The sequence below is a fragment of the Hyaena hyaena genome, unplaced genomic scaffold (genome assembly GCF_003009895.1).
Source record: "Hyaena hyaena isolate Hyena2069 unplaced genomic scaffold, ASM300989v1 scaffold_254, whole genome shotgun sequence".
Lineage (NCBI taxonomy): Eukaryota > Metazoa > Chordata > Mammalia > Carnivora > Hyaenidae > Hyaena > Hyaena hyaena.
In genome coordinates, this window is record NW_024080890.1 from 1,562,180 (window position 1) to 1,701,636 (window position 139,457).

Below are 139,457 nucleotides of genomic sequence, written 5' to 3' on the forward strand. Positions count from 1 at the left end.
AGAGCCCGACGCAGGGCTCGAACCCACGAACTGTGAGAACATGACCTGAGCCGAAGTCAGATGCTTGACCGACTGAGCCACCCAGGAGCCTCTTAATAATTCTTAAAGAAAATACCAGGTTGACAATGGGTTATGGAAGAAGAGTTGTAAATAGGCGATTCGTTTCTGATCCAATTTTTATGTCGAAAAATCTGGCGCTAAGTTTGTAAAGATGATCGCAGTATTACCAGTGCATCTGTCTCTAGCTGGTTTGCCTGTGGGCGTCAGCTCGGCGAAATTTTTGTAAGAAATTCATGATTTTCATAAAGATAAAACGAAACTTTAAGTACCAAACTGACAGGTCCTATACTTGGCAATTCCATTAGCTGTGAGTTCATAAAGGCTTTCTTTGACCCGCATTGGACTTCCTGCTACGTGACTTAGGGCAGGTTTTCCGGGGGGTGCGAGGGGGCGTTTCCGCAGCACGTCCGCTCGGCGTTGGGTGGTGGTGAACACTGAGTGAGACATTCTCCCTTTCCCTTTGCTCGTAGCCCATCGGGCCGGGAAAGTACGTGTTCGATATCGGATGTGAACAGCACGGGGAGTACCATCTGACAGAAACGGTACGTGGCTGACTGCATCTCATTTCTATATCCGAGGGCGACAGAGCTGGCCCGGGCCATGGACCAAGGACCCGACCAGGCTGGATGGGAGTGGGGCCAGCCGTCCGCGTCCTTCACGCCGTCCATCTCCTTCTCTGCTGGCTTTGGTTTAGACCCGAATTGCCAGGACTGAGTGGTATCACTGCACAGAGCTCTGTCAGGAGGAGCTGGCTGGCCCCGAGTTGGGGGGCTGTGGACGGCATCGGGCTCCAGAGGTGATGCCTGGAACGGGTGGCTGCGGTCCCCCCAAACCCCTCCAGCGTTTTTGTCCATTTGTTCGTCTCCGGTACTCACAGTAACGCTAACACGACCTGGGTTTTCCCTGGTTAATGCCAAGAAGTTCGACCATGTTTCTACAAAACAGCCCCCTCCCCACGCCCCAGCATCGTTTCACCTGGATCCCAGGTCGGGTCATCTGAGCGAGAGGGGCTCCCAGAAGCCGAGGTGCCTACCAGCAAGGAGAGGAATTTGTCGCCCCCACGGGACACAGCCCCCTGCATTTAAGTCCACACAGAGCCCCACCCTCCCCCCCGCCCCGTGGTCAAGAAGTGTGAACACAGTTAATTGCTGTGTTGTTAGATCACGACAGTGACATGGCGAGGGCTTGCTGGGCTCGCCCGGGGCTGGAAGCCTCGTACCTTCTTCCTGGAGGAACCCGTCGGTGGAACTCATTACCCTGCCCCCACTGCCCCCCGAAACTGGCCTTTATGGTCTCATGAGTGGCTGCACAGTTATTTTGATTTGTGAAGCAATAAACACTAAACCAGCAGAGTAGTGGGTTTTCGTGGGTCCAGGGAGAAGTTCTTAGGGGTCAGGGCCTCAGGATGCAGAGGGGAAAGCAGGAAGGGCATGATGCCGCTAAGGGGGAGAGATGAAGCCACGGGCCCCCAGGCTGCTCCTGCCCAGGGACAAGCCCGTGTCCAAGCGCCCTATGCTTTCTGGGACGGTGACTGGGGCTGTGACAAAGCGGAGAAACCTGAGTGTCACGGTGCGTGCAGGACACGACCCGGCGGGCTCGTCCCGGGCCCGCAGCATGGGCCTCGCCTGGGAGTGACTCGGGTGACCCGGCCCCGCCCTGACGCCCAGGTGCAGCCGCTCTGAGCTGCGTCTTCACGGCTCCTCCGCTGATGCTGGGGCACGTCCCCTGGCCACATGCCGTGGGGGACGGAGCACAGAAGTTTTGAGACCAACCCCTCTACTCTGAGTGACTCCGCGGAAGTAGTAGGCAGGTGTCTGCCACTCTTTGTCATAGGCACGCTCCTCTCTGTGACAGGGACGCTTTCCACACTTGTGGGCTGATACTCAGATCTTTGGAATTTCGTGATGGCTGCGAAGCTGGGGAGGAGCTGGTGGCTTGGCCGGGTGTGCACATGCCGGCCGCTGACCAGTGTCGGGATTACACGCTCTTACGAGAGGTCCCACGGTTAGAGGTGATCGACTCTCGCTCTGCTTTCGCGGAATTCCATTCCCCCCCCAGAATCCCTGATTCTAGAGCTTTCAATGGCTAAGCCCTTCCATGGTTTATGGTCATCTTAGGACCCTGGCTGCCCTTTTCTTACAGCCGAGCTGCCTTGTCACACATAAGGGACCTGAGCGCCGGACGGTGTGGCCGAGAGTACGGGAAGGCTCCCCGGGTCTGGGCCGCTTCCCAGCTGCTCCAGGAGGGTGGGGATGTTGGCTCTGGGAGCTGTTCTCGGAATGCGTGGGGCCCCCCAGACCCGCCCTCAAGCCCAGATCACGCCGGGGACGGCGGGCTGTCAGGCCGACCACAGAGCCGCCCAGGGACAACGCCCGAATGCCCCTCACTATGAACATCCCACAGCGAGTTCACATGGTAATTTTACATTTTTAAACCTAAAATAGGATAGAGGAGAAGAGGAGGAGGAGGAGGAGGTGACGGTGATGGCCGTCACCCCAAAATGGAAGGCCACCAAAATCACAGAACTGGCTCTGTGGACGCCGACCCTCCCCGAGGAGCAGCTGCCTGCGGACGGGGCGGGCCAGGAGGAGGCCCCGGGAACCGAGGGTACGGGGTGCGGGGGAGGGCGCCTCCCCTCTGTGGGCCGGCGGCCGGCGGGGCCCTGGGGATCAGACTCGGCTGGTTTCATGTGCAGGGTGTTGTCAGGGGCCGGAACCTCCCGGGGGGGGGGGGGAAGGAGCAGAGGCAGCGACCGGCTGGAAGGACAACGCGACTGGCTCCACGGGAAAGCCCTGCGGTTAGGAGCCACCCCCTTGGTCAGCGACAGGCCACGGGCAGGGGCTCGGGCAGATCCGAGAGCAGCGGGGCGGCAAGTCCTTCCTGAGGAGGTTGTGGCCTCTGTGACCGGCCTGGGGGTCTTCCTGACAAGTAGCCACGCCGCCGTGGGTCGTTGGAGAAGGTGACCCCTGGCAAGGGTCCTTGCGTTGCAAGTGATTGAAACCCAAACCCAAACTGGCCTAAGTGTAATTATACTAACGTGCCAGGGTCTGAACGGTAGGGGGTTCAGGGGCGCGGACTTGCCAGGGTCCCTATGGCTAGGGTGTCCCTATGGCTGGGGGTCCCTATGGCTGCGGGGGTCCCTATGGCTGGGGTGTCCCTATGGCTGCGGGGTGTCCCTATGGCTGGGGGGTTCCCTATGGCTGGGGGGTCAGCGGCACTGACGTGTGGGGGTCCCGATGGCTGGGGGTCAGCAGCACTGATGTGTGGGGGTCCCGATGGCTGGGGNGGGGGTTCAGGGGCGCGGACTTGCCAGGGTCCCTATGGCTAGGGTGTCCCTATGGCTGGGGGTCCCTATGGCTGCGGGGGTCCCTATGGCTGGGGGGTTCCCTATGGCTGGGGGGTCAGCGGCACTGACGTGTGGGGGTCCTGATGGCTGGGGGTCAGCAGCACTGATGTGTGGGGGTCCCGATGGCTGGGGGGTCAGGGTGGAGGTGCAGCCCCGGGCACGTGGGGGTCAGGCCTCAGCTCTCTGGTCTCCGTGTGTTCCCTCCCCTCGGAGAGCACTGCTCCCCGACTTCATCAAAGTGTTGCGGGTCAGCGCTGGGACCCGGGGACAGAGCTGCCCCACCCGAACCCCTCGCCAGGAGGGGGCAGGCGCTCCAGATGCAGGCTGGGCTGGGTGACTTCGGGCGGGCTGGGGGGGTCCCCGAGGGGTGGCGGGCGCCCTTGTCAGCAGGGGCCACCTGAGACGGGCCTGCAGCCCACGTGACAGGGTCTTCGTGGCTGCATCCCAGGCGGCGGGGAGCCAGCGGAGGACGGCCAGGCTCTGCTGGACACTCCCGAGGGGGAGACGGACTTCATGAGGCTGGGGGAAGACGACGGAGACGCCGCCAGGGAGGAGGGGCGTGAAAATGGCCGCGAGGAGCTTCGATACGACACCGCCGACCAGGGTGAGCACCTCGGGATTCCCCGAATCTCTGAAGCTCTTCCGAGAGCTGTGGGCGCCACCCGGAAGTTCAGAGAGGACTCTTCTTCAAACCCAATTTCCTGGGTCTGATTCAAGGTGGGCCTGTTGGGGCGGCGGGAGGGGGGGCAGCGGGGGGACAGCGTGCCCCGGCCAGTGGTTGGAGGGCCAGGGCCCCGTGCTGTGGTCTGTTTCTGTTGCAAATTAAGAGCAAATAACTTTCCGAGTTTTTTTTTTTTATGTTTTATTTATTTTTGAGAGAGAGATAGTGTGAGAAGGGGAGGGTCAGAGAGAGAGGGAGACACAGAATCTGAAGCAGCTCCAGGCTCCAGGCTCTGATCTGTCAGCACAGAGCCCAACGCGGGGCTCGAACCCACAAGCTGTGAGATCATGACCTGAGCCGAAGTTGGACACTTAACCGACTGAGCCCCCCAGGCGTCCCACTTTCCGAGTTCTTTGAAGGTACCTGACATGATGAACTCCTGTACAACAGGTTCCAACCTAAACGCGGCAGGCGCTCGCAGAGCCGGGCTTCTTGTGGGCGGAGATTCCCAGTTCCCAGCAGCCCCGGACAGGCCCGCGCTGGCGGCTGGGCAGCCCGTGGCCGAGGGGCAGCTGGTGACCTCTTACTTGACCCCTGCCTCCTGTGTGTGGGCCAGATGCACGAGCTGTGTGAGGGGAGTAGGCTGCGCGCGTGGAGGTGGAGTATTTAACGGCATGGAGAGGCTCCATCCATGGAGGCTGTGGGTCACACCAAGCGTCCCTGATGGGAGGACACCGTGGTGCCCGGCTGGGGGAGCTGAGAGGCACCAGGGGCTGACGGGAAGTGAGTGGACAATCAGTGATGTGCCTGCGTGTGCCCGTGTGTGTGCTGTGTGCGCCTGCGTGTGTGCCTGCGTGTGCCTGCGTGTGTGCATGTGTGTGTGCCTGTGTGTGTGCCTGCTGCGTGCTGTGTGCACCTGCGTGTGCCTGCGTGTGCCTGCTGTGTGTGCCTGCGTCTGTGCCTCCTGCGTGCTGTGTGCCCCTGTGTGTGCCTGCTGTGTGTGCCTGCGTGTGTGCCTGCTGTGTGTGCCTGCGTGTGTGCCTGCTGCGTGTGCCTGCTGCATGCTGTGTGCACCTGCGTGTGCCTGCGTGTGCCTGCTGTGTGTGCCTGTTGGGTGCTGTGTGCACCTGCGTGTGCCTATGTGTGTGCCTGCTGCGTGTCCCTGCATGTGCCTGTGTGTGTGCACCTGCATGTGCCTGTGTGTGTGCTGTGTGCACCTACGTGTGCCTGCGTGTAACTGCTGTGTGTGCTGTGAGCATCTGCATGTGCCTGCGTGTGCCCAGTAGGCAAGCATCTCATGACAAGAACCCAAACTGGAGATTTGACATGATTCTGACATTACGCCTGAGGCTCTCCCTGCTCACTCTTCTGAGATGTTACAGAGTTTTCTGTTTGTGACATCTCAGAAGAGATGTTAACCTGTAACAAGGTAACTCTCGATTTCCTGAAACATGTAAGATAACATCTCACCAGAAGGTAGTGAGTCTCCACTTTTCTTACTGATGCAAAGGCCAAACAGTGACTCCTGTTTGCGGTGCTGGCTGAGTATGGACAGCATGTGGCAGCGGGGACGGCCCTGAGCTCATGCTGGCCCACATGAACGTTCTTAGCATGAACCTGGACACATCTTTTGCCTAGTTTGTGACTGGTACCAAAGAAAACCCGCAAAAGTCTGTATAAGATAACGTTGAACATTCCTTTTTTTTTTTTTTTTTTTGCCTGATAAATGCTTAATCTTTATGATATTATTCATTGCAAAAGACCTGTTAGCACACAGAATTTCAAAATAGAAAAAGAGAATGTGGGACATACTCATGTTTCTTTGTCCCCGCACCCCCCAGAAAATGCTAATTTTGAAGACGACGAAAGTAAGCAGTGAGAGCGGTCGGAGCCAGAAGCAAGCGGGACGAAGGGGAGAACCAATCACAGACACGCTGACCCCCGGCCAGCTGGCGCGAGGCTGTCTGTCTTTCTTACTTGCTGTTTACATCGTGCAGTATAGCAACAATAGCAATAAATTTCTTCCTCATCCTTTGTTTATGGAAGAGCCTTCTGCTTCCCATTTCTTTAAACCAGAAGCCGCCAGGTTATTCTGCTCTTGGTTCAGTGCTGTTTTCTCCTGGGATAGAGAAAGGGGTCCCACGATCCAGACTCCGCAGAAGATGGATCATGGCAGTGGCCTCCTGGCCGAGCTCGTGGAGTAACTATTTACCGAAGCTTCTCTCTCAGGTCCTTCTCAAGAAAGCTAGGAAGACCCCTAGAAAATAACTCCATGTGCAACGCTCACAGAACACAGCAGGATGATCAGACTCTGGGCTTGAGCAAGAAACCGCCGGCTACCACTGGAGGGGAGGCTCCTGGCCACCCTGTCGCTCCAGCATCCCAGTGTGGGTTTCAGGGGTCCCTGCAGGTGGTTGAAGGGCGGGGCTGCCCAAAGGTGTGGCTCTGGCCTATGGTGCCAACTCTTACGGTCCTCTGGTGGGCCAGGGGCTGACGTCTAGGACACGCTGTCACTGTCCTGGCCCCTCCTGGCCGCCCGGCACTGCCATGAAGTCCTGAGCTCCCAGAGGAGCCCCCGTGTCCTGTCTTCTCCAGCTCCATGAACCACATCCATCTTCCTCCAACCCTGGAGGAGAGTGGGGTCTTCATCACCCTAGAATGGCCTTCGTAGCTGGTGTGCCCAGCACTGCGCGCTGTGTCTGGTCATCAGGTCCCCGAAAAAGGGGGCCTCTTTAAGAACAATGCATGATGAACACAGCGTCCGAGCCTCTTCACAAAAATGCACACAGCATTACGATTCTAAAATTATATCCAGGCAGATACTGTTTTAGAATAAGAAATTTCAAAAAAGAAAATTAGCAACTCAGAGACTGGTGAGTCCACAAATAGCACGTCTAGGAAACTATCAGAATACGGTGTAAATTCATCGTATGCTCTGTGCTTGGCTCCTCCTACGATCTTCCTGTAGGGAGATCGGCGAGGTCATCACCATTTTTCCGTTAGCGTGGTTTATAATTCCTGGCCATTGATGGTCTGGAGCTTTGAGCTTCACACCCCACATCTCTTGGCTCACGAAACTACCTTGGATTGTGCGCTACTAACAGGCAGTCCAATAGATCCTACTGTCCGCCGAAAATTGTGTGTGGTGCATCATCGTGTTCCTGACTGGAAAGCATCCAGTAGATGAAATAATTTCAACACACTGGTGCCTGGTGCCCCTCAACGTCCATTCCTCCATTCCCACACACTCGGTGCGGGGTCCATGGGACACGGGCAGATGGGGACCTGACCTTTGACCCCATGCCTACGTGTCAGAGTGCTGGGCAAGTCACCCAAATGGGTGGCAGGAGTATTTCCGGAAGCTATTCCAGAGCAGCGAGGGAGAACTTAAGTACACCTGGGAGTTACTGAAAACCAGTAACACACATGTATTCCAAAAAGCCACCCTGCCAAAGCCATCCCTGATTCGGCCCTCCCTTAGTGTGTGTGTGTGTATGTGTGTGTGTGTGTGTTACAAGTTTATTTATTTTGACACAGAGAAAGAGAGAGCACAAACAGGAGAGGGCCAGAGAGAGAGGGAGAGAGAGAGAGAATCCCAAGCAGGCTCTGCACTGTCAGCACAAAGCCCGACGGGGGGCTAGGTCCCACGAACTGTGAGATCATGACCTGAGCTGAGATCAAGAGCTGGACGCGCCCCCAGGCACGCCCTCCCTCACCGTGTTCTAAAAGTGTCTATGGTGGCTCCACTGTCCCCCATCACAAGGGGACAGGTGTCTGAACACCTCAGAGGGAGAAGAGACCGAGGACTTAGAAGGTGGCTTGTGCCAAGTGGACAGAGCCTGTCCCCGTGAAAGCACGCAGCCAGGTGTGGAGGGGCCTCAGGCTGGTGAGCCTCCACACCTTCTGTCGGGCGTGGTCCCTCCCACCTTGCTGGTTTGGCTGGTTTGCAGGACGGAGTCGCTGTCTGCAGACTGTGGCAGCCCCTGGTTATGTCTGGGCTCCTTTAGCTTATTCTGCTATCCCCTGCAGTTCTCATTTCTGGAAGTTATGGCCAAAGGCTTGGTGGATTCACCGCTCATGAATGGTTAGCTCAATGCCCCATTCCGTGTGGTACACTTCCGCGTCATCCGATCAGAGGACGCAGCGTGCCTGGCTGATCCCTGCCCCAGCTCAGTGCAGCCTGGTCCCTCCTGTCCCGCGCAGCCAAAGGCGGTGAGTCTGCCCTGAACGCTGACATCGTGCGACCTTCGGATCCCCACCACACTCACCGACCAGCTCCCACACCAGCTCCTGGTCGTCGTACAAGTCAGTTTTATTGTTACGTCACTTTCCTGGGGCTGCCGTCACAGGTGACCACAAACAGAGCAATTCGATCAACAGACCCTTATCCCGTCACAGCGCTGGAGGCTGGGACATCCAAACCTGAGCCCTGGGGGAGGGTCTGTCCTTGCAGCTCTTGGCGGAGCCGGTGCTTCCCAACGACACCAGTGCCTCCTCGTCTGCCTGTATCACGTCTCTCTCTGCTTCTCTCTTGTGAGGACCCTTGTGATCGGATGATCTGGGACCATCTCTCCATCTCAGGACCCTGGAGTTGATCACACCTGCAAAGACCCTGTTTTCAAAGAAGTGAAATTTACAGATTCCAGGGGTTAGGACCTGGAATCTTTGGGACCGCCACGCAGACCATTACAATCATGGTTTAAACAGTGGTTTTCGGAGTCTACTGTCCCCTCTACATGTATTAGGTAGAAAAGTGTGGATTTATTTGGTTCCCATGAAATACAGTCCTCCTGGGAACACAGGATAAACATTCTTTTCCTTCCCTTGAATAATTTTAATGGCAGAATATTAGCTTAATGGATGCTCCAAATGGTGGCAGATTGGTCTGTTCTGGATCTCTCTCTCTCTCTCTCTTTTTTTTTTTTTCAATTTTGTTTATGAAAGACAGAGAGAGAGAGAGCGAGAGAGCGAGCATGAGCTGGAGAGTGACAGAGAGAGAATCCCAAGCAGGCTCTGACGTTGGGCTCGAACTCATGAACCCTGAGATCACGACCTGAGCCAAAATCAAGAGGCAGTTACTTAAGTGACTGAGCTGAGCTGAGAGGGACGGCTCGGGCTCCCAGTAGCTCCTCATACTTGCTTCTGGTCCTTTTGACACAACCCATCAGTCCTTGAAAATTTTATTACATTTTCCCAGTGGTTTTGATGTTTTGTAATTTATTTTCGTGTAATTTCAAACCGACAGAAACTTTGCAAGAGTAGCAGAAGGAACGTGTATATTCTTCACCCAGACGCAGGAAAGGTTTCCATCTTGCCCCGTTTGCTTTAGAGAGAGTGAAAGAGAAAGAATACTCTGTGCGCATAAGCTTATACACGTGGTTCCGGAGTCACCCCTGTCCACGGACGATACGTCCCCAGAGCCGCGCACAAGCCTGAAACACGGGTATTAGCCAACTCCATACAGACCGTTTCCCCTATACATAAATACGTGTAATGAAGTGTAACTTAGAAGTCAGGCACAGGAAGAGATTAGCAGCAATAAGTAATAACAGCATAGAGCAACGATAATATCTGGTAAGGAAAGTTATGTGAATGTGGTCTTTCTCTCTCCGCACTGCACTCCCCCCTCCTGTGATGATGGGAGGTAATAAAACGCCCACGTGATGAGGTGAGCTGAGCGCAGCGACGTTGATGTTGTGACCTAGCGTTAGGCTACCATTGACCTTCGGATGATACGTCATCTGCTTCCAGATGGTGGTTGACTTTTGACACAAAATGAACAAAACCTTTAATTTTTTTAAGTTTATTAATTTGAGAGAGAGAGCGCACACGTGGGCGAGGGGAAGAGAGGAGAGACAGAATCCCGAGCAGATTCCGCGTCATCAACACGGCTCGAACTCACGGACCGAGAGATGGTGACCATGACCTGAGCCGAAGTCGGATGCTTAACCAACGGAGCCACCAGGCGCGTCTGCCTCCTTGTTTTCTTCACAGAGCCCTGGATGAGCAGAGCTTCGAGGCCAGGTGACTAACTGGGCAGAGGTGCCCACAGCTCCTGGATTCTCCGCTCACTTTCCAGGGCGTGGCTGCCTGAGCCCAGCCCTCTGGCTCTTCCGACTGGACAGGGGCCGAGGTCGCTGCGCGGCTGCAGTGGCTGCGGGTTGGAGCCACACGAACGGAAGTCACCCATACCAGCTTTTCCTGCCGCTGCCGGCTCTCTTCTCGAAGCTGCCTGCTGTTCGTTCCGTCCCCACTTGTACCAGGGCCGTGTTTCGTAGCCTCCCCAGAGCACATAGCTGTTGTCCCTGGGGGGGGGGGGGGGGCTGCGTCCCGAAGTGAGACGATTGCAACGCTCTTCTTGGCCCCAAGATGAAACGGTTCCCGTTTCAGGTTTCTGACGCCAGGCCTGTCCCCCGGCCTCCGCCACCTTATGGCTTTGTCCCCACCGGAGACGTCCTGGGGGCTGGTCCTTCCCTGAATGATTGCCCTCCTGGGTGAGGTTCCTGGGCCCCGTCTCGGAGAAGCTCCCGCACCTGCCAGTCTCCCTGCCCCCCTCTCACGCCGGGGCGCCAGCCCCCCAGGCCCCTCCCGGCAGGTGCACGCACTCCAGTTCTTGCTTGTTCACTTGGTTTGGTCTCGGATTTGGAGGGGCAGGTAGGGTCTTCCTGGTGACCAGCCCCCACCTGGGGGCCATCCTGAGCCACCTGTTTGAACAAGAGGTGCTCCTACCACCCAGGAAATTCCACGGGATTTAGGAGCTCGGTGTCAGGATGTTAAATGCCAAATATCTCTCGTCACACAAGAAATTGTCAGGGTTTTAGGATTTTAAAGAACAAAAAACCAAGTCACTTTATTTCTTTATTTAAAATTTATTTTATTTTATTTTAGAGAGAGAGAGAGTGCACAAGCAGGGGAGAGGGGCAGAGAGAGAGAGAGAGAGAGAATCTTAACCACATTCCACATGCAGTGCAGAGCCTGATGCGGGGAACGATCTCGTGCGCCGTGAGATCATGAGCTGAGCCAAAATCAAGAGTCGGATGCTTAACCGACTGAGCCACGAAAATGTAAAGACCTGATTGGCTTCGCTGGAGGATTTGTGAACGGGCAGCACCCCAGCTGCCACATGGAAGGGAGCGCCCAGGAGTCGCACAGAACACAGAATGGAAGCCTTTCGGAGGCGGAAACGGGCAGGATGAGGAAGTTATTAGCAGAAGTTATACAACTGTCTGAGGCAAGGTCACATTCCCTTGGGAAGGCAGGGGCGGGGACGGGGGGGTGGGGGCTCGTCAGGCAGGCCACCCGCCAACGCGGATCAGGAAGTCCCAGGCTCACCGTGCACAGTCCCCGCCGCGGGGCCGGCCACAACGTTGTCAGGTGGGTACTAAGTCCTGGTGGGACACCACTGCAACCTTGCACGATTCTCCTCTTGGTAAATGGGAGGTGAAGATAAGCAATGTTCATGATTCTTCGATTATCAAGACACAGTCAAATCAAACCCACGCTTCCACAGATAGTGAAATGGGAACTTTGGGTTCTGTTTGACCAGGACTGTCTTCAGGTGACTTTCTCAGTGCCCTATCTTCTGGTGAGGACAGCTTCCCACTGGAATGGAAGACACTGTCCTCTGAGACGGGGACCCCAGCAGGAAGCAGATGACAGTCTGCAAACAGGGCAATTCAAGGGGGCTCTTAGGAAAGGGAGGGCCTTGGGGCGCCAGGGTGGCTTAGTCGGTTAAGCGTCCGACTTTCGCTTGGGTCATGATCTCGCGGTTCGTGGGTTCGAGCCCCGCGTCGGGCTCTGTGCTGACTGCCAGCTCAGAGCCTGGAGCCTGCTTCAGTCTGTGACTCCCTCTCTCTCTGACCCTCCCCTGCTCACGCTGTCTCTCTCTCTCTCCCTCCTAGAAATAAATAAAAATATTAAAAAAAAAAGGAAAGGGAGGGCCTCTCTAGAGAGGTGTGAACTGGGTGTAGAAAACTGGCTTAGGTCTGGGAACTGGGAAGTGTCACCACCAGGTCCCTGCTCGGCAGGCAACCACACGTGGCCTCACACGTCACACCCACACATGTCACACAACACTTTGAAGGAATCTCCTTCGTGTCCAGGGACCCCGTGGGCAAGGAACGAGCCACACACAGGCCAGTGGGTCAAGGCACCGTGGCCTTGCTCTCCACGTGCCCTCTGGAGGTGTCCAGGCCCTTCTGGTCCCTGGTGGCTCGGAGCTACCCCCACTCTGGGATCCCATTAAGCCCTCTGTCGTAGGAGGTCAGGGCAGGGGCCGCGTCCCCCAACATCCCCTCCAGGCTGCAGAGGAGAGCCCGGGGACAGCCCGGGGCTCTGTAAGAACTCCACGCAACCTTCCTGTCCTCCGAGACCCCTGAGGCAGGAGGCTACAGTGAGGGCCTGGCTGAGTCATTTGCAGAGAACGGATCCGTTTCTCTGCTTCTGTGTCCTGAACCTTTGACCTCTGTCCTGTGCAGCAGCCCAGGACCTCAAACAGTCTGAGCTCATGAATTCCACACCATCCCTGTCCGGGCTTTAGGTAGTCAACCAGGTGACTCACCGATTACACCTCAGGACTTGCGCCAACACGCGAATCGCAGGTGAGGACTCTCACATCAAACCTGCCAACGAATCTCGACGAATTCCCCCCGTGTGGTCTGGCACTTGCTCCCGGGTTCCTGCCGGCATGCTGGGGGTACCCGAGGTCTGCCCTGTGTGGGCAGCCCCCTCCTGGGCTCCTGTGCGCCCGCCACCCCCAACCCAGGTCTCAACTCTTCTCTGGGGCCAGAGCGATGAGAGGCATAGGAGGAACCGACAGCAGATCTGAGGCAACTTTCTGAGAAGCAGGTGTGGAAAGACTTTTGTAACAAAGAAAAGTTGGTTTCCTTCCCGGGGGCGGGGGGTGGGCGGGGCAGAGGAGTGGAGGGGAGAGGGGAGAGGGAGAGGAGGGGAGAGAAGAAGGGGAGGGAGGTGTTTCTCTACGGACAGCCAGGCCTCAGGGGAGCTTGCAAACCCAAATCTTCAGCCTCTCATCCATTTCTGCCCAAATGTCTCCACTACGTGTCTCCAAGTCTCATTCCCTTCTTCTAGCACCTTCTCCTGGAAGAGATCTGACAGGGTTGAGCATTTAATTGGCCCTCAGTTCTTTGCCACCCGCCAGTGCCGGCTGTGTTACTCGTTGCTATGGTGACAGAGAGCCACGGCTGTGGATGCTCCCGTCCGTTGCCATCGGCAGTGCTAACGCGAGCAGTGGGGATGCTACTCGCACCGCGGGTGACCTACGCCCTGTCCCAGGCAGCGATGAGGTGACCGTGGCTTTCGGCATGGCATGTGTGGGCAATGAGGGCCTGCTAACGGGAGAAGCTGTCTCTGGAGCCCGTCGGTACCGAGGACTGTATTGGTCAAAGCTGCAGGAGCGAACACAGGAAGTCAAGGTGGTTTGATGAAACCGCGAGGGAGTGGGCTGTGGAAACAGATACCCCGCCCCCCCCTCCTTCAGGGTGTCCCCACTGGGGTCCCCATGGCCCCGAGGACACAGGAGCCTGGGTAATGTGTCACACAGGTCAGCCTGGGGACAGAGGGGCAATTGGAAGTCATGTCGCTCACTGCCTACCTAGCCCGTGGCGCACAGCCTGGCACATGTGGACCCCCAGCAACAATGCGCAGGAACGCTGCTGGGGGCGGGGTCTGGAGAGCAGCAGCCGGTCTGTGACCCGCCCTGCGCGTGTCGCGGGCTCAGACCCGGTCCCCAGCTGCGCCATGCGTGCACTCAGGGCACTTCCGTCCTGTGGTCGTCTCCCCCAGCCGTCAGGTGAAACACTGTCCACGCCTCCAACTTCCCTGTGGTTCAGATTTTACCCACAGGTAAACCCGAGGGAGAAAAGTGGTCTGCTCAGGACCCTGCCCAGGGTGGCCCTGGGAGTCCCATCAGGGAGGCTGGCCCCCGAAACTGCGCCACATTTCTGTCCCCATCCTGTGAAAGCAGAGCCAGCCACCGCAGGCTCAGGGACACTCCCAGTGCTGCCGTCGCAGCTGCCATATTTCCCGTGGGGGAAATGACATGGTTTTCTCCCATCGCTGGGTTTTGGCAGCAAGAACTTAGGCTCAGGGCTCTCATAGTGAGCCTCTGGGCAAAGCCCCGAACACCCGGCAGCCCTCACTGAGAATGTCGTCCCAGGGGCTGCTGTGGGGACCACGTATGAATCTGTGCAGTAAACAGCCTGCTACTCATGAAAATTATACGAAGAACACAATCCACATATAGACACACATGCACATGAATACACACGCACATACGTGTCTAGATGGTTATAAAGTCAGGGGACCATCTTCGCATCACACAGGGGTCTTGTCTGACTTGAACACCCGGCCTCCAACTTCAAGGGGCACCTCGTTGTAAAGGATTTGCAGTGGGATTCCTTTACAGAGCAAGTTCCCCACGGCGGTGGCCCTCAGACCCGGCGAGCACCCGAACTACCCGCGGGCTTGTTACAACACAGGTTACTGGGCTCGACCCCAGAGTTTCTGACTCAGTGAGCCTGGGGCGGCGCCTCAGGGGCTGCATTTGTAACAAGCTCCAAGGAGGTCTAGGGACCCCACTTTGAGAACCACCTGCTCTGGGCCCTTTGGACGTGCCTGGGGGTCACAGCGGTCAGGACCCACGAGGGGATGCGTCCGGGTGCCGGGATTTGGGCACCGGCCTCACAGCCAGCCGGCCTCAGGAGGCCTCTGCATGTCACGTGACGTCTTCATCCTGGATCTCAGGGTTGCCTGGAGGAGTCCGTGAGAAAGTGCAGGAACCTGCTCATCACAACGCCTCCAAGGGCTGAACCGTTGCCTGGCTGTTGCGGCCACTGTCCCACTCAGTCCCCTCAAGTCCCTTCTATACAGGGGTGTGTGGGCCGGAACACAGCTGCCGAATGAGGCCGATTTGGAAACGGTTGCCTGGGATCGTTAAGAGTATGTAAAACAGATTACGCACTATTACTGGGTTTTATTGCCCTTTGCAGATGCAGCATAGACGCTTTTCATCAGGCCACGGAGTTAGGAACTCTGGCGCATCGCAGGCTATGTTAATATCATAAAGACTATTAGACGGGGCCCCAGTAGGTTCATTACCACAATAAAAACAGCTACGGAAATAAATTCTAAGCCATTATACGCAGTGGGCTCCTTTCGATGCTGTTCCTAGGACGCACCAGGCCGGATTTACTAGGAGGGGCCCGGTCTGGTCTGGAGGAGGAAGAGCTGGTGCAGTTTCCCCTGTGGGGGACCCCGGGCGCCGCCTGCCACACCCAGCTCTCCGGCGTCCAGTCTGGGGGGCTGCCTGTCTGAGGCTGGTTTGATCTCGGGCTCATACGAAGCGGTGAGTGTTTTTGCTCAGGGCTCCTGGTTGCTTTTTCCTGCACAGGCTCCTGCCTTCTTGGTGGGCAGGGCGTGGCGTCAGAGGGCACGCCCGGGGCGACACGCACGACATGGCCGGGCGCTGGCCGGGTGAGGCGGGCACGCCCCCCTCCGTCTCCCGGATACCGCGGTCCCACCCACCTGCCTGGAGACCCGCCTGTGCGGCTCTGTCCCCAGGACCTCGTGGTGGGCTGTCCGGGAAGACACCTGAGAAGACACCTGTGATCACGTCACACGAGCTGCGTGGCTTCCTAGGAGGCCTTGAAGGGTGAAGACAGCTTTCCCTCCGGCAGTAAGAGTATGAGTTCATTTATCTCATGGGATAAACAAAGCAAGAGGGAGACTTAGGGGGATGCTCAAGTGACCGCAGAGGGTCAGGACCTGGGGGACCACTTGTCCAGTAAGACAGTGTCTCTCACTGTCACTGTGTCCCCTCTGCTTTATTCCTCATCTCCTTGTGGTGCATCGCACCGTACACACTTCAGGGCAAACAGCCCAGCTCCTGGGGGGCCGCACGCGGACCCCCCGGGGACGGTGCTAATCACAGCTTCTGGTCCAGCAGGCTGTGGGGGGGGGGTGTCTGGATGAGCCTCTGCATTTCTTTTTTATTTTTTAAGTTTATTTATTTTGAGAGAGACAGAGACACCATGAGCAGGAAAGGCAGAGAGAGGGAGAGAGAGAATCCCAAGCAGGCTCCACACGTCAGCACACAGCCCAATGAGGGGCTCGAACTCACGAAACTGTGAGATCACGACCTGAGCTGAAACCAAGAGTCGGACGCTCAACCGACTGCGCCCCCAGGCGCCCCTGAGGCTCTGCGTTTCTAACCAGTTCCCAGGTGATGCCCAGTGGGCCACGTGCTTGAGAAGCAAGATGGTCAGCGACTTCCTGGTGATCTTACTTCTCTGGATCCTGGGCTCTGGGAGCCCCCCGGTTTGGGTCTCGCATTCCAGCTGCGTCCAGACCGGGGAGAGCAAAGTGGTCCAGGGCTCAATGGGGGCAAATAAAATGTGCTTTTCCCAAAATCAATTGCTAAAATAGACTGAGCTGCCTTTCTGGGAGGCGTTGGGGGGTGGGGAGTCTGCGTGTGGGCGGCTGATTCACAGACCTTTTCCCTTTGAGATTTATGTTCATTTCGTGCTGTAGCTTCTTCGGAACATACTTTGGTTTATTGCAGTAACTTACCTCATTATGGGTGGCACACAATTAAAGATAATGAGTTAATAGTTGAAAGAAATATACTTCTGGAGCGAGAAGGAGAAATCTGACGTTTCCAGATCATTTATTTGCCGAACGACTTCTTGCTTGCGGCTTCTACCAAGAAGACGGGTGTGTGTGTGTGTGTGTGTGTGTGTGTGTGTGTGTGTGTGTCATTCTTGGCTTATTTTTCTGGGCTCCAGTTTTAGGAGCAAATGGTCCTCGCCAGCTGGAAGTGGCATCTGCTTGGAACCAAGCGGGATGAAAAGTTAACGATTCTGGAAACATTCTGCGGCAGCAGCTTCTCACACACCTGTTGGCACGGCTGGCTTCTCACACACACACCTGTTGGCACAGCTGGCTTCTGGTTACACTTTGTGATGGAGCAGTTGTAAAAGCTTCCTCGAACTAGAAACCCAGTCCAACATCATAGTCTGATGCCCACCTCCGAATTTACTCTCTGCACATACGAAGTGCCAGCTTTGTCTCACCTTGGTGGACGTGTGTGGCTTCCCGGCGTGGCTGAGCCAACGTGGCCAGGAAAGGCAGAGGCACCCAGTTGGACAGGGAGGGTGGAGAGGCAAGGAGGGGGGTCCCTGCAGGATTGGTCCAGGTGCCAGAGTCGCCGGCTGGGCGGGGGAGGAGGCGTAGCCTTGCCGGGATCCTGGGGCTCAGCGGGGCAGCATCGGCCACTCTCCCCGCAACGCAGCATCCCTCCCAGACCCCGTGGCCCCATTTCCCCTCTGCCGGCCCCGCCCAAGCCCAGATCTCCGTCCCTTTTCCCCCTTCCTCACTGGGGAGACTGTTCACGTCCTCGGCAGGAAGTGGGCGGAGACTGAAGCACCGGCTGTGATGGACGTCCCAAGTCCTGGGCAGGCCTGTCCCTGCACGAGCACCTTCTCGCTAAAGCTGACCTGTCCCCACAGAGCAGTGATCTCGCCCGCTGTCAGCGGTGGGCTGAACCGGCTCACACCCACTCACGAGAGTTGATTCCTACATTTTCTGGCATTTTCTAAATGGGGTATTAAAACACAGGCGGCCCAGGAGCAGTCATGGTGGGAACATGGGCATCATGGGGCCCGGCAGACACCACATGCACTCCAGATCAGGCCACCACTGCCCACTGCTTGGAAGGCCCTTCCAGAACAGAGGACAGAAGGCTGTGACCCGGTCAGCCTGCTGCTAGCCTGCAGCTAAGGCCACACAAAGATCGTGTGGAAGGTCACAACGGGCGAGGGACAGAATGGGGGCACAAGCTCGGGTTTCTTGCAAGTCCACAAATCCGTGGGTCCGCAGGCATGGTGGGGGCTGACAAGACTCCTCTCTCGTAGCATCTGCTGCACTGGGATCGTGCCCCCCACCCGAGGGCTCGGCGGGCTCTTGCTGTTCTTGGCAATTCCAAGATCTAGAGTTCGGGTGGAGGGCTGGGTCAGATGGACTGGAATCCACGAATCGGGCTCTGCTGGTGTTGGGACGCAGCCACGGTGGCGCAGCGGCCCCTTCCCACCCTCGCCGGTGCTGTTCTTGGTGGCCCTGCACAGCGTCCCCACCCAGGCTCACGTCTTCACCTTCATGCTTCCGAAAGCCTGGCTCGTGCCTGCACCTCCTCTGTCTTCATTTCATGGAACCCTGCCCTTCGGAGCATCAGAAGCTGCTCGACTCAAGATACAGACATATTTTGGGGCGCCTGGGGTCTTAGTCGATTAAGCGTCGGAATTCAGCTCAGGTCATGATCTCACAGTTCGTGAGTCCGAGCCCCGTGTTGAGCTCTGTGCTGACAGCTCAGAGCCTGGAGCTGCTTCTGATTCTGTGTCTCCCTCTCTCTCTGCCCCTCCCCTGCTCACGCTCTGTCTCTCTCTTTCTCAAAAGTAAATAAACATTAAAAAAAGATACAGACATATTTTTTCCTGACTTTTGTCTCCATAATAGTGTGTATGCTCAGCAAGGGTGTGAAATAGTTATCCCAGGCCCCCCCCGCGCCCCCACCGCTGCTGTCATGTGTGTGCCCCGGGGTCTTGACACACCACCTGTGACCAGGCTCTCGGCACCTCCATCAAGGGGACACATCAGGGGTTTTCAACGGGGGCCGATTTTGCTCCCGGGGGCATATATGGCGAGATCCGGAGACATTTTTGGTTAGAGTAACTGTTGGGGGCGTGGGTGCTCCTGGCATCTCGCTGGGTCTTGGCGGGGGTGCTGCTAACACCCCTGACGCACAGGACAGCCCCCCGCACTGGAGTTATCGTCCCCAGAAGGCGGCAGCGCTGAGGTGTCGGAAACCTGGACACACGGCTCTGCAGGTGAGTCGAGATCACAGGGCCTCCGTGGTCACGTCGTGGATCAGCGCAGGGAGGTGTCACTTCACGGCTTCGGATCTCCCTGCGAAGGAACACGGTGCACCTGCCCAACCCGTGGGCCTTCCTCCATGCTGCCCGGTGGCACGTTCATGTCCTTAGGTGTTCCCGCGAGTGCGTCCCTGGGGCTTTCACGCTCTGTTGTCGCTGCCGCTTCCGTCACCACATCTGACGATGTTGGTGCACATGACATCTACCAACGCCTGGGCTTTATCTGTGAGCTCAGGCCCTTCCTGAGATCTCTTCCTGTGGCATTAGGATTTCGGTTGATTTTCTTGGGGTTCCAGGTCTGTGGCCCTGGCATCTGCAAATATAGATGCCTTGCCTTCGTGTGCGGGCTGGAGGCAGGGGGCTCCGGGAGGGTGGCGAGTGGAGCCTTTACCGCTCCCCTCCATCCACCATGACTCCTTGCACCAACCTGGGGCTCTGAAGGAGGCAGTGAGGACCGTGAGTCCCTGAGACCGGGTGACCAAGTGGCTGGGAGTCAGAGTGGAGAAGACCGTTCCCAGCAGCCTGGCTCTGCAGAGGGAACACTGTTCCTGGCCTCCCTCCAATGGGCAGGCTGGCAGAGGGAGCAGGGGCCTCTCGAGCGGGGTCTGGGAAGGGCTGTGGGCTCTGCGAGGAAGTTTGGGGGCCATGTCACACAGACTCCTTCCTGAGCACCCACAAGCCCCCCGGGGGTCCCGGGGTACGTGGGGGGGGGAAGCAGGGGCTCAGGGAGCACGCAGCCAGGCTCTTCCCCGAGGCCGGGAGCGGGGGTCCATGTGGGTGACCCGTGTTCTTGCCTTTCCCCCACACACTGACCTAACCCGCCCACAAGGAGTCAGACTCTTACGTTTAATGCTGAAAAATAAGTACAAAAGGAAAAAAACAAAGGTCAGGAGAGGCGGTGCCTGGAGGTGGGTGTTCAACAGGCTCAGGTGATGGTGCGTTTACCACGAGCTCTGTGCCGAGCTGTGCGATGCGTGGCCTGTGTCCAGCTGTTCAGAGACTTGTATTTTTTGATGTTTATACCGATATTGTTTATGCACTGCCTTGTCCTAGGGCTGCGGTGACAAAGTGCCACACACTAGGTCTCATGGGGACACCGGCCAGATTGCATCAGGGCCACCCTGGTGACCTTGCTTTACCTTAATCACCTCTTTAAAGACCCGACCTCCAAATAAGGCTACCTTTTGGGGTGCTGGGGAGAGGTCGTCACCTTATGAATTTGGGGGGCACACAATCTAGTCTGTAAAATTCACCAACATGACTTGCATCTAAAAGAAAAAGAATCTCAGATTTGGTTCTAAAGTAAGAGTGGTTCCAGGGGGAAATCACAATGGCTGTTTCTTCCCAGATAACACGGGGGTGAGGGGGGGTTGCCAGGGGATGGTGGCCCCAGACCTGTCACCAAGCACGTGTCTCTCGGAGGCACCAGATGTCCCAACAGACCAGGCTCAGGCTCCTGGGTCCTTTGCTGCCTGGCTGGAGTCTAACCCCCCCACCCCCGACCCCCCAGCAACACCAGCTTCCATCTTCCAAAACACTGAGGCAGAGGGAGGCTTCGGTCACTGTGCATAAATTAACGTCTGCCACATCGCGGGGGCGGCAGACACATGGGGGGCTCTTTCAGGGTGTGTTTTCCCAGCCCACAGCTGAGGACACCAGAGATGATGTGGGAGGGCAGTGGGGGTCCACGGTGACAGGGTGCGCATTTCCAGAGGACGTCAGCAGGGGTCGGTCTAGGCTCACAAACGCGCAGGTGGGGACAGACCCTCAGAGTGCTTTGGGGATCTTTCTGGGGTTTCTGGGCTTGGAGCTCGAAGAATTGAAAACTTGCACTAATGATAAACTTTCATTCCCGCCCTTCTGCAGGGCAGCTCTGTTCTCGGGGCCACGTCCTTAGCATGAGGTTCGTTCTGGAAGCCAAAAGATGACAGAACTGGGCTTTCCTGCGATTGTGTCAGAATGAGGGGCTAGTGAACCAGAATTCTAGAATCAGAATTCTAGAATAGAAAGAAAATGGCATTTCTCGCAATTTTTGTTGAAGGCTTTTTTAAAAATGTATGTTTATTTTTGAGAGAGAGCGTGAGCAGGGGAGGGGCAGAGAGAGAGGGAGACACAGAACCGGAAGCAGCTCCAGGCTCCCAGCTGTCAGCACAGAGCCCGACGACGTGGAGTTTGAACCCACAAACTGTGAGATCATGACCTGAGCCGAAGTCCAGCGCTTAACCGACTGAGTCACCCAGGCGCCCCACATTTCTTGCACTTTTGACCTTGAATCTGAGATTCAAACCCATCCCTCCCATCCCTTGCCCACCCCTGCCAGCCGCCAGCAAAGAGGAAGGTCCTTACCTGCCCCTCATAACCCAGGGGCTTGAGACCTAGAAGCCTCTCCCCCGAAAGGGTAAATCCAGACACCTAGGGACCGCTATTTAAGTTCCGTTTGCTTGACTTGTAAGGTTTTTTTTTGTTTTTTTTTTAATGTTTTATTTATTTCTAGGAGAGAGAGAGAGACAACGTGAGCAGGGGAGGGCCAGAGAGAGAGGGAGTCACAGACTGAAACAGGCTCCAGGCTCTGAGCTGGCAGTCAGCACAGAGCCCGACGAGGGGCTCGAACCCACGAACCGCGAGATCATGACCTAAGTGAAAGATGGACGCTTAACCGACTAAGCCGCCCAGGCGCCCCTGACTTGTAAGGTTTTTAATTATTATCATGATTAGTATTGTGCGGGTGGCCCCAGGGGATATCCAGGAGAGAAAACAAGGAAATGCTTCTTCCCAGCCACGTACTTGCTGCGGAGAAAGAGGTGGCTGGTGGGGTGCCCCGTGGACCGTAGGAGGTGCTGCGCCCCCCACCCCAGGGCACCCATTGGCTCTCTGGTCAGTTCCTGCAGGGGTGCGTGCAGGCTTGTTTCCCAGGACTGTGTTGTGCTGTCCACCAGGCCGGCGAGCGGGGCCCCTCTGCTCTCTGCTCTGTGTCGGCTTTAGACTTCTCTGTGCTTGGAGACAGAAAAATGACCTCAGGAGTAAAACAAGGGACGAACACTTTTATCTTCCTCTCTGGAGGCACAGGGCGACTCCACAGCCTGGGTGTGTTCCTTGTGACGTGGCCGCTTCCGGGGACAGTGGGCACTTCCCTGAGGCACGGGTCAGCCACGGTCCCACGTCGCGACAGTGAGATGTCAGAACGGGAGTGCGCCGGAAGAGCAGGAAGGCCAGTCGGGCTCGCACGCCGTGGGGGCGGGGTTTGTTTGGTGCACCGAATGCGTTGGCGGTGGGGTCCGGGGTGACCAGTGGGCGGTGGGGGAGACAGTCCCATCAGCCACCTGGACCACCCGCTTCAGAGCCGGGGCACCCCTGGATTTGCAGCATCCTGGAAGGGGTCACTGCGCCGGTGGGCATCTCCTGTGAGTCAGGGCAGGACGCGCTCCCCCCGCTGGCAAAGCACCTCCCCCCGCACCTGACCACAAGGGAGAAAAGGAGAAGCTGGGGCAGGCCTGCACGGAGGGAGGTGACTCCCGTCCTCATCCTGGGGACCCTGTACAAGCGCCCAACGTGCAGGGTGTGGGGGATGACGATTGTCCCCAAAGACACCCCCATCCCGAGCCCAGACCTGCGACTGTGTTCCTCACGGGGCAAAAGGGACCATGCAGATGGGGTAAGTGAGATCTGGAGGCGGGAGGCCACCCTAGGCTATCGGGGGGACCCTCTGTAATCGCTAGAGACCTTACCAACGGGGGGGGCCTGAGCCAGATGGCCACGTGGCGGTGGGAGTGGAGGGCAGGGAGAGACCTGAAGACCCGGAGTGTGTGGATGGAGGCGGGGAGGCGGGGGTCTCTGTGGCTGGGAAAGGCCGGGACCCCCGGAGCCAGCTGACCTGTCTCAGAAGCCCTGACCGCCCGAGCTGATTGGTGTGTGCGTGCCTCAACACTCGTGTTCCCCCGACTGCCGCTCCGTGACGACGGGTTACAGCGGCAACAGGAAACCAGCACCCAGGGAGTGGACGTCGAGGTGCGGGTCCCCGATTTCCAGCTGGTGGCTGGTTTCTCAAGAGATTTTATTGACTATTGTGTCCCTTTTGGCCTGTGTGGGTGTAGCCAAAAGGGCGTTGAAACAGACCCGGGAGAACGATGGGAACGAGACTCATCAGAACCCACGAGCCACAGCGGGCACGGCCTTCTGTCCTCTGTGGTGGGTCGCAGTGGCTGGCTTCCCTCCGGGCCGCGCGGCATGCCCACGCCTTACTGGGTCTGAGCTCGCGGGACAGAGGGCCACTGGTGGCGGCTACAAAAGTGGCAGCGGGTGGGCGAACATCCTGGGAGGTGAAAGTGCGTCTTGTGCGGCTGCAAATCACGTCGAGGGGGCGTAGGACGCCCTCAAGCGCCAGCGTTGCCCGGACCCCGCCAAGAGCTTTGCCTCCTAGGCGCGGAGCCGCGCAGAGCGAGCGCGAGTCTCTCAGCTGCCGGGGATCCAGTTTGTCCAGTTAAACGCGGAGTTTGAGCCATGGGTCAGCGTCTTCACAGGAGGGTTCACCAGCTCCCACTTCCCTTCCTCTTTATTTTCTTCGCAGAAGCACATACCCAGAGAAGGAATCTAGGACAGAGTTTTCAATCACTTATTAATATCTTACACGAGGTCGGTCGAGCTTACGGTCGCTCTAAAGCCAACGTTCAGGCCCTGCTGGGCCGGGCAGGTGGGCAGGTGGGCACGATGGGTCCTGGAGGGCGCCGCGGCCTTAAACATGATGCTGGCATCTCACACAGCGGCGCCAGCGGGGATCGCGCTGCTCTCTCCCATGGACCGGGGCCAGGTCTGCGGACGTCATCGCTGGTCGCACCGGCAGTGTGTTGGCACCGGGACGCCCCGGGGCACAGAAGCACCCGGCCCGGGGCTCAGCAGCGCCCAGGCTGAGAAGCCCAGGCTACGGCTTCAAGAGTGACTTACATTCTCAACTTTGGCATCACAAAAAGACACAGGCATTGTTTTCAGACCCCAAAAAACACCCCGCAAAGTGAGACTTTAGACCTTAGTCTCTTCATCTGTAAGATGAATGTGTTTGTATAGATCTTTGTGTTTAAGGCTTTTGTTTGTTTGTTTGCATGTTTTGCTGTCCTGTTTTTCCTCTCTCTTTTGATGTCCAGAAATTTCTTGGTGAGACAAAATTTGCAGAAATTCCAACGTGTGTCGGGGGGAGTCTACATGGAGGATGGTGCTGACTCAGGATGACTCTCTCCCGCTTAGAGAGACTGTGCCTGTGTGTACATGTGCGCGCACATGTGTGCATACGTGCACACACATGTATCTGTACGCACATGTGTACTTGTGTGCATACACGTGCACACGTGAGTATAGACACGTGTGCATGCATGCATGTGTGTATACACACGTGTACATGTACAAGCACACATATGCATGCATGTGTGAGTGCACGTGTGAATGCATGTATGTACACGCACTTGTACACACATGTACGTGCATGCGTGTATGTGTGTGCACATTTGCATATGTGCATGCACATATGCCTGTATATATGTGTGTATGTGTGTGCATGTGTGAACCTATGTGTATATGTGTGTTTGTGTGCAGGCATGTATGTGTGTGCATGCATGCATATGTGTGCGTGTATATATTGTGCAAGTGTACACTCGTGTGTCTGCATGTTCATATGTGTGTGTATGTGTGTATTATGTGTGTATGAGTGCATGTGTGTGTGCACAGGGAGGCAGCATGATGGGACAGACAAGGGAAAGGTCGTGAACGATCTGTTTCCATCTGTCCTTGATTTGAAGGCCCGTGGCTCCACGGAGCCCCTTGCAAAATTTCTGCTGTGCACAGGCAAGTCCAGCTTCTTTGGGGATGGGGTGGGGTGGACACCACACTGTCAGGATAAGAATGTTGTAGGAATTTGGAAGTTCAAGGCTGGCCAAGGGTCAGGGAGTGGTGGAAATTTGGCTGCAAAGACTAACAGGGTTTTGGAACAGCCTCAACATGCAACTGTCAGCACCTGGCATGTGCATCGTGGCCACTGTGGGGCTGACTGGGAGCCCCAGGAGGGGGTGTGGGACTAAGACCGTGCAGCACGGAGCACACGGGAGGTGGACAGGGCCTTCTGCAGGGGGGAGGGGTGCGGGGCCGGAGAGTGCAGCACGGAGCACACGGGAGGTGCAGGGGGGAGGGGTGCGGGGCCGGAGAGTGCAGCACGGAGCACACGGGAGGTGGACAGGGCCTTCTGCAGGAGCTAGCACAACAGCTGGGGAGCAAATGTGGGGGGACCAACCAGGAAAACACCCAGAAAAATCCATCCTCACCCAGCGTGGCCTTGAGCCCTGTATCCAGAGAGAGGTCAGTGGGTGGCCCAGGACCCGCAAGGACTCAGGAAAATCTGGGTCACAGTTGGGAAACCCCACCTTGGGGACCCCCTGGGGGACTTCCACTCAGGTCCAGAGAACGGGAGGAGAGAGGGTGCACGCGGGGAGGGCTCTCTGACACGCCCCCCACGTGAGGGAGCACCCGGCTTTCTCTGGTTGGCGGGGGGTGGTCTGAAAGCCCAGGCCTTTGCTTAGGCACAGAGCCCGCGTTGGCTAGGTGGGGCCTGGGACGGCTCCTCTGCAAACGAGCTGTGGCCGTCCCGGTCCTGTGACGATTTTGCACAAAGGAACCAGCTCAGGGACACGTCTCCCACTATAGGTGCCATCTATGCCACTCTACTCCCAGACTCAAGGTCACCGGCCAATTAGTTTGATAAAAAGGCCAAGGACAGGGACAAGTCAGGCCCTGAGTAGGTTTGGGGGGCAGGAGCAGGGGGTGTGTCTGGGCCCCCAGGTCGCCTGCCTTGAGCCATTTCACTGGGTGACGGTCAGCAGGTCAGCGCAAACTACTTGCTACCCTTCTCTACACGTCCGTCACCTGTTAGCTTTTCCTGTGAGTGTTTGCAGAGCCCCAAGCAGCCCCGGACGTGCTGGCCATGACCGCAGGTGCTTGTGATCCGTGGTGGGCTGACTCCAAAGGCAAGAAGGGGGGTTCCTTTCTGTCCTGCAGCCGCCGCCGTGTCCCCAGAGCAGGCCAGACCCGCAGTTGCCCTTTCTCCTTCTGTCCGCATGGCTTACGCCTCGCTGGACCATCTGGGTGACTACAGGGGCTGCCTGTGTTTTATTTTTCATAGTATCTGGGCAACAAATGGCCGAAGTTGCCCTAGTGATGAAAACGATGACGAACCGCTCCCGTCAGCCCCTGCCCAGGGCTGCCCCTTGCGCAAGAGCAGGCACGCACATTCTCAGGAGACCGGGTGGTGGGTTGGGGGTGTCCCTGCTGCCCTGGGTCATCTGGATGCCTGCTTTCCTTCTGGGAAGGGAGCGTGATGACCCTGTGTGCTCGGGGGGCTTGACTTCATGGCACATACCTTTCTCACCATCTGGGCGAAGTCTCTGCTATCCCGGGGGGGCAGCCTCAAAAGCGGGCGGGTGCAGGAGTCCAGCGCCGAGCCGTGGCTCACAATCAGGATGACACCCACTGTACAGAAAAGGACACCTCGGGGTCAGAGGAGGCACGTGAGAACGAGGGTCCCCAAGGCTGGCGGGCAGAACAACCCCACGGTGCACAGAAAACCTGGAGGGAGCCCGGGCAGGAAGCCACGCGGCAGGTAACCCCGGGTTACAGCTCCCCCGTGGGTGCGCATGGTCCCTGGGGCCCCCGCGGGTGCGCACGGTCCCTGGGGCATCCGTCCTCGGGCACCGTCTGGGGGCTGCAGCGCCTGCCGCCAGCTTCGCGGATGGGGCTGCGCCGTGATCCAAGCCGCCACCTCTTGCAGGATGTGGTGGCTGCCACCCAGGCCGAGTCAACAGCCCAGTGGCTGCCACGAGCCCACTGATGCCTCTATCTTCAATAACGACGTCCCGAGTCCACGGGTGGAGCGAGGCTCCCTCCGGTGGCGTTACTGCCTTGGGGATCAGGCACAGCCTGGGGGAGGGGGCTGGGCCAGCCTCGCGGGTCCACGAGGAGCTGTGGCCGGGCCCAGGGAATCCACCAGGAGGAGGGAGTCGGGTGGCGAGCTCCCCCTGGAGGCTCTGACACAGAACAGTTCTTCGTGCTGTAACTTCAGCACGACCGGAGCCCTGACACACTCAGCCTGGGCTATTTCCTCTTAATTCCACACTTGCCTCTCTGGCCTCCGATGTCAGGGTGCCGGGCCGGCTGGGAGGCAGACGCGCAGCTTGGACTCTGAGCCTGTGCTCCCTGTGCTCGGGGGCCGTGGGCATGAGGGCTCCCGTCCTCTGGGCTTCAAGGTCACAGGTGCGCTTGGAGGTGACACCAGGCTGCCCAGGACGGTGAGCAGTTCACAGATAACGTCTGCTGGGGGCCGGGAGGGGTTGGCTCTCACCTTCCAGGCCGCCTGGAGTTTCCTTCTTCCTCTGCTGCGGCCACACCTGTCACACTCCCATGTGCCTCACGGTGTCCCTTCTCCGGCACCGCTCACCTTCCAAATCTGACTTGTCCTGTCCCTGACGGCCTCCGCCACACGTGCAGCACCAGGGACGGATGGGCTGTGTCCCCTGCGGTGAGCAGCACCAAACGTCCCCTTCAGTGGGCGCTGGAGCTAATAGAGCAGATCCCCATCCCTGTCCTGGAAGCCCTCACCCCTGTAATGGGGGTCGGGGAGGGGTTCTCAGAAGGGCAGAGCATCCCGTGGACACGGAAATCTAGCTCAGGACGGAGGCTTGAACTGGAGCAGCTGGACGGTGGCCGCCTGAGGATGGGCCCCGCGTCACACAGCGAAAGGCTCTAATGTCGTCTTCCGTCCTGGGCTGCAGGTGTGGTTTCTGGAAGCATATTTCCCAGGGTGCCAGCTGGTCAACAGAGGCCATTTGTAAAGCAGCCGCGTGGCCGGCTGTGTCTGGGGGAGCTGGCACGGCAGGCTTGGGTCTCTTGCCACAGGATGTGTGGGGAGGCTGGTGCTCAGCTCTTCCCTGAGAGCGAGAACGGTCTTCCGGTCAGCAGACGCTGCTGCCCCGAGTCAGCGGGATGAGGGACGGGCAGAACCCGGCGGGGAAGTGAGCCTGGTGGTCTCTCTCTGCCTCGGAGGCTCCTCCTCGTGCTATTCAAGGTTCCCAAGATTCTAGATGCCGCGCCTCCTTCCCCAACAATATCCAAACTCTTCCAGGGTAGCGCGCGTGCCCTCTTCCCTCGGATTTTCCCCACGACGTTTTATTTGGTCTCTGACGCATCACTGATGTTCCCGTATACGTGTACACATGCTAACTTAAAATTCTAAAGGGTTTCACTATGGATGTTTTCAAATATACCCAAACAGGCCCCTGGGGGCCTAATGCGTCTTGGGGCCGCGATGGTGTGACATTTGCACATTGTGCGCCGTCCGTGAGCTACCCCGCCTCTCCCCTACTAACTAGCCGTGCCGCCATTTCACAGAACATACCTCAGTCTGCCCCCCTCCACTTCGCACCCCGCCACACCCAGCCTGCCACTGTTACACCTAACAGAATTCACACAGTTTCTCAGGTACTTCCACATTCAGATTCCACATTTAGACTCATATTCAGGTTTCTCTAATGGTCTCAACCGTACAGAGGTTTTGTTCGGATGTGACCTGACATCTGGCTGTTCCATTCTGCCTTGTTTCCTGGAAGCAGATGCGAGTGGGACCCTGCCATCCTGGATCCAGTCATCTCTCAGTGACAGAATCGGGACCCCCAGGGCGGTGACAGGTGTCTACGCACCCTGTTACTGCAGAGGCCTCTGTGTGACACTGTTGGTTGGGAAGGGGGGTCAACGAGGTTGGGGCTTTCCTAGACTCAAAAACATGGCCAGTTTCCACTGTGGAGGAAAGACCCCCCCCCCCGGGGGGCTGCCATCCCCAGGGCTGGGGGCTGGGGGATGGGGGGACCCTTACCGTCCTGTGGGCAGGTGCTGGTGATCCATCCGACGCTCACCGCACACCTGTTCACATACTCATCATAGCTCTCGGCCGGCAGGAGGGAGGCGAGGGGAAACGCAGGTCTGGGGAGGAGAGGGGGTATGGGCTTGCCGTGTGCTCAGCCGGGGGAGAAGCCCTCCCAGCGGGGCAGGGCTCGAGGTCCCCAGTGACACTCCGCTATGGGCCCCAAACTGGCCGAGGGCCGACGTGTCATCTCCAGCAAGTACTCCCACTGAACACCAGGAGGGTCCGTGATGGCAAAGTCGGCAGAGAATGACAAACCATGTCTCCTGGGCCACACCCCACCGGGCTCCTCCAGCCTGTCTCATGGGGCCGGTCTCAGGCTTCAGGCTTCAACTGTATAGAGTTCGTTTTAGCAAGACCCCTGCTGACGCAGGGAAGCCGGAAGCCCCACCCTTGGTATCTGCTCCCACTTGAATCCTGAGCAAACTCTGCCTCCCTGTGGTGTCCCTGCTGGTGATGCCCGCTCACGCCCACCCTGGCCCGCCTCCAGGAGGCTGCTGCTCTGGGGGTTCACGAATTGCCCCGCCCTCCCAACATACCCCCCCACCCCCCGCCCTGAGCCTCCACTAGAAACCTTCACTTGTCCTCATTACATTCAGAGCCGAGTCCAGTCCTGGTCCCCGGTCACAACCCCCCAGTGCAGTGGTCCCCAGAATACCGTCTTCCTTACGATCTTTAACACTGTTGTGAATGTTTCTTCTTGAGCAAGAGCTGGGAAGGCAGCCCCCCCGCACCCGGCCCTGGAAGATGGGGAGGCGGTGGCCTACCTGTAATCCATGCTGACGTTGAAATCCGCCTCTTTCAGCTCGTCCAGGGTCATGAGGGTTGGGGTGGTTTTGCCGGACTCCCATTTTGTCCATTCAAAGATGCCGGGTTCCACTCTTATCTTAATTTTTTTCTCCAGTTTGAGCTCTGGATCCAACAGAATACAAGCGTTTGTAATCTTCAGTGTCTGTTTTGGCTTTAGGTAAGTGAGTCTCTTCTTACACTTAAACAATACTTTTTAAAAAAATGTTGAGTTTTTTTTTTCTTGACAAATATTGTTCTCTGATTACTTACAGCTATGCTATTTCTTTTTTTTTAAAGTTTATTTATTTATTTTGAGAAAGAGAGAGAGAGGGAGAGAGAGAACCCCAAGCAGGCTCCAAGCTGTCAGCGCAGAGCATGACTTGGGGCTCGAACTCACAAACCATGAGATCATGACCTGAGCTGAAATCAAGAGTCAAACACTTGACCGACTGGGCCACCCAGGTGCCCCTGTTGTGCTGTTTCTGAGACAGAACCCACCAGATGGTTGAAAGGCATCTGAGGAGCAGCAGCGCCTATCCATGCGGAAGGGGACAGAGTCTGCCTGGGCTGCAAGATGGGGTCATCAGTGGGCTCACCCTGGCGCTCACCCTGACAGTCCCATATAACTCTACAGCCACGTCAGCACTGGGCCTCGTCCTTGGTCACGAGCGAGAGCGCACCATGTTGACCAACCCAGTGATCTGTGGAAAAGACTCAGCCAATCGAGGAACACGGTGGTCACACGGAGGCACCATCCTGACGGCCATGCAGACTGAGGAGAAGGTGAAGGGTGGGGGAGCCGTCTCTCAGAACACCCAGACTTCCCCCAGCTACCCTTCCCAAGCACTTCATACCTCGACTAAGAGAACACCTATAGCGTAAGGCCACCTATTTGAGGGGGGGAAAGAAGACCTGAATGTTTTTTATCTGAAATGGAGAAAATGTCATTAAGCTCCAATGCTGGAAATGAAATCAGTTCCCAAAATGTATTCCAGGTCCATGGAGCAAGTTCCTTTGCCAAGGCACATTCACGAAAGGGAGTCACAGGGTCTAACCAGGTTCCTGAGTGCCCCCCACCCCTACCCCCGGCCCATGAAGGGCCCGGGTCCAGTGTGAATAGGTCACTCGAGGGAACAGTTGGAGAGGTTCCCAAACGGGCTTGGCCACTCCATCTGTGGCGCCATCTTGCCTTAGTTCTGTGGGTCACACTTTGGGAAATGGTCCATACAGACAGTGAAATTAATGGTCGCATGTAAGCTCTCAGATGTCAGTCTGAAAACAGGTCAGTCCTGTTCCAGGACTTATAAAGAAGGTTGAGTGTCCTCATTTTCCTGAACGACACAGGATTTATAAACTTGGACTTTGGTGGCATCATGATAATTAATAAGGAAGCACTGCATGTAGACCATGAGAGATCATATTAGAGACGTTGATGCTCTCATCACCAGAGAACGTTCCTGAGAACTTTTTATTTCACTAGCCGAGCCCGCCCGTCATTAGGTCTGCTCTCCACCTGCTCCTCCATGTCCGCACCTGCGAGAAGGCCCCAGGTCCAGTCGTGGCTGGGTCTCCACGTAAAGTCAAGCTCACTGACCTCCGTGGGCTCTTCCCCCTGCCCAGTGGCCATCCTCCATCTCTCTGATAGGCAGGCCATGCCTTCCGTGCGCCCCGAACCTCCAGAAGGCCTTCCCTTTCTCACTGCCAGCTGGTGGCCTGACCCCCGCTGTCTCTGGGAAAGTAGAGGCAAGCCCCCTCCTCCACATCTGCACATCTGCTGTGCTTGTGTCCACGTCCTCTGTCCCATCGTTGTGGGGCTTCGGCCCGTGCTTCTGCGCTGCCGACTACATCACATCCTCCTGCCCCCCAAAGAGGGCAGGGCAGGGGTCCAGCAGCAGATGCAGAACCAAGGCCCCCAAGCCTCACTTCTCCGGAAGGAACTTTCTTTTTCCTGTAGGCAGAAGCAGCGAAAGATGGTCTGGGGGCTTCCCGAGGGACATCAGTGGGTGGTGGTGCTGGACAGCTCCCCTCGCCCAGGCAAGAGCCCTGAGCTTTGCACTCAGAAGGAGCCACGGCTGTTCCCAGCTCTGGGCTTTTGAAACCCCTCCTCAGATGTTGTTTAAAAACAAAACAAAACAAAACAAAACAAAACAAAACAAAACAAAACAAAACAAAACATGGCCCAGGCGCCTGGGGACTCTGTCAGTTAAGTGTCCAACTTAGGCTCAGGTCATGATATCATAGTTCACGGGTTCGAGCCCCGTGTGAGGCTATGCTGTAACAGTTCAGAGCCTGCTTGGGATCCTCTCTTTCTCTTTCTCTCTGCCCTTCCCCTGCTCTCTCTCTCTCTCTCTTTTTTAAATAAACATTAAAAAAACACATGGCAGACACAGGCAGATGCAGGTGGATGGTGCGACGACAGCCTCGCGGCACTCCATCACAACCGTGGCATTCCAGGAATGCTGACGGGCTCAGTGCCTGCTGACAGCTCTCGGAGGCACTCATCTGCTTCTCATGCCCGTTCCCTTCCCTCCCGTCTTTGGAGAATAACCATGAGGTCAAGTCCACCTGAGATGCTCACTGGCGTTCTCACCAACCTTCGAGGATGTGTCTGGCTGTCTGCACACAGCGGAGGGCTGGGGAGGTGAAGACGGAGGTGATTCTGATGCCACTTTCCAGTAGTGCTTCCCCTGGAAAACAGCAGGTGGAAAACGTCTCTTCAAAACTGCAGCCTCTCCTGGGGGAGACTCTGACGGTTGGCTCACTACCTGAGGCAGGCAGGATCTTAAATGGCCAGAGACTTCCAGCCCCCTGTGCACACACCTGTATGGTCCCCGTGAGTGGCTGGAGGCTGTGAATGTGAATGTGTTGTGTCATGTGACAGAAGCGAGATAATTACAGGTATGCCTGACTCATCCAGGTGAGCCCATTCAAAGCAGACATTTATCTCTGGCTGTCACAGAAAAAAAACAAAGAGATTCAAAGGTAAGGGGATTCCACATGCAAGACATTCCCTATCTCTGGCCCCAGAGATGGAAGGGACTGCATGGCAAGGAGCATGGGGGCACTGGGTGCTGAGAAAAGCCCTTTGCTGATGGCCAGCAAGGGAACCAGGGCTTCAGCCCCACGACTGCAGGGAACGGAGTTCCCCCAACAGGCTTTTGGGAGAAACTAGAACTGCTTCCAAGAGGTTCTGGATGGGAGCTCAGCCCAGCTGACAGCTGCATTTCAGACTGTGAGATCCCGAGCAGAGAGGGACAAGCCTGGAGTGCACATTTCCTCTCAGAAAATTAGGGGCCCTGGTCCTTGCGAAAGAAGGAGGCCTTGTTAGGAAATGCACGGTGCCAAAGCTGGTGAGGCTGTAGAGGAGGCTGTCATGGGCTGGACTGTACCCCCCAAATTCACCTGCAGGGCTCCTCACCCTCAGTTACTCAGGTATGACCTACTTTGGGCACAGTGTCAGGTGGTCACTGGGGGGCTCTAGGCCAATCTGACCGGCATCCTTCTCAAAGGGGACAGTTTGGACACAGACATGGTGGGCACAGAGGGAGGTGACGTGAAGACCCAGGGAGAAGGTGGCGTCTATATGCCCAGGGCAGGGGCCCGGAGCAGACGTCCTCACAGCCTCAGGAGGAACTCAGACTCCTGGCTTCCAGAGCTGCGAGAGAACACATCTCTGCCGAGGAAGCCACTCCGCCTGTGGTACCTCATTAGGGCGGCCCCCGGAAACAAGTGCAGAGGCCAACAACCGCCCACACGGACGCCCCTTCACAGACCCCGAGCTCCTCCCTGTAACCAGCCGTGCGCACACACACACACACATCCCTCGTTTTTTGATTCCAGTTTCTCAATTCATAGAATGGAGACCAGATGAATCCATTGGCTTCTTTTGCTCCCCAAAGTCAATCACGCGGGACCAGAACCCCAGACGTAAAGCGTAAGCCCCGACCAACAGCTTTGAAATAAAATCAAAGAGGATGTGTTCTTTTTTTTTTTCATTTTTAGTGTACACAGTGGTCATTGATTTTCCTCCCTTCTTTTGTATCTTTCATGTCTTCCGACTTCCCCAACTATCCATCCTGGGTCAAACCCCTGCACTTGCACTTACTAGCTGTGTGACCTTGTGCAACATACTTAACCTCTCTGTGCCTCAGCCACCTCCTCAGCAGAATGGGGATAATGCTAACACGGACTTCGGAGGGCAGGTGGCAAGGGCTCTAGATGTGTTTGTGATCATCTTGGCTGTGATTATTGTTACTATTCCTGCTAGAATGATCCCCGAACATACCTGCCATTCGGGACTGGAAAATTCCACACGATGATAATGGAGGATCATTTTCAAAGTCTTTGATACCATTGCTTCTTCTGGGCAGACTGCAGGGGAAGTTCAGGTCTGGCCGGTAGTATTTCCCTAAAACATAAATAAGCACCAGGCATTCAGGTCCATCAACTTAGTGCATGTTTAACCCCCACAAGATCAAGACCCACAGGAAGCAGGGTTATCATTTAAATTGTCATCTGTGTTTTTTCTTAGAGGTGCTCTGTGATGTGAATTCAACTGGAGAGATATTCTGCTCTGCTGTGCACACATCTCTTCAAATGCAGAAGATACAGATGTTAGCCCCAGGAAGCATGAGAGCCTCTTCGTCCCCTGAGGACACCTCAGGAAGATTCACTCAATACAATTTTCCTGATTAAGCACGGAGTGTCTCCATTACTGTTTGAGCTTAACTTGATAGACATCTCAAGTTCGCATTAATTACGGAGGTGAAATTCTATCTATCCCTGTAGCTGGCAGTGCATCATATTGTCTTCGGGGACTGAGTGCATATGGCCCGAATATTCCTTCATTACTAGTTATTCAGTCAGTTGCTGAGGCGTGCCTGGATGGCACCCACCATGAGGTGGGTCTGCGCGGCCTCCCCCTCAACCCTCCAACCAGAGGCTGCAAAAGGCTTACTCTGACTTTGACCTTGAGCTCTATGATCTGACAGTCTGGTGCATATCCTGGCATCACTAGTTACCAGTTACGTGATTAGATGCAACTGACTTACTCTCCCCTATGAGCGAAAGGGGGAAATGAATAGAGCTGTTACAGTGAATCAGTGGGGTGATGCCTGGATCCCAGCGTCGGGCTCAGGGGAAGTGGTTGCTAAGTGGTAGGCTTGACCTCATATAGGGTTATTGATTGCCCCTGCGGAGGACACTATGCCCTCACATCCCCCCAAACAACCCCAGACCTCCCGGCTGCTGGTGTTTCTAGTAGCCCAGCCTCCTTTCCTGAGACCGGCTGTACGTCCTGGGGTGGCCGGGTCACTAGCCCTGCCCGAGCGTGCCAGCCCAGCCCTCCGCACGACCTCTCAGCCCTTCACGAACATAGAGAGGCTACTTTGAATGCCTTGCTTCCATGCAGGAAGCTCCCTCCTTGGCATTTCCATTGGCAGAGACTGTGTTTGATGAAAGGCCTTCATTAAATGCCAAAACATATCTTGTGTTTGCTGGGGAAAATGGTGTTTGTTTTCTTCCCAGAGAAGGTCCATTGACGGTGTTGTATTCTCAGAAAGTGTTAACCTGCTCCCTCGGAGGTCTTTTGTCCTTGTTGGGATCCTCTCTGTGAGTGGCAAAGAGTGGGGCTCAGAAGAAGATAAGGATCTGGAGAAAAGTTAGGGTCTGATGGCGTAGAGATGGGGAGGTCACCTGGCCAACATCACTGAGAAATGAGGGGCCATATGAGGAGTGCGTACTTGGGCCAGAAGTGAGCAGAAACAAGGAGGAAAGCTGGGGTCCGAGGAGAAGCTGGCAGCACCCCCCGAACACCCCATTGTAATTGATTAAACAATGTAATACGCAAAGTTCGGACAAATTAGACTGTCAGTATTCGCTTTATCAAGGGCTGCTCTGCCTTGTGGAAAGAGCCACCAGAAGCCTCCTTCCAGCTGGGAATATCCAGCGTCTTTGGGTAGGTGGCTCAGCCTTTTGTCTGGATGACCAATATTCTACCTCTTTCCATGACGTCCAACGACTAGTTTTGGTGTTGGCTGTTTTGCGTCGGTTCCCGCACCGCACGACCACACGCACGCTGCAGTGGTGTGTCATTTCAATCTGTGGTTTCAATAATTGTTGTATTACAAGGAAGTTTCTTCTCACGGCACGTCCGAATGTCAGTTTACCCTCAGAGCCACCTACCGTCCTCTTGTTTCTTTCCTGAGCCTTTGTGTCTGTGGCTGATCTTGTTTAGAGAGACAGGCACAGCATCACTTCCGCGGCGTCTCGTAGACATGTTTGGCCATGATGTAATCCGTTCAGAATTTTCCTGGTGCCTGCTGGTCATCCGCCAGTGGTTTTCCCTACTCATTTCCCCCTTTTCTCATCTTGCTGGGCTCCTAGAGGAATTCCGAAAGAGCTTAGCTAGCACAGTTACTGTGAATGGATTTTATCACTATGTTCATTCAATATCTTCAGTTATACAATCATCCGCGGGTCAGACATGGTCAAGCTGGGCTTTCCGCTCAGGGATGTGCGTTGGTATAGATGTGCATCGTTGTGGGTGGGCTGTATTTTCAAGCACTGTCCTTCGTTCCTGGCATCCAGCGGGGTGAACTTGGGGTAAGCAAGACACACGTTCAAAATATGTCCCTCAGTTGAGTAGCATAGCTCAGCATTGCAGGGAAGTGACCGCAGCAGCAGAGATTATCTCAGAGAGATTCAGTAAAATGAGACTGAGATAGGGCTGTGCCGGCAGCTGAGGGTTCAGAGACCGCAGGTCACAGTGACATGCTGTCAGGTCACTGCTGCGCTCACTAATCAACTGCCATGTCTGTGCGTCCAGAATCAAGATGACTGTCCGTGTGTCACACCAGCTGGTTGCTTACTGTTGAGAGCCATTCCCCCATCTTCCACAAAGTATTTGTGGTAAGACACTCACAGATGGCGTACACACTCAGTGCGTGTATGGAATGTCTCTGGAGAAAGATGTAGCACGTACCCCTCCCACTGTCTATCCACAGTCACTCTGAAGAATGGTGCCACAGGGCACTGGGCTCAGGAAATGTCATTTGTTAGATCTGTCTACTTTCTGGGTTTAGATTCTGCCAGGACATTACCTACCATCAGGAGTGGAGCACTGCTGCAGCCACGACTTCCCGAAGATTTGATCCACTCTCTCCCCATGGCGTACCACCAACACACTCTTCCTCGCTATCGTGGCCTGAGATGGAGGAGCACAGACATGGGCGGGTTAACATCCCCGTTTTTAGACTCACTCAATGGACACTTCCCCTTGTCATCAGACAGGTCACTAGAAATGGAGTCTCATCCTTGCTCAGGGACCATAGCCCATTTCACTAAAGTCATTGCAATGAAAGAAGATTGGGAATTGAAGGTGGAAATCTCTTTAATTTCTGGTGACTTTCTACTTCCTGGGCATTATGACATTATAAAGGGAAAGAAAACCAACAGGAATAACTCGTACCATACGTCAACTTGTCTACCTTTCTGTTTCTTCCAAGTCCTTACTTAACCCTTGCCCCTATGGGCTGCTGTAACAGAACACAACAGGCTGGGGGCTCATAAGCAACAGATGCTTATTTCCTACAGTTCTGAAGGATGCAAATCTGACATCAGGATGCCTGATGATCTTCTGGGCCAACTTCTTGCTGAGTCCCCATGTGGGGGAAGGGGCAGGGGATCTCCGAGGGGTCTCTTGTATCAGGGCACTAATCCCATCATGAAGGCTCCACATCCCCTTACTTAATCGAGTCACAGAGGCCCCACCTCCTAATGCTAGTACATTGGCAGTTAGGATTTCAACATAAGAATTTTGGGGGGGATGCAAACATTCAGACCAGAACATCCCTCCATAGTGACTTCTTAGGACACTTTATATCTATACATACATATTATCATATAATAGATATTGTGTATTTTATCTCTATATAGATACTGCTGTCAGCATCCCTGGGGCCTAGCATATTGGGAACATGAAAGTCAGAGGCTAGGACACAAGCTTCAGTTCACAAATACCTGACCTAGGGACCTTTGGATCTCATTGGGACCAAGGGGCAAACACGGAAAGATGAGTCACAGAAGAAGATGACAGGCAGAGTCGACAGTGGCTGCCACAGCAGGGGGCCTGGGGGACTTCAGCTAGGACATGGAACTTGGTCATGCCTGGAGCCAAGGTCACCAGGGATGGAAGGCCAAGGTCACTGGGGATGGATGGGCCAAGGTCACCAGGATGGACTGGCCAAGCTCACCAAGGGTGGACCAGCCAAGCTCACTGGTGATGGCCAGAAAGGGAAGGGCATCTGGGCAGGCAGCTCTAGCTGGTGGTCAGCTTGTCCTTTCCCAGTTCCTTTCCCACAGATGGATCCTTTCCTCCCGCTCCCCATCTTTGGCCTCATAGCAGTTTGAGGCTGGGCTTAGGGATGAAAATGAAGGAGCTGATATTGTGCTTGTTTCTGCTGCTGAGTGGGGTAAGGGCAGGGCGGTGCAAGACATGGCCGTCCGCAGCATGGACCCCCATCACCAGCCCCCAGTCCTGCTCTGATTTCCTCCAAATCCTAGGATGGAAAATGCAGATACCTTGGACACCCAGCACCCTGGGGAGACAGCGACACATCTATAACCCAGGCAATACTACTGACCATTCCCTTTCGGATTTGATTCTGCAAACAGAGTGGAGCCCGGAAGGACTGTGCCAGCTAGCTGCCTGCCTTCTCAGCACTTCTGAGTTTGTCAGCAGGGTAAAGCGGCACCGCGCGTTGGGACATGCTAGAAGGACCGGCCTCTCCGTGGTCTTGGGGCCAGGACCACGGACAGCTCCCGCCAGAGCCTCTGGTCCATCATGAAGTCCGGATCCGTGCAGAGTCTCCTGCGGCTTAACCCGCTGTCCATTCTCCGCCGGTCTGGCTGCATTCTGATGTGTGCGTGAAAAGTGGTGCTTGGGAGCTGGTGGAGCATTCCATGTTTCCATGCACAGGTTCTCAGGGCCTCCGGGCCCATTCTCCAAAATGGACATATGGTTAAAGCAAAGCTAATATTATGATGGCCTCTTAATACAGGGTGCAGATGTTCGGTTCTGGAGAAAAACGCCCACCTTCTCAGGCAGAGCACCAAAGGGGAGTTTGACCTGTGAAGTATGGTTGATGCCTATTTGCACCAGGATGCCTTTCTCCAGGAGAATGAACCTCAAAATATCTCATCCCCTGCCCCCTGTCAAGGGCTGCTCTGCAGGCAGATTGCAAGACACACAGGGCTCCCAGCCTTGGTCTGCTCTAAGTGCTGTCGATGCTTTGGGCTGGGGGTTTGAATTTGCAGCATTTGAACTTTGAAATGTAGAGTTTTGCAACAGGAGTATTAAGAAAAAGTGCGAGGTCCACAGGGAGTGGAATGACCTTGCTTCTGGGGTCTGGGGGACACCAGGACCATGTTGCCTCTTTAGACATGAGGTCCCCCAGTGGAGGCCCAGTGCTCTACCACCTGGGGGCTTAAAGCAAAAGACAGAGTTTGGAGGCTAGAATTCTGGAATCACAGTGTCAGCAGGGCCGTGCTCCCTTTGAGGTTTTGGGGATGATCCCTCCTGGCTTTCTCAGCTCCTGGGGTCCCAGCAATCCCTGGCTTTGGCTGAGACACTTCAGCCTCTGCCCTGACGTTCACAGAGTCTCATCCTCTGTGTTATCTGTGGGTTATCATCTTCCCTGTGGGTCAGATCCCATTTCTCTCTCTCCTAGCTGCTGCTGGGATTAGATCTGGGGCCCCAGGACTTTTCTTATCAAGACTCTTAGCTCAGGCCCATATGCAAAGAAGTTTCTTCCTTATAAGAGAACATTTGCAGGTTCCAGGGATTAGGACCCTGTTTCTTTGGGGCCATTCTTCAGTCTAGGAGCGTCCATTTACCAAAGCTGATGCCACTGTTTTCTTTTCTTACCATGGAGGGGAGACCTCAGACCAGGTGAGGAGGATCCAGCCATGCTGTGAGCTGACCCTCCTATTCCAGCTTCTCCCTCCTCCATCTGGAAAGGGGGGGGCATGGCCTCAGGGAGCCCCACCCCAGTCAGTGCCCACACCCCTGCACCCCAGCAAGTGGGGCAAGTCCAGCTTCCGCTGTGCTTTCCGGAGTTTGGGCAGTCTGGGTAAGGGAGCTCCGTTTTTGTCTGTCTCTGTCTGGTAGCCAGCAGCTGCTCTGCCTGGGCCGCTCCCTGCCTGAAGATCTGTCTACAGGGGATGCTCCATGGCCCCCTGGCACCCAATGTCCTGTGCTCAGTTCTTGTCTGGACCAAGCCCGCCCCAGCCTGGGGGCAGCCTCTGAGAGGCTGGTGGCTTCTTGGGGAAGAAGGGCAAGCTTTAGATTTAGGGCAATTCAATCAAGAGTCTTGATCAGGGTCTTCATTTGGTCATTCTGTGATTCCTCAGATGAGATTTACAAACCAGGCCCTGAGCCAGGTGCTGAGGACACAGGGATGAGCCGGACTGCACAGCCTACTCTCTGCACAGGCACAGTCAGCACTGAGGGCCTGGCCTGAGGTGGGCACCTCGTCTCACGTAAGCCTCCAAAACAACCAAGTTCAGAGGCGCTTAAGCTGCTTACCCTCCATAAGTCTCAGTCTTCACATCGGTAAAATGGGGATTAGCATCTCCCATGCTGGCTGGAGGTAGCTGGGATGAAATCCTCATGGAGGCACAGGAGGCGGGGCATGGAGGGACCACGATGGAAACTCCATGGGTCAGAGAGTCATCCCCACTGAAGTGGGAAGTGCTCAAGGGCTGGTTTACGTGCTGGCCTGTCCCAGGGGTTCCTGGGAAAGGAACCAGAGGGCCAGCCTGCCCACTGCCCCGATGGCATCAGGGATACCACGTCACTTGTGTGTTTTAGGGGAGGGGCTGCTGCTCTGAGGAGGCCCTGGGGCAGCCTTCACCCCTGCACGTGCCTCATGCAGGTGAGAGGGCTCCTGCACCCTTGCTGTGCCCCAGCGCCTGGCCCTCTGGGTTACCGAGCACCAGCCTCCTCTCTCCCAGTCCTGACTTGAAAGCTCAGAACCTCCATCTTTTGGGGCTCTGGGGGAGGCGACTTCTTCAGAGTCACACAACTTGCTAATGAGATCATTGGTATGAGTCCGGGATTCTGGGCAGGGCTGTGTCCCTGCGTTTTCCCTGCCCCACATCCTGGCATCATGACTGACCGAGTAACCGGGCACATGCTGCATGTTCTTGTAACACCCAGCAGGCTGCCATGAGGTGCTTGCAGCCTGGCTCACAGCTATGGGGCGTCCACCCCTCTGACCCCCCGGGGAGGAAGGAGCAGCGCGGCCACCCGGGTCTGTAGCCGTACCTGAGGGGCCAAGTCTCCCAGGGAGTTAACATAAAGTGTGGTTTCCCTTCGTTCACCTCGTAAAACAGGGAATTCCGTCACCTGTAAAGCCTGGATGCTGCTAATGTCCCTCGGCGTCTGTGGAGGGTAGGGTTCTCCATTTCGCCTGCTGCTGGCTTCCCCGTCCTTTCTGGAGACCAGATCCGTGGCCAAACTGAAGGTGTATGTCCTGTGGAGGAAGGAACGAGAGTGCTCCTGTCATGAAGATATTGGGAAACAACCGTCCGCATCCGGTCATGCATGGGCGTGGGAACACACACGACAAGATGGACAGGTAAGGTCATTGTTGAGGACAAAACACAACGGTGTGTTCAAGGAGCTCAGTGCTCGGCGCATGACCAACCCCGAGTAAATCCTGGTTGGCTGTCATCACTATGGCCACCAGTTATGGGCTGAGCCATGTCCCCTTGACATTTGGAGCCCTGACTCCCAGCACCTCAGAGCATGACTGTATTGGAAACGGGGTCTTTAAAGAGGCAATTAAGGTAAAATGAGGTCTGTAGTGTGGCTCAATTGTATCTTATAAGAAGAAGAGACAAGGAGGTACAGAGAAACACACGGATGCTGGTACAGGGGAAAGACCATGAAGAGGCACCAGGAAGGTGGACATCTACACGCCAAGGAGAGGGGCCCCTGGAGAAACCATGCCTGCCGACACCCTGAACTTGGACTTGCAGCCTGTGACCCTGACAGAATATATGTGGGTTGTTTCGGTCCCAGGTCTCTTGTGTGGCAGGGTGGCCCGGGCAAACTAGGACCATGTTCTCGTAGATTCACCTTCTAAAATAGCCAACGGTGGAAGGTGGGTGTGGCTGGGATGCAAGGATGGATGAGCAGGGAAAAGACACCTTAAGATCTAGGGAAACACAGAGGAAAGGGGTGGGACGGTGGGTGGACCAGCCACCAGTGGGTGGTACTCGGTGAGGAAATCGCTACCTGTACAACTGACCAGGAAAGATGCTGTGAGGGTCACCTGGGTGGGGGGACAGGTCACAGCTAACTAGAGCAGTGTGAACTCCACAACACGAGGGCGGTCGTGGTAGGTGGCCCAAGTGAGTGTGTCTGGAAGGAACAGGGAGAGTGGCCAGAGGAGGAGAGTGAAGGGGCACGTACACGCTCCAAGAACAAGAAAATGGCCAAGTTCCCCAGGGGAAATTCATTTTATAAAAGGAGAAATCATCTTTATAAATTCTACTTTAAAATAGCCTGCAGGTGGGGTGCCTGGGTGGCTCAGTTGGGTGAGCCTCTGACTCTTGATTTTGGGTTGGGTCACGATCTCACGGCTTGTGAGTTTGAGCCCTGTGTCAGGCTCTGTACTGACAGTATGGGGTCTGCAGGAGTCTCTCTCTCTCTCTCTCTTTCTCTCTTTGCCCCTCTCCTGTGTATGCGCTCTCTCTCAAAATAAAAATAATAAACTTAAAAAATAAATATAAAAATAATCTAGAGTCGACAACCAAAACCAAATAATTCAACTAAAAATGGGCAGAAGACATGAACAGACATGTCTCCAAAGAAGACGTTCAGATGGCCAACAGACACATGAAAAGATGCTCACCATCGATGACTCATCATCAGGGATGTGCAAATCGAAACCACAGTGCAATATGACCTTACATCTGTCAGAATGGCTAAAATTAACAACACAAGAAACAACAGGTGTTGGAGAGGATGCAGAGAAGGAAACCTCGTGCACTGTTGGTAGGAATGCAAACTGGTGCAGCCACTCCGGAAAACAGTGTGGAAGTTCTCCAGAAAGTTAAAAATAGAACTACCCTATGATCCTGTAATTGTGTTAGTGGGTATTTACCCCCCAAACACAAAAACACGAATTCAAAGGTATATGTGAACCCCTATATTTATAGCAGCATTATCTATAGTAGCCAAATTATGGAGAGAGCCCAAATGTCCACCAGCTGATGAATGGATAAAGAAGAGGTGGTATATATAAATACAATGGCATATTGCTCAGCTGTAAAAAAGAATGAAATTTCGCCATTTGCAACAATGTGGATGGGGCTAGAGAGTATTATGCTGAGTGAAATCAATCAATCAGAGAAAGCCAAATATCATATGAACTCACTCATTGTAATTTAAGAAACAAAACAAATGAGCAAAGAGGGGAAGAGAGAGAGAAAAAGAGAGAGAGAGAGAAATCAAGATACAGACTCAACTACAGAGAGCAAACTGATGGCCACTAGAGGGGAGGTGGGTGGGGGATCGATTAATAGATGATGGGGATTAAAGAGTATACTTATCATGATGAAATTAATTAATTAATTTAAAAAATCTACACCCTGAGTGGAGAAAAGGAGCAGTATCTGGAAAGGGAAATCAGGAAAAAGGGCTTGTGCTTGAGTTTGTGGCTAAGACGATGGCAGGCTTGTTGGCCGGTGGGAATGACGAGGGAGAGTCCCGGGAATGGCAGATGATGTTGGTACAGAGCCCTGAGGGGGCGTGGGATGCCTGGGGGGACGGGGTACGAGGCACCATGGGTCCCTGGGCAGGAGTTCCGAATGCGCAGCACCGTCTGCTGGGGGAGAAGGGCATGGGGGCTGCGGCTGCAGGTGGCCTGGTGGCCAGAGCTGGTGGACTCTCTTCTGACTGTTCGCCCATCACCGTGGACAGGAGTGAAGAATGCAGTAGGTGGCCTCTTGGTGAAATGAAAGCGTCAGACACGAATCATCCGGAAGGCAGACGCCCGGACCACAGCTGGTGTGGTCACGGAGGAAGGGAAGGGGAGGTAGCGCGCTCACGGGGATGACAGGTCAGGGCGCGTCGCCCTCATTACTGTGCTCTGAAGAGCATCGCTCTCCTCCTGCCCTTCCGACTGTACTTCGTGGTTCTTAACACCCCAAACCCTTAAACTCTAAGCCTTTAACCGTTGCTATTGAAGACTGATCTGCTAGGTCTCTGATTAAGACTCATTCTGCGGTGCCTGGGTGGTTCAGTTGGTTGAGCGCCTCCGACTTCAGCTCTGGTCATGATCTCACGGTTCGTGAGTTCGAGCCCCACACGGGGGTCTCTGTGGTCAGTGCAGAGCCTGCTTCAGGTCCTGTGTCATCCCCTCTCTCTGCCCCTCCCCTGCTTGTGTTCTCTCAAAGATAAATAAACACACACAGAAAAAGACTCCTTCCACTACTTCTATGCTTTCAAAACCCCCCTCAGACCAGAAATCAGCAATACATTAATTTAAAGTACCTTCTACTTTATTTGATTTTCTGCTTCCGTTTAATTCTTTGTCAGGAAAGGAGTTCTGTGTATGAGGTGAGGTCACACAAAATACCATTTGTTTTGTGCCCATTTCTTTCTCTGCTTCTGATGTGTCCAGCAGGTGTAAACTTCCCAGGGGACTAGGCCCCCCACTCCCGTATCTGTTTTGCACCACCGATCTGTTTTTCTCTTTCCCTCAATCCAGGACCATATTGTCGGTTTATAATAGGTTTTTTAACATCCTTAGGGTAACTATCTCTTCTCATTATTTTTATTTTTCAGTTTTCTCAGCTCTTCTGTTCATTCTTCCAGGTAAACTTTTCAACCATTCCGTGAAGTTCCAGCAAGCGACCCCACTGGGATTTTTCCTGAAGTTTCATTAAGCCTGGAGGTGAATCCAAGAGGAATTGATACATTCACGTTCTTCGTCCTCAGTCATGAACGTGGTGTGTTTGTACTTCCTCGGCCCGTGGGCGAGCGCTTCCATTGCTCCCGGACAGATGTCGTGTCCCCCATTCTCCCACAGTCACGCTAGCCTCCACGAGTCCATGCTGAGACCTGACCAGGGCCAGATTTGGGGGTACCCCAGGAGCATGCTCCCTGCACCCCAGGTTCTGGCTGCCGGCCTCCCATCATCACAGCCACGCTGCCATGGCCACTGCCTGGTGCTCTGGACCATTCCAGGTGTTTTGATTTGGTGAGTGCACTTCTCAGAGCGTCTGCAAGCTGCACCTTCTCTTTTCAGGTTGCTTTCCCGCTTGTGCTGGAAGCTCCCACTGGTGGGATCCAAGTCACGTAGATTTCCTCTGCTCCCATATTCTCCTGTGCCAGCTCCTGGGAGGTGCAGGCTTTCATTGGCCATAAGTGGACTAAGAACACCGGAGTCCACATCCAAATCGTTGACATTCTCCCCCTTCCATAGCAGAGGCCCATTCACAGTCTCCTACTGACAAAGGAAACGTCGTGGGTTTCCCCTTCCTGGGCGGGGGCCCTCGCCCTGCTCGTGCTCACCTCACAGACAGCAGAGCCTTCTTATCTATAAATAACATCTGTGAAGTCTACAGTTGGAGAGAAAATGAAACTGTTTTTTGCTTGTCCCGCAAATGAAATTTTTTTCAGACTAGCTTTCATACCCAGTGCAGAGCCCAACGTGGGACTTGAACTCACGACCCTGAGGTCAAGACTTGAGCTGAGATCAAGAGTCAGACGCTTAACCGACTGAACCACCCAGGTGCCCCAACAAATGAGATATAATCAAGATTGCAATGAGAGGAGAAAGGAAAGAACTTAACCTTTAAATCTTTCAGACTTTCTCTTGAACTTAAGAGAACTACTTAATAGCCAACTTACACCACAGAAATACATGGGTTTAAATGCTCTGTGGCTTTTAAAAGGGGTGCAGCTGCAGTCTGTGGGGTTGTATGGACCACATCCTCATATTAGATTCCTGGGGCATCTATAACAAGGCACCACTTACCAGGTGGCTGAAACAACAGACATTTACTGTCTCAGGGCTGGAGTTCAAGGTCCAAGATGTAGGCATGGGCTGGGCTGGCTCTTCCCGAGGCCTCTCTCCTGGGTGTGTGGAGGCTGTCCTCCCCGGGCCCTCACATGGTCATCCCTCTGCATGTGGCTGTGTCCTCAACCCCTCTTCTACAGGGACACCGGTCAGGTTGGGTCAGCACCACCCTAGTGACCTTATTCTGCCTTAATCACCTCTGTGAAGACCCCATCTCTACAGTCACAATCTGGGGTGCTGGGGGCCGGGACTTCAACATAGAAATTTGAGGCAGACAATTCAGCCCATGAAAGCACCTTATTACGTCTCAGATATTTGCCACCAACTCACTCTGTGATTTTGGAAATTACTGGACAGGTGTAGCTTCAGTATTGAAAATCTCACCCTGGCCGGAGGACAGACTGTTCTCTGAGCTCTAACATTCACAACCTCTTTGTTCTTTGTTCTAGATTATGCTACACCCATTCTTCTATGTGGAGCATTGAAAACCACTATGATCCATGAAGGCATTCCCTCACCATATCATGCTGGTCACCTGTTATCTCCTTCAAGGTCATGGACAGATTTTGGGGGGCAATTTTGTTGTCCGGTGAATCCAAAGACTCCTGGGACTGTTGCAAAATGGCGGACATTATATTGGCGACGGGTGACTGGTGTTTCAACCGCCAAGCAACGAACAGGCCTGGATGCGCATAGGTAGAACAAATCTACGCAAACTCGTACCTACAAAGTTGTCTCCTCTGGCAGGTCGGGGCAGCTCCCGGTGCGCGTGCGCATCCGTCCTCGGGCGCTGGAACGCCAGTGGGTTGCATGTGCCAAGTGGAAGTCCTTCGAGCTCCCAGTGAGGATGGGGTTCCTTCCAAAGCATGGCCAATGAGACACCCCATTGCTGAGCCTACTATTTATTTTTCTCTCTTTTTGTTTCAATTTTTCTTAATATTTACTAATTCATAAGGGAAACGTGTCTTTAAGAATAGTTCCAGAAACATCAGGCATAAAGGCTACAATGGTTACATCGGTCACAGGTGGCTGAGGCATTCTTTGTGAAGCAATAAATGTAGCAGCCACAAACTCGTCTTCTACAGAGTCTTCATGTAGTTTTTGAAATATCCAGGTTTTCCAGTTTCCTGGCGGCAGGGAAGCTCTCCCACCCTGAGCAAGGATCGGAAGACCTGCCTCACCCTTCCTGGAACTGAGGTGGTCAGCTAGGGTACTGCCAGCATCTCCTGATTTCTTCAACAGTTAATTGGTCTGGATGATGGATGGAGCTGGTTCTCAAGGGAAACAAGTGCTTCTTTAATTGTGTGATATCCTCCAGCCTCCCCACCTCCCTGGGCTGGAGTGTCCTCAGCTCTCCAGGACAGAAGGCTGTATTGGATTATCTCTACAGTCCCTTGTGTTGCCAATGGCCTGTGACTTTGTGGTAGCCCACAGGAGCCTTGGCCATGTCTGCCCTCACACAGTGGAGTTTCTCCCAGACAACTGGTCGACCGCATCTTGGATGGCCGTGATCATTCTGTGGAAGCTGTATCCCTTTTGTATCAGCTGTGGGAAGAAAGGGATCTCGCAGCATGTGTACCATGTGCAACCCAGCCCTGGATTTGTCTGATTTCTCCCCCTTCATTCTCTCTTTGACCCAATGTCCTTATATTCTTTTCCTCAAATTTGAAATGGATGAATTTATAATTTGAATAAATAATACATATATATGGTTCAAATATTTACAAATCATGGACGGTAGAGAGTGAAGTCCCTTCCCCAAGTCCTTTTCTCTTCCCCAGCCCCGCCCCCAACCTCCGGGGTCCACTGTTGGAAGTTTCTAGAGATTCTTTTTTCTGGGGAACTTTTAGGCACAGGCATGCCCATAAATACATATCACGTGCATATACATACAGACAGTTGTGTTTTACTTTACCCTTCCCCACAGAGAGTTCGGTACTATATACCATGTTCTGTAACCTGTCCGGATTTTTTCATGTCAGCACATAAAATACTTTCTTGGGACCATTTTTAAGGCTGCAGATATTGTATTATATGGATATATCCTCATTTATGTCACTAATACACACATATACACACCTTTTCCTGGCTGGCCAAGCAAACACCAAGCCGGGTGCTGCTGTGCAGAGATTTCGCGGTTGCTATTAAAGTCCCTGGTCAGCAGACTGTAAGTTAATCGAGAGGGAGATTATCCCGGGTGGGTCTGACTACTTCCATTGGAAGGTCTTTAAAAAAGGCTTAGGGCTTCCTTGAGCTCAGCGATGACAAATAGCAGCTGTGTCTGCAACCATTCTCTCACCTGCCCCGGGCAAGGGTGGGGGGTCCTCCCTGATTGTCAGAAGCAGAAAGTGCTCCCATTGGCCATGACTGCCAATGTGTGTGGTCCCCTCCCTCCCTTCTTGCTTGCCTGCCCTTGTTTAGCTAGCCCCAACAGTCACACACGGCAATTCCTTAAATGTATGGGTATGTGTGTAGTGTGTAACATGGGCATACATTAGAATATAAATAATATGATGTAAATAGAAACAATTATATTATTAATAATTTTTGTATATGAAATATGATATATTTTATAAATACATTTCTATTGTGTATGTGTCAAAATTACTGCTTCTCTGGCTAAACCGTGACTGATCCTACATTTGGTATCACGAGTGGGGAGCTGTTGTGACAAAAGTATGGGAGCAGCTCTGGGACTGAGCCGTGGGTGGAGGTGGGGAGAATTTGGAGACACAATGAAAAAATGACTTTGGACAGACTGTTCATGGTGACATGGGAGCTGGTGAGAGTCAGATACACGTCCCAGGAAACTGGCGGAAGGGGTCCTCACCATGTAGTGGCAGAGACTTTGGTGAAGCTGGTTGTGTTGCTAAGAGTATTTCCAAGCACTGGCTTCCTCTTGTTGCTCACAGTGACACAAGTGAGGAAAGAGACAAATGGAGGGAAGCAACCCCAGCCTCTCCAGATGATGCAAAAAAATGCTAAAATGAAGAGATTCTCCAGCTGAACACGGAGAAGCAAGCCACTGGGAGTGCCACGGCTTCTAGGGGATGCGTTCTGCCAACACCACGAGAGCTTGGGAGGGGACCTGAGCTGCAGGTAAGACCCCAGCCCCGGCCTTGTGAGACCCCAAGCCAAGCGGTGCCCAGACAGCTGATGCAGGAAAAGTATGAGATAAAAAACATGCATTGCTTTAGCTGTTGAGTTCATGGTCATCTGCTACAGACCAGTAGAGAACTAGTAATGAACCTTCAGGCTTTACAGTCGACAGTCTGAGCAGAAGGCTAGATAAAGCCAAGCTCAGGCTCTCTGATTATCATCTGTTAGGTCCATAAGAAGGAAGTGGTTTTTACAGTCGTTTTGGGATTATGATCTCAGAAGCCGCATAGAGTAATTCATGGTTTCTGAACATTATCTGCAGAAAACCGTGGACCAACCAAGATATTTACTGCGTTACCTGCAGGGATAATGGTGCCAGCATGGAGAAGGCGATTTTCCCGATGATGGAACGGTCTCGAAGCACACGAACACGGCAACCACTGTTTCTCAGGGACGTTCTTGGACGATAATCAGAGAGGTGTGTGGGCTGCCGCTAGAGGAGCACTCACCTGTGCTTAACCCACGTGTCAGACTCGTTGGCTTGCTCCGTGTAGTTCTCCGGCAGGAAGCCGCGGCAGCCGGTCCGCTGGGAGGTCCCAATCACCCAGCCCTCACTGGCTTCTTCCTGCTGGGTGGGGTCCACGAAGATGTAGTCGCCGGGACTTAGTGTCAGCTCGTCCTCGTTCTGGGGTTTGTACTGGAATAGGGCCCTCAGGGTCTGGAAAAGAGCGAGTATTTTCATGTCTCAAGCACGGACTTGGGCTGGGGAAGAGGCCAGCAGGAGGTGGATGGCGGCTGCCCTCTGCTTCCAGGCTCCCCAGATGTGCTCTGTGACTCCAGGGCCCGTCCAGGCTTGGTGTCTGGTGACACATGGTAGTAGACGACAGAATACAGCACAGAATTCTTTGGATAGGTTTGGAAATAAATCTGATATCTACCTGTCTGTCTGTCTATCTATCTATCTATCTATCTAATCTACCTATCATGTCTATCAATTATCTCTCTCTCTCTTTCTATCCATCCATCCATCCATCCATCCATCCATCCATCCATCCATCCATTTATCTATGTTTCTAATGTATCTATCTACCTATCCATCTCTATCTATCTGTCTATCTATCTATCTATCTATCATCTAGTCTATCTGTCTGTCTCTCTCTCTCTGTATCTATCTATCTATCTATCTATCTATCTATCTATCTATCTAATCTACCTATTATATCTATCAATTATCTCTCTCTCTCTCTATCCATCCATCCATCCATCCATCCATCCATCAATGTTACTAATGTATCTATCTACCTATTCATCTCTATCTATCTATCTATCTATCTACCTATCTATCATCTCTTATCACTATTTACTTCTAATATGAAAGATTTTAGAGCATGATTAGACTGTCACACCCACCTTCCTTGGCATGAAGGAATTTATAGCCTCTCATACAACATGGAGCAGGGTGGGTTCACCCATGCTACTTCCATGGGTCTGAAAGGAGCACTGCATGCTTTCCATTTAAAGCATGCATCTGGGGGGAGGAAGTCTTGCAATGAGGCTTCACTGAGATCATCATTTAAACAGGCTAATAAGCAACAAAATGTATTCATGAATTTTTGCAATAGTCCACTTTTTATTGCCAGAAATGCTACCATTGTTTTTTTCCCAATTTTTTTGTGTGTCTACAACTCATATATAAAAGAATACTAGTTCCACATTTGCACAAAAAGGGAAGTGATTTTTTTTTTAGAAACAGTAGGACTCCTTTTCCTGAAATACCTCCAGAGGAGGGATCTTGGGGGTAAGCACTCTGTGTGTCTATCGGGTGGGCCGCCATTTGTTCCCATGGGGAGTGTCCAGCCCAACTGCCCGGCCAGGGCCGTCCCGACTGAGGCTTGCGGCTTGGGGTCGCTCACCTGGTAGTGCACAAAGCGCATGTCTCTGGAGTACAGCGTGGCAGTCCACGGGCAGCTGTGGCCTGGGCGGATGGCTCTGGCCAGCTGCTCCAGCGTCCTCTGGTGGTGGGGGTAGAACTTGTGGGCCAGGGTCAGATGCAGCTGCTTGGTGCAAGGCTTCACGGTGCAGTCTGTGAAATCAGGTACACGTGAGGGTGACGGGTGCGTTTACCTGAACCGTCGGCGCTGCGTGAACGGGACGGCCACCCGCCCACGATGGCTACACACCCAGGGCTGGCGTACAAAGCCTGTGTGCGCACTGCCCCCTGCCTCTGCCCCCCTCCCTCCCTCCCCCCAGGCCTGCGGCTTTCTTGGTAAGGCGAGGACTCCCCCCAGACTATGCCATTTCACAGAGTTCAGCTTAAAAAATTTTTTTTACATTTATTCATTTTTGAGAGGTGGGGCGAGAGGCAGAGAGAGAAGGAGACACGGAATCCGAAGCAGAGCCCAAGCTCTGAGCTGTCAGCACAGAGCCCGACGTGGGGCTCGAACTCACGAACTGCAAGATCATGACCTGACCAAAGTCAGATGCTCAACCGATCGAGCCCCCCAGATGCCCCCACAGGGTTCAGCTTACAGACAAGCCAGCTGGGCACTGCAGATTCTATAAGGAGGAGGAACGAGGAGGGGGTCTTTGGGGTCTATCACTTTGCAAGCCAGTTGCCTGAACAGCTGATTAAAGTGGATGAATCACAGCCTATGCTTCATTTCCCGGGGTGCGCACATTACCCAGCTGCCTGGATTCGCGGCCTTGAACTCCGGGTCGATGGTTTTGGTTCAGCTGCAGAGTGTCGGGAAGAAAATGCCACAGGCAACCCACCTGCGTCAGCCATGACGGCATCTCTGACATTTTGCTCACTTTGGTGAAGCCGGGAGCCCCGAGGGGCCGGCCCCTGCATCTTTGGGAGGTCTCTACCCTGGCGGCCCCCACCCTCCTGGTCCTCACTCCGGGGCTATGCGGTCAGCCAGGATCTGATTGCATCTGGACCACCAAGTAGTTTGTGTTTCGGGGAGGCGGTGACCGATGGGAACAGATTTGGTGTCAGGTAGACCTGGCTTCGGAGCCATCCTCCCCGTGGTGGGGACAGGTTTTGTTTGGACAGCAGCGACTTGATGACAGTGATGGCCACCTGCTGGGCCTACGCTGAAACCAGTGTCTGGATTCACATCTCCGGGAGTCTTTTCGTAAATACTGGTTACCGGCCACCTCTTCCCAGGGCAACACATGGCAACACACAGGCCCTGTTCTCCCGGGAATGTGGCATGGATGTTCCAGTTGCTTCCTGGACTCGGACCTGGTGGCCCGTGATGTCTCCCATCCCCTACATGAGCCTTCAGCAGCAGACAAGAAACCGCCGAGGTGAGAAGCTTAAATCGAGAGCACGTGCGGGTGGTGGGGAAATTCTTTTGTTAGGTGTTCGGGCAGTGGGCGGAGGACCACCTTGCCACTTGAGTCAGCGTGGCCCAGGGAGGACCCACGCGGGTCGTCACAGAGTCATCAGTGCACCACACGTGGCTTCTGTGTGGCCCTTGTCTTGTCTGCACTCCCCAGCCCCTGCGTCTGAGGGCGTGTCGCTGGGGGCAGACACAGGTGCCCTGATGGGGATCCAGGACACGCTGAAGCTGACCAGCCCCTCCCAACCCTTCAGGGTCAGGCCAGGGCACAGGCGTGGAGAGCAGGGTGAGAACCATCGAGTTGAAGCCACGCGGGCGGAGCCCCGGGCTGGTCAGCATGAACCCAGGTGGGGTGGGCAAGACAGAGCTGGCCTGAGGTTCCCACTCTGACCCCCTGCTTAGGGGACCCTGTCGCTTTCCTGGGGCTCTTATCACAAAGAGCCACAAACTGGGGAGCTTAAAACCACAGAAAGGTGCCCTCTCACAGTCTGGAGGCCAGAAGTCTGAAATGCAGGCATCTTCAGGGCCATGCTCACTCTGAGGCTCTGGGAAGGCTCCTCCCTGATGCGCCCAGCTCCTGGGGCTCCTGGTGGCCTCTGGTTTGGGGCCGCATCCCTGCATCCCTGTCTCCTCCTCATATGGGCTCCTCCCTCGCGTCTCTGTGCTCTCTCCTCTCTTACAAGGCCACCACTCACTGAATTTAGAGCCCACCTCTGCAGTCTGGCTTCATTTTAACTAATCGTGTCTACGGAGACTCTATTTCCAAATAAAGTCCATTTAGAAGGTTCTGGGCGGACAGGAATTTTAGGGGACGCTATTCTCCCATGACAATGACCTTGGACAGGAAAGTTCCCTTTCACAGGCTTCAGTCTCTCCATTTTTAAAATGGGGCCAGTGAGACCCATTTGGGGAATGCAGTGCGTAAGGGAGGTGCCGTGGCTGCCTTGGGGCGAGGGGCTGACAGAGCAGTGCAGAACGAGACCATGTTGGCCTTTGGAGGCAAGGAGATTAAAGAGCCATCACTTGACTCTTGTTTCTAAAGGTCACCAGTCCACAAAGACATGGGGTAAGCTGATAATCTGCGGCAAATAGGACCCCAGAGGCCAGGCTCCAAGTGGATATCCGGGATTCAGTGACCTGGTGTGGTCAGATCAGAATGGGGCCTCTGGACACGTGTGGAGGGGCAGGGCAGCGTCTCTCCCCCGGGGTGCCAGGAGTCACGGTCCTGAGCACCTTCTGTGTGCCACGACCGAGGGGGAAACTCCAGAGAAACGGGCTGCGTTGTCTGAAGGGCCCGAGCCCTCACCAATTTGCAGAGAAAGAGTGACTTCTGGGGCTGCCTATGGCTTGATGAAGGCCCAGCGCCAACCAGAGACGCAGGAGAGGCTCTCATCTTCAGAGGTCAAGTCCAGAGTCCCTCCCGTGAACCCCAGCCCGACCCCATCTCCAGACCAGCACAGCTGGTGGGGAAAAAGGCTTGCAGATTCTCAGCATGAGTCTGGACTATCCTTCCCCAAGAGGCCAAGGAGAAAAGACTATGCTCTTCCCTAAAACATTAACAAAAACCAACCAGGACTTGGGTTTTAGACGCAGCACCGACCCCAGGAGGGGACCTGCCCCAGGCGGACATGGGGCTGGGGGTGCGTCCAATCTCCCCGTGCTGGAAGTCTCCTCCTGGGACAGTTTTCCAGGCAGCTGGAACGTGCCCAGTGTTCTGAAAAACCATATCGACGCAAGCAAAGGTATTCCCACTTGGAGAAAAGGCGACCTCTGCTTTCAAGTCTGCTTTCCTTTTGAAGGACATTCTGGCTCATTAGATTCAGCTCCAGCTAAGCCGTTCAGCCCCAGAGCAAGGCCATGTTGGAGGAGCTGGCTGAAAAGGGAGAGGCGGGATGGGAACGTCCGGGGCCAGGGCGAGGCGTCCCCCGAGCCCAGCCCAGCCAGCGAGGAGCAGCCCGCAGCCTGGCCCACTGCACCTGAGAAGCAAGCACGGCCCCAGACCCAGAGCGGTCACTACCTGGTAACCGCGCCCTTTGTGTGCAGAGCTTCCTACCTGCCAGGACAGCCACTTCCATAGCGAACGTGGTGGCGAATTCCCGGATGACGTCCGCGGGGCTGTCGTTGACGAAGAAGCCCAGGTAGCTGATGGAAGAATGGAGAGCCAGAGGGATGACCAAGGGGAAGGAAGCCCGGATCCTGTCCCCAGCTCTCTTCAGAGCCTCGTACAGACACTCCACCTTGTGGTCTTCGCACTAAAGGAGAAGAGACAAAGGATGTGCTTTCTCGCCTCTTGTCACAAGGGCAGCTACTCCTTAGTCACTTCAAACCGGGCGGCCAGGTGAGCCTATATGTGGTCACGGTACTGGAACGTAAGTCTCCCGCCCCTGCATCTGGGGCTGTGGACTTGTTCCACACCACTCTTGAGCTTCTTAGAGATTTCAGGTAAAATTCCTTTTGGGATGGAATGTCCTTTAAGTGCCCAGGTTGGAAATGCCTGTCACCCTGACTACCTCTTGTCCCTCCATGTCATGTTGACTCAACCCACAGCAGTGCGCAGCTGTTTGGCTTCTGGAGATTTCTGGTAGACTCCGAGGCAGCCATTGGCGTGCACTGCTCCGAGCCCAGGGCTCAGCCGGAGTGCCAGGCGGTGGGCGCTGGCCGGACCCTCACTGCTGCTCTCCACTCGCACCTTGCCCTCCTCGTTCCTGGGCTCAGTGCTGCCCAAGCACTTCCTGGGCTTGAAGACCTTCCTCCATGTGGAAGACTCACGTGGCCACGTGGGACTGCGGTGACCCGTGGGCCCCTGCCCCGCCCCCTCCCCCAGCAGGAAGTCAGCCCAGCCCTGTTCTTCCCGGCAGCTGGCTCCCCCGTGAATTTCCCACAGCACCTTTCATTCTCGGACGAATCAACTGCGTTGTAGTTTTAAGATGCTTTTTTACGTCCCCTCTGGCCAGCGGCTCGTAAGCTCGTCCCTGTGTGTAGTGTCTTTGCCACCTTCGCGGGGCCTGGGAAAGCTCATGGTGCATGGACGGTATAACCCTGAGTAAGCCCCTATCTGTCCACATCATGTCTCTCAGTCTCGGGTCAGTAGTCGGGGAGCACAGGGTCGTATGTGAACAGAGCCGCATGGACATCGCCCGTGGAGATGGGACGTCTTCCTTTCACAGCATCAGAGGCAGAGCCTCCATCCCTCTGCCGCTCATCTGCTGGGGCTGCCGCTCAGCCAGCCAGGCAGGGCTGGGGGTTAGTGGGGCGGCTGACCAAGGGAAGGGAGGTGTGTGTGCACGCATGTGTGTCACATGGTGTGTGTGTCTGTGTGTCTGTGTGGACATGTGCGTGGGAAGAGGACTTGAAAGCCCAGGTGGCCCCTTGACGGTGTGATGAAACACGCCCATTTTGAGGGTCATTTTCGTCACAGGCTCTGGCCGCTTCCTTGCCCTGACGAGCCCCTAAGGACAAGCTGGAAAACAGCCTGACCGTCACAAATGCTGTGGCTGGCAAAGTATGGTGACCAACCCACCATACCCCAGCGCGCCCGGGACTTTTCTGGCTTTAGCACTGACGCTTCTGTGTCTTGGGGCCCCTCCCCTCAGCCCCTGGCAAATTGGGGTGACCGTCAAAGGCCCCAGGGGAATCGACTGGAAACATTCCCAGCAGAGGCTCGCAGCACCCTCCCCATGCACGCGTGGAGCCTGGCAGGGAGCGCTCCTTGGGCCCTGGTGGCGCCCCTGAAATGAGTGGGCCCCTGAGAGCCTGCTGACAGCAGGGGCGGCCAGGGCGTGTCCTCTCCAGGCTTGTCTGGTGCGGAGCCACAGAGGAAGTGGCTGTCCGGCCCTCCCTCTCTCTCATGCCTGCCGCTTCTCTCCTGAGAGGTCCAGCTTCTTCTCGCCTTCCCAGGACCCTGAGAAGCCGCCTGCTGGACTATTTTCTAGATCAGGGCTGGTCCCCAAAGGAGCAGGGAACAGTCCCGCATTTGCGACAGGCTGGCCGTGACCGTTCTTCAGTTCATCCGTCCCACATTTCCAAAACACCCACTCTGAGGCTCTGTGCCGGTCTCGGGGCACAAAGGTGAGCAAGCCACCTACCTGGCGGTGATTTGGCCTCGAGAGGGCTGCAGGGCTGCACCAGACACATGGCCAAGCCAGGTGGATGGTGCCACGAGAGGTACAGACCAAAAGATGATGGGAGCACAAAGGCATCGGCCTCTGCCCAGGGGGCTGGGGAAGACTTAACAAAGGGAGGGGATAAGTGAGCGGGGTTTTGAGGAATGCATAGGAGTTGGCCAGATGAGGCTGAGGAGGAAAGTAAAGGGTATCCCACACGAAGCGGACGGCTGATACTACAGTTGTGGGAAGTAGATCAGTTATCTCCACTGCCGCGGGGTTTTCTCAGGGAAATGACTCCAGCGGCCGTGGCAGTGAGCGTTAAAGGTGCGCTGGGGCCGACTCACCGTGAAGAAGTCACAGAGCGTTATGTGAGGGAAGACCTCGTGGGCCCGGTTCTTCGTGCACTGACGCTTGCTCTCCCTCCAGAACTCCTGAAGCTGCTCCAGCAGGGGCCCCGTGGGACAAAGGAACAGGGCGTACTCCTGGGGGATGGGATCGTCCAGAGAAGGGTCATTGCGGTGACAACGTAGCCTGTAACAGAGAGCAGGCCGCTGTCGCCAGGAGCTAGAACGCAGGGACCCTCCCCCTGGAGGGCAGCGACTCAGAGGGACAGGCCGTGCTGAGCACATGCGGCACCCACGGCCCCTCTTGGGCGGGACTCAGTGGGCCCAGGGCTGGTGTGGCCACGGAGCGGCTCAGGGGCCACCCGAGTCTCGGACCCGCGTTAGTCTGATTCCCGCGGGACAAAGGCGGAGACATGAGAGAAGGTGACAGACGACCTCAGCCCCTGGTCTTCAAACCGTCTTTGGGGTCCAGCCATCTCCTTAGTGTTGAAAACAATTGGCAGAAAAAACTCACAATTTGCTTTTAGCAGACTTCAAAATGAGTGTGAAAGTTAAAAACTACAAAAAGAAATAGATGAAATTCAGGTGGCTGTTATATATTTTCTTTGTATTCAGAAAGTTACTTTAAGGACAAGGAAGGAGACATGAGATACAACCCCAAATTCAAGTTCATTCTCACTATCAACGAAAACAAGGATGGACACAACCCCAAAGCACTAGTTTTCTTATCTGTCAAACTAACAAAATGTCTGTGAAAGGATAAAACTCATGCTCAGTTGTGTCAAAGGGGCAGCAAATTAGTATAACCTTTGTATTTACATCAGCAAATTGCCAGGAAGCACCAAGAGGATTAAAATATCCACTTCATTTGAACTCACAATTCTACTTCCAGAAATTTCTCCAAAGGAGAAAGCAAATGGTACAGATAAAACAGCACGTGTGAAGTGTCTTATTGTATTGTTACAGGTCACGGGAAGGAAACACGAGATAAAGGATGGTAAGTGTATTTATCAAGTGTTCATCAAGAGTCACGGTTTTGAAGAAGTTCTAATGACTCAGAGATGTGCCTGAGATGTTAATTGTAAGTTTAGCGGGCAATGTGCCACGACTTAAAGAAACACTACTTATGCCTTTAAAAAAATTTTTAACATTTATTTATTTTTGAGGGACAGAGAGAGACAAAGCACGAGCAGGGGTGGGGGTGGGGAGTGGAGGAAAAGAAGACACAGAATCTGAAGCAGCTCCAGGCTCTGAGCTGTCAGCACAGAGCCCGATGTGGGGCTCGAACCCACGGACGGGGAGATCATGACCTGAGCCGAAGTCGCACGCCTAACCGTCCCAAGTCTCCTTAAGAGTAAATACAAACACCAACAGAGGGCGCTCTGACCCTTCATCCTGGCTCACTTCCTCCCTGGCACACGTGTACTCTATTGTTTTTTTCTTCTAGAAACCTAAGTAACAGATGCATAGATAACACCCGTGTGTGTTTTCTGTAAATCACAAGCGACTGCTTAAATTATTCTGCAGTTTACATCGTTCCCGTCAGCCATGTTTTTGTGTTTTATTCACATTGACACGCGTACATCTGGTTAAGTGTGTCAGAGTGACCCTTCTGAGGGCTGGGGGTGATATTTCACTTATCCACTCCACTGGAGGACACATCACTGGTTTCTTTTTGGAAAATGTTGTGATGCTGTAATCCAGATCTTGGTACATGTTTTTAGGCCCTTTGTCTCCACGACATGTACTTGGGCGTGGAACCGGGTGGTCGGCCGTGATTGCCACCGGAACAGTGGGAGATTGTGCGTGGGCACTTGAAGCTGCCTTCTGTTTTAATGACACCTGAACTTGCACTTCATAGATTAGCCAAGGCCAGCCCACTCCTGGTTGAGCCTCGGGGACCCCACTGCCTCCCTGTGGCTCAGTGGGACTTGCGGTCAGGCTCACCTTCTGTCCCACGAGGCGGGAGCCGTGGCCTGGAAACAGTGGGTTTCGTTCGAAATTCAAATTTGGCAACTGACTTTAGAGTTCGCCTCGCCAGAGGGTTCTGGGTGTTTCTCTTTGTCTGGTAGACAGGCTGCGTGTTTTGTCCTCGGCCTAGAGGCTCTGGGGAAGGAATTAGGTCCCCAGTGGGGACATGCTGGCCACTTGAGATCCACAGTGCACGTTTGCCATCCTGCTCGGGGGCGCGCACCGCAGCGGGTGAGACCTGGTTTGTCACTGAGGTTTCCCAGAGCGGAGCGTGGGGGGAATTCCCGCCTGGGGACAGAATGATGACATCACGGCACATTCGGGCCGGACTGGGTAGCTGGTTGGTGGCAGAGCCTCTTGGGACCCTGAGCTCCTCATCCCCCACCCCCCCGCCCCACCAGGCACCCTTAAGGTGAGATGCCTTAGGGGCCATTCAGGGCCACCAGTAAATTCTCTCCCCATCAGAGGGAGCCTGGGAGAGAATGGTGACTCGTATTTTATATCAGAAGAAATAGCTCTTCCCTATTTACTCAACCAATCACGTGGATTTCCTTCTTCTTTGACAGTCACATGTGGCTAAACTCGGATTTTTAAGTGAAGAAAGGCTTGTTCAAGGTTCAGTCTCTCTACTTTGTATTCCTTTTTAAAAACGTGTATTTATTTTTGAGAGAGACAGGGACACAGTACACACGTGAGCGAGCAAGTGGGGAAGGGGCAGAGAGAGAGGGGGACAGAGGATCCAAAGCAGGCTCTGCACTGAGAGCAGAGCCCCACGTGGGGCTGGAACTCACAAACCCCGAGATCATGACCTGAGTCAAAGTCGGACGCTTCATCTACTGAGCCACCCAGGCGCTCCTGTTTGCCATTTTGAATGCGGGCTCTTCATTCCCTTTCCTGGGTGCTGGGTGGGCCGTGGGGGCCACTCCCTGCCTGCCCAGGGTGTATGGGTCCCTCCCCGAGCCCGCGCCATCGAGCTCTGGAGGCCCCGGGCAGGGCAGCCACACGCCCTCCATGCCTGCAGAGGGAGCTGCACTCACCAGTCGGATGCCTCTTCCGCTGTCTTTCTCCCAGTGGCCGCCAGTGCCTTCAGCCTACGAGAGAGCAGACGGGGAGGGGCATTCAGACCCTGCCTTCCCTACTTCCGGGAGGCATGGGGGAGGCAGGCCTATCGCCCTGTGGGGCCTGGGACCTGGGCGGGCACGAGGGTCCGACTGCTTAGACTTTGAAGCAGGAGGCACTACCCAGGCCTCGGCCCTCCGTGCGGCCTCGCTGTGGTTTCTGCAAATGCAGATCTGCTCACATGCTTCCCCCGCCCCTGCCCATTTTCCTTGAGGGGCTCCTGCCTCCAGCCCTGGGCATGGGGCCCACCCACACCCGCCATCTTGCCTCCCCGGCCCACCCTGTGGGTAAACCCACTCTTGGATCCTCAAGTTGGCCGTGAAGGGCCGGATGGGCCTCCCTGCCGAAGAGAGCAGACCTTTGGAGAAATGGCTCCCGTTCTTCCGAGCTTGGCTCAGGGGTCCCTCCTCCAGGACAGTGGGGGGATGTGCAGCCCATCCTGTGTGCCATGCTTCCCCGTCCCCCCACGTATGGCCATCCTGCTTCGTCTATGAGCTCGTGTCTGTTTGCCTCCCCCACCGGCCTGGAGGGTCCCTGAGGCCCAGCCGTGTCCCACTAATCCTTATAACCCGGGACCTACACACATAGAGACCAACCTGAGCCAGACGGAGTGTGGTTGAGGTAACTCACGCACGAGTCCCGCTGGAAATAGTGGGGGTTGGTGAGCAGACCAGCATGGCGCTGCCCAGAGCCACTATTTGGTGACTCCGGATGGGGATGACATTAGTTTAAATCACAGGAGACTCTGAGCCTGAGTCCATGTCCAGCTTCCATCGGCCGTAAAGGGTGGGCTTTAGACGTGCCAGGAATAGGGCCCCGCCCCACCTCTGCCTGGGTTCTCTGGCCTCAGTATCCCTGGCTGTACCCGAGGGAGAGTGCCCGACGCGGGGTCTAGCACATGGTCCCACTGCCCATTTCGAAGGCCCTCGGTTTATTATCAACATAAAGGCGACTGAGTTCTGATCTGGGTTGGAAAAGAAAAGGGTGAAGCTTCAGAGTGATAATAGCTCGTTTGCTCAGGGCTTTGTTATAATGTTTAAGGAAGCCTCGGTCCCCAGTCCGAGGGAATAAGTCTGAAAAATCAGCACCCAGTGTCCCGACCTTGGCTCATTGCCTCTGGGGACTTTGTCTTTCTCTCTGACAGGCTGGATCCTAAGATTAACGTTTTCTGCACGGGGCACCTTTTCCTCGGGTAAGCAGGATCGATCAGCACTGTTCCGGTTTCTTAACCATCTCCTTTCACTCTCAGACACTGAAGAGATCACCCCTCCGGTGAGTGGTTCCCCCACACCGCTTAGGAATATATTCATCTTGGCGGTGCTCTCTGCCATCCCTTCAGCCTGGCGTCTGAAGTGCCTCACTGTGTCATCTCGGTCCCTGAACCACAAAGAGCCTGCCCAAACTCCTCCAAACCCCCCAAATTTGGGGGGGGCAGGAACACATGGCTTCTGACTTTCACAAATTTTAGGGTCCCTCCACCAGCCAGCCAGCACAGTTTGAGTCTAAAAGAGCAAAGATCATGTCATTTAAAAAAGCAGAGAAGGGCTGTATTGTGAGAGCATGTCTCCCTTGGCAAGTGTACCCCTTCGGCAGGAAGTCACTGCTCTGAGCTGCCTGCAGTTCTGTGGCAGAGGCAGAAGCGTCTCTGAGCCGGGAGCCCATGCCCAGCGGCCGGCGGGACAGTACTCACGCGGTGTGTACCGGGAAGCCCATTCCCAGCAGGGGCTCCAGGAGCGAGGGCGTGCCGCGGACCTTGAGCTTGTTGGAGACCTTTGCATAGAGCTGCGTCTCCCCGGCTGCCATCTCTTCCTGCCTGTGGACAGAAATGAATAGATAAAGCCAGAGAGAGGCACACACAGGCAAGGCTGAGGGTGTGAAGAAAAACCTCAAGCCCTTTTTGATCTCTCTGACAAAAGCTAATATCCTGTTTGCATGAGATGTCGGTTTTCAGAGTTCTCTCTGCAGGGTGCTGGGCGCAGCGTCCACCGGCTCTGTTTCCACACGGGGTTTGCGGTCCGGAGGTCCAGCCCAGCCCCTGCTCAAGATTAGCCACTGACTCGGTTCTCCACTGGTGCCACCGGCCACAGACCCAGGGCGACCCCAAGCCTCCTTGCCTGCAAACGAGACGTTAAACTACACTCCATCTACTGTCCCTGTGAGCTCTGACATGTTTGGTTCTTGTAATTATTCATCGACTCTGTTTTTGATTTTAGAATCTTTTGAAGTTTAATGGGCGTGCCGAAAAGTTGACAAATCCTACGTACGAGTCAGTGAAACTCCATCCAGGGAGCTCACACACCTAACTCCCTCAGGACCAAACAATAAAACAAGGGTCCTCAACCTGGGGGATTTGGGCCCCGTCCCCAGGGACCATTGGCAACATCTGCAGATGCTTCTGAGGGTCCCCGTTGGAGGAGAGGATGTTTGCTACGGCATCTTTCACGTCGAGGACAGGAATGTAGCGGGTGCACCCCAGAGCAAAGAGGGACCCGGCCCAAAATATCAAGAGTGCCAAGGTTGAGAACATGTGCTCTGGACCACAACCAGAGCACCCCTGCCCCCAGCACCCCTCCCCTCAACTCCTAGTTATTTTTTCCCTCCCCCAAGAAGGTAAGTTCCATGCTCACGTGTACATTGATTTTGGCTATTTTTGAATTTTACATAACTAGAACCATAGAGCATATAGCCTTTTGTGTGTAATTTCTTTTGCCCCAAACTATGTGTGTGAAATGTACCCACGTGATTGCTGGTAGCGTGCTTCATTTGCTGCATTGCTGTGCATTTTTCTATCTGAAAAGTGAAACATAATTTACTTCTCCATGTCTCTGTTGGTACATTGTTTGGGTGGTTTTCAGGTGTCTTGCTATGGTGGACATTCTTGTGTATATGCCTTTTTGCACCTGATTTATGTTATTGACGTCAGGTACACATCTAGGATTGGGGTTTTTAGGTCATAGGATACATATGTACTTCATTAGTAACTACCAAGAAGTTTTACAAAAAGGTGGTTCCCATTTGCTCTCTTAGCAGTGGGTTAGGGTACGGTTCACCGACATTCTTCTACTGTCCATCTTTTTAGCCTTAGCCAATCCGAGGCTGTGGAGTGGTGTCTCGTTGTGGTTCTAATTTGCATTTCCCCAAATGGCAATGACATTGAGCATCATGAGACAGGCTCTTGGCCATTTGAATAACCTCTTTGGGGAAGGGCCCACTTAAATCTTCTGCCTTTTAAAAATTGGATTGTTCAGTTTTTCTTATCAATTTGTGGGAGATAATAAGTCTCTGGAGATAATAAGTCTTTCATTGGGTGTGCTTAACGGTAATGACTTCTTCTAGGCTGTGGTTTGCCTTTTTAATCTCTTAATGTCTTTGGGTGAAATGAAATCTCCTCATTTGAATGAAAAGTAATTTATCATTTTTCAATAGTTAGAACTTTCTGCATCCTGTTCAAGACATCATTGTTAACCCAACATTGATGAAGATATTCCCCTGTGTTTTCTTCTTGAAGTTTACTATTTTCACTGTTTACATTTAGCTGTTTGATCCATTTGAATACATTCCATGTATGGTGTGAGGTAGGGGTAAGTGTTCATTTATTTCCCTACACCTGTTTTCATTGAAGGAGCATCCATTGTCCAATGCATCACAGTGGATATTTCTTCTAAATCAGGTGACTGAATATATGTTAGCCTGTTTTTACTCTCTTCCTTTCTCTTGTTTGATTTGTTCATTTTTGTGCTCATACTACAGTGGCTTTCATTACTATGGTGTTAATTCCTCTGATTTTGTCTTCTTCAAGATAGTCTTCATTCCTCTAGGCCCATTGATTTTTTATATAAATTTAAAAATTAGATTGCCACAGTGTGCCATTGGAGACTGCAGAAATATATGTGGTCATTTACTTTTCAACAAAAGGCCAATGAAATTCAGTAAAGGAAAAGATAGTATTCTCAACAAATGAGGCTGGAAAACTGCATATTGATATGGGAAAATATGATGCTTACTTCACATCATGCACACAGCTTAGCTCAAAATGTATGATGGGACTAAATGTAAAAGCTAAAACTACAAAAATTCTAAAAGAGCACCTGGGAGAAAACTCTTTGCTATGTTGGGGTTTGCAAAGCTTCATTAAAGAGTTGTAAAAGAAGAAAATTGGTAAGTTGCGTTTCGTCAAAATTGAAGACTTCTGGGGCACCTGAGTGGCTCAGTTGTTTGAGCGACTGACTCTTGGTTTGGCCCAGGTCATGATCTCATGATTTTGTGGGTTTGAGCCCTGCATCGGGCTCTGTGCTGACAGAGTAGAGACAGCTTGGAATTCACTCTCCCTCTCTCTCTACCCCTCCCTCACTTGTGCTCTCTCTGTCTCTCAAAATAAAAAAATGAACTTTAAAAAAAATAGAAAACTTCTGCTCTTTGAAAGATACTATAAGGAAAATTGAAATGTAAGTCTGGGGGTAAATACCACCATATGTATCTGACAAAGGACTTGTATCCAGAATTTATAGAACATAACATAATTGTGTATATGTACATTCTTTTAATCAATAATAAGAAAACAAAAAATCCAACTTAAAATGGGCAAAAAGTTCTAAATGGGACACTTAACAAAAGGAGCTACATGAATGGCTTATGAGGGACATGAAAAGATATTTAACTTCATTATTCATCAGGGAACTATAAATTAAAGCCTCAGTGTGATACCACAATACATTTACCGGAAGAGCAAAAATGGACAAGATTGACAATACTAAATTTTGACAGTGCTGGGGGATAATTGGAACTTTTATTTATTGTTTGACCATTTTGGAAAATATTCTGACAGTTTCTTCTACAGCTCAACATCCATTTGCTATATGACAGACTTACTCTGAGCTGCCTACCAAGGAGAAATGAGAATGCGTGACCATACAAAGACTTGTGTGTGAATGTCCTTGACGGCTGGATTCACGGTGGACCCAAACTAGAAAGAACCCAAATGTCTATCAACTGGTGAATGCATACCTAAATTATGGTTTACTCAATCAATTAATTATGGTATATTCAAAGTATGGTATACTTCAAAATTATGACATATTCAAAAATGTCAATATTCATAAACTTTATTTCTCCTGCTTGCTATATCGTTCTGGCAAAGACTTCCAGTGCCATGGTGAATAAAAGGGGCTCTTGGGACAGGTACCCTTCATCAGATTAAATGAATTTTTTCCACTCCTAGTTCACTGAGGTATTTTTAAAAATTCATTAACAGATACTGAATTTTATCAAAGGCTTTTTCTGCATCTATTAAGATGATCATACTGTTTTCCTTCTTTGTTCAGTGAATGAGGTAGCTTGCGACAGTTCACTTTTGAGTGTTAAATCACCTTGGGTTTCTAAGATGCAACCTTGATCGTATTATGCTATCTTTTGTATATATTTCTGGATTCCATTAGTTAATGCCTTGTTTAGAATTTTTTTGCATCAGTGTCTGTAAATTAGCTTGGCCCGTTGTTTTCCTTTCTTACAATTTCCTTCTCCAGTGTTGGTGTCAGTAGAATGATCAGCTCATTCTCATGTTCTTGGGACTTTCTGGTCATAACACTGAATGTTGCCACTCAAGGAACCCCCTCAATCCCAGGCAGACAAAGGCACAAGGTCACCTGAAGTGTCAGTGTTATTCTGGCCTCATAAATGAGTTGGGAAATGGGGCTGAGCCTGGGGAGGGGCTCAGTCGGTTGAGTGTCTGGCTTTGGCTCAGGTCATGATCTCTTGGACCATGAGTGGGTTTGAGCCCCGCATCGGGCTCTGTGCTGACAGCTCAGGGCCTGGAGCTGCTTCAGATTCTGTGTCTTCCTCTCTCACTGCCCCTCTCCCGCTCATGCTCTGTCTCTCAGAAATAAATAAAGGTTAAAAAAATAAATGAGTTGGGGATGAGCACTGGGTGTTATATGGAAACCAATTTGACAATAAACTATTGTAAAAAATAAAATAAAATAAAATAAATGAGTTGGGAACTATTTCCTCTTTTCCATTCTCTGAATTTTTTTTTAAAGATTGGTATAATTTGTTCCTTAAATGTTTGAAAAGATTTATCAGCAAAGTCATCTGGGTGTAGAATTTCCTTGGAAAATTTTAAATTATGGATTTAATTTATTTAACAGATACAGGAGTATTCTTCTTGTATTTGTTTCATTAAGCTGTTTTTCAAGGAATTTGACCATTTTATCTAAGTTGTCTAATTTCCTGGCGTAGTTGGCCAGAGTTTTAAAAATTTCAATTTTGTTGCATGGTTTTCTGTGTAGAGGTCTTGCAGTATTTGTTAGATTATTCGTAGGTATTTGATTATTTTTGATGCCACTATAAATTATCTTTTTATTTATTTTTAAATGTTTTTTTATGTATTTTTGAGAGAGACAGAGCATGAACAGGGAGGGTCAGAGAGAGAGGGAGACACAGAATCTGAAGCAGGCTCCAGGCTCTGAGCTGTCAGCACAGAGTCTGACATGGGCTCGAACCCATGAATCATGAGATCATGACCTGAGCCAAAATCAGACACTCAATCAACTGAGCCACCCAGGCGCCCCTAAATTATCTTTTTAAAATTTCGTGTTCATACTCTTTCTTGCTGGGAAATCAAAACATTATTGCTTTTTACATTATTTTGCATTGAACTTATATGTGATTTTATGTCTTGCTTGATTTCCTTATTAATTCTAATAATCTCTAGAATTTTAAAAACATTGTATGTACAAAAATAATTGTGAACAACAATATTTTTCTTTCTTTCTTCTTACTTTCTTACATATTCTTTTCTTTTAAATGTTCTTTTTTATTTCTCTTTTTTCTTTTCTTCTTTTTTCCTCCTCCGCCATTTCTTTCTTCCATTCCTCTTCCTCCTTCTCCTTCTTCTTTCTATTCCTCTTCTTTTTCTTCTTTTCTTGGACTGGAGTGAACTCCAAATGTTAAATAGATACGGAATACATCAATATAGTGCACCTCCCTGTATTGGTCTCCATTTCAGAGAAAAAAGTTTCAGTATTTCACATGAAAGTTTTAATTATATTGTTAAATATCTTTTTGCTTTGAGGAATCCAAAGATAAAATAATTTCATAATTAAAATGAGTTAAATATCTTAAATTTAAAAGCCTCAAAGTAGACAAAGCTTGTTATCCAGAAGAAAGAAAAAGCAGATTTGGGGTCTGAAATATAGCCTCTACTCAAATATAGTGTTCTTTTCTTTTTTTAAATTAAAAAAAATTTTTTAAATTTTATTTCTGAGAGAGACAGCGTGAGAAGGGGAGGGCCAGAAAGAGAAGGAGATACAGAATCTGAAACAGGCTCCAGGCTCTGAGCTGTCAGCACAGAGCCCGATGCAGGGCTTGAACCCATGAACCACGAGATCACGACCTGAGCCGAAGTCAGATGCTTAACCGATTGAACCACCCAGACGTCCCTATTTTTCTTTTCTTAATAGTAAACCACTTTTTGAGCAATTGTGCTTATATCATATTAAAATATAAATTTCTCTTAAAAAATCTTATTTGGGTAAGTCAGGAGAGGCCCTCTCAAGCCTAATCTCTTTTTCTTACCTTGAAAAGTTATCTTCCAAGACCAACAGCAAAGGACTTGGTCCTTGATGGACAGTTTTCCTGTGCCTTGCCCTCAAAGGCATCCTTCTCTCCCAAGGTGGAGGCTGAGACCATGCTCAGACCTCAAGCTGTGTGCAAATGGTTACAAAAGCTTCATAGCCTGTAGGGGACCCCTCAGGGTAGGGGGCTCCTTCTCAGACCTCCCAACCAAGACCAGCAAAACACGGCTTGGTGAATATCCAATGCCAGCCCTAGGGGTGATAATTTCTATGTCCTCTGATTTTATTTTGAGTTTGATGGAATTGATTTGCAGGTAAACTTTCTGAGAGGTGGGGGAAATTCAGCCACCATCATGGGTCATCTCCCTGCGGAACCTCGGCAAACTGACTTCACTTAACACACATGCCAAGATGTCCACATGTTAATATATTCATGTGACATATGTGAGCTCATGATTGCTTTTGGTTTTTCTTCGTGTCTACTGCTGACCTAGTTCCACCACCTAGTTTATGATCAGCTCATCCGTGTACCTGGAACCCCATCACATGCTCATCATTGTGCCGGGCGCCGTGAGAGTACATTCTAGACTCTGTCCTCTAGAGTTTTGTTACACAAGAACACTATCTACAGCAACTCAGGCAAAAACAAAGAAAGAATGAAGTTCTAAGTGTCCTGTCCCTGTCTTTGAGGGCAAATGTTTGTTCAAGGACTAGAGGCAGTAGTTAGAAAAGACGTAAATGGAGGGAAGAGTGAGCTTGAAGGATTCCCAGTCTTAAATCCCAAAACACTGAGAGGTGTGGGCAGAAAAACAAGACTGAATTTAACCACGATTAGCTGAATGTACCTCTTTGGCTTCGTTGCCAGTGGCAAATCCTGCCAACAATACCTTTAAAATCCATCCCAAATCCAGCCTTTGTACCACCAGCATCCTGGTCCAAGTCATGGCCATGGTGACCCAGGTTTTCAGTGGCTTCGTCCCAGCTTTCTGTGAATCCACCTCTGACTGTGTACTTCTTGCACATGTGTAGACCCGACTTTGCCCTGCTTAGCTCTTTGGTGGTTTTCCATCTCACAGAAACCAAACCCGGCTCCTCCCAATGGCCCAGGCCTCCAGTGATCTGCCAATCTCTAGCACACAGGTTTTCTTGGGGTTCTTCACACATCCCCAGTTCATCTCTCCAGGCCTTTGGAGCTGACGGTCCCATGCTTGGAATAATCTCAGCTCATAAGACCAACTTTATCCCATCACTGAGGTCTTGACTAAAATACCACTTCTTCCTGGGAGTCTTCCTCCACCACGCTGCCTCAGCCTCTCCCAGCCTCATCTCATTCTAGCATTTGTCATCACCTGGGACCACAGGTGAGTGCTTTGTCCCCTCTGCCATCTGCTCTGAGTCTAGATGCCTGGCTCATGGCAGATGGCCCGTAAATATTAGGTGAAAAAGTGAATGCTCGATTCACACCCAGCTCTACTCCACTAGACTTCCAAAGGGTCTCGGTCCCCAGCCCACAGCGGCAGGGCTATGTTCTCTCTTGATAAAGCATCTTAAAGCTGTATTGTGTGCAGAAACCCCTTGGGATTCAGAGCCCCCCTGCCCCCAGAAGAGAGTGTGAAGTGTCTCTATAGAGTGCTGTGTGAGAACACGCTCAGTCTCCCTCTCTTTTGTCTGCAGAGTAGCTGTGAGTCTAAACTCAGACCCAATCACATAGAGGAATAGAAACCCCCACCAAGGGGTTTTGCTCAGCACTGGGCAGGACCTATCTGTTATTTTATAAAAGGAGTGTCTGTGTTCCGAAGGCTCTCTTCTGTGAAGTTTCTGAAAAGGTTTCCTTACCTTACTTACCAATTAAAGGCAAGTCACATTTTTCCCCTCCCCGATCTCTGCAGTCATACCACCAACAGCCATTTGATAGCCACAGCCAGATTGGGTTACACAGATGCCCGCGATAATGCCATTCGCTGTGATGATTGAGTCGACCAGGCTGGGTGACTTGGTGGAAGGAAGTATTTCCCGATTGGACTAACCTGTTGGCAGCCTGCTCACCATCACGCTTGCTTTTATAATGAAAAAGGCAAATATTTCTGCTCTTAATGATGGCGGCTCCAGAAATGGTGAGTAACCTGGGTGGGTGGGGGGTAGGGAAAGAAGTATCTTCTCTCAACATTTCTCAGGGTTCTGAAACCGACCGATGATGACCAGTTTGGGAAGGGACTTCTGTGCCCAGGTTCAAGGTTTCAGAAAGCATTTTGCCATTTCTTCTGATTGTGGTCATGAAATTAAGCTGTGTACTTTGCCACGTGCTGATGGTACACGGCAAGAAACGGCAAGAATCAAAGGCACAAACGCTGGATGTGAATTTATTAGTTTTCTACGGTACCCTTCAAAGCCACTCTTGAAATGGAAACGAAACCAATGTTTTTGGTGCATAACTCCCGCTAAGATTTTCCCAATGCATGTGAAACAGCAGGAAGGCAAAGTTCGTGTTAAATGGCTTCATAGTTTCTTTTTGAACTCAGACATTGCCTCCAGTGAACAGAAGGAAAATAAAAATGGGTGATTTGTCTGCACTTATGTGCCCGTTGGAACCTCTTTTGAGGAAGCAGGTTCCCAGAGAAGTCATGCCTGACTGATACTTGGGAGGGTGAGCTGAGAGTTAGTTGGGAACATTCCGCCATTTTATTGCTCACTCCACCCCTCTTAGAGTTGCGGGAATGAATTCCAGAGGCTTCTGACCTCTCTGGCTTTGTGATAGGTGCAATTCTCCTGGAGGAAACAGAGCCCCAGTGTGGCTCTGTGTGCAAGCCAGCGGTCCCTGGCCACTCCTCCCTTTGCTGGGTGGGGAACTGGGCATCCAGAGGGCATGGATACTTTCATCCTTAACTAGGTCATGTTCGCGTGAGCCGGGAAAGGGCTGTGTTTACAGGAAACTACAAGTACGGTGGGTGAGTGTCCCTTCCCCAGTGCCATCTACATTTTTGGGGTGCGGACATTATGTGAGTATAAAAAACTTGGTTGTGTTTATGAGAGGTGTCCCACAGGCACTGGCAAAGGGTTGGGTTTACATGGGACAAAGAACAAAGACAAGAGAAGGAAAGTGCTTTGAAAGTGATTTGTCTCCTGAAAAATACTGGTGCAGTAATTTCTAACTCATAAAATGACATATCTCTAAAGATGGCTAGTCAGTTGATTTAAAGATTGGTCAAATACATGATGAGAAAGTCATTATTTTAGTGGAATTAAGTTCATAGTTTTTCACAAACTGGAAGTTTCTCTGTTACCTGCTGTGGCTTAGGGAAAAAATGTGTTCTCATTGGACAAATAGTTTTGATTAATCAGGTACTGAATGTACATTATGTGGACGGTTAGATTTCAAAGATTTAACTTGTCAAAGATGCATTTGATGCTAAAACTATAAACAGGGAAGCAAACGCTTTTTGCTCTTCCTGGCGAAGGAGGTGGAGGCGGACGTGGAGCCGAATCTCAGAGGTCCTGAAATAGTCACCATGGGGGAAAATGACCCACCCGCGGCTGAGGCCCCCTTCTCCTTCAGATCGCTTTTTGGACTTGACGATTTGAAAATAAGCCCTGTTGCACCAGGTAGGTGGAACCAGGTGTGATTTCTGGGGAAGTGTCCCCAGAGCCTCCCTGTGGGGACATACCCCACCAGGATTTCTCACACCCACAAGCTGGATGGTTGTGTTTCCCTGGGTTTACAGAACCCAGAGGGGGTTACAGAATGCCAGAGGGGGGCATTAGAGAGGGCGTCCCCTTGTTCAGCCCTTACCAGCTCCCGGAGAGAGAAGTTTCTATTCTCTGGATGGAGGTTTTCAGAAACTGAGGCTCCAGTTGCCCCTGGGAGTTGGGGGTCAAGTCCTGCCAGGAAATTCTTGAGCCTCCCCCCGTGCCCCCCCATAGAAAGTCCTGAGAACCAGGGCTCACCAGCTCTTCCGAGAAACTTAAAATAAGCTGGGCATTGTTGCAGGTATTCGATGCCCAGATAAGAACCCAACTGCAGGAGACAGGAGCCGCTCTGAGCAACAAGGAAGGAGAGCTGTTTTGAAAAGAGGTCACAAACGCAGGACTTGCCACTGAGCCGTGGCTCACTGGTCCTGGGTGCTGCCAGGGGTGCTGACCTCTGGGACTGGAAAGGGGGTCGCCGGGGGCTCTGGCTGAGGTTCCAGAAAGCATGGAGTGGTGGCTGCCCTAATGATTCGTTTTAAACCTTCTGGACAATTGTGGTTGGGAGGTGGTGGAGAAGATGGAAGGTAGGACAGGTTTAAAAATACAGCTCAAAAAAAAAAAAAAAAAATACAGCTCAAAAAGTTAGCAAAAATATAAGCTTAAAAAATACCATATCACCTGATTCCCCACAATATATCATGTCTGCCTTCGTTCTCTTCCTGTCCTTGCTGATGAGTACACATTCGTGCACAGTACGGCTATAGTCAGGTGTTTTTCCATGTGTGACTTGGTTTTTCTAAATGTCTTTTGTTTATAACATCCCAACATCCCATCAAGTAGATGTTTAATTTACATGTTTTTTAAAATCATCATTTGACATACAAGTGTTTCTAATATTTTTATAGAATGCATAGTATGAGCATGAATAACACTATACATGGTCACCTCTGCTTATTTTTGAGTGACATATGCAATTTTGAAGGCTCCCCCCGCCCCAAACGAAACAATATTTTGTTCTTCTTTCCATGGCACTAAATAACTAAATATTCTTTAGGTGTTGGCAAGCTATGGCCCATGGACCAAATCTGGCCTGCTACTTGTTTTTATAAATAAAGTTTTATTGGAACACATGCATTTATTCACCTTTTGTCTATGGCTGCCTTCGTGCCATAGTAGAGTTGAGTAGCTGCAACAGACACTATGTGGTACCTAAAGTTTAAAATATTTAGTATCTGGCCTTTTACAGTAGACGTTCGCCAATCCCCTTTCCCTATCGTGTAACTAACTCCCTACGTTCTGTCACCAATTCCTTCTGAGGCACATTCAGGCTGTTTCCCATGCATCAGTATTACACACGCTGCCTCTTTAAGTGTCCATGTTGGTAGAAATTTGTGTACATCAAGGATGACATCTCAAGATAAAATCTTGGAAGTGGTTTTACTATGTCAAAAATTCCATCCGTGTTTAAGCCCTTTGGTTCATATTTCCAACTTGAACTCTCAAAAGTTACACAATGTATATGCTTATTGATTGTAAGCAGAGGCCCATTCTTTTCACTTTGGACGGCAGTGGGGATATAATGATAATAATAATTAATAATAGTAACAACAGTAATAATAAATATTGCCCGGTTGATATGCAGTTACATTTAATTTGCACTTTCTCAGATTTCCAGAGAGATTGAAGGTTTTTGTTCATGCTTTTTGATGATTTGCATTTCTTCTCTGGAGAGGTGCTCTGCATTTTGGTTTTTATTCCCAGCATGCTCTCAAAGACAGAGCAAGGAGGGGAGCCGGGCCCCGGTACTGCCCACAGAGCACCACGGCGAGGGGACTGTAAAGGGGGAAACGTGAACAGATACAAGAGTTCTAAATGAACAGTAATCTTTGAATCTCCAATGCGGACAAATTTCCTAAATCTAACTCTTAGACACAGAATAACCGGAAGGGTAAGAGGTCATTCTTGGGGTTCCTCCTGGTTTTTATTTTATTATTTTTTTAAAATTATTTTTTAATGTTTTATTTATTTCTAGGAGAGAGAGAGAGACAGCGTGAGCAGGGGAGGGTCAGAGAGAGAGGGAGTCACAGACTCTGAAACAGCCTCCAGGCTCTGAGCTGGCAGTCAGCACANGGGACCACAGGTACCGGACATTTGCAATGTACACAGGGGACAGTCACATCCAACTTTTTTTTTAAATTTTCTTTTAATGTCTTATTTATTTCTAGGAGAGAGAGAGAGAGAGACAGCGTGAGCAGGAGAGGGTCAGAGAGAGAAGGAGTCACAGACTCCGAAACAGGCTCCAGGCTCCGAGCTGGCAGTCAGCACAGAGCCCGACGCGGGGCTCGAACCCACGAACCGCGAGATCATGACCCAAGCGAAAGTCAGACGCTTAACCGACTAAGCCACCCAGGCGCCCCCCTCCTGGTTTTTAAAGTGTAAATGGAGAGGGGGCGCTCAGTAAGGGCTTAGTAATTTGGTGCAGGCTTCTGGGGGTGAGAAGGGGTTGGGGGGAAGTCTGCTCTACTAACTGGAGACCACAGATGGGTTGCCCTGAAAGGAATTGATCTCCCCTGCGGAGATGAGACAGCCTCCATTATCACGATGTCATTCATCCATTCATCCATTCAGTTTACTGACACAGTTGACTGTTGAACAGCACAGGGGCGGGATTAGGTGGCTGGCTCCCTGGAAGGTCAAAAATCCACGTATAACTTTTGGTTCCCCCAAGACTTGACTACCGATAGCCTACCGTTGACCAGAAAAGCCTTACTGATCACATAAACACTCACTTAACAAGTATTTTGTATGTTACGTGTATTATACACTGTGTTCTTACAATAAAGTAAGCTCAAGAAGAGGAAGTGTGATTTAGGAAAATCATAAGGAAGAGAAAATACACTGAAGTCACTGTCCTATAAAAACTCCATGCACATGGGGTGCCCCGGGGGCTCAGTCGGTTAAGTGTCCAACTTTGGCTCAGGTCATGATCTCATGGTTCATGGGTTCGAGCCCCGCATCGGGCTCTGTGCTGACAGCTCAGAGCCTGGAGCTGCTTTGGAGTCTGTGTCTCCATCTCTCTCTGACCCTCCTCTGCTCTCTCTCTCTCTCTCTCTCAGAAATAAATAAAACATTAAAAAAAAAAACCCACTCCACACGCAGTTCAAGCCCACATTGTTCAAGGGTCTGCTGTATTGATCAAGGGCCACTGCGCCGGGTGTCTGTCCAGGCTCTGAGAGCACGGCTGCAGAGCAAAACCGCCTGCTCGTTGCGGCCAAAACAAAGACCTTGCCCTCTGCCCCCACCCCCTTGCTCTGTATCCTTCAAGCCACGAAGTGTGTATCTCTCTTCACTCCCCTCCATTTCTTTCTTCTTCCCATTCCTTCTCTTACTTTCCTCTCCCTCTCCTCCTTTCCCACCTCTTCCTCCCCATTTTTGTCTTTAAGTTCTTTTTTGAGGCAGCCTAGAATGACATTGACCATTTTATGAGCACGCTCTTTATTGCCAGAGAGTGATGCCGTGGGTGTCGAAAGACAGGCAGGGGGAGATCCTTGTGGCTTTTCCGTGGAAGATCCCTCGGCTCAACATCTCCCAGACTAGGGAGAGAGAGCAAGGGACTGTCGCGAGTAGCCGTGTGCCGTGAGGAAGGCTGTCTCCCCTTTCTGCACTCGCCCCTCCCCCAGTTTAAGTGGGGACCACTCGGGCATAGGTGTGTTTTCAGGATTGGTGAGATTGTTCACATGAAGTGGCCCGTTCTCTTTGGAGTAAAGGCGCCAGGCGCTGATGGAAATCCACCTGGTCACTCAGAGGCTTGAGCTTTTGGCATCATTAACGCTTGTAGAGAGCATCTTCTTTTCCATCCAATCTGCCTGGTTCTTTGGGCAAGAACTGGGGCCGTCTGGGGTCTGCAAGCTAACAAGTCAGGCTGCCCAGTTTGCTGGACGCTGGCGGGAAACAAGAGACTCCTGGATCCGACACAGAGGACTTTATTACTCCCCACACAACAGCGTGTGCATTCTGTTTGAGTCCGTTACTCTTGGCCACCAAGTCCCATGCGGGTGACATGGAACAGCCCAGGTATACGCCACATACCTAGGGGGTCTGCATCACATCACGAAGCCCAGAGGCTTTTATAAAGGACTTCAAGCAGACCTGCCCACGCTTTCCCCCGTGTGTTAAGCCTGCTCCCTGCTCTCCGTCTCCTAAGGCCACTTGCTCTGCCAGCATCCTCAGAGAGATGGTCATCATCTGGTGACCCTCTCAGAGGTCCCAGCTCCCCCTGCCTTCTAAGTCCCCTGTTTGGGTTTGAAACATCACCGTCTTCTCTGGGGAAACTGTTCTGGGGACTCAGGCTCCATTCCCCTCTGCACTCGTTTCCTACAGCTGTGGAGACAAGGCACACAAACCAGGTGGGTTAAAAGGACAGAGTCTAGGGGCACCTGGGTGGCTCAGTCAGTTAAGCGTCCGACTTCGGCTCAGGTCATGATCTCACAGTTTGTGGGTTCGAGCCCCGTGTCGGGCTCTGTGCTGACAGCTTGGAGCCTGGAGCCTGGTTCAGATTCTGTGTCTCCCTCTCTCTCTGACCCTCCCCCTGCTCATGCTCTCTCTCTCTCTCTCTAAAAAATAAATAAAAAAAAAAAAAAAAAAGGACAGAGGTCTGTGGTCTCACAGTTCTGGGGACCAGAAGTCTGCAGCAGGGGGTGGGGGGGCAGGGATGTGCTCTCTCTGAACCTCATGGGGAAAACTTCCTTGCTTCTTCCCGGCTTCTGTGTTTGCTGGTAATCTTTGGGGCTCCTTGGCTTGTAGGTTCATCGCCCCAATCTCTGCCTGGATTTTCCCATGGGGCCCTGCCTGTGCGTCTTCACACCCTTTCCTTCTGTGCATGTCTGCTTCTGTGTTCAAACGTCCCCCTTTCAAAGGACACCAGTCAGATTAGATTAGACCCACACAATTTTATTTTCATTTGTAAACACTTTTTTATTTATTTGGAGAGAGACAGAGACAGTGTGAGCTGGGGAGGCACAGAGAGAGAGAGAGAGAGAGAGAGAGAGAGAGAATCCCAAGCCGGCTCCGCACTGTCAGCACAGAGCCCGATTCGGGGCTCTAACCCAAAAAACCGTGAGATCGTGACCTGAGCTAAAACTGAGAGCTGGATGCTTAACCGATTGAGCCCCCAGTTGCCCCGACTTTGTTTTAATTTGATGACCTCCTGTAAAAACTCCATCTCCAAATAAGACGATATTCGGAGGTAATAGGGGTTCAGCTTCAACACAGCCGGGGCTGAGGGGTGCACAATTCAGCCCTAACGCCGTCCCCTAACCCACGATGGACACAACTGGGCTGAGGGTGGAGAGCGTGGGGCCGAGCCTCTGGACAAAGTGTCCCGGGGTAGGTGGCCACTTGCTTTGGGCCGGAACATTCTCTGCTCTCGGGGGAGGGGGAGTAGACAGCTAAATTTTAAGTTTTATTTTACTGAAATCCTCTGCTCTGTGGCTTCCTGCTCTGGCCCCAACTTTCGATTTTTCAGACGCGGATGCTGTTGCCGCACAGATACTGTCCCTCCTGCCACTGAAGTTCTTTCCAATCATCGTCATCGGGATCATTGCGCTGATATTAGCACTGGCCATTGGTCTGGGCAGTGAGTACGATTCATTATTTAGCAGGCTCTCAAATGCCTATTCAGGCATTTAAACTTTGATGAGTCCCCCCGAGGCCCCCGCCCCCAACTCACGCCACTCAGCCTTAATTACTGGAGGCAAACGTCTTTTGGGTTTGCTGACTTTGAGTTTTAGTTGCCTGCATGAGTGTGAAGCCAGCCTGGGGCCCAGCAGGGGCTGCTGGCCACGCTCGGGGCTTTGTCACCAAGGAGCCTGCCCAGTTAGAAGTGTCGAAAGGCGGCTGATGAAATGGAATCCCGCGGGCAGGAGGGGTGCGGGCCGAGAGGAGAAGACAAGGGGGCCATTCATGGCGGGCCGGGCGTACCTGCTATTTTTAAAATCAGGTTCATGTGGCTTTTGAGACAGTGAGCCACTTGGATGGGCTCTGATAGGGAACACTATCTCATTTGCTCTTTCAAATCGCCGGCCCGCCTGCTCGATGGTGTGGTCCGCGGCCCCCTTTCTTCTTGTCCGGTAGACTGGGGGCCACGGGGTCCTCCCTGGAGCTCCTTGCTCAGAGGGCTCAGCCCGTAGGCCGGCAGCCAGGCCCTTTCTCTCTTGACCTTGAGCCCCCACATTGTGGCTCCAGGCCACATAGTGAGACGAGGGTGGTGCAGCAGCCCCGCCCTCGAGAATTTGGAACAGAAACTGGGCTGAGGGAAACCGGCTGCAATTTCAGTGCAGGTTTCATTATTGATGGCCAAGCTCAAGGCCACGTGGCCGGTGGCCGGTGGCCGGTTGTCCGTGTTGTGGACTGAAGAAGCTCTTCCTTGACACACCTGTCTTCTCCTTTCCTCAGTCCACTTCGACTGCTCTGGAAAGTACAGGTGTCGCTCATCTTTCAAGTGCATTGAGCTGACGGCTCGATGCGACGGGGTCTCGGACTGCAGGGACGCGGAGGATGAGTACCGCTGCGGTAAGGCCACGCTCTTCCCCGTGGAAGCGCCACTCAGCCCCGACCTTCCCCATCTGGGAGGTGGGTCCGGGTCCGTGCCACTGTCGGGGCTCAGCCTTAACTGGGATCTAACAGGCATTCTTCCCCAGGGCTTGCTGAGCTGGGACAGGGGGGCTGAGATCTGGGGCTGAGACGCAGCCGGGGGGACAAAGGAGCAGTAAGAAGGGAGCTGGGGGGCCAGGCATGCCCTCGGGGGGACGTGCCGTGGGCGGGGGGAGGGGCAGGGCGGAGGCGGCAGAGGAGGGACCCGAGCCGGCTGCACAGAGGTCTCCACCGCGGGCCCAGGCCCGCTGGCCGCTAACGGACGGCTCTTCCCGCGCCGGCCAGTGCGCGTGAGTGGCCGCCACGCGGCGCTCCAGGTGTTCACGGCTGCTGCCTGGAGGACCGTGTGCTCTGACGACTGGAGGGGTCACCACGCTAACGTCGCCTGTGCCCAGCTGGGGTTTCCAAGGTAACGGACGGAGCATTGCTGGCGGGTAGAGCCTTTGATGGCGGTGACAGTGCAGGGAGGAGGCTGCGTCCCCACGGCAACCGCAGGCCACAGGTGTGCGCACTGAGACCACGCACTCAGTGCAGTGATCATCACACACGGGCACGCACACGTACACACACGCGCACGCACACACCATTTACATATACACATACACGCATGTGCACACACACAAACACACGCACACACAATTCACACATACGCAGACATGCACACGACATATATGCATAAACACACACACTGCACATGGGCACACCTACCCCCCATGCATATGCACACATTACACACAAACACACCACACACATACATTCACACATACCTGCATACACCACACACATGCACACACGTGCACACACATACGTGCACACACCACTCACATATACACATACACGCATGTGCGCGCACACATACACATATGCACACACGCACACACCATTCACATATACACAAACATGCACTGCACACACATACACATATGCACACACACCACAAGACATATACACATACATACACACACAGCACACAGGCACACATACCCCCCACACATACGCACACATATACACATGAACACACCACACACATACATTCACACATATCTGCACACACCACATACAAGCACACACACCATTCACATACACACATACACGCACATACACACACATATGCAGACACCATTCACAAATACACACATGCACACACACCATTCCCATATAAACACACACATGCACACACCATTCACATATACACATACACATGTGCACACACATGCACACACACCACACGACATATATACATACCCCCCAAGCATACACACACATATACACACGAACACACCGCACACATACATTCACACATACCTGCATACACCACACACATGCACACACACAGAGGCACACACAGCACATGCTATATACACATATGCGCACACATACACACATAAATACACACATACACTGGCATACACACCACACCCACATGCACACCACATATTTAAACACATAGTGTACACAAAATGGACACAGCACACACGTACACACAGCATACACTCTACATACACATACATATACACATGCACACACACGCCATGTTTGCCACACATCACCCCTACACACATACCTGCACACACACGTACACCACACACAAACATGCATACATACTATATCACACACAGCACATCAGGTACCTGTGCACACACAAACACCACATCACACACACACTAAGTCACACACACACACGCACACACACACTCACGCACACACGCACTCACATACCACCAACAGCACCACCATTACTGCAAACAGCTGAAAGCCTCCGCGGGCATTTCTGTTCCCTGCATGGACCTTTCCAGGACTCACGGGGGGGGGGGCCATCCCTCCCCCTTCCCGGCGCCCCTGCTTCCCCATCCCAGAGCTCCACCCCTTCCCCTGAGCCCCACGGCCTCCCTCAGCTGTGCAGAAGGACCCAGAAACCCCTGTCTGCCCAGGGGGGAGAGTCCTGCCCACCTTTCATGAGCCCCCCCAGACGACACGCAGCCAACGCCGTTTCCCCCGGCTGCCTCTCAACGCGGCCCGTTTCCTTCCCTACAAGCCCGTCCTTCCCTTCTCTTCCCGGGGCTTCAGTTCCCAGAGGCACTTCTGTTCCCTTCTTGTTTTTTCTCCCTACTTCCCTCCGAAAGCCCCCCTTTGCCCTTCTCTGCTGGGATGTGTCCTGTGTCAGCTGCCTGTGATGAAAGAAACAGGGGGTACCGCTGAGCCGGATCGCCTGGGTTCGAATCCCCCCATCCTGCACCCAGTTCCCTGACTTGGGCCTCGGAAATCGGGAGAACAGTCGTGGCTGCTTTTAAGGGTCATGTCAGGTTCCGGCGGCCTCGGAGCGCGTAGGAGCGAGCCTGGCTCACAGTGTCGCCCTCGGAGAGCTGGCGGCCTGCGGTCCCCACCTCCTGGAGGCCACATGGTTTATGGGGTTCCCGGCGTGGTCCCCTTGCGTCCCCCACCCTGCCGTGGCCAGCCCGCCCGCATCGGGCTCTCTGTGCCGTCTTGGGGCCCAGGGCCCAGCGCCTGTCCTGTTAGTGGTTGTGTGACCGATCCCGGGGGGGGGGTGGCGGCGACAGCACTGATTGTCCTCAGAGCCCGCGCCCCACGGAACCCTGTACCGCACACACACTGCCGCCCCCCGCGGCACTTCCATGACCCGATGCAACTCTGTATGACACCCTGGTGTGCCAGGGAGCGGGGCGAGCCAGCGCTCATGCCATGAGAGAGGGGAGGCTGCCGGTCACTGACCACCCTCGTCCCAGAACTTGAGTCTTTAAAATAGTGCCTTCTTTACCACTGCCTCCGAAGACCCCTTTCCCGATACTTGAAACGTCTGCTGGTCCTGGGCCTCCATGAGCCTTTTCCTTCCATGTTCCTCTCTCTCCGGTGGGAGCCACACCAGCTCTGGCTTTCGCTCTCCCCTATCTATTACTCTTGGGGGCGAGGCACCCCCGCTCCGGGGCCCTCCTGGAAAGACCCCGCTCAGTTCTCTGCTCCGCTCTCAGGAGCTCTCGGGCTTGCTTCAGGCTACCCGGCTACATCAGGACGCGGCCCTCCCCGCCCTGTGCCCTGGGCCTGCGGGGGCGGAGGGGCCGCGGGGTGGGGGCCAGGAGCGTGCGCGGTCCCAGACTATGCAAGGTCTCGAATGCCTTCCCAAGCCGACAAAGGAAGCTGCTGATGGTTTGGTGTTGGAGGCGGGGGTGACGCCGCCCACGACACATGTGGCTTCCTGAGTCGAGCACCGGGGAATCTGATGCCGAGGGAATTCACGCGTCAGGTCTGCGTTCCCGATGTGCTTGCAGCTACGTGAGTTCAGACGCCCTCAGGGTGGGCCTGCTGGAGGAGCAGCTGCGAGAAGACTTCGCTTCCATCAATCACCTCCTGCCTGATGACAAAGTGACCGCTCTACACCACTCGGTGTACGTGAGGTAGGCGCCAGGCGGTGCTGCTGTCTGCTTGGCCACCTCGGCTAGACTGGATGGGCCCATCGGAACCAGGCGGAGACGCCCGGCAGAGGGAGGTGGGGAGGGGCACGGGTGTGTGTGCGGGACAGGATGGGGGACAAGGAAACGAGAAAGAAAAAGACTAAGACAGACACGTATCATCCGTCTGCGAAGTACTTAACGCTCCCCGTTTCTATTCCATGTTTCCCCAGCATCTCGTGGGGAAGGTAAAATAAGATACCCTTACGTGACGGGTGCCCGACGCCCAGCGGGTCCCCGCCAGGTCCCCTGCCTCCACGGTCGGGCATCTCCATATGCTCTTCTGGGCACGTCAATCCCAGGAGCGTGTCCTCTGCTCTGGGAAGCGACAGCTGGTCAGCCTGTCATTGCATAGTTCACAGTCCCCCTGGGACCCACATGCGATTCGTGGGGACATCTGATCCCTTGTGTCCTAAAACCTCATTCTGGTGACTCTCCTTTTTCCTTGCATGATTGCATGACCGGACTCGGGCTCGGAAGGCAGGGGAGTCACAAAGGGACGCGGCTGGATGTGACCCCGCTCCCGCCCACGCGAGGGCGAGCGCGTGTCATTTCCGGAGCAATCACAGCTGTTCTGGGGAGCAGGGTGGCCCGGCTGCAAGGACTTTGTGACGGGAGAGGCTGCCACGCCGTCCAAAGGGCCCTTGGTGTCCTCCGGGGCCCAAAAGACACCGGGGTCAAATCCACCACACGACGCAGGCGCACGACTGTATGACACGCTCCTCCGCATCTCCAATCACCAGCTGCAAAGCTCAGAAATGCTCATGGCCCTGTCGCACGCACAATCCTTCATGGTAGCCGCGTGTTTCAGGGTGACTGTGTGACCTCACGCTCGTGTCGTGGACTAAAACTGTGATCTGTGTTCAAGGGGAGGGGAATAGAGTTCATTTTTCTTTTACTCCAAGATGAAGTCTGCAAAAGGGCTCGTTTCACAGACCTCTGGGCCTTCACCGGAAACCTGCTCTTTTCCTCCTCAGGGAAGGGTGTGCCTCGGGTCACGTGGTCACCTTGAAGTGCACGGGTAAGTGTTCTCAGTCGTGGAGACGGCTCACAGACTCCTGTCCCCCTCCCCTCCGCAGATTGCCCGGGGCCCCACTCCCAGGTGCCGCGTGGGAACACTTGGACCCCACCTGATGGAGGAGGAGGGCAGTGCTGGCCCCTGTCGCCTGTTGGAGGCGGGGGAGGCAGCCCAGAGCATCTTCTCAGCAACAGACGGGGCCACGGTCGTCTCCCCACGCCCCTTCCCGCCAAAGGGAAAAGCCTGCGCGGCTGCTCAGTGCCCCGGGCTCTTTGCTGCTGGCAGCGGGAGGGTTTGCCCCGCGGGGTGGGGTCTGGAGAAGTCGGGGCCGTGCAGGCCACCCTGCACTTCTGAGGAGAGCGCCCCAGAAGCCTGGCTCCCACGCTCCCAGGGAGCAGTGGTCACAGCGGGCTCGTGGGCGTCACCCAGAGGGGCGCCGTCCACACCGGCCCTGCCCACTGCCCCCTACGTCCCGGGACCTGCTCCTCTTCTCCCCTCCCGCTCTCTCTCAGCTGTGAGCTCTACGAGGGTGGCAGATGTCGGGGGGGGATCTGTGGATGTGACACCAGTTTCCCCAGGAAGGTCTGTGGGATCAACCCCGAGCCCCATTCTGTCTCCGCAGCCTGCGGTCTGAGAACAGGCTACAGTGCGCGCATCGTGGGAGGAAACATGTCCTCGCTGGCGCAGTGGCCGTGGCAGGCCAGCCTTCAGTTCCAGGGCTACCACTTGTGTGGCGGCTCTGTCATCACGCCCGTGTGGGTGGTCACCGCCGCCCACTGCGTCTACGAGTAAGTGTGCCCTGGGCTCCCGGGCGTGTGTGTCTACAAGTGAGTGTGCCCTGGGCTCCTGGGCGTGTGTGTCTACGAGGAGTGTGCCCTGGACCCCCCGGGTGTGTGTGTCTACGAGGAGTGTGCCCTGGACCCCCCGGGTATGTGTGTCTACGAGCGAGTGTGCCCTGGGCTCCCGGGCATGTGTGTCTACGAGTGAGTGTGCCCTGGGCTCCTGGGCGTGTGTGTCTACGAGGAGTGTGCCCTGGACCCCCCGGGTATGTGTGTCTACGAGGGAGTGTGCCCTGGCCCCCTGGGTGTGTGTGTCTACAGGTGAGTGTGCCCTGGTCCCCTGGGCATGTGTGTCTATGAGTGAGTGTGCCCTGGCCCCCCGGGCGTGTGTGTCTACAGGTGAGTGTGCCCTGGACCCCCCAGGTGTATGTGTCTACGAGTGAGTGTGCCCTGCCCCCCCCGGATGTGTGTCTATGGGTGAGTGTGTCCTGGCCCCCCGGAGGTGTGTGTCTATGAGTAAGTGTGCCCCTGGCCTCTGGGATGTGTGCATCTATGAGTGAGTGTACCCTAGCTCCCTGGGCGTCTGTGTCTACGAGTGAATGTGCCTTGGCCCCCTGGGCATGTGTGTCTATGAGTGAGTGTGCCCTTGGTCTCCCGGGCGTGGGCCTCACTGCCCGCAGATCCCCGTCTAGACTGGGCAGATGTCAGGGCTCAGCAGTGGGTCCAGAAACTGGCAAACAGACCAGAGAGTCACAGGTAACATCCAGTGGAAGGACCCTGTCACCCTGGACACCCGCTGTGGCCGTGGGCTGTGACTCCGAGCTCATTCTGAGGCTTTCAGGCCCGCAGCTCTGACCGGGGGGTGGGGGGGGAGAAGGCACCGGAAGGAAGCTCTCATGCGGGGAGATGGCGCCAGCCTCCCGGCCGCACTCCCGGGGACGCAGGGTGGCCAAGGGGCGGGAGGCAGTGAGGGGGGGGGCAGCGCCGGGACAAAGCCACAGGGAGGCTCCCACATGCAGCTTGTTCTCTGCCCGCTTGTTTGGTTTTGTTTGTCTTTGCCTTGCGCTGGTTTGGCTGCTGTCTGACGGCAAATGGGCCCCGACAGACCCGGCACAGCCTCAAATGTCGAGAAGCCCCCAGGCCTGTCGATGGAGTGCACCGGGGGCACCTGAACCTGTTCGGGGCAGGGGTGCGGTCAGCGTACGCGGGGGAGGCGGGAGCCGCCGCATCCACCACCCGCCTGGCACAGGGTCTCTGACGGTTGAGGTCCGCGGGTTAGAGTGTTGGGGGCTTTCTCGCTTCCCCTCCCTGACGTCTCATTGCAGCCTGTACGTCCCCAAGTCGTGGACCATCCAGGTGGGTCTGGTCTCCCTGCTCGACAGTCCGGCCCCTTCCCACCTGGTGGAGAAAATCATCTACCACAGCAAGTACAAGCCCAAGAGGCTGGGCAACGACATCGCGCTCATGAAGCTGGCCGGGCCCCTCACCTTCAACGGTACGTCCCGTCCCTCTGTCTTCCTGTTGCTCGCCTGCGTCTCCAGATTGTCTGAATTGTCCGCTGAAGCATCTTTACGACAGCCGCCTTGGCATCCGTGCCGGGTAATTCCGCTGGCTGATTCGTTTTTGGCCGGCGTCGGTTTATCATCTGCTCTCACCGGAGCGGTGACTCGCCTGGTTCTTGGTATAATGAGTCCGGTCCCATAGCATCCCGGACGCTGGGCTACTGTGTGAGGAGCCGCTGGGTCCATATCCGTCTTCGGCTTTAGCAGGAGGTGACCCTGGGTCACTGTGCATAACATGCCTACCTTATAGGCTGTGCTTCCGAGGGCATTTGATTTTGAGACTATGTGGTTCTACTTCAGGCAACTCAGTTCATCTGGTATCACTGGGGCTCCCACCGGTGCCACTTGCTTCCTGCTGGTGGTGCCTGGAGGTGAAAGGGGCTTCCCCAGCCCAGGCTACCTGGTACCTCCAGGCGGTAGAAGGGGGTCTCTGGCCCGTGGGGACAAAGAGCTGTTCCCTGTCCTGGAGCTGGTTGGGGTAGGGTCCCTGCCAGGGCCATACCTCTGCCCAGTGTCTGAGTCGTGGACTTCCCAGGTCAGCCAGTGGCTGTAGGGCGATCGTCCCCGCAGCCATTTCTTTACGAGCCAGAAGACACTGGGCACCTTCAGCTCCCGGAGGGACTCAGAAGCGTTCTCTCCCAGCCAGCGGCCACGTTCAGCAGGCCACGTTTCTCGGTGGGAAATAGCGAGTCCTGGCCTCTGGAAGGTACCAAAATGCCAGAGACGCCAAACAGGATAGAAAGCTCAAAGCTCTGGCACAGGCAAAGGAAGGATTGTGAGCCTACTCTGCTCCTAAATAAATCAAAGCCCCCTCCCCCTCCCCAGCCTACAGCAGCCCGGGACACGGGCAGAGGGACGGTCAACGGGGCCCCTTGTGCATGGGGTCAGGGCACAAGACCAGTGACAGCTTTGACCTGAAGCACCGTAGTGTGCTTGTCACACGGCACATCCAATGCTCCATGTAACTCTTGAAACAAGTGTTTCTGGAGAAACAGAGACCCTGTAAAGTGGTGCTTGTTTCTTATCACTGGTGACACTTGGTTACAAAAGATGAGGTGCCAATGCCTTTTACTGTGTTTTTTCTTTTTTGTTTTTTTTAAGTTTATTTATTTATTTTGAGAGAAAGAGAGAGTGTGTGAGCAGGAGAGGGGTGGAGAGAGAGAGGGAGAGAGAGAATCCCCCGCAGGCTCTGCACTGTCAGCTCAGAGCCCAACTCGGGGCTCGAACTCATGACCCGAGGGATCATGACCTGAGCCGACATCAAGGGTCAGACGTCTAACCGACTGAGCCCCCAGGAGCCCCGACACCTTTTAATGAAAGTTAACGAGCACGCTTATTATTTCTCTGCCTTTCCACCACCGTCCTCTGCAGAAAAATCCAGAGCGTGTCAGAGCGTACTCGCACATCAGCGTCCCCGCAGCGGCGATGCCGTCTCTGGCAGACAGCTCATGAGACGTAGCCCGCAGGGACGGGGAAACTTCTTGCCTCCAGAAGTGTCCGGAGGGACAGGAATACTAATGGAGGGATGTTTCGTAAGGCAACGTGCCCGTGGTCCACACCAGGAGTGGGCAAGCCAGGGCCCCGGGGCCAAAGCTGACCCCTTTGGCTGTTTTTGCAAATAAAGCTTCAGTGGCACACGAGCAGATGCGTTGGTGGCAGATTGGAGCAGTTATGGCAGAGACCACGGGGCCACAAAGCCCCAGGTATTTACTGTGTGGCCCTTGACAGAAGAGATGCCAGCCCCGGGTCCAGACTCACTCACGGTGCCACGGTGTAGGCTTGTCTCAAGCTTTACGGCTCTGGCGGGAAGAGGTCCCTGCTCTGAGCTGGTAGCTTTCAAATGACCGAGGCCTTGACCTTTCTCTGGGAGACCGTTTGAGCTCCTCGAAGGGGCAGACGCCGGGGAGATTCATTGTTTTCTTGGGCTAGTGCTCCAGCCGAGTTCAAGGCCGTTGTTTCCCCTTGGAACAGAGATGATCCAGCCCGTCTGTCTTCCCAACTCCGAAGAACAGTTCCCCGACGGAAAAATGTGCTGGACGTCGGGATGGGGGGCCACGGAGGACGGAGGTTAGTCATCCGGAATCGAGGTTTCCGAGTCCAGGGAGCCCAGAGCGGCGAGGCCGAGGTGGATGCCCCTGACTGCATGCTCCTCAGTGTCTCAGGACAGCGTCCCCGAGGGAGGCTCACACATCCCGGGCAGGGGGTGTGGGTTGCCCGCTGGGCACACGCTCTCCGCAGAGCAGCTGTGGGTCAGAGTCACGGTTCCGTTTGCCGTGGGGCGTGAAAGGGCAGCCTTAGTCAGGAGAGGAACGGATCAGAAAGGAGAACGGCAGACACCCCTCGTCCGGAGACCTTCCCCAAACCACCGGGGGTCTCCTTCCTCCGCTTCCCCCCACCCCAAGCACACAAGGACCCCATAGAGAACCCCTCCCGGGGTCTATTCGGAAGACAGGTGTTTGTGACCAGTGAGGACTTTGGAAGATGTGTTACTTCCCTCAAGCAGAGGAAGCAGGCATACGGAACCATCCCGCTGTACTCCTAACGGAAGTAGTCATAGTAAGAGCAGCGCACGCCTCTGGAACCCGCCCTCTCCGTCACTGGGGGGCACACGTGTGCTCACTCCCCCGGAGGTTTTCCACCAATTGCCTTCCTTCTGGCAGGAAGCTTGTGGGTTTCCTGGGGGCCTTTAATACCAGAGTCTCATTGTCTCTCAGCTCCGGAGCTCTGCCATCGAAGTGTCACAGGGTTGGTCCCTTCTGGAAGCTCTGGGGGCGAAGAGCATGTCCCCAGCCTCTTCCCCGGCATTCAGTGCCCCAGCCATCCATGGCCTCCCTCGGCTGGTGGACTTCATGTGCCCTCCTACCCCGCGGCTCAGATCTCTCCCCTTTCTCTATAAGTCACCCTAAATCCAGGGTGATCTCATTTTGAGATTTTTTTAAAAAGTGTTTTTACATTTATTTATTTTTGAGAGACAGAGAGAGACAGAGCATGAGCAGGTGAGGGGCAGAAAGACAGGGAGACACAGAATCCAAAGCAGATTCCAAGCTCTGAACTGTCAGCACAGAGCCCGACGCGGGGCTCGAACCCACGAACCGTGAGATCATGACCTGAGCCGAAGTCAGACGCTTAACAAACTGAGGCCCCCAAGCACCCCAGATTTTGAGATTCTTACCTTAACTACATCGGCAAAGACCCTACTCCAAATAAGGGCACATTCTAGGATCGCAGGTGAACCTGGGTTTTTTTTTTGGGTGGGTGCAATCCATCCCAATATAGGAAGTTCAGTATTTTCCTCCAGAGGCTCGTTGGTTGGGTCTACGCCCCCCTGAATGCCCCAGGCACACCAGAGCCCACCTGGATCTGCCGTGCACAGCATGTCCTCTGTGCAGCTTGTTACTTCCTCTCGCTCGTATTAGAAGCTTCTTCCACAGGCACGCTGAGCTCGGTGTCACCATGTCCCAGGTGCTGGGCCGGATGTCTCGGTGAGATGCCGTCTGCTCCCAGCAGCCCCTCAGCGCGGAACTGTTTTTGTGGTTGTCTTGAGGGCGAGGAGGGTGTGGGGGAGCTGAGCACCCACGACCAGGTGGGGGGAGTCTGGTGCATTCCCGCTCCCCCAACAACCCTGGTCGTATCATTTCTCATAACTCGCAGTGTCAGATTATTTCACTACTTTGCTAGATCCTGTGGGGCGAGCAGGGCAGGGTGCCCATCTCAGCCCTGGCTCTGGCCGGTGGTCCCCATGCAGGTGGCTGTGTGGGTGGATTGAGGAAGCCTGTGCAGAAAACAGGGTATAATTCACACTCAGAGGACACTTACAATGTGGTTTGAGGAGCTCAGGCTGCACCGTTCACTTGCTGACATGTGCTGGGGACGCGGGAATCAAGGCGTGTCCCCTGTTGTAAGCCCATGAAGCATAAAGACAACGGGTTGACAAACGGGTTAAGTGACAGGGTGTTGATCCTTGGGGTGGGTGGTGAGGCTGGTCCAAGGGCAGATGCACCATTTCCTCTTGTGGCAGCAGGAAGTCCAAACTTAGTGGCTTTAAACCCACGAGTGTATTATCTTACATTCAGGGAGGCCAGGAGTCCCGGAGCGTCTCAGGGGCCGCCAGAGGTTCTGAAGAGAGCGGGCTCCCTGGCCTTTTCCAGGACCAGGGACCCCTCTCCCCACCCCGGCCGCTGGCAGTGCCCCGGCCGGTCTCCCTCCTGTCTGATCTCTGCTCCACACCATCGAATCTTCCCCTCTGACCCTTTTAAGGCTCGTGGTGACATCCAGAGCTGCCCCAGGCCGCCCAGGATCATGTCTCTATCTCAGGGCCCTTTTGCCATGGAAGGTGACATGGACATGGGTCCCCAGGGTTGGGAAGTGGAAGTCTTTGGGAGGACACTTTTCCACTGACCACATCCAGGTTCTGCCCACAGACTGTGCGGGAGATCTCCACGGGCCTCGGTTTCCCTTCTGTAGCCCGGATGGCTCTGAGGACCGAACGGGCCGGCATGGGTCGAGTGCTTGGCCCGAGGTGGGCCCTGGGGGGCTGTCCATGCTGGCTACTGCTGCCCCCCCTCCCGCACTGGCCACTTTGGGGAAGTGAGTGGCCCTGGTGTGGATCAATGGGGCTGCACGGCCCCCTCCTCAGGGAGCTTGCCACAGCCCACAAGCCATCCATCCACCTCCAGGAGCAGCCCCTAGTGGTGGCGAGCCCCTCACCCCGCCCCGGCGCGTGCCCTCGGATTCCGGGCGGGGCCCCTCACGCGCTCCCTGCCCCTGCTCCGCCGCAGGCGACGCCTCCCCGGTCCTCAACCACGCAGCGGTGCCCTTAATCTCCAACAAGGTGTGCAACCACAGGGACGTGTACGGCGGCATCATCTCCCCCTCCATGCTCTGTGCCGGCTACCTGAAGGGCGGTGTGGACAGCTGCCAGGTAGGGGCCCCTGGTCACCGCCAGGGGCCACGGTGGCGGGCGAGGCTCTGGAACGGTGACCTGGCCTGTGGGAAAGGCCACTGCCCGCCTTTCCCCGTGATTGACTCAAAAGCAAATTTGCAGGGCGCTGGGAAGAAGTTTGCTCAAGATACCACTCCCTTTCCTGGCCGCGGGCCTAGTGTGCCCAACGCTCCCACTCTGCCCGGCTGCCCATGGCGGGAGGGGTCTCCTGGGTGCTCCTGGCCCCCGCCCTGGCTCTCAGAGTTTGCGGGGGGAGGGGTGGCGGGGGCGACAGGAAGGCGGGAACCCGTGAATCTGGGCCTACGAAGCCACAGCTGGTAAGACTCCAACCCTGTTTGAGCCCAGCCCCCACAGGCAGACCCTCCCTCTGAGCTGCCTTGACCTTCACGGCTCAGCACATCCAACATCTGGCAGGGGGGCACCGGGGACCCCAAGGTTGGGAGTGCCTGCGTCCCTTCTCGGAGGCTGGGGGTGCAATGTGGAGCCATTGTGAAGCTGAGTTTGAGATACAGAGTGGGGGGTCCTGGTGCTGAGACAAGGGACACGCATGGCAGCGCCTTTCTCCTCGACATCTAGGGGGACAGCGGGGGGCCGCTGGTGTGTCAGGAGAGGAGGGCGTGGAAGCTGGTGGGGGCGACAAGCTTTGGCATCGGCTGTGCTGACGTGAACAAGCCGGGCGTCTACACACGCATCACCTCCTTCCTGGACTGGATTCATGAGCAGATGGAGGTGGGTGCAGCTCGCGCCGGCCCGTCCCTGGCCGCCAGCGTCCCTTCCTGCGGCCCCAGCGCTGCTGTGCGGATCCAGGGAGCCAGCGCCTGGCGTGTGTTCAGCACGCAGGGCTCCGTGGCCTCTGAGGGTTGGACGTGGCTGCTCCCACGGGCAAGACTCTGTGAGGGCGTGGCCCTGGTGGGGCAGGGACACACAAGGGGGGCCGAGGCAGAAAGGCCAAGGACAAACTTCCTCCACTGAGTGGGGGATAGGGGACGGGTGGCCGACGAAGAGCCCCTGGGGTGGAGATGAGGCCAGTGAGCACGTGTGCAAGGAGTAGAGCACGGACAAGGTGCAGACAGCGGGCGAGGGTGTGAGTCTGCAGGCCCCCAGTGCCCACTGAAGAGTTTGGACCTTGCCGAGAGCCTGGGATGGGCTGGAGAGTCTATGATCTCAGGGCGAGGTGGGGGGGGGGGCACACAGCTTTGCACTTTGGGGCAGCCTCCCTGGAGGCGGGTGCCGGAAGAGGGGGGCAGGTCAGTGAGGCTGGCTTGGCAGGACCGGGGAGGGCGGGAGGAGGGAGGGACATCCAGCCCTGGGGGAGCAGGGGGGAGGCGTGGGGGGACCCGGCCACACAGAAACCTCAACAGAACAGCCTTCTTTCTACCTTGTGGGCACTCAGCAAGCATTTGTGGACTTGACCTCCTGCTTAGAGCCTGCGTTTTTCACGCCTTAGAGTAGCTTCAAAGGACTTGAGATTTTCCTTTTTTTTTTTTTTTAAATGTTTATTTCTAGGAGACAGAGAGAGAGACAGCATAAGCAGAGGAGGGTCAGAGAGAGAGGGAGTCACAGACTGAAACAGGCCCCAGGCTCTGAGCTGGCAGTCAGCACAGAGCCCGACGCGGGGCCCGAACGCACGAACCGCGAGATCATGACCCAAGCGAAAGTCGGACGCTTAACCAACTGAGCCACCCAGGCACCCCTTTCCTTTTGTTTTTAAAATGAAGGCCAAATTTATGTGGCATAAAATCAACCATTTTAAAGAGGACATTCCAGCCGTATCCAGCCTCTCCAGAGGGCTGTGCGGCCGGCACCCGGATGTTCCAAGATCCGGAATGTTTTCACTCCCTGAACTGAGCCTCATAAGCAGTCACCATCCTGCCCCCCCCCGACCCCCCCAGCAGGCTCCACACTCAGCACACACCCCCATCCAGGGCTCGATCCACCGTGAGATCATGACCTGAGTAGAAACCAAGAGTCGGATGCTCACCCGACTGAGCCCTGCAGGTGCCCGAGGAAGTTTTGCTTTTCAAGGAGAGGCTGCATAGACTTGCCCCCGTGCAGGCTGAGGCCTGGCTTGACTGCGGGTCCTGCTGTGGCGTACTGGGCATTGTCCGCAGGTACCAGTGACTCTCCATCCAGGGCCGGCTCATTGCGAGGACAATAGGCCTTTTCTGGAAATGTCCGCTGGCCCTCATCTTAGACAGACTGGCCCGCTGCTTATCTCTGGGACATGTCACATTCTTAAGCACAGAATTCAGCCCAAACCCATCAACCTCTTTGGAAGCCAGAGGACAGACTTTGGTTTTCAAGAGCAGTCCCCTGGCTGCAGTGGCCTCGAGGCCGGTGACGGGACCTCAGGGTGCGGAGGGCCCTGTGGGTGTGGGGGGTGGAGGGCGGGGGAGGGACAGTCGCCCACAGAGCCACAGAGGCGCTCCCTCCACGCAGCTGCATCCAGGGACAGACGGTCCATGTGACCGAGCGAGGAATCAGGAAAGTCAAGGTCAAAACGGGCACAAGTCCAGGAAGCCCAGTCCCTGTCTTCAAGCTGTGGAGGGGGGCTGCCTCCTAAGCGGACGAGATTCTAAAGTCTGGGACCTTCTAACCAGCGCACCGGGCGATGGCTGGGCCGGGTTCCCTCAGCGCCGTCTTGGGCGGCAGGTCCTCGGACCATCCCTTCATTACAATGAGGGGACCCGGGTGAGGCCCCCGGAGCTAGTGACTTCAGTCCCAGCACACGCCGCTGGGACCTCCACTGTGGGGGTGCGGGACTCTCCCTGGCTGTTTGTGCACACGGAGTACCCCCAGGCCCCTTTTCCGGAGGATCTGATCAGGGGGTGTAGGGTGAGGGTCCTGGCGAGTTTGATGGGAAACACTGGTGCCGGCCATGCGGCTCCCTGGGAGGGCGTTCCAGAGAGCTCCCTCCCTCCCTGGCCCCAGGTGAGCAGTTTCACCAGCAATGGGTGGATGGTGGCTGATAGTTCCCTTGAGGCCTGAGACTCTGTAGTCACCAGCTGCCTCGGGGCCACTGGGGGCCAGTATGTGACACACCCTTTTGCAAATGTCTTCAGAGGTCCTGGGGAGGCGGATGATCCACAAGAGTCTTCCTTCCCCAAGGGAGGCTTTCTAGAGGGCCTGCCTTTTTGTCTGTTTCCTCGAACATGGCGCACGGGCCTTCCGTGACCATGGAACCGGCCCCTTCATCAGCTGACGGGTCTGCCCCTGGGTCATCTTCTCTCTTATCCACTAAGTTCTGTCCTTGGGGAGTAAATCGTAACTGCTCTGACTCAAACCAGGACTCCGGAGCACGAAGCCGGGGCTGGGGGAGGCACGGGAAACTAGAGGAAGGACTCAATCAGGGACCGCCTCGCGGAGGCCAACCTTGTCCCCACTGATGCTGGGGACCGCCCCATGGGCCAGTTGTGACAAAATGCAGGTGCCCACTCAGTCTTGGCACTGGAGGCCGGCTTGACGGGCTAAAGAAGGTAACAGCTGTGTTTTCATTTCCAGAGGGACCTGAAAACCTGAAGAGAGGGGAATGGGCCGCCATTTTGAGTTCCCGCCATGATGGAGACACCCGTCCTTCCACGGGTCCCCGGGGGGGAAACTTGAGGCATGAGCCAGTGCCTCCAGAGCTCTTCCTCATGGCACCACCGCAGAGCCCCAAGAAGGAGAATCTTTCTGTCCCTGAGCCTCTAGAATAGCTCGCTCCTAGCCCCTCAACAAGCTCCTGGGGTGTTGGGCTAAAATGGCCCTGAAGCTCCTTTGTGACGCGACCTTCACCGAGCTCAGAAGCAGGAACGCCTTCCTGGTGCTACCTGGTCCCCCCCCCCCCAACCCGGTCCATCTGGTTCTCTCTGCCCTGGGGCATTCGCCACCATGACTGATGAGCCTGGAGAATCTCACCACAAGTCACACCAGCGCTCAGTGGGGACATGCCAGCCCGGAGCCGCAAGGGGGCGTCGTGGTAGATGTCGCTGTCTGTGCAATTTTTACCCCATGGCAGCGGAACCAAACCAGATCTTTCTACCTCCCAGATCCCTTTTTGCCTGTGAGAACTTCACCCACAAGTGATTCGTTGTGAGGTTTTCTTTCTAGTCTTTCTTTGTAGTATTTGGTGCTTGGTGTAATATTTGTCCCTTCCTTCCGAAGGACGTGTGCACTCTTAACGCATTCGTCCATCACAACTTGTCTGAATGAATACTGACCACTCGTGTAAATTGGAATCATAAACTTAACCGGAGAGCCTTGATTTCTTTTATCTCCTCTAGATGCGTTGTGGGTTTTGCATTTTTACGGTGGAGAATGCAGATGAGAATCCTATCCAAAGACTCGGAAGCAGAGTGTGATGAGAAGGTGCTGGAATAAGACAGGACCGCCCAACCGCAGAGAGGGGTGCCGAAGGCACAGGGGACAGTCACGCGTCATCAAGAGCCTAAAGGCTTCCCTACCTCTCTGCACAGCCCCTGTGGCCTCAGAGACCCCTCCTGGTTACCCACACGCCTTCTGTCACCCCCAAGCACACACGCCACAGGGAAGGGTTGCTTGTGGGCAATTCCCATCCAGAGACACTTTATCACAAATGAAGGCATCAGATGTGAGTCTGTTGCTTTGCCTTGAGGCATCGGTAGGAAAGATGGTGAGTTTCAAGAGCAAGCAGGTGCCTGGGGAGGCGGAGGCTGCGGGAAGACTTCTGGCATGTCCGAGGCCCCGGGGGTCGGGGGCCGCCCAGGAGAGCGGGAGCCGAGGCAGACTGGCCGCTTTGCAGCGGTGCGCTGCCCCACCGACTCTGACTTACTACGCAGATCTCCATGTGTCAGTGACAAGACCGTTTTTATTTTGAGGGGTTTTGCCCAGGCCTCTTCGAAGGTAGAGGTGCGGCCGCTCCTGCGTGGGGCGTCGGAGCTGTGAAGAGAGCAGGGAGGCTGACAGCCTCAGCTGGGAAGCACTTGACCTCGGGGCTGGCACACCTGTACTGCTAGCCATCATGACTCCATTCTCATTTAATGACTATTAAATTTTGTTAGGAAATATTTGCCGTCTTACAATCTTTCAGAAGGGCTTGAGTAAAGCTAACGGCAGGCAATTAATCAGGGTGTAGAGCCTGGCACGGCTCTACCACTTCCCGTGTGCACTGTTTTATCGTCTGAACGACCCTACAAGACAGGATTTATCGTTAGGTCCACATAGATAAGGAAACGGAGGTGTGAGAGGAGTGACTTTCCCGAGCCCGCATGTCGGGCCAGTGGGGCTTTAGGGGGTTTGCAGGCGCACACGACTCCAGCACGAATTAAAGCAACTAACTAACTGCAAAGCCACACGCATTGGCATTTGAGTCTAAAGAGACTTTGCTCCACCAGTTTGAACCCATCTGAGACCTATTAGCCGTTCAATGTCATGGTCAGCTGTTCCTTCCTCAAGAAATGTTTGGTGTCAAAGGAGGCCTTTGCTGGCTCCGACCGCAGTTTCGGGGGTGCAGCTCTTGGCCAGTTTTTTCCTTTTTTCGGGGGATACGGCTTCGCATCTGTGTCACGCCTGGCAGCCAGGTCGGAGTGGGAGCTGGGAGAGAAAGTCCTGACTGGAGCCCCACTAACCTGCAGCCATAGACACAGTCAGGGGAACGTGGCACCGCTGAGGCAGGCTGCTTCCCCTGGTGGCCCGGACCCGAGGAAGCAAGTGCGGGATGTGCATGTCGGGGTTAGTGAATGAGGGGAGCCCATGCCTGTGCCCACAGGTCCCGGATGGTGCCACGGGGACAGTTCCTCTTGTAGGTTATTTTGTGTTTGATAATGGCTGGATTTTAACATTTTAAAAGTATTATGGAAGATCTAACAATATTCCAGAACATTCGGAACTATGAGTGTTATAAACCGGTTGACGACCTAAATGCCAAGTTGGCCATGAAAACCGTGAATGCTTGCCTCCCTTTCCTAAGGGTGGTGGGGGGGGGGTTCCAGATGCCGCAGAAGTCTGACTTCTCCACATTGCACGTGGATAATCTGCCGGCAGCGGTGCAGGAGGTATGAGCCGGGGTGGGTGTGCAAAACTCCACCCAGTCACTGGCCCGGGAGGAAGTTCCAGGTACCAGCCTCCATGTCCAAGGCCTGACGGGCTGCAAGGTGCCCAGATGGGCCACCCGGGGTTGGTGTGCGTGTGTGAGGACCACACTCTCTGGGTGAGCTGACGTGGATTCCTGGTCAGGTCCCCAGGAGCCGGGAGGCACGGGATCTCGCCAGGGACACAGAGATGGAGTAATGGCCAGCAAGCACTGAGTTTCTGCTGCGTAATCTTAAAAAAATTTTTTTTAACATTTTATTTACTTTTGAGAGACAGAGATAAGCACAAATGGGGGCAGGGGGGCAGAGAGAGACACACACAGAATCCGAAATAGGCTTCAGGCTTGGAGCTGTCAGCACAGAGCCCAACGTGGGGCTCAAACTCACAAACTGTGAAATTATGACCTGAGCCGAAGTCAGACGCTTAGCCAGCTTGGCCACCCAGGCGCCCCTCTGCTGTGTAATCTTAAACACGGGCTTCAAATCAGTTACTTTAGACAGTCTACTGGATGGGCCATCTTCTCTCTGCCAGAGGGAATGAGAGAACCCTCACTAAGCCTGCTGCCATGGTGATGGTTTGGGGCAGGACGTTCCCTGAGTCCGCACGGTGGCCGGCTGAGCCGAGGGCATAGAGCTGTGGCCCCTGGACTGTTCCCGTGGACCAGGGACACCTGCGTTCCGGGTCACCTGCCCCTTCTGGGGTGCCTGTGTGCTCTGAATTCCTCCCCAAACGCATGGACCCACGCAGAGGTCATTCTTCGACTCTCCTTATGCCTGGGTGTGCACGTGTGTGCGTGTTCACTTGTGTGTCATTCCATGTACACGGTGACACTCACGTGGCAAAGAAATCACTTCTTTCTGAGCCTGTCTCTCTTTCTAAGCTGAGAGCTCTCTGAGGACACGGCCGTCCGTTCCATTTGGCTTAAAATAGTGATTTATTTTAAAAGTCTCCATATTTCTTCCCTTAAAAGTACAAAACAATGACTGAGTGTGTGAAAAGCGAGTCCCGCCACATGGCCGCTTCTACCCGCTACTGCGCTCTGCCTCCGAAGGGCCAAATCACGTAAAAGCTATGACTCAAAGTCTCGTTCACAGAAAATAGGTCAAAGTGATGTCATTAAGGGATGAGAAATCACAAAGCGGAGAGTTTTTGTCTGTCTGTCTGTTTTTTAAAGAAAGAACGTCCTTCAATTCTCCTGGAAGAAGGGGTATCAGCGTTGCCGAGCTGGAGACGAGTCTGCCACACTTTCTCTACCAGGAGATAGACTCTCCTCCTTCATTCTTTCCATCGAGGCACAGCCTGGAAGCCCCCAGCCTCCCTGCTTTCCTGGGTTGGGGCAGGGGAGGGAGGGGGGCTGCAGAAGAGCTGAGGTCCACCACCTCCCTGTGCATGCTCCAGGGCACCTGCAGACCCTCGTCACGGGGCACCTGCGAGCTCCCTCGTCCCCTGTGGTGCCCACGGCGGCACCCCGTAACTTGTACGATGATACTGATTCCAAACGCAGAATCTAAAGTTCATGCCCCCTTCCCAGAGGCACCGGAGGAAAAGGCAGGGAAGGGGAAGGGACAGAGCGAGGCAGTGTCTGTGGGTCCAGATAGCAGCTGGTTTATCACACTCACCTCCAGAGAGTCGTCGCTGTCATCGTCGTCGTCGTCTTCTTCTTCTTCTTCTTTTTAATCTTTCTAACATTTATTTTTGAGAGAGTGAGAGACAGAGCATGAGCAGAGAAGGAGCAGGGAGAGACACAGAAGAATCCAAAGCAGGCTCCAGTCTCCGAGCTGTCAGCACAGAGCCTGATGTGGGGCTTGAACCCACAGACTGCAAGATCATGACCCGAGCAAAATGAACTAAGCCACCCAGGCGCCCCCAGAGAGCCTTCTTCAAAGGAGACCTAGAAACTTCCCAGGTCTGGCCACCAGGTGGGGCTCTGAGGAAGGCAGCCCACTCATGCCTCCTGGTCACTGGAAAATTCCAGAATCTTTCTGAGGCCCCGGGCAGCTGCCTCCTGGCCTGACCTGGGTGACACGTGTCACCTTCCTCCTGGCTTTGTCACAGGACAGCTTGCTGCCAGACCAGTGTCAGAGCAGCACACCGCAGCCACACCTGGCGGCACCCACCGTGACTCAGAGCCAGCCCCCGGGCAGGCGTCCAGCAAGATCCCAGCCCCAGACCCCTTCCATCCCCCAGGGAGTCAGGCCTGCGGCTACACTCAGCCCCGGGCTCCCCCTGCCTCAGGCAGAGCCCCTCCGTGGGCCCCCGTGGTGGGGGGGGGGGCTGGGAGGCCCCCTTATCTTCCTGGCAGAGGGCAGGGCTGAGGACTCAGTTTATCCCCTCCTGCACCCACTCACACCCCCGGGCAGGAGCCATTGCCAATCACCACGCCCACAGGGTGGTTGAGGAAAAGAACCTTCAAAACGACTTTTTAAAAAAATGTATTTAGTTATATTCAAGTTAGTTCCCATACAGTGTAGTCCTGGCTTCAGGGGCAGAGCCCAGTGATTCATCACACAGGACACCCAGTGCTCATCCGACAAGTGCCCTCCTTCACGCCCCTCACCCACTTAACCCGTCCCCCACCTCCTCTCCAGCACCCGGTTTGTTCTCTGTGTTTAATTCAAAGTGACTTTTTAAAGTTTTCTTTGGTTTGGGCACCCGGTGGCTCAGTCGGTTGAGCGTTGGACTTCGGCTCAGGTCGTGATCTCACAGTTCGTAGGTTTGAGCCCCGCGTCAGGCTCTGTGCTGACAGCTCGCTCAGAGCCTGGAGCTGTGTTTCCCTCTCTCTCCGCCCCTTCCCTACTTATGCTCTCTCTTTCTCTCTCTAAAAATTAAACATACATTAAAAAATAAAAAAAAATTTCTTTGGTTTATGTGGTCACAAAAACTATGATTTCAGAATCATTCTTATCAGACTACTTTTGTAACTGAAGTTTTCATTGGGATGATAGACTCACACGCAGCCACAGGAAGAGTGTGGAGAGGGGTCTCCTGCAGACTGTCCGGTTTTCCCCTAATGATAGCATTTCACAAAAATACAGCCCAGCAGCACAAGCAGGCCATCGCCACTGGTTAAGATCCACTGGTTTTGAAAAAAAAAATGTTTTTTAATGTTTGTTGATTTTTGAGATAGAAACAGAACACAAGCAGGGGAGGGGCAGAGAGAGGGAGACACAGAATCGGAAGCAGCTCCAGGCTCCCAGCTGTCAGCACAGAGCCCGACGCGGGGTTCGAACTCACAAACTTCGAGATCGTGACCTGAGCCTCCCAGGTACCCCGATCCACTGATCTTATCTAGATTTCTTCAGTCTTCTTCTTTTTTTTTTAATGTATTTATTTATTTTGAGAGAGAGAGATGGTGGAGGGAGGAGCAGAGAGAGAGAGAGGAAGACAGAGAGAGAGAATCCCAAGCAGGTTCTACACTGTCAGCACAGATGTGGGACCCAAACCCCAAAAAATGAGATCATGACCTGAGCCAAAATCAAGAGTCAGATGCTTAACTGATTGAGCCACCCAGGTGCCCCCAGATTTCTTCAGTCTTACTTATATCTTGTGTGTGTCTATATGTGTCTCTGTGTGTCTGTGTGTGTGTGGTATATATGTATGTGTGTGTAAACGTATATATATGTGTGTCTCTGTATACATGTGTGGTGTGTGTGCATCTGTGTGTCTGTGGTATATGTGTGTGTGGTGTGTAAGTGTGTGTCTCTGAGTGTCTCTATGTGTATGTGGTACGTGTGTGTTACTGTGTATGTATATGTATGGTATTGAATGTTAACTGTGTATATATGTGGAGTGTGTGTGTAAAGGTATATATATGTGTGTCTCTGTGTGTCTGTGTGTGTGTGGTATATATGTATGTGTGTGTAAACGTATATATATGTGTGTCTCTGTATACATGTGTGGTGTGTCTGCATCTCTGTGTGTGTGGTATATGTGTGTGTGGTGTGTAAGCGTGTGTCTCTGAGTGTCTCTGTGTATGTGGTACGTGTGTGTTACTGTGTATGTATATGTATGGTATTGGATGTAACTATATATGTGTGGTGTGTGTGTAAATGTACATATATGTGGGTCTGTGGTGTGTGTGTAAGTGTATGCGTGTGTGGTAGGGAGTGTGTCTGTGTGTACACGGTGAGTGTGTGCATGTAGCTGTGTGTACTGTGTAGGGCGTGTGGAGGTTTGTGTGCCCACTACCACAGGGCCGCTCCACAGCCACAAACACCCCCCATCTAAGTCGCCCCGCACTCCGTCACCAGGCCACCCGGCTCACACTTGTTCTAAGCCCCGGCAAGCCCCCATCTCCCCTCTGAAGTGCGGCCATGTCGCAGCTATCACGCCACGGAACCAAACCGCCTGCGTCTCTCAGGTTGCTGGGCGAGGCCATACGTGCACAGCGAGGGTTCTAGGAAGCTGAGGCGCCCTTTCCCAGCGTGGCCTCCGACATTTTACGTCCCCTCCGGGAACGCGGGAGGGCTCCAGGCTTCCTCATCAGCAGCTGGTGCTGCCACGGCTTTCTGTTAGCTATTCTGGTAGGCGGGTAGTGACATTTCATTACCGTTTAAAAAAATTTTTTTTTTTAGTGTTTATTTATTTTTGAGAGAGAGACAGAGCATGAGCAGGGGAGGGTCAGAGAGAGAGACACACACACACAGAATCTGAAGGAGGCTCCAGGGTCTGAGCTGTCGGCACAGAGCTCGACGCGGGGCTCGAACTCAGGAAGTGAACCGTGAGATCGTGACCTGAGCTGAAGTCGGACGTTTAACCGGCTGAGCTCCCGGGCACCCGAATTACGGTTTGAATCTGCATTTCCTTAGCGGCTGACAAGGCCGAACATCTTTCCCTGTGGCCACTTGTCATCTGCATCGCCTCTTGGAGGAAGGTTCTCTCGTGTCTTGTCCATTTCCTACTTGGACTGTTTTATTCTACTGCCTTCTGAGAATTCTTTATATATTTTGGATACAAAAGTTTGGGGGTTTATATCCATCTTTGTTGCAGATGTTGTTTGCGAATATTTTCCCCAGTCTGAAGCTTGTCTTTTCATCTTCCTCACTGGGGCATTCAGAGAACAGAAGGTTTTAATTTTGGTAAGATCTAATTTATCAATTTTTCTCTTACGTGTGCTGTCCGTGGTACCAACTTGAAGAACCCCTAGCCTCGTTCTATGTCCCAAAGACTTTCATGCTATTTTCCTAAAAGACGTATAGTTTTATTTTTTACTTGGAATTCTAGGGTGAATTTTTGAGTTAGTTTTTGTGTAAAATGTGAGGTTTCAGTCTTCGTTCATTTTTTCCCCATACAGGGATGTCTAGTTGCTCCGGCATCATTGTTGAAACAACTGTCTTCTCCACTGAATTTATTTTTACACCTTTGCCAAAAAAATCATTTGGGACTAGTCATGTGGGTCTATTTCTAGATCTTCTCTTCTGCTTGTCTCTGTGTCTACCCCTCTGATAATACTGCATAATCTTGGTCACAAGATTGGCAGCTATGTAGCAAGACTTATGATCACATAGAGTGATTTCTCCAACTCTATTGTTTTTTTTCAAGATTATTTTAATTATTTTTACTAAGGCTTGTGCCTTTCCATACAAATTTTAAAATAAGCTTATCTATGCCTACAAAAAAAAAACTTGCTGGGATTTTGATAGGAATTGCATAAACTTATAGGTCTTTTGGGGAGAATTAACATCCTTACTATGTTGAGTCTTCCAATCCATGAACATAGTATGTCACTTATTAGATCTCCTTTGACTTCTTTCATCAGAATGTTGTCATTTCTAGCACACAGATCCTCAGCATGTTTTGTTAAGTGTATAATTAAGTAGCCCATTTTTGAGTGATTGTACATGGTATTGTTATTAACTTCAGTTTCTGCACATTTACTGATAGTGTGTATAAATATAATTGATTTTTGTGGCTGATCTTGTATCCCGTGGCTTTGCTGAAGTCTTTTATTATTTCTAAGAGTTTAGTTTGTGTGTGTGTGTGTGTGTGTGTGTGTGTGTGTGTGTGTGTGTAGATTCCTTGGGATCTAATATGTGGGGGATCATGCCATCTACAGACAGATAGTTTCATTTCTTCCCTTTTCATCTGTATGCAATTTATGTCTTTTTCTTCTCTATTTCCATGACTAAAACATCTAAGACTATGTTAAATAAGAGTACTGAGGACAGACACCTTGCTTTGTTCCCAGTCTTAGGGGGAAAGCATTCAGTCTTTCTTTTAAGTATGACATCAGCTGTAGGTGTTTTGTCGATGCATTTTTTTCAAGTTGAGATAATTTCCACAATTACTAACTTGCTAAGAATTTTTGTCATGAATAGCTGTTGAATTTTGTCAAATATTTTTCCATATCAGTTGAAATAATCACATGGTTTTTCTTCTTTAGCTTATTGATAAGAGAGATTGCACTGATTATTTTCCAATTTTGAACTAGCCTCACATAGCTGGAATAAACCCCATTCCTATTTCACTGAGGAATTTTGCATCTAAAGTCATAAGAGGTATTGGTCTGTAGTTGTGTGTGTGTGTGTGCATGTGTGTGTGTGTGTGTGTGTGTGTGTGTGTGTGTGGTCTTTGGTTTTGGTATCAGGGTAATACCAGCCTCATAAAATGAGTTGAGAAATGTTCATTCATCATTTTTTTAAAATTTTTTAAAACATTTATTTATTTTTGAGACAGAGAGAGAGCAGAGTATGAGCAGGGAAGGGTCAGAGAGAGAGGGAGACACAGATTCTGAAACAGGCTCCAGGCTCTGAGCTGTCAGCACAGAGCCCGACACGGGGCTTGAACCCACAGACCACGAGATCATGACCTGAGCCAAAGTCAGCTGCTTAACCGACTGAGCCATCCAGGTGCTCCAAATGTTCATTCATCTTTGTTTTTCTGGAAAAGATTGTGTAAATTGGCATTAATTCTTCTTTTAAAACTAGATGGGAATTTCACTTCTTAGGGGTCATTTTGAATTATGAGTTCAAGTTCTTTGGTGTTTATAGGGCTATTCTAGTCATCTGTTCCTTCCTAGTTGAATTTAGTAGTTGGTGGGTTTGAAGGATTTAGTCCATTCCACTAAGTTGTGGCATTTATGAGCATAAAGTTTTTCTTGGTATTCCCTTATTATCCATAGATGTTTGTAGGGTCTGTAGTGATGTCTGCTGCATTTCTGAGGTTACTTGTGCCTTCCTGCTTTTACCTGTTCTCACTTTTGCAATAGGTTTGTCAGTTTCACTGACTTTCCCAAAGAATGAGCTTTTTGTTTCATGTGGTTTTTCTATTGTTTTCCTACCTTCAATTTCATTGATTTCAACCTTCCTTCTCACTGCTTTGAATTTATTTGGCTCTTATTTTTCTAATTGTTTGGGTAGAAACTCAGGTTTTGATCTGAGAACTCTTCTCGTTTCTAGTGTAAGTTAATGCAACAGATTTCCCTCTAAGCATTGCATTAGCTGAGTCCCACATGTTTTCATGTCATGTATTCATTTTCACTCACTTTATGTACTTTTAAATGTCTTTTGAAACTTCCTTATTGACATAAAAATTATTTAGAAGTGTGTGACTTAATTTTTACATGTTTAGAGATTTTCTTGTCTGCTGTTGACTTTTCATTTGATTCCGTTACAGTCAGAGAACATACCTTGTGTGATTTTTTTATAATTCTTTTAGATTTGTTGGGATTTGTCTCATGGCCCAGCATGTGGTCTACCTTGATGAATGGACATGGACACTTAGAAAACAGTGCGCACCCTGCTAGTGTTGGGTTGCGTGTCCTGAAAATACCAGGTGGTCCTGTTAGTGGGGTATGGCTCCCATCCCCTCATCTCTGCTGATACCCTAACAGGAATCTCTGTCAGTTGCTGGGAGGGCATCTTGGGGTCCCTGGTGATAATCGTGGGTAATCTAGTTCCCTTTCCTACTCAATCAGTTTTTGTTTCATCTACTGATGCTCTGTTTCTTAGTAAGAACTAATATTTTTGATGTTTTAAAATGCAAAATAATGTTTTAAAGCTGCATAATTATCATAAAAATGTCAAGAATACACACACCACATTTTTTATTCTGAGCCACTGTCTCCTTCCTCTTCTCACCATCCTCATACCCACTCTGGAAGGAGAGGCCAGGTCCGTGGCTCTAAGAAACCAATGTTCCCCTTTGACAGGCTTTTGAAATATTTTTTCATTATCTCCTTATGTGGAAAGATGACAAGGGTGAAGGGCAGACTTGGAAGTCAAGTCTAAACTTTCCACTGACATGCTTAAGAACCATGATGGCTCCTTTTTGAAGCAGGGATTTAAAAATAGGACATCACTAGGGGCGCCTGGGTGGCTCAGTTGGTTGAGCGTCTGACTTTGGCTCAGGTCAAGATCTCACAGTTCATGAGTTCGAGCCCCGCATTGGGCTCTGTGCTAACAGCTTGGAGCCTGGAGCCTGTTTCAGATTCTGTGTCTTCCTCTCTCTCTGACTCTCCCCTGCTCATGCTGTCTCTCTCTCTCTCTCAGAAATAAATAAAACATTAAAAAAAATAGAAGATCACTAGGGGTGCCTGGGTGGCTTAGTTGGTTAAGCATCTGAGTCTTAATTTCAGCTCAGGTCATGACCCTGGGGTTGTCAGATCGAGCCCGCTGTTGGGCTCTGTGCTGAGCGTGGAGCCTGCTTAAGATTCTCTCTCTCTCTCTCTCTCTCTCTCTCTCTCTGCCCCTTTCTCCCACTGGGCTGAGTTTGGCCCTGAGCTCAATAACTCCACCACCACCTTTCTTGCTATTGAAGAAAGTATCCAAGAATGTGAGGGAGAGAGGAAAATATGGGGAGAATCTTGAATGGTTTCTCATTTTAAAAATAAAGTCACTCATGTCGACATTGCTGGTGACACCCGAGAGAAGGTGGCTGACTGGCCTGCGCTGGTTCACTCTCTATGTGGTTGTGTCCGGGAATGTGACTGGCACCTGACGTCAGCAGGCTTCCAGGTGCCGCAGTGGCAGCCACCGCAGCAGTGAGGCCCCACCCTCTCCCCATCTCTTCATCTCACCCCCATGCCCCAGCCCTCCCTGATCACCCGCCTGGGCTAAATTTTCAGGTTATCAGGAAGAGGAAGCAGGATCCTGGGTGGGGGAGATTGTTTCTGTGGTTTGGTTTTGAATAAGCTTCCAGTAACAACTGTAATGATAAAAGTGGTAAAACGTTTTTGGTTTTGCTTCCAGCAGGTGTGAGGTGTCCACAGAAGCCAGAACACTGACAACTAGCTCAGAGGGGTACCAGCCTGTCATCGGGGACTCGGGGCCCCCCAGGGACACGATGGCCAGGCTAGGACACAGCCAATGAGCTAGGACTTGGTCTACAAATCACAATCCCTTATACATCGTAATCCAAACATCGCTTTGTGATCAGACTTGCCTGAACTGTAGGATCCAGTCCTCGGTAACCATGCTTAGAGGACGCAAATAGCCAAGGGAAGATGAGCAAAAGGTATGAAATTGAAATAAAGTTTATTGAGGATCTTCAGACCAACCCCAGGGCCCTTGTCCAGTAAAAGAGTCTCCCTGTCAGCCTGTAAAAACTGGAGAATGCTCTGGCCCCCTCTTTGCCCTGCCTTCATCTCTGGGACTTTTTTTTTTTTAATGTTTATTTAATTTTGAGAGAGAGGGGGAGGCAGAGAGGGAGACACAGAATCTCAAGCAGGCTCCAGGCTCTGAGCTGGCAGCACAGAGCCTGACACAGGGCTTGAGCTCATGAACTGTGAGCTGAACTCATGACCTGAGCCCAAGCTGGACGCTTAACCAACTGAGCCCCCCAGGCACCCCCTATCTCTGGGACTTTTGAAAAGCATAGCACAGTGGCCTCAGAACAGAGCAGGGACCTCAACTGTGATCGTTGGCAGTTGCCCAATGATAGCAACTCTTCTTATTCCATGCTCAGCAGGAGCGCGGACGGACACCCACAGTGCGGGCCAGATAGAAAATCCCGTGTGAAATAGAAACTGGGCCCGCACACCTACACCTGGGGTAGATGTGGTTGAAGCTGACCACAGGGCTGTATCACGGGGATCCAGCGAGTGCTGGTGAGGGGATCATGGTGGACCGCGGGAACAAGAGTCTGTGGGCTGGACCCGCCAGCACTCTGGCCAGAGAGGTGGAGCACAGAGCCAGAAGAGGCAGATTCCAGCCAGGCCTGCGGGAGGGAGGAGGAGTGCCGTCAGCACCACGGGGCAGGGGGTGGGGGGGGTGGGGGGCAGGCTGCTCACCACGGGGACGGAGCTACAGATGAATGGGGGGATGTTCGGAGCCCCCTCTTAGCCCATGTTCTGTGGACCCTACAGAGGAATCAGCAGATGAATTCCAGACTCACCTGCTGGGCGGAACAGGGCTTTGTTCCGTCCTGGTTGGCGCCGAGTTAACCGCGTGCGGGATGTTCTGCCTGGCAGAGCCGGGAAGGGTGGAAGGGCCACCTTGCCGGTGACAGACTTGGTACCGGCCTCCTCCCGTCTCACTGCTAGTTTTAAATTCCTAGGAGGCCGTGGTTGGGGCCCAATGTTGGTTTTTGGAGACCTGAGCCACGGGAGGGGGCGCTGAGTCCTGGCGTTCCATCTCCGAGGGAGCCGAGCGGTGACAAGTGGAGCGGGGCCGCCTCAGGGGTGCCCGTGCTCAAGCCAGTCACGTCGAATTTTGGTTTTTAATAAGGAGATGCAGCGCTGCTGGCAGGGGGGTGAATGGACCCCTCCGTCCAGAGCGAGTGGAAATGAACATAGCGGTTGTGGAAGTCAGCGTGGGGCCATGTTCGATGAGCCTTAGGAAGAGCACGCTCCCAGACCCAGTGAAGGTACTTTGGGGGATGCCCCAAAGAGACCGTCCTAAGCACAGAGAAAATCGTTTTGCACAAGACCTTCATGAAAGAAATCTCAGTAATTGCGAACACTTGTAAGCAACCCAATGACCCACGACACCAGAATCATTGAGGAAGTTCGGCTATGACGGCTCAAGGAACCATTATGGGGCCGTCAGTAGTTCATTGTATGGAATTTGCAATAACGTGGAGACTTTTCTGGTTGAACCAAAAAGAACAAGACAAAGCGGTCGAAGGACAACTCAGCAGGAAAAAGAAGGAGAAGCAGCAGTGGGTATCGCTGGGCGGCACAACGGTGAGTCACGTCAGGAATCTGCTTTACTGGTCATCGAACTGTTTCTGTCATGAGCACAACCGACTTTATAATCGGAAGTACTGTGTTCGTATGAGGCAGGTGTAAAGACTTTGCTCTCCCCCAAAAGAAAGGGGAGCGTTCCCTTGAGCCGGCAGTCGGTGAGCCAGGCAAGCGAGGCGTGTTGGACCGCGCGGGGCTCCCCATGGGCCACACCCCCATGTGTTTGCCCCAAGATCTGTTTCCTGGCACCTTCCCTGAAGTCAAACACAGATCTGGGGTGGTGCAAGGCGTCTGTTATCTCAGAGATTTCAGCAACCTCACGGGGGGAGCCACCCATTCCTGCCCCTTGAGTCTCTGTCCTACCCAGAAACCCCAAGACCATGCAGTGCAGGTTAGGGGGATGCAGACTTGGCCGTGAAGGGAACAGAAATGGTGAACACAGGGAAGCTTATTCCTCCCTGACGTGGCCCTGCCCCAGCTGCCACCACCTTGCTCGCTCCGAGAAGAAAGGTCAGGGCTCAGCACCCCTTCCATGGATTGAGGCTCCAAATGCCAATATTCAGCTCCAACCATGGCCTCTTCAGAATTAAACTGTTACAGTCATTGTATTTTATGTTTTTAATTGATTAATTTATTTTTAAAGTCTATTTATTTTGAGAGAGAGAGAGCAGGGAAGGGGCAGAGAGAGAGGGAGAGAGAATCCCAAGCAGGCTCCACACCAAACACGGAGCCCGATGTGGGGCTCAATCCCATGAACTGTGAGATCGTGACCTGAGCCAAAACCAAGAATTGAATGTTCAACCAACTGAGCCACCCAGGCGCCCCTGTTACAGTTATTTGTAAATTATTTCTTTGACTACTAATTATTCTTCTCACCTTTCTTGTATCTCTTAGGCATTTACATATTGTCTTCTAAGAATTTTGGGTTCCTGTTCTTTGCCTCTGTACCCAGGGGAGCTCCAGGGTTTTAAATTTCGACATGCGTAAGATGTTTATGTCTCACAGTTGCTAAACCTTTGTTCACTCTATGTACTATAAACTTCATAGTTTTAACATATTTTTATATCCAAAGTTTGACATACCTTACGTAGCCAAGTTTCTTCTCAACCTACATACGTTACATACATTTAGATGATTTCTCTTCTCGTTACAAGGCTTAGAAAAACCTAAACCTTCCGGAAATTAGTTAAGGACTTACTGACATTTTCTTTACTTTACACAAGAGGTCGTTGCTACGGTAACTGCTCCGATCGTTGGTTAAGACGTCAAAGTCGGTCTCTTAGCTTCCTTCCCAACCTCCTGCTCCGTCGTTACCTGCTACCACTTGAGCTGGACGTGGTTTTCCCCCGAGAGGGTCACCCAGATGTGGACATCTATAGGATGCGCGTCCACGAGGGGTCTAGTCCGTCCTGGTTTGCTTGTTCCCCATCGAGGCAGTTCGGGGTGAGGCAGTGCTGACGCCGCAGCGACTCCCTGGGGCTACAAGCATCGTCTTCCCAGACCCCGCTGTGCGGCGAAGCACCATGCCCCTTGGTGATGGGGACCAGTGACTCCAGTCACTCCTCCTCCACTGCCTGCTGCTTCGGGGGCAGGAAGAGGCCCACACGGCAGTCCCCACGGCCAATTCAATGGGCCTAGGAGTGTGTTCCCAAGTGGAAGCCAGCCTGTCGTGGACAATCGCACTCCAGCCCACCAGGGCCACCGTCATGGGCACGAGAAGCAAAATTTCCTCCAGGAGTCCCGTCCTATAATCATCTGTTGCCTGGTGCCCGGACATGGGCACTTCGGCTGAGAAGGAACCATCTACTGCTCTGGTCTACGGCATCGGGTGACACGCAGGCCACCAGCGGCCCGACGAGCACATGAGGCCACGTTCTGCCGTGGCCTACTGCGGCACGCGGAAGGACCGGTGAATTACTTGCCCGTCGTTGTAGTGCCTTGCCCCGCACCGCACTGCTCTGTATCACATGCCGTGGATTCTGTGCTCTGTAAATTCACAGCGTGGGCGGCCGGCAGCTGCAGGCTCAGAGGGACCGGACCCTGCAGTGTCCGCATCTGCAGTGCCTACTACTCAAGACATCGGCCCCCCGGGCCCAAGGGTCAGGGCTCTTGTGTCATGGCCCCGACCCACTCCTGTGAGGAGCTTGCTATTCTGATGTCCTCTGGAAACCGCAAACTTTACTGATAGCCCGGCAGACGGGCCAGAAGAGAACGTCCAAATCTGGTATATGACACCTCCAACGTCCAAAAGGCCCAAGTGCAGTTGTTGGGGTGAGTGGGTCCAGGTGCAGAGAGGTTTATCTCCCCCGTAGAGAGAAGGTTTGCACTGCCCCACATCTCCTAAGCACCCCGCTAACAGCCCGGGGCCCTGAACTTCTGCAGTTCCAGTTTCTGACACACGCGTGCTTTACGAACGCATCTTCCATCCTGTGTTCCAGATCCGGTCGACGTAACTTCGTGTCATCAGTGGAGCGGGCCGGCAGGATGTCCAAGCTGTCTCCAGAGTGTTCTCACAGAGCAGGACAGCTAGCAGAAACCACACTGGGGGAGTATATTGCGGCCTGGGGGTCACACAATAGCAAAATCCCGTCGACTGCCTTTTCTTCAGGGAAGGGGGAAAGAGCAGGCACTTTCCAGGTCAATGGCTGCAAATCAGGTACCTGGGCAGGGGGTGGGGGAGGGGTGCTCCAGGAAAAGCTGTCCCATCTCAAGCCTCAGCTGCAATTACATTTATGTAGCCATTCTCCACGGTTTAGCACCGGCAGACGGGCCACATCAACAGGCATATGGAATGACCACCGCCAGGTCTTCCAGGTCCTTGAAGGTGACATCGATTTCTGCACTTCCCTCTTGGACTGTGACGTTGGTTTGGGGACAGTCCTGGTGAGGGACTTCTGCCATATCATCCCTCACCCCAAGGACAGAGAGGCAATGTAGCTGCTAAGTGTGTCTTTTCCCAATTTACATTCTGGGCCCAGGGGGGTCCCCAAGGGACCCATAATGGGGGACACACTTGGGCCAAGACCCCGTCTGGTGCCTGAAATCCACAGGACCCCTCTTTGGTGACTCACATGGGTTTGGGTCTCAGCGTTAGTGGTCTTCAGAGCTAATATTTCAGGACCGTCAGAAAGTCTGAATGCTTCCTTTCTCTGGTGCCGTCGCCCCGCTTGGATCAGCACTGCAAACTGAACTTACAACAGAAACGTACTGTCGCACAGCCCAGAGGCTGGAGGTCCCAAACCAAGGTGCTACCAGGGTTAGTTTCTCTCGAGAGCCAATCTGTTCCAGACCCTTCTCCCGGCTTATGGAGCCTCAGGCATTGCTTGGCTCCCGTTTTTATATCTCTCCCTGTGGGCCAGCGCTCAGTGCTTCTGCTGCTCCACTGAACTGGCCTTACAACAACGACAACAGCAACCCCCCCAAAACAGTGTATAAGGCCATCGTGCGATGTTGTGTGTCTCCCGCCTGGGCGATCACCAGAGGTGTTACAGCCGCCAGGGCCCCAGCCACACCCCGCAGGCACGGTGCCCCCGGGACCCCCCAGTCACAGCACCCGGCCCCCAGGAACTCCCAGTCATGGCACCCCTGCCCCCAGCCACACACCCCTAGTAACAGTGCCCCTGCCCCCGGGACCCCCCAGTCAAGGGGCACCTGCCCCCAGCCATCCCCCATCACAGCTCCCCTGCCCCCCAGCACACTGGCCAGGTCACAGCGCCCCAGCTCCCAGCCCACCACCCAGTCACAGGGCCCGGGCCCCCAGTGCACCAGCGAAGCCCCCGCCCACCGCTTGCCAGGGAGCAGGGATCACCGCAAATACAGGGGAGCCCACCCCCGTGAATCTGCGCCTCCTTAAATGAATGGCTGCTGACCTCTCCACCACACTTCCCTCCCATCCCCCATCTGCCATCGCCAAGGGAACACGATGCACGTTCCCACATTCCGATGGCCCTCCCGTCCCCCGTCCCAGACACAGGTCACAACCTGGCCCCCTGCGCACCCTGCAAGCTCGGCCCCTGTGGGGTGGCTCTCACTCTGTGCTCCTTGCTGACCTTGGAAATCTGCACCCTGAATGGGGTCACACTGTAGAGGTCATTCTTATACTCCCATTCAGCTTTGTTTCAATATTTATTCATTTCCGTTTTCTCATTTTCATCGTCTGCAAGGTATTTGATGTGCATACGCTTTACATCCTTTCTCTTTTCCCTTGTCAATAATCATTTACGAACATTTATATTGTTTTCTCTTCTTCCTTCCCTCCCTCCCCCGCCTTTCCTCTTCCCTCCCTCCCCCTCCCTCCCTCCCTCCTTCCTCCCTTCCTTCCTTCCTTCCTTCCTCTTTCTTTCTTTCCTTTTCTTTCTTTCTCTCTTTTTCTTCCTTCCTTTCTTCCCTCCTTCCTTCCTTTCTTTCTTTCCCTTTCTCTTTCTCTCTTTTTCTCTTTCTTTCTTTCTTCTTTTCTTTGTTCCTTCCTTCCTTTCTTTCTTTCTCTTCCTTTTTTTTTTTTAAAGCTTCTTTCTTTCTTCCTCCATTTTTTTGGGAAGGTATTACAGGCACTGCTGCAAAACTGGTCCTTGTCCGTGTTTCCTTCTGCCCTTATGTGGGGGTTTCCCTGGGGACACAGCAGACCTGGGAGCAGATTGTGTCACCTCCACTGAACGTCACACGCTTTTCTCCAAACTGTTGTGCAGTTTGCATTTCTGCGTCAGAGCGCTCCCGCTTCACGCTGAGAAGTTAGTGGCGGGTCTCCTTTGTCGTGAGCATCACTGCCATGCAGCCCCCCCCCACCTCCGGGCCCTGGTCCTCCCCAGTCCAGTGCATGGGGCCGCTCCTGGAGACCCCGGTTGGCGGCCGGGCTCAGGGTGGGGGCTCCCCTCCCAGAGGGGCCGCCAGGACGCATTCACCAGGTCACAAGAAAAGCCAGTGCGTCTCCAAGGCTAGTCTTTCTCAGAGCCTCATCTTTCAGCGAGGACAAACGATTTCTCCTATTGCTCATTCATTCACTCATTCATTCTTTCACAGATATCTATTGAATAAGGATGGTTGTCAGTGCTGGGCCTCCTGAATGCGGGGAATAGAGAGAACCCCTGCCCCCACGGACCTTCCATTCTCTGGGGGACAGAGCGAGGTCCCTTGTGCGCCGGGGACGGCAAGGAGTTCGGGACAGAAGACCCGGAGCAGGGGGGGCCGGGAGAGCATAGGCTGCAGGTCACTCCTGAGCACAAAGTCGAGGGGGCCTCACTGGGGGGCCTGAGATGGGGAGAGGGGTCCCCCAGAGGGAGGAACATCTCTACTCGGTCGGTTCAGACGACCCCTTGGATCTACACACATTCTGGGGGGTTTTGAAGAACTCTGCTGTAAAAGGAAAAAAAAGAAAAAAAATTAATTTGAGTAAATAAGTAAAAGTGCTCAGGCACGTCCCCCAAGTGGGATGTTAAATAAAAATCTCCAAGTTCTCAATGTCAGTGCCGAGCAGGGCGTGAGACCCCGGGGGGCCACGTTTCCTCTGTGAGGGACCTCATGGTGCTTTGGTCACGTAGCGTTTTGCCACAGAAACGCGCAACAGGGACCGAACTCCTGGAGAAAAGAAGACGTTTGAAGCCCTGGGTGCCCGGGGGTGAGGGATGGAGGCTCTCCCACCACCCCCCACCTGGATTCTCGGACTCTCAGAGGATCCACGTCGGGTCCTATCTGCTCCCTCCCCATCCCCCAAGTCAGGTGACCCCACGGAGTGTGACCCCGTGAGCCTCTATTGACACACGTGTGCTTTCTCGGGCCACCTCTCCCGTGACTCACTCTTTGGTGAGTTAATGTTGACATTGCCAGGAGGGCCCCCGCTGCGGTCAGGAGCTGGATGGGGTCGCGGCCCAGGAGACTCCCACGGCCCAGGAGGGACCTTCTGAAGTCCCTCAGCCGCGAGGACAACAGCAAACTGCTCAGTGCAGATTATGCGGAGCGGAGGATTGTGGGACCTCCTTAGGCAAATGTTATCTAACGCTCGTTAGGCAAACAGAGCCTGTGCATAAAACCCAGAGCCTGGACGGGCTCTCACTCTCATTCGCAGTCTCCGGTGGAGCAGAGAACAAGGTCACGGCCGCCATGGAGCCCAGGGTCATCTGCGTCGTGGTGCTGGTCTTCACGCTGGCCCTCAGCTCTCTGGCCCAGGGCCAGCTGGGTAAGCAGCCTTCTCCCCGATTCACGGTGGGCGCCAGGCCCTGGTCAGCCCCCGGGGGACACCCTGCGTCACGGGACACCTATTTGAGCTGAGCACTTTCTAGGCCCCCGGAGGATTTCATCCTAGGAGGGTGAAGGCAGGTGGAAAGCAGAGAGGTCAAAGGCCACGGAGGCCCAGAGCACTGCTAGGAGGAGGCGGATGGCCCCCCGGGTGGCAGCCCAGTGTCTCCAGCACTGACCACTCCCAGCACCATAACCCCACAAGTGACGTCAGAGATGCCGTCTAGACCAGCTCCCCGCACATCCCAGCCAGGCTCTGGGCACAGCCACCCCGATGCCACATGCCCGTTCCATGGATGGGTGTCCCCTGAGGCCCCCCTCGGGTCCCATGGGTGCCACAGGTCACAGCACCTTGCTCCTTTGAACCGGTGTCTCAGCCCCCAGACCTGGGAGCCGGGCGCCAGCCCCCAAAGGCCAGGAGATGTGGTGAGCGCAAAAGCTGTACTCTGTTCAGTGTTATACGTTGTCATTAGACACTGTTGTAAAAGATTTCCCCAGGTTGGTTTTTAAAAAAAAAATTTATTTATTTTGAGACAGAGAGAGAGAGAGAGAGAGAGAGAGAGAGAGAATCCCAAGCAGGCTCCACACTGTCAGTGCAAAGCTCGAACCCACAAACCGTGAGATCATGACCTAAGCGAAACCAGGAGTCAGATGCTTAACGGACCAGCCCCCAGGCGCTGCTCCCAGGTTCTCAAAACAAAGATTTCCATCGAGGTTTGAGGAGAAGGGAGACAAAACCACGGTTTCCGTGCATTTTGTGTGCATTCCGGGGACCTGATGATGAACCACAGACAACGGGGTGTATGGGAAGGGGGTGTATATCAAGGTGGCAGCTGGGAAGGTCCCTAAGGCAGGGACAGGCTCAGGCCAGCAGGGACAAGCTGGCTTCAGGCCTGGAGGAAACGCGGGTCTGCGGCCGAGGGTGCGGGGACACAGCCACACGGGTGCCCCAGGTCCCTCTTACCCCTGCCTGCCTGGCTCTGCCCTCCAGCCTGAGAGTCTACCCTCTGTGGGTCAGCAACCCTGTCACAACGGGCTCTGGAAACTGATGGCAAGCAGAGCCCGGTGGGAGTCATTTCCACGCAGTTCCGTCAGGCAACAGTGAAGGGTGGACAGAAGCTTGGAAACCGCGAGTCCCCATCGGGCAGTAGCAGCTGGGAGGGGCTGCGTCGCCCAGCAAGCCCCCCACCCCTCCGCCCAGCTGCCGCTTGCCCTCTGGCAGGGGAAGGACACAGAGCTGCCTCTGTGCGTGCCCACGCACGTGCACACACGCTCACACACGCACGCGCACACAGCTCTCCCTGGCTTCACAACCTCCCCGTGGCTGGGCAGCGCCACCTTCCCTGTTGGGTGCGCAGCCAGACCCGGGGGGGCTGGCATCCTGCAGAGGGTGCCCCCACGCCGGGTAAAGCTGTTGAGTGGCTGCGGGCATCCCCCCAGGCCAGCCTCTGTGTCTTCCCCACAAATGATCCCCCGCCTCCGGACAGGCACCTTGCTCTCTCCCTTGACTGCCTCTGGCCACGCTGCCCCCGCGGCGGGACACCCCCACGGCTCCGTCCCCGCCTGGGAACCCCGCGTGCTTCCTTCAGTCTGGTCCATGTCCCTCCCGGGCTCGCCCTCAGCACCGGGGACGGTCACACTCTGCTCTGCTGTGCATTTACTTAGCTTTCTCGTCCCTTAGGCTGTTAGCTTCTTTTTTTTTTTTTTTTTTTTTTTTTTTTTTTTTTTTTTTTTTTTTTTTTTTTTTTTTTTTTTTTTTTTTATTTTTTTTTAATGTTTTTATTTATTTTTAGGAGAGACAGAGACAGACAGCGTGAGCAGGGGAGGGTCAGAGAGAGAGGGAGATACAGACTCAAACAGGCTCCAGGCTCTGAGCTGGCAGTCAGCACAGAGCCCGACGGGGGCCCGAACCCACGAACCGCGAGATCATGACCTAAGCGAAAGTCGGACGCTTAACCGACTAAGCCACCCAGGCGCCCCGCTTAGGCTGTTAGCTTCTTAACAACGACTGTCCTATTTTTAATTTCTGGGTCCCCAGCACCTGGCACAGGGCCCGGCATGAGCTTGACCTTCACTGTCTCATTTTGCTGTGCCAACTTCTGTTTCTAGCACGCACGAACGGTGCCCCGTAGGTATTAGCGATTAAGCGAAGTTCTTGTTTGTTGGAATGAATGAACGCATCGGTGAATTCTGTCGGTGGGCGTGAAGCTTACAGATCCCGGGCACCTTGCGTTTGCCCTGAGCCGCTGTGTCTTCACATCAGGAGATGGGGGACGGGGTGTCCCTCTCGTGCCCTGAGCCCTGAGCCTCCATCAGCGGCACCAGCTGGCTGCTGACTCAACAGAAGGAGGGCAGACGGCCGCCCGGGACTTGACTTCCACCTCTCTCGTCCCCTGTGCTTTCAGAGACGTGCGACGTGGATCCTCACAAAAGATCAAACTGCGGCTTTTCGGGAATCACACCTTCCCAGTGCAAAGATAAAGGCTGCTGCTTCGACAACACCGTGCGTGGGGTCCCGTGGTGCTTCCGCCCCGAGCCCGTGGACAACCCTCCCGAAGGTACGGCCCGGGCGGCTCTGTGGGCCAAGGTGTAGGATGAGTGACGGCACCGCGTGGGCGCGCGGGGCCCCGGTCCCCACTGCCAGCCGTGTCTGTGGGCACAACAGGGGCTGCGGGGTGGCCGTGGGGAGGTGGCATCAGGCTGACATCGGGCTGGGGACCCAAAGACCCGGCTGAAGGACTGCCGGGCAAGGAGCCCTAACCGTCCCCGGCTTTTCTTCACGTGGCTAAAAGAAGGCGTGAAGAATCCGGGGTGCTCCTGCCCTGCCCCTCGGTGGGAGTGGAGGGAACGCCACCCACCGTAGGAAGGCCGTGCAAGTTTCTCAGGACATCTCCCCTCTGTGCTGCTGACTCAAATGTCTGTGGGTGTTTACAAATGAGGGAAGCACGGGTTCTCACCGCCTCGCCTCTTCTCCCCACGCCTCGCCCTTCAGAGGAGTGTTCCTTGTAGACGCGCTTCGGCCGAGCCTCGCCAGGAGCTGCCATGGCCTCCCCAGGGGCCGAGTGGCTCACGGGTCCTCAGGGCCTCCACACCTGCACCTTGGCTCGCTGCGTGGACGGACCACACACACACCCCTACTCAAAATTGGCTTAAAGATTAAAAGAGATGGACATCACTCGTGTTTTCAGTTCTTATTAAAAACCGCAGATGGTTGGACTTTATCTGAAAGGGGGGCACACCATTTCCGCCTGTGGCCTCTGGGGGCGCGGGGCCAGAGGAGGGGGTGAAGCGCTCACAGTGCCGCCAAGGCGGCCTCAGCGTGGGTCAGCAGTCGGTGTCAACCCACAAGCCGGTTAGATTGTCTTGTGCAAAGCTCGAGCGTCCTGGGCAGTGCAGCTGGTCTGGTCCCCAGTGCCAGAGGGGCGGGTTTTCCCCCAGGACACAGACACCAGGCCTTTCCCCGGTACCTGCCACTCATCCCCACCTTCTGACCTGACCTCCACCCTACAGAAGGAGAGGCAGGTACTCCCTCTCCCCGCCTCCGTTAGCTGGAGGAAGCTACGGCCTTCATTCTGACTCAGGAGGTACAAGGGCATCTACCTGGAGGCTCCTGGGAATGACTTTTCCTCCTTGGGAAAAGAGCGCCCTCTGCCTGCCCCGGCTGGGCTCTACAGCCTGCCTTTGGACGTTGTGTGGTCTGAAGCTGTGATGTGCTGCTTCAAGCAGCCATTCTTAGCTAAGGAGGAAAAGACATAGACCTAGAGGTTTGACACCCCTGGGCTACTGATTTGACTCACCCACCTTGAGACTTCATGTTGAGTAAACCTAAGTGTCCTGATGGGTTAAATCACTGCTGGTTGGGTTTTCTGTTCCCTGACAACACGTCACCAAGGCCCAGCCACCACAGGGAAGGGGGTGTGCAGCAAACTCTCACCCAACGTGGAAGTCCTTAGGCTGAGTCCTCCCTTGAGCTGTTAAAGGAGCAGGCAACACATTTGTTCCCTCCTTCACACCCGGCCTTCCACCCCGACTTCTCACTAAGCCCTTCGCGTGACTCAGGCTTCAGCGGGAAGCCTCGGGGTCTGCAGCAGGGGTGAGCAGCAGGCATTGCCAGTGCGTTAAAAGCCGTGTATCTTTAGGTTTTCAAAACCAACTGACGAGGAGGGGCCGAGAATGTTTACCAGTCTCCCTCGTGAGCAGGCACCGCCCCACCAGCCCAGCCACCCTCATGAATCACAGGCCCCCCAGGTCTCCCGATGGTTTCAAGGATGCAGCAAGAGAAAGGTGGAGGTGGAAGAGATGGGATCCCAGAGCAGCCCCATACGGTTCCTTCCCGTGTCACGCGGGACCTAACTTGCCGGACAATAGATGAGGTCTCTGTAGGGACCGGCGCAGCGGGGGCTTGGACAGTGAGATGTCTCCCTTCCTTCGCCCAGAGAGCTGAGTGCAAGTGGCACTTTCTGTGACATGTCGACCTTGACTTGCATGCTCCCGTGGCTGGGGGTGTCCGGCAGCGACGGGCCTCCCTCCTGGAGGTGTGTCAGGCAGGGCCCCCGGCCAGGTGACCGGCTGTGTCCACACCTTCCTTGCTTTCCCCCAGATTCCCGCCCGGTGAGGGAGGGAAGGGGCCGATGGCCGGCAGTGGAGCTAGGCCCCCTCCCTGCACATTCCGGGGGGAAATCCGGATCCAGCCCCCACCGTGGGCCACCCAGAGTGCGCGGCTCTGGGCTCTCGGCTCCACGGTCTGGACCCCACACTAGAGAGAGCCCGGGACTCCGCAGGGACGGCCCTGCCTCCCGAGGGGGCTCACGTCCTGCTGTCCCTGACCGGGAGGTGGGGCGCCAGGGAGGCTGGGCTTGGTGTCTGCTACTCCACCCTTGTGGGAAATCGCAGTGGGTCTAAGAATCGGCCAGCGGGCTGCAGCTGCGGGGAGGGCGAGGGAACACTCAGGCCACCAGCGGGGTCCTGACATATCAGAGGGGTGGGGCACCCCGAAAACTCCAGGTCTCGAAGTGCCTCGGGTACACTCAGTGCAGGCCGACCTGTGTCTGTCCCTCTGTCCCTCAGTCCCTCCATCCCTTGGCGGCCCGCGGCTCCCTGAAGGTTTGCTGCATGGGCTGTGGAGCCCCAGGGGTGACAGTGGGTGCAGAGGCTGGAGCAGGGGTCAGGGGCACTGGGGGCGGTGCAGCTTTCCCCTCGGGGTCAAGGAGGGAGAGGAGGGGGCATGGCAGAATAGAGAGGCTCTGCGGCGGTGAGAGGGGCTGTGCCCTCAGCGCTGGGAACACACAGAAGTCACCACCGCCCATGGGGTGGACCTATGGTCACCCTCCCAGGCTGCTCTCCAGCCCCTCCAGCCCCCCCAGCCCCCCCAGCACCCACAGCTCCCCCAGCCCCCCCAGTCCCCCCAGCCCCTCCAGCCCCCCCAGCCCCTCCAGCCCCTCCAGCCCCCCCAGCTCCTCCAGACCCCCAGCCCCCCCAGCCCCCTCCAGCCCCCCAGCCCCTCCAGCCCCTCCAGCCCCCCCAGTCCTCTACTTGACCCCTCTTGGCCCCCCTGCGGCCCCTCCAGGTTCTCTCCAGGGCCTCTCTAGGTCCTGTCCTGGCCTCTCCCTGGCCCCCCCCGCCCCTTCCTAGGCCCCTCCAGGCCCCAGGGCAGCCCCCAGCCCCCCCACTCCCAGCAGCAGGCATCCGGGTGGCCTGGTGGCGGCAACCCAGGGCCCCTTGAGTCCTTGAAGTGCCGGAGGGGGTGGGAAGCAGGCAGCTGTGGCAATAAAGCGCCTTCGTGGGAACAGTTCTGCTGATAAGGCACGAGGAGGGACGTGTCTCTCACACGCGTGCACACACACACACACACTCACACACACTCACACTGGGCTCTTAAAGGGCCTGGGGAAAGCAGCCAAGGGTGGCCGTTTGAAGCCCTGCGTTCGTCACAGCCCTGGGTTCCTGTCAGAGGAGAGGAGGCCACCTGGCAACTGCTCTGCGTGCATCGCTTGGCAGTGGGAAGAGTTATGGTTTTTCTATTTTGCTTTCCCGAACAGGCAACGGAATGATATGTCTGCTTAAAGTGGTCTTGGGTTTACCAGACGTGAAGCTAAAATGCCAACTTGATCCGTTTAGTGCCCTGCAAAGCTGTCCCTCCCGTCCAAATGCTGCCCTTTTCCCACCAGCCTGGAAGTCAGCAATTCAGGGGAACTCCCAGAACGTTCCGCATCCTCGAAGCACTGCAGGGAGCCTCCCTGGGCAGGGATTCACGTCTGGGGGGGATGGGGGGTGTTGTAGGCAGACAGCTGGCGTGGAAGAGAGTTGTCTCCGTCAGCCCTGGAGCAGACCCGGAATCTCAGAAGGCGTGACGTAGAGCTCCCGGGACAGGCGCGGGGGGACCGTGGAGAGGGGCCAGGCCGGGGGTGGGGGTGGGGGTGGGGGCGTGTCCTGACCCCGAGGCTGGCGGGGCTCCAGTGACACGCTGAAGCCAGATAACTCTGTCCCTGCTTTCTCCTTCAGCTGGAGTTGGTGTGTCAGCTCGGGCCCCCACGGCAAAGGGCCACACCCTTGGGGACGGCACAGAGCCCGCTTGGGATTCTCTCTCCCCCTCTCTCTGACCCTACCTAGCTCACGTGCTCTCTCTCTCTCTCTCAAAATAAATAAAATAAGCTTTTTTAAAAAGGAGATGGGTCGTAGCCTGGAAGACACGTCACATGCTGAAAAGGAAGGAAGAGCAAAAACGTCACCATAGATGGGCAGGGCTGGAAAGGCCAAGCCGTCAGAAGCAGACGGGGCACATCCGGGCTGACAGCTCTCTGACACCCCTCAATTACGCACCCATCCGTGACTCCTGTCAGGGCCCAAACGGGGTCCATGTGTCAGCCGCAGAAAGACAGACTACTGTCACGGCTGCTCCGTGGGTCACCGTGGGCTACAGCTGGGCCTCAGGTGCTCACCCTCGCCCGCAAGCTTCTCTCCAATAAAGCCTGAGCGTGTGGCCCCTGTACCATCCGTGGCCTGGCCCCTTGGCCACAACGCCGATTCTCCTCCTGGTTGCCACGCACGGGTGGAGCGGCAGAGAGCAGGACAGGACATGTGAATATTCCATGACTCGGGGTCAGGTCGACGCGGGGTCAGGTGTGTGGCCCTCCCGCCCACCGGCAGCCCGTGCAGATGTTAACCCGACTCTTGACGTTCACAGGCCTACAGAGGGACTTGTCTTGCTCTGCGGCTTTGCTCCATGGGCCTTTCTGCTCTGTGGCCAGCAGTGCACCTGCAGACGACCTTTGCTCCCACAGAGGACTGGGGTTCGGTTCAGAAAATGCTGAACGAAGGCCCAAACCAGGAACCAGTTCTCGAAGCCAAGCTGTGGTTTAAGGTCATACGTGTGGGGTCACGGAGAAGGATATCGTTAGCTTAAGAAAACTGCCTCGCCTTCCTTTGTGAGTGTGGGGAAACGAGGGGGGCTGGTGGAAATGTTCGTTGCCTGCGAGCCTGCTAGGACGCATCAGCTCATAAGAGAGAGAGAGACACACATGGCAAACCCAGCACTGGAACTTACCGGAAGGTATCAAAGGCTACTAGGGAACAGTCACTCATTTAAGGGTCCGAGCAGATAGAAGATTACAGCTGGCAACAGAAAGCATTGGTATTGTTCTTAAAGGTATTTCTTAATTGTTCTCAGCTCTTAACATTGCTCTGAGCTGGCCATTTGCGGGTAGCAGAGTGAATCAGGTAAAGCCACACATAGCCACGTACATAGAGTCAGCAAGACTGAGCGGCCTAAAAGCTGGGGATGTGCAAGCTAAAGGCAAACGTTGAAAGGACGTTCAGTCGGTGTGGAGAACTTGGAAGGGCTGAGTTTACCTTCCTCGCAAGCCGACAGACTGCCCGATGCAGGCAGAGGCTAGGAGATTCCTGGTTCAGAGGCAAAGGGCTTTATTCCTCACGGTAGAGCCCGCAGCACGGGCACCACCATCTTTGTGCTGGCTCCCTCGGCCCCAAGTCCTCCTGGGGCGACATGCACGGGCCCAGAGAGGGCACACCCAGCAGGCTGCAGTGCAGGGGAGGGCTGGGGAGGAGCTCTGACCACCTCAGGGACTCCAATCTCTTCAGGGGCAGGAAGCTTGGCTGCCTTTGCTCTGGAGGGAGACATCGTATCTACCTTCCACGGTTGTTTGCTACGCAAACATTGGACAACTGAGGTCAAGAGCAGTTTATGAGTCACATACATTCAGCCCGGGGGGGAAGACGTCACGCCGGGCAGGGCCACATGGGTTGCAATCCGGAACATAATGAGCCCCGAGGGCTGTGGCTGGAGGCTTTGTAGAAACGGGAGGGTGGAGTGGCTCCCACAGGAGAGTGTGGTTGGCTTGTTTGAATAATTCTGCGGCTGGCCTGGGACGGAAACCCACTGCTGGGGGGTGAGCAGAACTGTGTCCGGTCCCTTGATAAGGAGGGCTGTTTGGCCAGGGGGCCATATCTGTGGGAGCAGAGTGGGGAGGGGAACTTGAGGTTAGGCCACTCGACGCCCTCCAATTCCTCCAGACGCCAAGGCGGCATGTACCCCTAAACCTCGATTTTAGGTCTTATGCCACATGGATAGTTAGTGTCTCGTTCACATGCACAGAAATGAGAGATTGTGGAGAATTATTTCCCAACAACCAATATGCCAAATGGATCGTTTTTTAAGACAGGATTATGGAAGAAGGAAAAAAAACCATTGAGGCATGCTCCCATAACATTTTCTTTATTTTCTTTACAAATAAAATAAAATACAAGTACTTCTCTCCATCTTTACTTTTAAAATTCACTATTAGAGAGTTTTAAAGACTATAATACGGGGTAGGGAGACTTTTTTTTGTAAAGGGCCAGATGGTAAATATTTCACGTCTCGTGGGGTAGACAGTCTGTGTCTAACTCATCGGCTCTTGCACTGTAACTTGAAAGTGGCCATAAACAGTATTTAAATGAATGGGCATGGCGGTCTTCTAATAAAGTTTTATTTAAAAAACAATGAGCCTATGGGCCATAGTTTGCCAACTGTATTACAATGTACTGCTTTTCCTTGACATGTAGTAACCTGCATGGTTCAAATATTTTTAAGTTTTAAGGTTGGCCAGATCACGGCTTGTCTCAATATGGTACCAGATAAAATAAAACAAAGCACCCACTCAGATACCAAAGAGACATCTTAAAGTAATTTAAATAAATTATTTTTAAAAAATATGTTTTCCCCTGATGATAGTGTAAAAATGATATATTATGGAGGGCCTGGGTGGCTCAGTCAAACATTTTTTTAAAGTTTATCTATTTATTTTGAGAGAGACAGAGACAGTGGGAGTGGGGGAGGGGCAGAGAGAGAGGGAGAAAGAGAATCCCAAGCAGCCCCCACGCTGTCAACACAGAGCCCAATGCGGGGCTCAAACCCACGAACTGTGAAAACATGAGCTGAGCCAAAACCAAGAGTCAGATGTTCAACTGACTGAGCCCCCAGGTGCCCCTAAATCTTGTGTGTGTTTTTTTTTTTTTAAAGTTTATGTATTTATTTTGAGAGAGAGAGAGGAGGAGAGGGGCAGAGACTGAAGGAGAACCATACTCGGGCTTGAACCCACAGACCGTGAGATCATGACCTGAGCCAAAATCAAGAGTCGGACAGTTAACCGACTGAGACACCCAGGTGCCCCTAAACTAATTTAAATTGCAACGAGAGTCTTTCAGAGAAGTTCAGGGAGGACTTTCATCACACAGCACATTGAAAACTGCTAAAATTTATGTCTGACCAATTATATCTCTCAAATATAAGTTATCAAGATATCTCCAATGCCACTCCCTCCCCGACTGTACCAAAATTCTTAGCAGCCTAGGCTCATTTGCTTATTTCTTCTTCTAGCTTTAGCCACATTCTTTATAATATGGATACACTTAGTTTCAGGCCTTAAAAATTCTATTACTTAGCCAATCTGTTTTTTAAATATTTTATTTATTTTGAGAGAGAGAGAGAGAGAGCACAAGCAGGGGAGGGGCAGAAAGAGAGGGAGACACAGAATCCGAAGCAGCTCCAGGCTCTGAGCTGTCAGCACAGAGCCCGACGCGGGGCTTGAACCCACGAACTGTGAGATCATGACCTGAGCCGAAGTCAGATGTTCAACCGACTGAGCCCCCCGGGGTGCCCTTATTCAGCTCATCTGTTAATCAGCACTGCCAAACTGCAGGAACCTGGATGCCAGGGAAGATGCTGGGGGTCCCTGCTCTTCTGGATTTGGGGTGGCTGGGTCTGTAAATGCTGGAAATAAAAATACGTTTTCCCAGTGGGTGATGGGCATGGAGGAGGGCACGTGTTGGGATGAGCACTGGGTGTTATATAGAAACCAATTTGACAATAAATTATATTTTAAAAATACATTTTCCCCTCATGATAGTGTAAAAATGATACATTATTGGGGTCCCTGGGTGGCTCAGTCAGTTAAGCATCCCACTTTTGGTTTTGGCTCAGGTCATGATCTCACAGTTCATGGGATCGAGCCCCATGTCGGGCTCTGTGCTGAGTGTGGAGTCTGCTTGGGATTCTCCCTCTCTCACCCTCTCTCAAAATAAATAAATAAACTTAAAAATGTGAGGTTTTCTCCTACTCAGGTTTTAGAGGGCTTGTGAGACTTCGCAAAGCACTTAAACTTCCTCACTGCACCTCTCCTCTTACAGATGAGGGGACGGGCCAGAAGGCGGGAGGGGACGCCTGGATTATTCACACACACCCATGTGCAGGGGCTGTTGCACCAGTTTCCAAAGGCAACACTCGGTGGCTACTTCCTGCCTCGGTTCCCACGTATCACCCACGTCTCAGCGAGTGTGGCTGCCACGTGTGTTCACTGGGTCAGGTTCCTGAGACACAGCGCAAGTGAGGAGAGGTACTTGCTGTTTTATTTTGGCAAATCCTTCTACCTACACAGACCACAAAACAGGGGTTAATCTCAGCCCTCACTTGGGATGGCTGTAGGGATTTAATGAGATATAACATATAAAATCCTTAGAAGACCCCCTTGCACACAGTCAGCCTGCAGGGAGTGTTAGATGTTATCTTTAGCACAATTAATAAAGGAACCAGGAAAGTGAAAATGCACTTCACACACGGGTGCAGGGAGGTGCAGTGAGCCAGGAGAACAGGGGTGAGGCGCAAAGGGCTCCTGTCTTCAGTCGGCTGAAAGTGAATTCTTCTTGGAAGAGGTGGCCCCAGAGTTAGGGCAGGCTGAACGGTCAGGGTGTGTCTAAAGAAGGTGCAAGGTGGGGCGCCTGGGTGGCTCACTTGGTTAAATGTCCGACTTCGGCTCAGGTCATGATCTCACGGTTTGTGGGTTCGAGCCCTGCATCGGGCTCTGTGCTGACAGCTCGGAGCCTGGAGCCTGTTTCAGATTCTGTGTCTCCCTCACTCTCTGCTCCTCCCCTGCTCACGCTCTCTTTGTTTCTCAAAAATAATTAAACTATAAAAATAATTAAAAACAAAAAAGAAGGTGCAAGGTGTTTACACTGTCAGCAGCCTAAGAGAGTCGGGGATGTGGGTACAGTTCCTAAAGAGTCTTGCTCGGTGCCGCACTTTTGAGAGATAGGTGCTATCAACCAAGTAAAAGCCTCCGGAGGACCGGACCAGGTGACAAACCCAGGTGCACGCAGAAGCCAAGCAGGTGCCACACGGAGTGAATCCAGCCAGGTGGGAAGTGGCCACTCACGCCCTGCGTTAGGGGTCACCGCAACCTCAGCCTGGAACACTTCCTTGAAAAGTCCCCAGACAACAGGTTTGCAAGTGGCCGATTCTCTCGGCTTCTGTTTGTTGAAAAAAAAAAAGAAAAAAGTTTGAAATTTCTGTGCCTTCTTCTGCTCAATTTTGCCGTGAACCCAGAACGGCTCTAAAAATGAAATCCATTTTTTAAAAGCATATTTTGCCTTTCTCTTTGAGGGATATTCTTATTGAGTATACAACTGTGTCTTTACAGATCTTTCAGTGCTTAAAAATTGTCATTCAGGTGATGCCTGGGGGGCTCAGTCAGTAAAGCGTCCGACTTTGGCTCAGGTCATGATCTCACAGTACGTGGGTTCGAGCCCCGCGTCGGGCTCTGTGCTGACAGCTCAGAGCCTGGAGCTGCTTCAGATTCTGTGTCTCCCTCTCTCTCTGCCCCTCCCCCACTCATGCTCTGTTTCTCAATAATTAATATACGTAAAAATTTTTTTAAAAATTGTCATTCCATTCCTTCTGGTTTGCACCGGCCCAGCGGGAAGTCACCTGAGTTCAGGTATGTGGGGAACTCCAGTGGCTGTAAGAATTTATTTTAAACACTCATTTTCAGCAACCTGAGTGTGCTTTGCCTTGATGTGGTTCTCTTTGTATTTCTCTTGGTTGGAGTTTGTTGAGCTTCTAAGATACATGGGTTTAGATTTTTCAACAAGTTTTCCCCTAAATTACCCATTATTTCTTCAAACGCTTTTTCTCTCCTCTCTTGCTGGTTGGCACCCTGTTTACACGACTTAGAACCCTTGACATTGCCTCTGGGGGTCACTGAGGTCCTGCTCACTGTCGGCCCCTTTTCTCTCTCTGCTTGAGTCTGGGGAATTTTTGCTGCACTGGCTTCAGATAAACCAGCCATTTCTTTTTCTATTTTTTTAAATGTTTATTTATTTATTTATTAAAAATTTTTTTAGGTTTATTTATTATTGAGAGGCAGAGAGTGAGCGGGGGAGGGGCAGAGAGAGAGGGGGACACAGAATCCGAAGCAGCTCCAGGCTCTGAGCTGTCAGCACAGACCCCGACGCGGGGCTCGAACTCCCAAACTGTGAGATCATGACCTGAGCTGAAGTTGGACCCTCCAGTGACTGAGCCACCCGGGCACCCCAAACCAGTTATTTCCTCAGTAGCATCTAATCTAAACCCCGAATAGTGGATTTTTTTTTTTTTCATTTTAAATACTGTGTTTTCGTGTCTAGAATTTCCACTTGGTTCATTTCTTGTTTCTGTTCTCCATTCAGATTTTCAAATGTGTTCTCTTATTATATTTTGATGTTTCTTTACATGCTTGAACATTTTAATGCAACTTCTGCATCTATTTCTATTCATCGCATTTTCTAATGACCACGGGTCACGTTTCCTTGCTCCTTCACACGTCTGGTGACATCTGCTCTGGGGCTGGACGTCATGGACGTAATGTCGTGTGTCTGGGTTTTGGCGTCTTCCCTCATCAAATGCTGAGTCTGGTTCTGCCAGGCAGTTAATCTACTTGCCAGGTGAACTTGATTCTTTTAGGGCTTGTGTTAAAGTTCCGTTCGTGTGGGCACCAAGTGCCTTTGCTCTAGAACCAGATCAAGCCTACTTCTATGGCACAATGTGGACTGAACGTGTGTCCCCATAAGATTAAGGTCCTGACCCCTGATACGATTATTACTCGGAGGTGGGGCTTCGGGAGGTAATTAGGGTGAGTTGAGGTCATGAGGATGGAGTCTTCATGGTGGGACACTAGAGCTTGCTCTCTCTCTGTCTCTCTGTCTCTGTCTCTGTCTCTCTGTCTCTCTCTCTGTCTCTGTCTCTGTCTCTCTCTGTCTCTCAGGCAAGGACACAGCAGGGGAGTGGTATCTGCAGACCAGGAGGAGAGGCCTCCCCAGAACATTCCCCTCCCGCAGGCAGGGAGCCTGAGCTTGGTCATCCAGCCTCCAGAACTGTGGGAAGTAAATGTCCGCTAGTTAAGGCCCCCTGTCTGTGGCCTTGTGATGTGGTCACCTGAGCTAAGACACGGCACGGCCTTTGTGTCCCTGCTGAATGCCCGACACGGCCAACGAGCTCTCTCCCCGGTGGCTGTCAGAGCTCTGACAGTTCCCGCCCTGTGGCCGCCCCCCCCCTTCAGTGCCCATTCTTTCCCCAGGGCTGCTGTCACCTGCCCTTGCATCTGCGTGGGCAGCGTGGCCTTTCAGTAAAACCCCGGGGAGACCCCCACTCACATTTCTGGAGCGCCCTCCTCTTGGGGACCCCTCCCCTGAAATCCACAGCCTCCGAGGCTTCTAATTCCCACTGCCGTCCCCGCAGCCCAACGAGCTGCCTGCTCCCTAAGGTCCAGATGGCGCCTGGAGGCAGAGAACGAGGGCAATCGAGGGACACCCGCTCCACTTCCTTCCCGCAGCCTGCCGCTGCCCTGCGCACGCTCAGCACCCCGACACCCTATTTCCTATGTGTCGAGTTACCTGTGTCGGGACAGACAGTCTGGGGCCAGTTTCTCCGTAAGCGTCAGGGGCAGCGATCCACACCAGCGCTGTCTGTGGAAGTTCCCATTTGCTGGTATCTGTTTTCCATGTGAACTGAAAGTCAACATCACCCCTGAAGTTTGCAGGATGGAGGTGAGAGGGGGTGGAGAAGAAGAGCCTCAAAGAGGAATGTCAGGACCAGTGAGGGCCGGGATCTGATCCTGCCCCGACAGAGGCCGCGGTCGGAAGCGGGCGTCTGGCGAGCTAAGCAGGTGCCGTGAGCCTGGAGCCGGGAAGCAGTGGGTGCCCTGCTGGGCCCTGAGTGCCTCTTCCAGGACCAGCGGCCGGGAAGGCGCGGGCTTCCGTTAGCGCAGGGGAGGGTGAGAGAGCAGGGGCTGGCACGGAGGACGCTCTGGCGGGGGGGAGGAAGCAGAGTCAGAGACAGTGGCCACTTGGGGCTCTTGTCTTGCTGGTGACCCAGATGATGGGGACACGGGATGGGGAAGTTGACTTTCAGTGTTTCAGAGGTCCCCAGAGGCTGCCCAGGGGGTCAAGGGCCTGGAGCACAAAGGCCCGCTCTGGACCCCGAGAACACCGGGTTTGGGGTTCTGTGCCTCTCTGGGCCCCGGGCTGCTCGACCGTGATTTGCAGATGGGTGACCCCCTGCAAGACCTCAGGCGAGGGGCAGGGCTGGGGAGGGGGTTCACGACCTCCTCTCTCCCCCCCGTCTCTCCTTTTTGTCCCTTGGGGTTTCTCGGTCTCCCTCCATCCCAAGCACAGACTATCACGGAGCATTTCACTGCCGCGCGGGCAGACTTAGGTCTTTAAGAAACAAAGGGCTCCCGTGGAAGGAAAACGAAAGCATTTTGGGGGTCGTTGAAATGCACTTGCTTTCCACTTGCCAGCCTCGCGTCCACGGAGGGCGGACCCGCATGGACACTGGGAGACGCAGGAGACAACGGGCAGCCGGAGGCGTCGGCTCTGCCTTGGAGGCGGGGCTTCTCCATCCCTCTGGCTGCCGGGTCCTTCTCCCCAGTCACCTTCGGCCTCATATTTCAAAAAAACACACAGACAAACCTGAAACCACCTCCTTTATCAGGAGACATACACGGCCTATCCCTTCCTGGGTGTGACCCCCGTGAGTGCCCAGTGCCAGGCGTGCACGTGGCCAGTTTTCCACGTCAGCGTCCTGGCGGGACCTGGCTCCCGGCCCGGGGCAGGGGGGCAGGGGGAGGCCTGGCCACGGAGCCCCTGGCGGCAGCCCCGCTCTGTCTCCTGAGCCGCGGGCTATCTCAGCCCCTTTTCCTAACAAAGGGCCCACAGGGCCAGTGCCCCAGGGGACACACAAAGGTTATCTGCACTTGCTGAGCAAACAGAGAGCAGATTATAAAACACCGGTCCGCAGCGGGAACTGCGCCTTCTGCCCTGGGGCGCAGCGCGGACATGGGACCCCGAGGAATCCAGCTCTTGGCAATTCTCCTGGTCCTGGGGCTGTGGGCCCCCGCAAGGGCCCAGAAACCTTGTAAGTGAGCCCGGGAAGTCGTCCTGTGTCGCTCGGTGTCCTTGACTAGACGACGGAGCGCTGGGGCCAGGGAGCCCCGAAAACCTTCTTGTGGACCCCAAAAGGCACGGGCGTGTGCAAGCCGCTGGCTCCCTGCGGTGCCTCCCTTGGGGTCTCTGTGCACTGGGGGTCTCTGCCCCTGGGGGGCAGTGGGCTCACTTGAGAGCAGAAGTAATAAAACAGGCACCCTGAGATTCGAGATGTGGGTGCACATTCGCGCACCCTTCCCGCCGTTCTGGGGCTGTGTGACACCTCCAGGAAAGCCGTCCTTCCCCGACAAGGTCAGGGTGACACAGGAGCCGGTGGGCCAGCCGGGGAGAGGGGCCGGGCGTCTGGAACCCACCTTGGTCACCTTTCACTTTGACTTTTCCTAGGTCCGCTGATGGCCCCCTTTCCAGGTCTTCTTTTTTTGTGTGTTTTCTTTTGTTTTTTGTTTAACTAATAAAGTAATTTCTGCAGAGCCCCGCGTGTTTCTCAGAAGGGCATCTCATGGCTCCCATACAGGTGGGACGGGGCTTTGCCGTTTCCGTGCGTGGCCGCGGGACCCGGCAGGCGGGGGGCGTGGGTGGGAAGGGCTGACACGCTCTCCCCTCTCCCCGCAGCCCCCTGTCGGTGCTCACGGATCACCCCCCAGAAGCGGGAGAACTGTGGATTCCCGGGCATCACCAGCGACCAGTGCTTCGCCTCCGGGTGCTGCTTCGACTCCAACTTCGCCGGGGTCCCTTGGTGCTTCCACCCCCTCCCAAAGCAAGGTAACCGCAGGGGAGCTGGCCCTCCTCCCGCGCCCTGGCCGGCTTCCCGGCGCATGTGCGTGGACGCCCGCCTCGGCCGCCAAAGGGGAGGAGAAGGGGGCACTGGCCCGCGGTCCACACCTGGAGCCCCCAGGGTCAGCCCCGGGCCCTTCTTCTTCTTCTTCTTCTTTTTTTTTTTTTTAATATTTTTATCTATTTCTAGGAGAGAGAGAGACAGCATGAGCAGGGGAGGGTCAGAGAGAGAGGGAGTCACAGACTGAAACAGCCTCCAGGCTCTGAGCTGGCAGTCAGCACAGAGCCCGACGAGGGGCTCGAACCCACGAACCGCGAGATCATGACCTAAGCGAAAGTCGGACGCTTAACCGACTAAGCCACCCAGGAGCCCCAGCCCCGTGCCCTTCTGTAGGCTTTTGTGAGAACCCATCAGTTTTACTATGTTAGGAGGAAAACCAGCTCTCAGGGCCTCCCAGCTGGGAAAGTAAGACTTCTGATGGAGTTTTAAGGGAAATGAAGGCATTTCATAGGACGTTATCCACATAACTGCTCAGACATAGACCCTAAATGGTAAGAGATTCAGTTAAGATTTCCAGGATTTTCTTCTGAGAAGTTTTGCGTCCGTGCACATCAGGAAGACAGCAGGTCTTTAATTCCAAGGCATGCACGAAAGAGAGTCGTGTGCACAGAGCACACCACGCGGGCGGAACTCGGCACCCTCGGCCACCCATCCACACCGCCAGCGGCCGTGGGTGCCTGGCTCCCTGGGCGCTCAGGGGAGGAGACAGATGGGTGGCCCCCCCGGGGAGGACGGGAGGAGACGCTGCGCCAGCCCACCACCCTAACCGGGTCTCCGTGTCACTCCTTTCCCGGTTCCGGGGGCCGCGTGACCAGAGTCGGAAGAGTGCGTCATGGAGGTCTCAGCCCGCAGGAACTGCGGGTACCCGGGCATCAGCCCCGAGGAGTGTGCGTCCCGCAAGTGCTGCTTTTCCGACAACATCGTAGAAGTGCCTTGGTGCTTCTTCCCGATCTCCGTGCAGGGTACTGTCCGTGCAGGGCAGGGTGGGGGCTGGAGGTCACTGTCCGTGCAGGGTACTGTCCATGCAGGGCAGGGTGGGGGCTGCAGGGTACTATCCGTGCACGGTACTGTCCGTGCAGGGTACTGTCTGTTCAGGGTACTGTCTGTGCAGGGCAGGGTGGGAGCTGCAGGGTACTGTCCGTGCAGGGTACTGTCTGTGCAGGGTACTGTCTGTTCAGGGTACTGTCTGTGCAGGGCAGGGTGGGGGCTGCAAGGTACTGTCTGTTCAGGGTACTGTCTGTGCAGGGCAAGGTGGGGGCTGCAGGGTACTGTCCGTGCAGGGTACTGTCTGTTCAGGGTACTGTCTGTTCAGGGTACTGTCTGTGCAGGGCAGGGTGGGGGACTGCAGGGCACTGTCCGTGCAGGGCACTGTCCGTGCAGGGTACTGTCCATGTAGGGTACTGTCTGTGCAGGGTACTGTCCGTGCAGGGTACTGTTCGTGCAGGGTACTGTCCATGGGGGGCGGGCTGGGGGCCGGGGCCGTGGCGGGGGGCTGCTGGCCCTGAGCCGGCTCTGGCCTCACCACCATCCAGGCCAGGCCCCTGGGCCCCATGAGCGGCTCTGAGGGTGAGTCCCACGCTGTCCACACTGACGGCTGCTTTTGCCCAGTGCTCCCACTGGGGGCTTGTGTGACGGCTGCAGAGAGCAAGTCACCTGAGCCACGCCCCTGGGTCCTCGCTGGGCTGGTCACACCGCCCATTCACTGTCACACCTGTTTGCGGTGCTGCTGAGGGCCGTGTGCTGGACTGGGCGCCCGGGGGCACACGGGCCTGCCCACGGCCGCCTGCCCTGTGCCACCCCAGGAGGGTCCACTCGCCCCCTCCCCGTGTGTTGCAGCCTGTCTGCTGACACTGAGTCTGGCCACACCAAGGAAAGCTCGGGCACCTTCCCAACATGGGCTTCGGGCCCCTGCCCTTGCTGGAGGGTCGATGCCCCTGCCCGTGACGGACGATCTGTCCCTGTTTTAGAACCTCAGGGTCCTCCAGACAGTGCAGCCTTCTCTTAGACTCTTCCAAGCGATTCCTTTGCTAAGGGTCATTCTGGACAAAAGCTAGCTCCTGGGGTCGGGGGGGGGGTAGACCCCCGAGAAGCACCCCTCTTCACCCCCGGGAGGGGGATCCCTCAGCAGGAAGTCTGTTGACAGGAGACCGCTGACGCTGCAAATTTCAAACTTCTGGCATTTCACATTTCTAGATTGTCATTATTAAGAGGAGTCCCTCCCAAGAACCCAGCGGGTTCCCTGGATGTTTGGAAATGAAGAGAAGTCACCATCCTTTCTCAGGTTTCCTGAGTTCCTGACTCGGCCTCTATCCTTTCCTCTGGGTCCACATACAGCTTCTTCAAATAAAGAAAATCCTTGAAATCTGCTCAATTTCCTCTTGGCTTCATTGACACAAAAGTGGAGAGAGGGGGAGAGGAGTGTGTGTGTGAACAGGCATGAGTGTGCATGGCTCTAATGCATCAGCTGCTGGGGCAGGGTCCGCCTGGCCCGTGAAGCCCGCCCAGCAGCAGTAAAGGCTTGCGTGTAAGGGAATTCCAGAATCCACAGTTACTCCTGTTCCCAATCACTTGCACAAAAACTCAAGTGACATCAGCCCTGAAAACATCTCGGAGGCGGGGCGCCTCGTGGCTCAGTCGGGTAAGCCCGCTGAGACCTTGGCTCAGGTCGTGATCTTGCTGTTTATGAGTTCGAGCTGTGCTGACAGCTCAGAGCCTGGATCTGCTTTGGATTCTGTCTCCCCCACCGCCCCCCCCCATCTCAAAAACAAATAAACATTAAAAAAAGTTTTAAGCCTAAAAAATAAACAATTAAAATAAGCCTCTTGGAGTAACATATAATTTCCGACTGCAAGCAAAATTGCTTCGCTTCTATCGAATGCATCCCCGAGCACGGCTTCTGCAGGGGTGCGGGCAGTCATGTCTCCCTCCCGCGTGTGAGGCGGCTGGGCGGCTCCAGCGCCCTCCCAGCGGCTGGCTTCGTGTCTCCCCCTCCAAGTGCCGCATCTGAAGCCGTCCGGAGAGGAGGCTGACGGCTTCTACCGCGGCCGTGCCAGCCCGGGGGAAGGTTTGCGCACAAAACCTTATTCTAGGCATCTCCACGAAGGGGTCCTGGCGATCTTCGGTAGGGGTGGGTGTACCGGTGACACAGGCCCGTCTTTCTGTGGCCTCTCCCTCCTGCCCGACGCCAGCCGCCGGCCTGGGCCCAGCGGCTTAGCCGGGGTGTCCCCCACTGGCCCGCCTCCCACCTCGGAAATCCTAGGCCTCCCCTTCCAGGGTCGGGGGGAGACCAGTGGGGCCCACTCTGCATTCAAGCGCTTCTTCAAGGAAGGACCTGGGCCCACATCCCCTCCTGGACTCTTATTTTGAGTCAAGTCAGTCTCGTATCTCTGTCTGGCTCATGACACACTCACGAGCTCAGGGAGACAAGGCTCCTATGGGACCGGGGTCTCTGGCACGGGACAGGTGGCCCGCTGCCTGTGACGTCACTCGCCACACCGCCTCAGGCCCAGGATGCTCTTCAGGGACGCGTGGCTTCCTTGGCAGTGCCCCCGCACCAGAGCCAAGAGTTTGGGGTTCTGCTCCCGGAACTGGCAGGGGCCGCCTCGCGTGCGGGGCTGGGGGAAGCCCTGGTCTCGCGCACTTCCTGGCCCGCAGCTCCTGTGCTTGCGCCCCTGGCACACTTCTGTGGGCGCAGAAATGGGGGATCCTTCTCGGAACTTTCTCATGCCCCATCCCTGCCTCGCCTCCTCCAGGGGGGTCTCCTGGTGCAGCACGCCCTGCGCTGTAGGAGCCGAGCCTACACCACCCTTCTGATAACCAAGGGCGGGTTCTTGAACAACCACCACGGCCTCCGCCCCGGGCTCAGGGGCTCGGCCGATTTAACCCATGTCAGATGCTCTGCCTCCCGTTCCACCACCGGCGGATTACAGGTCGCCGCGGGGCGCCCCTCTGTGGTGGCTGCGGCTGTGTTCCCTCCCCCCCCACACACAGGTGGGCCACCAGAGGGTCATCGATGCCCCAGGAGAAACAGCTGGTGACATTCAAACCCACCAACCTTCCTTTTCTCCTCTTCCGATGAGGTTAATTCCTTCACCCCCTTTGCTGGGTCTGCCTCTCTTTCCCTCCTTCGGGTCTCCTTCCAGGGGGACCCTGCTGGCCGGGGAGGGGGTGGGACTGCGGCAGAGGGTCCCACGGCTGCCCCCTCCCCCAGCCCGAGCAGAGGAAGGGGCAGGCCAGCTCCCGGCCTCGATCCCACCACCCTGGTCTCCCGGCTCCTCAGCGTCCTGGCTCAGGTAACGTGCATGAGGTGCTCACAGGCGGCGGCACGGGCCAGCCTTTGGCAGCGGGAACAACAGGAAGCGTCCCAGGGCGCCTGTGGGTTGACATTCCAGGTGTGCGACCCTGGAGGGGCTCTCTTTGCGCTCAAGACCTTCCACTCTTCTGTTTGTCAAACAGGCAATAGTTAGATGCCTAACAGCATCCTGGTGGGAATTAAAACTCATGTTTGTGAGCTGCCTGGTGCCCGCTGCGCCCTGAGCTCCTTTGGGAGAGTCTGGACAGAGGTGACCGGCTGCTCTCGTCCTGACACCCAGCGGGGTCCTGTCGGAAAGCCCGTTCCTCAGGCACAGCAGCGTGTCTGCTTCTAGAATTGGGAGAGAGCCTGGCGAATCAGTATCTACTCCATATATTCACAACACAGTCACCATGTCCTCCTGAGTCTCTACATACCGTTGATTCTCTGTTCAAGGTTCCCGAGGGCCTCCTAACCGATTTCATCCATGATGATACGTGACCTTGCTTGATATGTGTGTCTGCCTAACGACACTCGTTTTCGTATATATTAGTGACGCATTAAACTGAACCCACCGCCAGCAGCCAGGCAGGTAACTCCTGCCCAGGCACAGCTCACGCACACACGCGCTCTCTCTGCAGGGCACACCCCAGCCCTCTCGCCCAGCGGCCCCGCTTCCCCACCGCGCACGGGAACCCTTTCAACAGCGAAATCAACGGAAAGCACACGCATACGAGAAATGCGGCCGTGAACAGGCCATGCAAGGACTCTTGTGTACAGTGTGAGAGCTCTAAAGAGAAGGTCGCCTGGCGGGACCTCGGCGGTCAGCGTTCATGTCACAAATAGATTCGTGAGCAGGCGAATGTGCACACAGGGACTCTGAGTGATGAGGACGGCTATGTACGCATGATAGGTGTTGCATGTTCATTACACGGATATTGGAGATGTGGTTTATGCACACAAATACCCCTCTCTGTTGCCTTGGGGTTCCGGGGCCCAGCCCCTTCCTGTCCCTTTTGCCTAAGGAAAGAGAAGGAAAGAGCACAGCACAATGTGAACCTCCGTGGGGAGCCCGGGCATCGGACCGTGGCAGTAAGAGGTAGGTATCTGATCTCCAAAATACATCTGTTGCCCTTTATGTCCTATATGATTCCTGCTTCAAGCTAGGTTCGCAGCTGTGTGATCTTGAGCAAATTACTTAGATGTTCTGCGCCTAATTTTACTCGTGTGCAAAGTGGGGGTAGTAACAGCTTTTTTTCTAAATTTTATTTTAGAGAGAGAGAGAGAGAAAGAACACATGTGCAGGGTCAGAGAGAGAGAGACCGCGAGAGAAAGAATATCTGAGGCCGACTCCATGCTCAGTGCAGAGTCTGATGCGGGGCTCGATCCCATGACCCTGGGATTATGACCTGAGCCAAATGAAGAGTTGGATGCTCAACGGGGGACTGAGCCCCCAGGTGCCGCGAAAGCATTTTTTTCCAGAGGCTTGTTGTGAGGAGTCAATGAGCTAATTCATGTGATGTGCCAGCCGCAGGGTCAGGCACATAGCAGGGCTCGGTGGGAACATGTCAGTCACAGTTATGATTAAAGCCACACCCCAGTAGTCCAGGCCCCACCACCTGCGGAGACGAATGTGTCCCCACTGTCTCAGGACAGTTCTCAGGCCCTCCCCCGTCCTACCTGCCGATGCAGGAGGCCAGTCCCTCCAAGCCCCCTCCCCAAGGCTTCTCCCGTGGCTCTGGCTGTGCTGTGGTCCTGGGGGGCACTGGTCCTGGGGGGCACTGGTCCTGGGGGGCAGTGGTCCTGGCTGTGCTGTGGTCGTGGGGGGCTGTGGTCCTGGGGGGTACTCATCCCGGGGGGTACTGATCCTGGGGGGCTGTGGTCCTGGGGGGCAGTGGTCCTGGGGGGCTGTGGTCCTGGGGGGCAGTGGTCCTGGGGGGCTGTGGTCCTGGCTGTGCTGTGGTCCTGGGGNCCCACCACCTGCGGAGACGAATGTGTCCCCACTGTCTCAGGACAGTTCTCAGGCCCTCCCCCGTCCTACCTGCCGATGCAGGAGGCCAGTCCCTCCAAGCCCCCTACTGATCCTGGGGGGCACTGGTCCTGGGGGGCTGTGGTCCTGGGGGGCACTGGTCCTGGGGGGCTGTGGTCCTGGGGAGCACTGGTCCTGGGGGGCACTGGTCCTGGGGGACAGTGGTCCTGGGGGGCTGTGGTCCTGGGGGGCTGTGGTCCTGGCTGTGCTGTGGTCCTGGGGTGAACTGGTCCTGGGGGGCACTGGTCCTGGGGGGCTGTTGTCCTGGCTGTGCTGTGGTCCTGGGGAGGCACTGGTCGTGGGGTCACTGGTCTCTGTCCCAGGCTGACGGTCTGCTGCTGTCACCTCCTCAAAAAGGCACTGGCTTTTTGTTCCAGTGAAGGGGAATTTGTCAGTTGCATGTCCCCACTCTTCACAGCCCGTGTCCCCCGCCTGTGGCTTGTCTGCATCTGTGTGAACACCTGTGGGAGGTGCTCCTGAGCTTCCCCACGACCCAGTGGGTTGGGAACAAGGGGGTGCCTCTGTCCCCAGCACCGGAAACAGCCTGATCCCTGCTCCAGCCCAGCCGGGCTGCCCTGGCAGCTGAGACACCGACGTGCTGATGCCACGGCTGCATGACCCGGTTCCCACAAGGTCCCATGGGTGGCCGACGCCGTGGCCTCCTGTGATCCAGAGAGAACACAGAACTTCATAAGTGCTCAGCCTTCATCTGGCACAGGCAGAAGTGTGGCTTCGAGGAGAGAAGCGCCATTCTGTTCCATTTGCCCTACTTGGGACACGGCTCTGACGAGGACTTTCCTTCCGGCCAAGGAGCTCACGCAGCACCCACGCCAGCCCTCTGGCGCCCTCAGCTGGCCACCCTGGGAGCGGACTTCCCCAGCCTTCACTTGCTGGGCACGGGCGGGTTTCCCCAGGCGGACAGGAGTGATCTCAGCAACCCTCGTAAGTAGCCAAGACTCACATAAGCCAGACTGGACCAGATTTAGTGATGTGGGCTCACAGCGCAGAGATCCTGGTTCCCATGATGCAGCTGGTGGGGGGGTAGAGAAGGCTCTCTGCAGCTGCACGCGGCCTTTCCTCTGCATGCACATGGGGGAGGGGAGGAAAGGGAGGCGGGAGGGGAGCCAGGGGGAGGGGGAGGGAAAGGGAATGGAGGGCAGAGATCTAGTCTCCTTCCTGTATCGGTACCAGTCCCATCAGACCAGGGTCCTACCCTTATGACTTCATTTAAGCTGAATCACCTCTGTCAAGGCCCCCGTCCCCAAATACCATCAACCTGAAGGCCAGGGCTTCGGCATGTGGATTTGGGGGCCACAACTCAGTCACAGCATCAGTAATCGGCTCACTGACTTTACACTAGTAACACTGATAATGGTGAGGTTATACCTTAAATGTTCGTTCTTTTTTTTTTTTAACATTTATTCATTTTTGAGAGACAGAGAGAGTCCGAGTGCGAGCGGGGGAGGGGCAGAGAGAGAGGGAGACACAGAATCCGAAGCAGCTCCAGGCTCTGAGCCGTCAGCACAGAGCCCGACGCGGGGCTCGAACCCACGGACTGTGACACCAGGACCCGAGCCAAAGTCGGACGTCTGACTGAGCCCCCCAGGCACCCCAGTTTGTTCTTTCTTTTTTAAATATTAGCTCTACTGAGGTATAATTCAATACCATAAAATTTACCTATTTTAAGTGAATTGGTTCAGTGAGTTTTGAAAAACGTACGTGCTCATGGAAAGACCACCACAGTGAAGGTGCCCAATTCCCTCTGCCCTTTGCCGTCGGTGCCCATCTCCCACCTCCTGCATCAAGAGGCCAACCATCTGCTGTCTTTCGGGACAGTTTTGGTTCTTCTGGATTTTTACAAGTTGACCAAAGAGCGTGCTCTCCCGGGCCTGTCTCCTTTCACGAGCACCCCGCTCTGGGGACATACCCAGGTGGCTGCGGGTCAGGGGCTCCTTTCCATCATTCCCCCACTGCAGGGACGCCGTGCGCTGCGAATGGCTCTCCAGCTGATGGACCTCTGGGCGGATCCCAGGTCTTTCGTACGAACCGAGTGCTATGTATGCATAACTACGTACAGGCTTCAGTGGGCTTTGGGTAGATAGCCCTTCTCGTCGTAAGTATCTGGTGGTCGGATTGCTGGGCAGCCTGGGGAGCGTTATGCTTAACTGCCTGAGAACCTAACAAACCGTTGGCTGGAGTCATTGTCCGGCTTTGCCTTCCCGGGAACATCGTATGAGAATTCCACCCGCTCTGCCCTTGCCAGCACCTGCTGCCATTCGTTTCCCAACTGCAGCCAGGCCGGTGCGTGGGACACAGAGTTTTATTTTCATTTCTATCTCCGAGCAGCCGGTGACACAGAGCATCTATTCCTGGGTCGATCTTTGTCTTACATCCTCTCTGCCAAGTTGTTTGCTCAGTCTGTACGTCGTTTTACTCAGGGGTTCTGTGGTCTTTATACCAAGCCGTAGGGCTCGTCCCCTATTCTGTAAGCAAGCTCCTCATCGGGCGTGTGTTGTCCAAATGCTTTTCCCCAGTCCATGATGTGCTGTTCTGTTTCCTTAGCAGTATCTTTTGAGGAGCAAATGGTCTCCATGTTGCTGAAGTCCACCTTCTTTACGACTCACACTTGACGTGTCCCGCTAAAAAAAATTCTGCCTGATCCAAGGCCACAAAGACTTTCTATTATATATTCTTCTAGAAGTTTCATAGCTTTTGCATTTTGGGTTGAGGATATTTTCAGGTTAATTTTTCGAATGGCACGTGGACATTTTCCTTTGTTTTTGATTCTCTGGGACCATCTCTGTAGCGTCAGGACCATTTGCTATTTGCATCTTCATTAGAATCTCCCAGGGAGACCCTCTGGGCACGAGAGGTTCCCAGGCTTGTGCCTGGATAATGTTTTGTATTTCTTCTACAGTTCGTTTGAGCTTTCTGGCTCTGTTGGGACCATTTTGGTGAGGTGTGGTTTTCCTAGGGATTTATCCATCTCGTCTAGATTTTCCAAATTGCATCAAGTCACGTCAAGTTGTATAGAGCAGCTTTATATAATTTGTAAAGTTTCCTCTGTTCCAGTTGATGTTTCCCCTTTGCCCATTCTTGTATAATATATTCGGGGTTTTTTTCCCTCCTTTATTTCCCCTTGATTAGGTTAGCTGGTGACCTGAACTTTTAATTTTTTTGTAAAAGAACGGAGATCTATATTTGTTACTTAATTGTACACTTTTTCTCTTAGCTTCTTCATCAAATTGCTTGATTTGGGCTCATGTTATTACTTCTGCTGGGAATTGGGCTCACTTATTCTTGTTATATGTTTAAAGCTACCCGTTTTACCCTGATCAGTATTTTAAACATTCTTCATAAATTCAGAAATATGGTACTTTTATTATCATGATTTTAAAAAATTGTTTTAATGTTTATTTATTTTTGAGGGCAAGAGACAGACAGGCCAAGAGACAGAGAGCGAGCAAAGGGAGGGGCAGAGAGAGGGAGACATAGACTCCAAAGCAGCTCCAGGCTCTGAGCTGTCAGCACAGAGCCTGACACGGGGCTCGAACTCAAGAACTGTGAGATCATGACCTGAGCTGAAGTCGATGCCTAACCGACCGAGCCACGCAGGTGCCCTTATTATCATGATTTTTTTTAAAAAAAATGCTGTA

General features: G+C 54.0%; 5 protein-coding genes across 16 annotated transcripts in view; 4 read left to right on the top strand and 1 right to left on the bottom strand.

The window, feature by feature from the left end:
- RSPH1 (radial spoke head component 1) overlaps positions 1–6,112 on the top strand; it is an 18,979-nt gene extending 12,867 nt beyond the window's left edge. The window contains exons 6-9 of the mRNA XM_039245413.1: positions 531–602; positions 2,505–2,667; positions 3,855–4,010; positions 5,909–6,112. Coding sequence (XP_039101344.1) covers positions 531–602; positions 2,505–2,667; positions 3,855–4,010; positions 5,909–5,946 — 429 coding nt within the window. The 3' untranslated portion in view covers positions 5,947–6,112. The remainder of the gene's footprint in view (positions 1–530; positions 603–2,504; positions 2,668–3,854; positions 4,011–5,908) is intronic.
- Positions 6,113–23,046: 16,934 nt separating this feature from the next.
- Positions 23,047–61,635, bottom strand: UBASH3A (ubiquitin associated and SH3 domain containing A). Of its 2 annotated transcripts, XM_039245517.1 has the most exons (14): positions 61,518–61,635; positions 59,746–59,799; positions 56,738–56,924; positions 54,341–54,539; positions 50,854–51,023; positions 49,450–49,658; positions 41,155–41,281; positions 36,852–36,951; positions 34,033–34,155; positions 32,342–32,434; positions 29,726–29,870; positions 28,911–29,017; positions 26,406–26,515; positions 23,047–23,599 (listed from the first exon to the last, which is right to left on the bottom strand). In XM_039245517.1, the coding sequence occupies exons 1-14, from the start codon at positions 61,628–61,630 to the stop codon at positions 23,462–23,464; spliced, it is 1,875 nt and encodes a 624-aa protein (XP_039101448.1). In that variant the 5' UTR covers positions 61,631–61,635; the 3' UTR covers positions 23,047–23,461. The 2 variants fall into 2 exon arrangements, with proteins under 2 accessions (XP_039101448.1, XP_039101449.1); XM_039245518.1 differs by lacking the exons at positions 26,406–26,515; positions 28,911–29,017 and having other exon boundaries at positions 23,471–23,599.
- A 9,254-nt stretch (positions 61,636–70,889) lies between these two features.
- On the top strand, positions 70,890–93,727 carry TMPRSS3 (transmembrane serine protease 3). 2 transcript variants are annotated; one of them, XM_039245479.1, is made up of 13 exons: positions 70,890–70,998; positions 76,607–76,717; positions 77,536–77,652; positions 78,019–78,142; positions 81,018–81,143; positions 82,175–82,218; positions 82,838–83,003; positions 84,320–84,489; positions 86,528–86,623; positions 87,550–87,552; positions 89,335–89,477; positions 90,075–90,227; positions 93,000–93,727. In XM_039245479.1, the coding sequence occupies exons 1-13, from the start codon at positions 70,905–70,907 to the stop codon at positions 93,015–93,017; spliced, it is 1,365 nt and encodes a 454-aa protein (XP_039101410.1). In that variant the 5' UTR covers positions 70,890–70,904; the 3' UTR covers positions 93,018–93,727. The 2 variants fall into 2 exon arrangements, with proteins under 2 accessions (XP_039101410.1, XP_039101409.1); XM_039245478.1 differs by lacking the exon at positions 87,550–87,552.
- Positions 93,728–104,946: 11,219 nt separating this feature from the next.
- Positions 104,947–135,394, top strand: TFF1 (trefoil factor 1). 10 transcript variants are annotated; one of them, XR_005530686.1, is made up of 8 exons: positions 104,947–104,999; positions 109,107–109,324; positions 111,174–111,395; positions 112,727–112,837; positions 115,302–115,454; positions 115,889–115,958; positions 130,365–130,366; positions 135,382–135,394. XR_005530686.1 is itself a non-coding variant. In XM_039245468.1 (6 exons), exons 1-6 carry the CDS (start codon positions 104,989–104,991, stop codon positions 115,903–115,905), a joined length of 732 nt encoding a protein of 243 aa, XP_039101399.1. In that variant the 5' UTR covers positions 104,947–104,988; the 3' UTR covers positions 115,906–116,071. The 10 variants fall into 10 exon arrangements, 9 of the variants coding, with proteins under 9 accessions (XP_039101399.1, XP_039101400.1, XP_039101402.1 ...); XM_039245468.1 differs by lacking the exons at positions 130,365–130,366; positions 135,382–135,394 and having other exon boundaries at positions 115,889–116,071; XM_039245469.1 differs by lacking the exons at positions 130,365–130,366; positions 135,382–135,394 and having other exon boundaries at positions 111,207–111,395; positions 115,889–116,071.
- TFF2 (trefoil factor 2) lies at positions 128,538–131,765 on the top strand. Its single transcript, XM_039245477.1, has 4 exons — positions 128,538–128,617; positions 129,259–129,408; positions 130,297–130,443; positions 131,675–131,765. The coding sequence occupies exons 1-4, from the start codon at positions 128,539–128,541 to the stop codon at positions 131,686–131,688; spliced, it is 390 nt and encodes a 129-aa protein (XP_039101408.1). The 5' UTR covers position 128,538; the 3' UTR covers positions 131,689–131,765.
- Positions 135,395–139,457: the final 4,063 nt, after the last annotated feature.

Coding starts and splice junctions, on each gene's coding strand:
- UBASH3A (XM_039245517.1), bottom strand. CDS start 61,630: ATGGCAGCCGGGGAGACGCAGCTCTATGCAAAGGTCTCCAACAAGCTC. Junction 59,800..61,517: donor GGCTTCCCGGTACACACCGC/GTGAGTACTGTC, acceptor GCTCTCTCGTAG/GCTGAAGGCACTGGCGGCCA. Junction 56,925..59,745: donor GCGGAAGAGGCATCCGACTG/GTGAGTGCAGCT, acceptor TCTCTGTTACAG/GCTACGTTGTCACCGCAATG.
- TMPRSS3 (XM_039245479.1), top strand. CDS start 70,905: ATGGGGGAAAATGACCCACCCGCGGCTGAGGCCCCCTTCTCCTTCAGA. Junction 81,144..82,174: donor CACCACTCGGTGTACGTGAG/GTAGGCGCCAGG, acceptor TTTCCTCCTCAG/GGAAGGGTGTGCCTCGGGTC. Junction 84,490..86,527: donor CGGGCCCCTCACCTTCAACG/GTACGTCCCGTC, acceptor CCCTTGGAACAG/AGATGATCCAGCCCGTCTGT.
- TFF1 (XM_039245468.1), top strand. Junction 111,396..112,726: donor CTCCCGCTTCACGCTGAGAA/GTTAGTGGCGGG, acceptor TCTCATTCGCAG/TCTCCGGTGGAGCAGAGAAC. Junction 112,838..115,301: donor TCTGGCCCAGGGCCAGCTGG/GTAAGCAGCCTT, acceptor CTGTGCTTTCAG/AGACGTGCGACGTGGATCCT.
- TFF2 (XM_039245477.1), top strand. CDS start 128,539: ATGGGACCCCGAGGAATCCAGCTCTTGGCAATTCTCCTGGTCCTGGGG. Junction 128,618..129,258: donor CGCAAGGGCCCAGAAACCTT/GTAAGTGAGCCC, acceptor CTCTCCCCGCAG/CCCCCTGTCGGTGCTCACGG. Junction 129,409..130,296: donor CCACCCCCTCCCAAAGCAAG/GTAACCGCAGGG, acceptor CCGCGTGACCAG/AGTCGGAAGAGTGCGTCATG.